Source organism: Hyperoodon ampullatus (genome assembly GCF_949752795.1).
Source record: "Hyperoodon ampullatus genome assembly, chromosome: 11".
Lineage (NCBI taxonomy): Eukaryota > Metazoa > Chordata > Mammalia > Artiodactyla > Ziphiidae > Hyperoodon > Hyperoodon ampullatus.
The window spans coordinates 45,213,429-45,356,328 of record NC_136924.1 but is presented as its reverse complement, the minus strand read 5'-3'; the positions used below and the strand labels follow the sequence as shown (position 1 = coordinate 45,356,328).

Genomic DNA, 142,900 nt, shown 5'->3' with positions numbered 1-142,900 from the left:
CCTGGCCTGAAAGAGTTCATGACTCCTCGTTTTACTTTGTCACTCATTTGTAGTAACTAGATTTGTACTTTACAAAGCTAGCCTCACTCCCTGACACTATGTAATTTACATTCGGCACCCGTCACCCCTAACTCTGTGTGAGTTACATCCCCTGCCTCTCACTCCCTAATCTTATTATGTCCAGCACTTACATTCTATATGCCCCTCATAACAAATCACCCCTTAGTTTTCATTTCAGAAACAAGGTCACCGGCCAATAAACCAGAGACAAATGGACGCAATTACCAGACTGCCAGACCCCAATTACCGGGCAGCCTGACGCCAGCTATGACTGTTTTGAAATAATGCAAAGGAAAGGAGGAATGCAAGACCTTCACTACTTTGATCCTCATCATATACCCCGGACTGTGAGAGCCCCACATATAAAATCTTCCCTGATTCTCAAGGAGGGGGTACCCAGTTCTTGAGGTGCTAGCCAGCTGTGTCTTCCCTTCTGCCTGGCAGAAAAATAAAGCCATCTCTCTCTTCCTCAAAAATCCCTGTCTCTGTATTTCTGCTCGGCCTCGGTGCACAGGGAAGCCAGTATTTCGACAACAGTCTGTGGACAGTTCCCACACTAATTCCCCTCTACGCCCACAGCCCTGGCCCAAGCCCGATCTTGTGCCTGGTTCCTCCATCAGGCCTGACAAAACTCCCTGTCCGCACGGTGCGTCTCACATCCCACCCCAACGTGGTCTTTCTGAAGCAAAAATGAGACTGTGACTCTCTCCCACCTGTAATCCCCCAAATGTTTCCCCACTTTCGCTAGGGTATCTGCCGGGAGAGACATCTGCCAAGGCCCTGAGAGTCCCCGGCATCCCCACTAGGCTGCTGGCTTCTGGGTTCCCTGACAATGAGCACCTCAGCAGGCCAGGAGACACAGCAGGAAACCCCAGAACTGCTCACCTCCAGAGGGGACTGCCACTGCCACTGCCACTGCCTGACCAAAGAGAGCAGAGAAGGGTTCCTCAGCTGGGACACAAACTCTGCACGAGTGGCCTCTCCTTGAGCCATTACATCACCTTGTGTGACTTGAGGGAAGGAAGGACCGAGGCACCCTTGGTTCCTAAGGAGGATGGTATAGGCTCAGTCACGTCCCCCCAAATTCACATGCTGAATCCCTAACCCCCAGGACCCCAGGATGTGGCTGTATTTGGAGATGGGATTTTTCAAGAGGTGATCAAGGTAAAAATGAGGTCACTAGGGTGGATCCTAATCCAATAGGATTGATGTCCTACAAGAAGAGATTAGGACACAGATAGGCACAGGGGGAGACCATGTGAGGACCTTGGGAGAAGATGGCTGTCTAAGCACCAAGTAGAGAGGCCTCAGGAGAAATAAGCCTGCACACACCTTGATTTCAGCATCCAGGACTGGGAGATAGGTCTGTTATTCAAGCTGCCCTGTCTGTGCTATTTGTTACGGCAGCCCTGAGCAGACTCACATGCAGGGTAACTCAGGGCTCAGACTTGACAGAGCCCACTCTCCATCCCCCTGTACGTGAGTTACAGGAGCCTCAGGAACTGAGGAGGGGGTCCCTGAGGGGAGGCACGAGATAGAAGATGCTAGGTATTAACATGACTGCATTCATGTTAAATGTGCTTGAAGTCCATTCACACGAGATGGTTTTGCCCTGTATGTATACCCACATTGGCACCTTCAGTCTGAACTGCAGATCTTTGGCTTCACCAGCTCCACTGAGAGCATTAGCTTCACCTGCTGTGGACCGTCTCCTATAGGATTTCCAGAACCACAAAGCATCGAAGCCTCACAGGACCCAGAGTCTGTGCGCTAGCGTCCAGGTGACCCTCACAGCAGAGCCACACAGCTGCCCATCAGAACCCATTTCCCTTTTTCCTGTTCATGGCTACCCTGCACCTCCCAGCCTTCCCACCCCTTCCAGCTGCGGCGTAGTGTCTCGTGTTACCAAGGGAAACGGGTGGAGGTGGTGAGGGCCTTGGCCAGCCTGCATCCTAGGACACAGGGCATGATGCCCACCTGGTCACCCCACCCTGCTGGTTGGAGCCCTCAACTGGAAGCAGGGAGGAGAAACAAGGGGGACAGAGCCTGGGACCTGACACCCACCTGCCCTGGACTCTCACAAGAAGGGGACAGAGACATCTTGAGCTTCAGCCCAGTTTTGGGAGACACTTTGTTCCAGCAACAAACTTTGCCTTAAGAGCGAAGGTGCTTTACAAACCCCTCCCCAGCTGTCACAGAAAGTCAGGCTTCATCTCATCACACTTTTCTCAAACCGCAGCTCACGCTGAGACCACCTCTCAGGTGATGGTGCTTCAAAGAAGCCCCTTTAAAAGATCCCTGGAGTTCAGCTCTCCCAGCCCTGCCTTCAGTTTAAGGGAGAAGTTTCCTTGACAACCAAGCTTCACAATCTCCCAAACTCTTCTCCTTCAAACATTCCTATTCTAGGCTGGATGAGCCTAAAGTGACAGTGCTGTCATCATGTGCCAGAAACCGATTCCCCCAAGCCCGTAGTTATTGGTTACATGATGCTATTGATGATGAAATCCCAGAAGAGCCAGCTTTGCAGTATGACCATTTCTGGACTCGGCACTGGGTCCCGTTCCATGGACTGAGTGGAGTGGCTGTTTCCACGGACCCCGTGGTGGAAGAGCTCACCTAATGAAGCCAGGACTTCATCCTTTCCAGGTGATTCCAGGGTCCTCAATCTGCCCAGACCCCACCCACATGGCTGCTGTCTGTGCCAGTCTATACGGGACCTTGGTAATCTCCTAAAATGAGGGTTATTTTATACACAGGTAATGGGTTGAATGCTGGCCCCAAAAGATGTGCCCCCCAGAACATGTGAACAGGACCATATCTGGGGAAAGCGTCTTTGTATATGTAGTTAAGGATCTCGAGGTGAGGTCATCTTGGGTTAGGGTGGCCCTCAACCCAATTGAGAGAGTCCTTATGAGAGACAACAGAGGAGAAACACAGACATAGAGGAGAAGCCACGTGAAGGCAGAGGCAGAGATGGGAGGGACGCAGCTGCAAGCCTGGGGACGCCTGGAGCCCCCAGAAGCTGGAAAAGGCAGGAAGAACCCTATCCTGGAGCCTTTGGAGAGACTTCCGTCCTGCAACACCCTGATCTCAGATGTCTGGTCTCCAGGACTGGGGGAGGATGAATTCCTGTTGTTTTAAACCACCCAGCTTGTGGTCATTTGTTACAGAAGCCACAGAACGGTCACACAGACCCTACTCTGTAGGATCCTGGAAGTGCAGGTCTCATTAAAGGTCGACAGAGGCTAGATTGCAGAAACCTTAGAGTCAGCATTGGGCCCCAGAAATCGTAAAGCAGAGGCTGGACACCAGAATGTTGAGGGGTCAGTCAGAAGCCCATCCCTAAGGGTGCCAGCTGCACATGGCCTCCCCAGGTTTTTACGCCTGTACCTGTTGGGGATAAGTATTTCTATCCTGATTTAGGACTTTTGATGTCACCCTTCACGTTGCTAATTAAGAACCCACTAGTTGGGGCTTCGCTGGTGGCGCAGTGGTTGAGAGTCCGCCTGCCAATGCAGGGGACACAGGTTCGTGCCCCGGTCCAGGAAGATCCCACATGCCGTGGAGCAGCTGGGCCCATGAGCCATGGCCGCTGAGCCTGCGCGTCTGGAGCCTGTGCTCCGCAACGGGAGAGGCCACAACAGTGAGAGGCCCGCATAACCGCAAAAACCAAACAAACAAAAAAACCACTAGTTACACAGATGAAGACCCTATCAGGACACTTGCTCCAGTGGTAAACAATTCTGAAGTTGGTCAGAGGTGGGGAATCGTCTCACACGCAGCCAGCAGTCCCCGTGCAAGGAGCGTCCTCATTGCAAAGCTGGGGGACGGTGCCGAGGCGTCTCTGAGTAAACGTGAGCTGAGCCCCAGGCCAGCTGCTGCTGAACTGTTCCCACCCTTCCCAGGTAAAACACCTGAACATGTACAAGGACTTGAAAGCCTAGAGGAAGGGCCATGGAGCCACACCAGCGACAGCACGCAGCCCGACTTGGTGCCTGCAGGCCAGCCAGGATGGTCCTGGCCCTGGGCGCTCTTCTGGAAGCTTTCCATTTCCCTGCCTGAGGCACCCCTCCTGTCCCGGACCCCCCTGCTTTTCTGCTTCCTCACCTCTGCCCGGGGAGAAATTCCAGCGGCAGGTATGGGTGACACATCCTCTTCTTTAGCAGGTGGCAGCCTGGCAACTCCTGCAGAAAGTCCAGCAGAGCCCCACTCACACTGGGCCACCCACAAAGCCGTGGCCCCTCACTCCCTCCCACCAGCCCAGCCCCGAGACTGCTGACGGGGCAGAGAATATGGCGTCAGGCACAGCTGCAGGTGCTCTTGCTGCCTGGAGCGGCGTTTATATTGACCTCAACCCAGGCACACCTGGGGAGGGCTGGCCGGCTGTGTCAGGCTGCCCAGGTCAGCCAATCCTTGCACATCAGGGACTCATAGCTGCAGAAAATAGGTCTTGCTGCACCGGCTAGGTCCAAGGAACAGGTGTAGGGTCCTGAGGGTCAGTATAGACACGGGGCTGCAGCTCTGCTTGTTTTCTAATCATTTTCTCTGGTCCATGAGTGGGAGACAACTTCAAGACGCTCTCCTAATGAAAGGAACCAAGGAGTCAGGGAGAGGAGGGGTGGTGGGTGAAGACAGAGGCCTGGTGCCCCAGCTGCAGTGGAAGCCTCTGGAAGACATGGTGGAAGGAGGCCACACAGAGTGAAGCCCAGGGTCACTGACCTGTCCAGGAGCTGCTGTTTGTTAGTTCAGGTCCTGCTCTGAGGTGCTCTGCAATGAGGGCTACGTGCACGGGTCCTGTGTGCCCAGCCTTGCTGGGTGCCTGCTCAGGTGAGCTCCATACCTGGGGAGAGGCCTGACCACGAGGGCCCCGGGGGCTGCTGGGTACCTTCTCAGGTGAGCTCCATATCCTGGGAGGGGCCTGGCCATGAGAGCCCCGTGGGTTGTGAGGGGGGCATGTGTATGAGCGCCCTCTCTGTGCAGCCGGCACAGAGTTGCTTAGAAACTTCCCTGTGGGCAGTGCTGGGATGAAATGAGAACCGGGAGATGCCACGGAGCCCCTGAACCACCGTCCCCTTACAGACTGTTACCAAGTGAAGTTATGTGGACCCTGCTCGGGCCCCAGCCTGGCGAGGCGCTCTGCCTCAGCGGGGGAGGTTTCCTTTTTCCATGTGGGTTCAAGTAGGCAAATAACAAAACCAAACCTGAGACCACCACAGCACAGGCTCTATTCAGTGGCCAAAGAATGGAGAAGCGGGAACTAAGTTCACAGATCAACTTCTCGCCCTCCTGGAGAAAGTGGCTTAATTATTATTATTTTTTTTTTTTTGCAGAACGCAGGCCTCTCACTGCTGTGGCCTCTCCTGTTGTGGAGCACAGGCTCCAGATGCGCAGGCTCAGCGGCCATGGCTCACGGGCCCAGCGGCTCCGTGGCACGTGGGATCCTCCTGCACCGGGGCACGAACCCGCATCCCCTGCATTGGCAGGTGGAGTTTCAACCACTGCGCAAATAGGGAAGCCCGAAAGTGGCTTAATTTTAAAGAGTGAAGACAAAGGGAGGAGGAGTGAGGCTAGTGATGGGATGAAGAGGCCTTCTGGGGAAGGGGTGGGGCTTTTTCCAAGGGGGTGGGGTACCACCTCCTTTTACCCGTTTTTGGTCCTTCATGTCCAGTCATGGCCACCGGTAGGTGTGTCACTTAATATGCTGATATAGTAAATTCAACATGTGATGAGACTCAGGGACTGTTGGAGGTCACATTCGTTGCCATCTTGGTCCCAGCTGGTTCCATCTGTTTATTTGTTTGTAGCTTCCTTTCTTATCTCTGGACCTCTTCACTTAAATACTTAGGTGAACTCCTGCTGAAGATGGGGGTGGAGGACAGCCCTGTGAAAGGTGGGTGCACGGGTTTTAAGCAGGGCCTGGAGCAGCTATGACAACAAGAGGAGGCTGAGACGGGTGGTCAGTCTGACGTCCGCACTGGGGCCTGTGGTCAGCATGCGGAGGTGGTCAGCAGGGGGCACGTGTCAGGGAAGGTTCTCAGTGTTTACACAGAAGATGTGAACGTGGGTCCAGAAGCAGAGCTTCCTGCAGACACTGCTACAGAACCCCCTGATTCTTTCCTGAGAAAACTGGTGGGGGGAGGCATTCAGGCAACAGGGCAAACTGCTTGCTCTGGGTTTCTTGTGGGGAAGTGAGGGCCTAGCAACAGGGGCTCAGCCTGAATAACCCCAGAAGCCCTCCTAGGACAGCCCCAGAACCGCTTCTGGAATGGCAAGCAGAAGTGGGTCTTCCACCTACTAGACATGGAGGAGAGGGCTGGGGTCTGCAGGGCCACCCTCACCTTCAGGGGCTGGCTGGAGGCTCACAGGACTCAGCACGTGCTCGTGGCTTGTGTCCTCACAGCTGAGATGGGTCACAGCACACAGTAGGGATGCCCGGGAGGGAGGGCCCCTGCTCCGGTCACCTCATGACCCTTCATGCCCTCTCCTTCCCTCGAGGGTCTCTAGGGTGTCTCTTCCCCCAGCGATGAAGGGCAGAACCACAACAGTTACCTGCACCCCCATCCCCCCAGGGAAGCTCATTAGAGACTTGGCACCCGGCTGGGGGCTGGTCACATGGTGTGCTCTGCCCTCACCTCCAAAATGCCAGTGCCCAGAAGGGGAGCCGGGGTCCAGCATGAGCCACATGGTTTGTGAAACAGCACAGGTGCAGGGGGCTGCCCCTAATGGGAGGCGGGAGGGTTTAGATCAGGCCAGGGAGCTGCTCACCAGCTGCATTAGCTTCCCGGGGCAGCTGTGATGAACGACCACAAACGGAGGCTCAGAGCAACAGAAGCCTGTCCTCTCTCAGTCCTGGAGACCAGACGTCTGAGATCTAGGTGTCCCAGGGCTGCGTTACCTCCAGAGGCTCCAGGGGAGGGTCCTGCCTCCCTCTTCCAGCTTCTGGGGACTCCAGGCGTCCCTGGGTTTGTGGCTGCATCTCTCCCGTCTCTACCTCCGTCTTCACAGAGTGTCTCCTGTGTGTCTGTGTTTCTCCTCCGGTCTCTTAGAAGGACACTGTCACTGATTCAGGGCCACCCTGATCCAGGATGACGTCATCTCCAGATCCGTAACTAATTATACCTGCAGAGACCGTACTTCCAAATAAGGTTCCTTTCTCAGATTCTGGGGGGCATGACGTGGACATAACTCCTTGGGGGGGCCCATTCAACTCACTATAGCAGCCAGTTCCCAGATGCCAGCTGACCAGGACAGCATCAGGCTGGTGATGTTCTGTTTCCTCACGGAGTTGTCTCGTTTCCTGTGGTAACAGTGAGGTTGGGTGGGGGGCGCTGCCAGCTGACCTCCCAGTCATTCCAGGGACCATGCTGACGTGTCCTTCCCGGGAGGGTGCGAGCACGGCCAGGGCTCCCTGGGAATACTCCACACTGACCACTCAGTGGTCAGACACCTGCAAGGACTGGACTGGTCCCTGGCACCTTCTACCACATCCACAGCCTGGTGGACTCTGTGCGGGCCTATGACCAGGAGGTGTGGACCGGCAGGCTCGGTGGGAGCCCTCCTGCCTGTCACGTGGCCTCCAGGCTACCACAGACCCTCCAGTCCTGCCATGGACACCCCCATCCCATTAACCCCCAAGAGGCCTTCTGGGAGGGGTGAGAACTTGGCCATGAAGAAGGCAGGGCACGCCCTAACTGCAGCAGGTGAAAGCAAGGACTGGGGGTGCTTGGCTATTTGTCCCCCAAAGACCCCAAATGTGGGCTCTGACTTGATGGGTCCACCTCCACCTGAGCTCACCTGGGGGGTCGCTGCAGGGAGAGCGCATCCTTGGGTGATTTTCCAACTCTCCCCACACCCAGCTTCACCCTCTGGGCTCCCCTGGTCCCATTAATAGTCTTTAAACAGTGTCTCTCATCCATGAGGCCTGCGTGGGAGATTTTAATATCGTGTGGGAGTCCAGTGACCAGCGCCCATGTGTCCTGGGTGTCTTGGAAGGGGAGGGAGCCTCGCTCTCACGTTCCTGCCCCAGTGCACCCGGGGGCGGGGGCAGCAGACCCAGGCTCTGTTCTGGCAGAAGCTCCCTTTCTGTGAACAAGTCTTCCCCCACTCCCGTTATCCTCACTGGAGGCTCAGGAGGCCACAGCATCAGGGCACCTCTAGCACCAGGACCCCACCCTAGGGAATCTCTCAAGAGCAGGGACCAGGCCTGGAGGCTGAGGGGAGGAGGGAGCCGGCCTCTTCAGGATCCCCAGAGCTAGGATGCCTCCTACGCAGGAGGGCCTTGGACTCAGCTTAACTACCACCCAGGGTCTCCTACCCCTCCCCTGGTAGAGTGGCCCTTCAGATTCCAGGGCCCCAAGATCCTCCCCACCGACTTCTGACCCCAACTGCAGAGTCGGGGACCCAGAGACCCCCTCCCCAGCTTCTTTTTTCTTGGAGGCTCCCAGAATTCCCTGAAGCTGTTATACCCAGGGTTTATTACGGTGAAGAATGCAAGTTAAAATCAGCGAGGACAGAGGGGATGAGCAGGGTCCAGCTTCCTCTACTGTGGCAGCCCAGGGAAGCCCATCTCAGTCCTGAAGTGCAGGGTTTATTGGGGTCTGTCACGTCAATGTGGAGACCGCCATGTGCCTGACCTTGGCCTCCAGCCCCCGGGGGACTCAGGAAGCCCCACCGTGTATCACGCCGTCAGCACAGACCAGCCTGGAGCGAGGCCCACGGAGCACAGACACTCCTGTCAGACTCAAGCCCGGCCTCTCTGTGGGCAGGTGAACCCACACCACATGGGCCCTGGTGCAGTGCCTATTCCGCGTGGTAAGTATGGGTGCACGCGGGTCAGCCAGTGTCTGTGTGTCTCAGCCTGTGACCACAGACCACACTGTCCTGCTCTACTCACAAGAGCGAGGCCAATGAAGGGACGATGGGAGTGGGAACAAAGCCGGGTCATGGTCAGGCTGGGTGAGAAAGGGTCCAAGGAGCGAGAACCGGCTGCCCTTGCCTGGTGAGCCGAGAGCGGACGTCCGCCCTGTGGGCAGCCCCTCTCCCCACATCCCGAGGTAAGGCTGCCTTTCCTGCACCCTGGGGCAGGGTCAAGCCTGTGTATACAGCAGGATGCACAGCAGTGCACGTAGCAGGCCTGATGCCTGCCCCTGCCATGTACTTGGGGGCTTGGTGAGGGTGGAACATCCCAACAGGACGTGGGCCGACCCTGAGGAGGATGTAGGGGTGAAGCGTTTGGGAGCCTCTGGAGGGGATCCTCACCTGTCTTCACAGGTGGACTGAGGACACAGACCAAGGGTGGGCAGGCAGGGAGCCCAGTCCCGGGTCATCCCTGAAGCTGGAGGAGGGGTGTGGAGCTGGGCGTGATGGCGGTGAGGACGAGGGGCTGATCACAGGACAGTGCGGAGAGGGACCGTCCGAGGCAGCGGGAAAGGTGAAGACTGTGCCCCACGGGAGGACGGAGAGACCAGCAGGCAGCGCTGCAGGCGCGGGTAGCAGGGTTGCTCCCTGCAGGGCGGCGCCAGAGCCCCGCACCGCTGGAAACCCCACGGTGTCCGGACAGAACCCCAGAGGATGGGGGCCGGATGGGCGGGAAGAGTTTGGAAAAGTCACCCCATCTCCACATGTCCTGGGGGAGGGGTTCCCGCTCCAGCCTCGTTCTTTAGAGTCTCCCCACCTGGGGAGTCAGCACCCTCAACAGCCGGTCGTGCACGGCTTGGAATTTGTCTGGAGGATGAAGGGGGAGGGGGGAAAGGAATGAAAAACAAGCTCTACGTGCTTGGACAGCACATTCCACTCTAATTTCCTATCAGGAAGAGGAATTTCCCAAAGGCTCAGGCTGTCCCTGTAACCAGAATGGGGCTTGAAGCAATCCTGCCACCTTGTGGCCGGTTTCAGAAACAAGTTGAAGACAGTTGCTCAGGGGCACTGCAATCCACCACGCCTGCAGGGTTGTAAATGACAACTATGGTGGAAAAATGTCTTGGGGTAAGTAACTGAAAAGGACTTGAAAACAAAGCAGAATTGCAGGAACCGGATTGCAAGAGGTAGATTGGACTCGCCGTTAAAGCACATGAAAGCTGCTCAACATTGCCTATGATTCAGTTGGCCAAGAAGGACGTACAGGTGTAAATCCATACGCCCTTGTGCCAACCAAACATGCGGGAAATACAGATCAACACTACAAAGATGTATCATTTTGCCCCAGTCAGAATGGCCATCCTCACAAAGTGTAAAAACAAGAAATGGAGGAGAGGACATGGAGAAAAGGGAACCCTGCTACGCTGATGGTGGGAATGTCAATTGCTAACAGCCACGCTGGAGAAGGGTATGATGTTTCCTAAAATTTCTAAAAACTACAGCTATAGGGACTTCTCTGGTGGTGCAGTGGTTAAGAATCCAACTGTCAATGCAGAGGACACGGGTTCAAGCCCTGGTGTGGAAAGATAACACATGCCGCAGAGCAACTAAGCCCATGCACCACAACTACTGAGCCTGTGCTCTAGAGCCCGTGAGCAACAACTACTGAGCCAGTGTGCCACAACTACTGAAGCCCAACGCCTAGAGCCTGTGCTCCACAAGAAGAGAAGCTACTGCAATGAGAAGCCCACACACTTCAACGAAGAGTAGCCCCAACTTGCTGCAACTAGGGAAACCCCATGCGCAATAACAAAGACCCAACACAGGCAAAAAAAATAATTAATTAATTAAAAAAAAAAAACAGAGCATACGGCACTTCCACTCCTGGGTATATATCTCGGGATAACCATAAATCCATAGGACACGGGCACTTCAACTATTAGTGCAGCCCTTTTACAGGAGCCTTGACTTGGAAACAATATAAATGTCCTTGGAAGGAAAAAATGGATAAAGAAGGTATGGTACTTCTGTACAATGGAATATTACTCAGCCATGAAATCAATGAAATAAGGCCAGTTGCAGCAACTCAGATGGACGTAGGTACGATCATTCTAAGTGACATAAGTTAGACACAAAAAGACACTTAGTATACCACTTATAGGTGGAATCTAAAAATGGCTACACATGAACTAAATTACAAAACAGAAACAGAGTCACACATTTAGAAAACAAACTTATGGCTGCTAAAGGGGAAAGGTGGGGCGGGGTGAGGCATAAACCAGAGGGTTGGAATTAGCACAGATGCCTTCCAAAGATCAAATAGGTAATCTACAAGACCTACTCTATAGCTCAAAGAACTGGACTCAGCACACTCTAGTCACCAGAAAAGAATATATACGACTGGTAAAAATCTGAAAAAGAATTTATGGATGTCTCTCTGTAAGTGAATCAAGTGGATGGGCAGCAGCAAGAAAGACAGCATTGAAAAACAGATACACCCCATTATAAAAATAAATTACAAAAAAAACACAGAGAGAAACTGTTACAAAATTAGTTCAGGGGCTGTGATGCACCCTGGATTGACCACATCTAGACCCACAGCTGGAGGGGCCCTAAGGCTGGACACTCGTGGGGCTGAGAGGCTTGGTGAGGATGAGTCAGCAAATGCAGCCCATTTAGAGTAATACTTCCTGGACCCCATTCCATTGATCCCAAATCTCCAGGTGCAGGGGACCCTTCGTACAGCTAAAACATGCATGGGACACCCAGAGGATGGTACACCGTCGGATCGGGAAGAGTTTGGGAAAGGCACCTCATCTCATCTCCTGGTGCTCGGGTTCCCCCCTCCAGCCTCTTTCCTAACAATCTCCCCACTAGGGGAAGTCAGCACCTTCAACATCCTGTTTCTCACAGTTTTGAATTTGTCTGGAGGATGAAGCGGAAGTGGGGGAAACAATGAGAGACCAGCCCTAGGTGTTTGGACAGGTAAATGCCACTCTAAATTCCAATTAGGGAGAGGAATTGACCAAAGGCTACCTTGCCCCTGGAACCAGAATAGGGCTTGAAGTAATCCTGCTGTTTTGTGGCCAGTTCCCAAAAAAGCAAGTTGAAAAATGGAGCTCAGGGGCATTGCAATTCACAAACCTGCAGGATTGTAAAAGATTCCTAATGTTGAAAAATGCCTTGAGCTAAGTCATGAAAAAGGACTTGAAAGCAAGGCAGAAGTGCAGGAATGGGATTTCAAGAGGTAGATGGGACTCGCCACTAAAGCACATGGAAAGGGTCAGAACTTCTCCAACGATGCCGTTGGCCAAAAAGGGCGTAAGCATTTTTCTATTCAGGAAAAACGCATACACCCTTTTTGGCCAACCAAACAGTCGCACAGTGCAAATCAACACTACAAAGAGGTATCACTTCGCAGCACTCAGAAGGGCCATCCTCACAAAGTGTGAAAACAAGAAATGCAGGATAGTCCGTGGAGAGAAGGGAGCCCTGTTACGCTGACTGTGGGAATACAAATTGCCAAGGGCACTCCGGAGAAGTGTATTGTGTTTCCTAAAAATCGAAGAAACAGAGCTATAGAGCATAAGGCACTTCCACTCATGGGCATATATCTTGGGAAAACCAAAATTCAACATGACATAGACAACCCAACGTTTAGTGCTGCTCTGTTTACAAGAGCCTCGACTTGGATACAACTTAAACGTCCCTGGAAGGAAAAGATGGATAAAGAAGATGTGGTATTTATGTACAATGGAATATTACTCAACCATAAAATCAATGAAATAAGGCCAGTTGCAGCAACTTGGGTGGACTTAGGTACGATCATTCTAAGTGACCTAAGTCAGGCAGAAAAAGTGACTTATTATAAGATATCACTTATAGTTGGAACCTAAAAATGGCTACACATGAACTAAATGACAAAACAGAAACAGAGTCACACATCTAGAAAACACACTTAGACTGCGAAAGTGGAAAGGTCGGGTAGGGTGAGGCATAAACCAGGAGGTTGAAATGAGCACAGATACCATTCCATACACCAAAGAGGTAATCAACAAGACCTACTCTATAGCTCAAAGAACTGAACTCAGCACACTCTAGTTACCGGAAAAGAATATATATGACTGGTAAGAATCTGAAAAAGAATTTATAGATGTCTTTCTGTAAATGAATTAACTGGATGTACAGCAGCAAGAAAAATAGCATTGAAAATCACCTATACCCCATTATAACAATGCATTCCAAAAACAAACACAAAAACAGAGAGAGAGAGAGAGAAATTCTTACAAATTCGTTCAGGGGCTGTGATGAAACCTGCACTGACCCCATCTAGATCTACAGCTACACGGGACATAAGGCTGGACACTCGTGAGGCTGAGAGTTTTGGTGAGGATGGGACAGCAAATGCAGCCCCTTTAGAGTAATACTGCCTGGTCCCCAATCCATGGGTCGCAAATCTCCAGGTGCAGGGGAATCTTCCTACAGCTAAAACATGCATGGGACACACAGAGGATGGTACACCGTGTGATCGGGAAGTTTGGGAAAGGTACCTCATCTCCTGGGCTCGGGTTCCCCCCTGCAGCCTCTTTCCTAACAATCTCCCACTTGGGGAAGTCAGCACCTTCAACATCCTGGTTTTTTTGTTTTTTGTTTTTAACATCTTTACTGGAGTATAATTGCTTTACAATGGTGTGTTAGTTTCTGCTTTATAACAAAGTGAATCAGTTATACATATACACACGTTCCCATATCTCTTCCCTCTTGCGTCTCCCTCCCTCCCACCCTCCCTATCCCACCCCTCTAGGCGGTCACAAACCACCAAGCTGATCTCCCTGTGCTACACGGCTGCTTCCCACTAGCTATCCACTTTACGCTTGGTAGTGTATATATGTCCATGCCACTCTCTCACCTCGTCACAGCCTATCCCTCCCCCTCCCCATATCCTCAAGTCCATGCTCTAGTAAGTCTGTGTCTTTATTCCCGTCTTACCCCTAGGTTCTTCATGACCTTTTTTTTCTTAGATTCCATATATATGTGTTAGCATACGGTATTTGTTTTTCTCTTTCTGACTTACTTCACTCTGTATGACAGACTCTAGGTCCATCCACCTCACCACAAATAACTCAATTTCATTTCTTTTTATGGCTGAGTAATACTCCATTGTATATATGTGCCACATCTTCTTTATCCATTCATCTGTTGACGGATACTTAGGTTGCTTCCATGTCCTGGCTATTGTAAATAGAGATGCAATGAACATTTTGGTACATGACTCTTTTTGAATTATGGTTTTCTCAGGGTATATGCCCAGTAGTGGGATTGCTGGGTCATATGGTAATTCTATTTGTAGTTTTTTAAGGAACCTCCATACTGTTCTCCATAGTGGCTGTATCAATTTACATTCTCACCAACAGTGCAAGAGTGTTCCCTTTTCTCTACACCCTCTCCAGCATTGTTTCTAGATTTTTTGATGATGGCCATTCTGACCGGTGTGAGATGATATCTCATTGTAGTTTGATTTGCATTTCTCTAATGATTAATGATGTTGAGCATTCTTTCATGTGTTTGTGGCAATCTGTATATCTTCTTTGGAGAAATGTCTATTTAGGTCTTCTTCGCACAGTTTGGAATTTGTCCGGAGGATGAAGTGGAAGGGGGGCAAACAATAAGAGACAAGCCCGAGGTGTTTGGACAGGCACATGCCACTCTAATTTCCAATTAGGAAGAGGAATTGACCAAATGCTCACCTTGCCCCAGGAAGCAGAATAGGGCTTGAAGCAATCCTGCTGTTTTGTGGATAGATCCCAAAGAAACAAGTTGAAAAATGGAGCTCAGGGGCACTGCAATTCACAAAACCTCAGGGTTGTAAATGATACCTATCGTCGAAAAATATCTTGAGGTAAGTCAATGAAAAGGATTTGAAAGCAAGGCAGAATTGCAGGAAAGGGATTTCAACAGGTAGATTGGACTTGCCCTTAAAGCACATGAAAATCGGCTGAACTTCACCAAGGATGCAGTTGGACAAAAAGAGCGTATGCATTTTTCCTGAATATATTCAGGAAAAACACATAAGCCCTTTTTGGCCAAACAAAAAAGCAGACAAGGCAAATCAACACTACAAAGAGGTATCACTTCGCAGCAGCCGTGAGAAGGGCCATCCTCACAAAGGGTAAAACCCACCAGTGCAGGACAGGGCGTGGAGAAAAGAGAGCCCTGTTACGCTGATGGGGGGAATGTAAATTGCCAACGGCACTCTGGAGAAGTGTACTGTGTCTCCTAAAACATCTAAAAAACAGAGCTACCGAGCATACGGCACTTCCACTCATGGGCGTATATCTTGGAAAAACCAAAACTCCACAGGACACAGGCACCCCAACGTTTACTGCTACTATGTTTACAAAAGCCTCAACTTGGGTACAACTTAAATGTCCTTGGAAGGAAAAAATTAATAAAGAAGATTTGGTACTTATGTACAGGGAAATATTACTCAGCCATGTAAACAGACCAGTTGAAGCAACTTGGGGGACTTAGGTACTTAGGTCCTTGATAGTGAAATGTCAGACACAAAAAGAAACTTATCATGAGATATCACTTATGGGGGAATCTCAAAATCACTACACATGAACTGAATTACAAAACAGAACAGAGTCACACATTTAGAAAACACACTTATGGCTGCTTAAGGGGAAAGGTGTGGTGTGGTGATGCATAAACCAGGAGGTTGATATTGGCACAGATACCATTCCATAAACCAATAATGTAATCGGCAAGACCTACTCACTGCTCAAGGAACTGGACTCAGCACACTCTATTCACAGGAAAAGAATATACCTGACTAGTAGAAACTGGAACAGAATTTATTGACATCTCTCTGTAAGTGAAACAAGTGGATGTACAGCACCAAGAAACACAGCACTGAAAATCAGCTATACCCCATTATAAAAATAAATTTTAAAAAAAAGACAGTGAGATAGAGAGGAATTCTAACAAAATTCGAACAGGAGCTGTGATGCAAACTGGATTGACCACATCTAGACCCACAGCTGGATGGGACTTAAGCTGGACACTCGTGGGTTAAGAGGATTGGTGAGGATGGGTCAGCAAATGCAGCCCCTATAGAGTAACGCTGCTTGGTCCCCATTCCATGGGTCCCAAATCTCCAGGTGCAGGGGAATCTTCCTACAGCTAAAACATGCATGGGACACCCAGAGAATGGTACACCGTCTGATCGGGAAGAGTTTGGAAAAGGCAGCTCATCTCCTCATCTCCTGGTGCTCAGATTCCCCCACCAGCCTCTTTCCTAACCATCTCCCCACTTGGGGAATCAGCGCCTTCAACATCCTGTTTCGAATAGTATGGAATTTGTCCAGAGGATGAAGATGAAGGGGGGGAACCAGTGAGAGACCAGCCCTAGGTGTTTTCACAGGCACATGTCACTCTAATTTCCAATCAGGAAGATGAATTGCCCAAAGGCTCAGCTTGCCCCCGGAACCAGAATAGGGTTTGAAGCAATCCTGCTCTTTTGTGGTCAGTTCCCAAGAAAGCAAGTTGAAAAATGGAGCTATGGGGCACTGCAATTCACAAACCTGCAGGATTGCAAATGATACCTGTCGTCGAAAAATATCTTGAGGTAAGTCAACGAAAAGGAGTTGAAAGCAAGGCAGAATTGCAGGAAAGGGATTTCAACAGGTAGACTGGACTCGCCCTTAAAGCACATGAAAAGCAGCTGAACTTCGTCAAGGATGCAGTTAGACAAAAAGGGCGTATGCATTTTTCCTGAATATATTCAGGAAAAATGCATACGCCCTTTTTGGCCAACCAAAGAAGCAGGCAATGCAAATCAACACTACAAAGAGGTATCACTTTGAATCAGAAAAAAAGGGCCATCCTCACAAAGAGTAAAAACCAGATATGCAGGACAGGGCAAGGAGAAAAGGGAGCCTTGTTACGCTGATGGGGGGAATGTAAATTGCCTACAGCCACTCTGGAGAAGTGTATTGTGTTTCCTAAAACATCTAAAAAACAGAGCTACAAAGCATAGGGCACTTCCACTCATGGGCATATATCTTGGAAAAAACAGAACTCCACAGGACGCAGGCACCCAAACATTTACTGCTGCTATGTTTACAAAAGCCTCGACTTGGGTATAACTTAAAAGTCTTTGGAAGGAAAAAATGGATAAAGAAGATTTGGTACTTATGCACAGGGAATATTACTCAGCCCTGAAATCAATGAAATAAGGACAGTTGCAGCAACTCGGGTGGACTTATGTACGGTCATTGAGAGTGAAATAAGTTAGACAGCAAAAGAAACTTATCATAAGATATCACTTATAGGGGGAATCTAAAAATCTCCACACATGAACTGAATTACAAACAGAACACCATCACACATTTGCAAAACACCCTTATGGCTGCTTAAGGGGAAAGGTGTGGTGTGGTGATGCATAAACCAAGAGGTTGAAATTGGCACAGATACCGTTCCATAAACCGATAATGTAATTGACAAGACCTACTCAATGCTCAAGGAACTGGACTCAGCACACTCTATTCACAGAAAAATATATATCTGACTATTAGAAACTAGAAAAGAATTTATTGATGTCTCTGTGTAAGTGGATCAAGTGGATGTACAGCACCAAGAAACACAGCAATGAAAACCACCCAAAACCCATTACACAAATAAATTACAAAACAACAAAAAGATAGTGAGAGAAAGAGGAATTCTTACAAAATTCGATCAGGGGCTGTGATGCAACTGGACTGACCACATCTACACCCACAGCTGGATGGGATGTATGGCTGGACACCCTAACCCTAAACCCTAAACCCTAACCCGAACCCGAACCCAACCCGAACCCTAACCCTAACCCTACCCTAACCCTAACCCAACCCTAACCCTAACCCCAACCCTAACCCTAAACCCTAACCCCAATCCAACCCTAAGCCTAACCCTAACCCCTAACCCCTAGCCCTAGCCCTAACCCCTAACCCCTAACCCGTAACTCTAACCAAGTTCACAAGTAAACTTCTCGCCCACCTCGAGAGAGTGATTTAATTTTAAAGAGTAAAGACACAATCAGCTTAGTAATTGGCCACGGTGGCTTGAGGGGCCAAGGCTAACCTGAGCTGGAGGAACATGGATGCCTGCCTGGATGCTCAGAGGCCAAGGGCTGTTCTGAGACCTGCTTGTACACTCATGCAGATGGAACAAAGGATCCATCCAGTCCCAGGAGGGCCCCACAAGCCCTCAAGAACACAGCACCGGACCTCCCTGGTGGTGCAGTGGTTAAGAATCTACCTGCCAATGCAGGGGACACAGGTTTGAGCCCTGGTCCAGGAAGATCCCACATGCCGCGGAGCAACTAAGCCCTTGCGCCACAACTACTGAGCCTGTGCTCTATAACCCGCGAGCCACAACTGCTGAAGCCCACGCACCTAGAGCCTGTGCTCTGCAACAAGAGAAGCCACTGCAATGAGAAGCCCCCACTTGCTGCAACTAGAGAAAGCCTCCGTACAGCAATGAAGGCCCAACACAGCCAAAAATAAATAAATTAATTTTTTTTAAAAAGAAAAGGCAGCACCTGGGGCTGGCAGATTGATGCACCGAGTCTTATATAAACACACACACACAGCTATTTAGTATCATGCATGTCAGGGCCATGCTGGACCTGGGGCTGCCCAGACAGAGTGGGGCCTGCATCACCCTTCCCAGGAGGGAGGGCGGAGGGAAACCCTGCATGACCACTGAGGCCCTAAGAACCCCTGACTAAGGCTGAGCTCAATTTGAAACAGTGAGTGAGCAGAGCAGACCTTTCATTCATCCATCAATCAGAATCCAGGGCAGGAGGAGCAGAAAACAACGGCCAAGCTCAACCTTGACGCTAATGCTGACATGGATCCTCACCCTAAACTCTGATCCTGACCCTAAGCCCTGAGCTAACCTTAGCCCTAACCCGTACTCTAAACCTGTACCTTATCCTAACGCATACTCTACCTGTATCCTACCTGTACCCCAATTCTAATCCATACCCTAACACCCACTCTAACACAGAGCGCTAACACCCTGAGACCAAAACCATAAACCTTAACCAATAAGCAAAACCATAACCATAACCAAACCATAAACCATAAAATATATTCATTAACCATACCCATAAATAAGTCATAACCATAAACCATAACCATAAAACGTAAATCCTAACAGCAACCATAAACCATACACAGCCCCAGTCCTCACACCAGTTCCAGCCCTAATGCTAACCCTCCAAACCACTTACACCAAGCCAAATCTAATCAAATTATACAAATACATCTTAAAAAAGAAAACTAGGGAATTCTCTGGTGGCCCAGTGGTTAGGACTCTGTGATTTCATTGCCAAGGGCTCGGGTTCGATCCCTGACTGGGGAACTAAGTAAGATTCCACAAGCCATGGGATGTGGCCAAAATAAATAAATAAATAAAATGAAATAAAACCACTATTTTAAAAAAAGAGATTTAAAAATAAAGAAAAAAAAAGAAAACTACCCCAATATAACTTATAAATATGAATGTAAAAATCTATCACAAAATAATAGCAACATGAAACCAACAGAACTTTAAATGGATAATATGCCATAAGCAAGTACCTCTACACCAGAAATTTCAGGTTGCTCAACATATTAAAAGTAAGCAATGTATTGAACCACAATAATGGTGGGAAGTAAAAATACATGATCATATCAATTAATGCAAACAAATCTACAATGAAAATCCAGTGTTATTTCATGATAAACACTCAAGAAAGCAGGACTAAAAGGAAATTTGTTCAATATGGAAAAGAGTAGTACAAAAAGCCACAGCAAACTTCATGCTCAGTGTTAAAGACTGAAAGATTTACTCCTGAAATCAGGAGCAAGGCCAGGAAGCTGGCCTTCATCACCGTTACTCAATAGTGTACTGGAAGTTCTACCCAGAATCTCGAGGAAAAAATTAAAGGCATCCGTGGGTAAATGGAAAAATTAAAACTGTGTCTCTTCACAGAACATAGGTCACATCATCTTATATATAAAACTACCTATGGGCTTCCCTGGTGGCGCAGTGGTTGAGAGTCCGCCTGCTGATGCAGGGAACACGGGTTCGTGCCCCAGTCCGGGAAGATCCCACGTGCCGCAGAGCGGCTGGGCCTGTGAGCCATGGCCGCTGAGCCTGCGTGTCCGGAGCCTGTGCTCCACAATGGGATAAGCCACAGCAGTGAGAGGCCCGCGTAGCGCAAAAAAAAAAAAAAAAGGCAAAAAAAAACTACCTATAATCAGCAAAGAAATTATTTGAGCTAATCAACTAATTAAGCAGTTATAGAACAAAATATCAATTCATGAAAATCTATCTTATATGTATATGCTAGCAAAAAATAATATGAAGAAGAATTTATGAAAACAATTCCATTTTTAATAATGTCAACATCAATATTTAGGAGTATATTTAATCAAGGTACAAGACTTGTTTTATGTGTGTAAAGTTGTATGTTTGAAATTACTGGAAAGTAAATTATTTTTCAAAATATAATGTATGTCAATAGCACACCAGAAAAGCAGAGAAAACACCAAACTTCCATATAGAAGCCAAGCTTTACCCAGATCCAGTTCACCTAAAGTCCACATGTCATTTAGAGGCACTGTGGGAAGGTTATGTTAGGAACCACTGTCCTCCGTGTTGTGGATGACCTGGATATGGTAGAAACAGTGGGATTTTGGAATTTCAATTTTCCACTTCATTCCACAAAAAAACTATTAGAACTAATAAATGAATTCAGTAAAGTTGCAAAATCAATACACAGAAATCAATTGCATTTCTAAACACTAATAATGAACCATCAGAAAGGGAAAGAAAGCAACCCTATTTACAATTGTATCGAAAAGAACAAAATACCTGGGAATAAAGTTAACCAAGGATGTGAAAGACCTGCACACTGAAAACTTTAAGACATTGATGGAGAAATTGAAAAACACACCAATAAATGGAAAGACATCCTGTTCTCAGGGAATGGAACAATTAATATTGTTAAAATACCCATTCTACCCAAAGCAATGGACACAGTGAATGCAATCCCTCCCCAAATTCCACGGTATTTTCCCCCAAATAGAGCAAATCCTCCTAATATCTGTGTGGAACCACAAATGACCCCAAATAGCCAAAGCAACCCTGAGAAAAGAGAACAGGCTGGAGGCATCTCCCTCCCTGACTTCACACTACATTATGAAGCTACAGTCACCAAAACAGAAGCTACAGTCATCAAAACAGGCACAGGGACCAGAGGAACAGGACAGAGAGCCCAGAATTCAGCCCACACGGACGGGGTCAGTTAATTTATGACAAAGGGACCAAGGACACACCACGGAGCACGACAGTCCCCGCAATAAATGGTGCTGGGAAAACTGGACACCCCATAACTCATGCTGGCTACCCTGCACACAAACCTGACCAAAAGCCCAGCTTTGCACACCAAGCCCTGCCTCGGTCACATGAAGACGGAACCCCTCAGCCGTCAGTCGCCCACAGGAAGCTTCTCCCCACTTTTCCTCACAGTGTCTTCACCTTTCCCTCAGGCATCACCTGGGTCCTCGGGAAACCTAGTTCCCTAGTCAGCGTGGACACAGCCCCACTTTGTCCTGAAGCCGAAACCCCAGCGAGTCCTAAGAAGACGGAGACCGAGCTCCTGTCAGCAGAAACGCTGAGCCGGGCGTCCCACCCGAAGCCCCCGCCCCCGCGCCTGAGGAGGCACAACTCCTCTCAGCTGCGCTCATAATCGAGTTCGCAGGGAACGAACATGCGCTGTGGGTCAGAGAGGAGAGCTCGGCGCCACCATGTGGTCAGTGCAGGAAGTGCAGGCCACGCCTCCCTCACAGGTCACTGGAGACAGCGCCCCCTACTGACAGAACTGCTGAATCCATTAAACTGGAAATTCAAACTGAAATGGAGTCTCTATCCCAAAAGTTTTCCAAAATTAGTTTAGGAACAATTAATTGGAAACCATTTGGAATGAAATGAATGTAAATGCAAACTTTACAACTTACACCAAATTCACTCAAAGTTATTCAGAGGCAAATTTTATTTTATTTTATAATTTATTTTTGGCTACGTTGGGTCTTCGTTGCTTCATGGGGGCTTTCTCTAGTTGCGTCGAGCGGGGCTACTTTTCGTTGCGGTGCACGGGCTTCTCATTGCGGTGCCTTCTCTTGTTGGGGAGCACGGTCTCTAGGCGCACAGGCTTCAGTAGTTGTGCCGCACAGGCTTAGTTGCTCTGCAGCATGTGGGATCTTCCCGGACCAGGGCTCAACCCCTTGTTCCCTGCATTGGCAGGCGGACTCTTAACCACTGCGACACAAGGGAAGTCCTCACAGGCAAATTTTAAATACAAAACTATTCAAAATTATAGAAGAAAATTGTCATGAGCCTGGGTTTGCCCATGTAAATCATGAGCTTTGGAGTTTTAATACACAACACAAAAAGGCAATCTAAAAATGAAAACAAGCAATAACATGGACTTAATAAAATTAAAGATTTGCACTCTGTGAATGACCTTACTCAGAAAATCAAAAGACAAGTCACAAACTAGGAGAAAAATATTTGCAAACACATATCTAATAAACATTTTGTATCAAAACATACAAATAACTCTAACACAAACAACCCCATTAAAATAGGGAAAGATATGAATGGACACCTGGCCAAAGAAGATACACAGAGAGTACACAAAACTATGCCCAGGACTAGAGGGCAGAAAAACAATGGTCCAGCTCAACTCCCTGAGCCATTTGTAACTGTGGACTAGTCCTGTCCTTCATGGAGGTCTCAGAGACATGGAGAGAGAGGAAGGGGAAGAGGGCCAGTTATGCTTAAACCCAACTCTAACCCTGACCATTCCGGCCACTTTCATTTGACGTGGTCTAAGAAGTCCTAGTCATAGTAATTAGATTTTTTAAAAATAAAAATAAAAGAATCTCATGGCAGAAGAAAAAGTAAAACTGTCACTGTTTGTAGATGACATGGTACTCTATACAGAAAATCTTGAAGATGACACCCAAAACCAAATAGAACTCATCAGAAAACACAGTTAAGTTGCAGCATACAAAATTAATCTACAGAAATCGGTTGCATTTCTATACACTCACAACAAAATGTTAGAATGAGAAATTAAGAAAACAACCCCATGAACAATGACATTAACAAAGATAAAATACCTAGGAATACATCTAACCGAGGAGGTAAAAGACCTATACTCAGAAAACTGGAAGACATTGATGAAAGAAATTGAAGACGACACAAACAAATGGAAAGACATACCATGCTCATGGATTAGAAGAATTCGTATTGTTAAAAGTATTCCACACCCCAAGGCTATCTAGAGATTCGATGCCATTTCTAGCAAAATACCAATGGAATTTTTAGGAGAACTAGAACAAGACATGAAGCCATAAAACTCCTAGAAGAAAACATAAGCAGTACACTCTTTGACATCAGTCTTAGCAATATTTTTTGGACCTGTCGCCTCAAGCAAGGGAAACAAAGGCAAAATAAAGCAGTGGGACTCCATCCAACTGAACAGTTTTTCAATGGCAAAGGAAACCATCCACAAAACAAAAAGGCAGCCTACTGAATGTGAGAAATATTTACAAACAATATGTCTGGTAAGTGGTTCATACACAAAATAGTCCAAGAACTCACTCACACAAGTCAGCCTCCAAAAAAGCAAAAACCCAAATAAAAAATTGGCAGAAGACCAAACATGTTTCCAAAGAATATATACAGTTGACCAAAAGACACATGAAAAGATGGTCAACATCACTCATCATCAGGGAAATGCACATCCAAACCACAGTGAGATTATCACCTCACACCTCAAAGAATGGCTATCATCTAGAAGACAACAAATAACAAGTATTGCTCAGGATGTGGAGAAAAGAGAACCCTCATGCACTTTTGTTGGGAATGTTCATTGGTACAACCACTATGGAAAAGAGTATGGAGGTTCTTCAAGAAATTAAAAATAGATCTACTATATGATGCAGGAATTACACTTGGGGGTATCTTTCTGAAGGAAACCAAAACACAAATTCAGAAAGATACATGCACCCTTATGTTCATGGCAGCTTTATTGGCAATAGTCAAGATGTGGAAGCTGCCAAAGTGTCCATCAATAGACAATTGGATAAAGAAGTTTTCATATATATGTATGAAAACTGGACACACACACACACACACACACACACACAGTGGAATATTACTCAGCCATAAAAAGAATGAAATCATATGGCAATGTGAATGGACCTAGAGGGCATTATGCTAAGTGAGATACAGCAGACAGAGAAAGACAATTACCTTACGATATCACTTATATGTAGAATCTACAAAACAAAACAAATGAACAAACACAACAAAACAGAAATGGACTCATAGATGCCAAGAACACGCTGGTGGTTGCCAGATGGGAGGGAGTGGAGGGATGAGTGCAATAGTTGAGAAAGATTGAGAAGTTCCAAATTCCAGTTATAAAACAAATGTCCTGAGGTGTGATTTACAGCATAGGGAATAGAGTCCATAATACTGTAATAACAGTGTATGGTGACAAATTGTAACTAGACTTATATTGGTGATCATTTTGTAGAGTATAAAAATATCAAGTCACTATGTTGTGTTCCAGAAAACTAATATATAATACTGCCTGTCAAGTATACACCAATTTTTAAAAAGAAGAAAAAATACTATCTTAAAAAGAAGAGGGTGAACTTCTCTGGTGGCGCAGTGGATAAGACTGCACTGCCAGTGCAGGAGGCCGGAGTTTGATCCCTGGTCAGGGAACTAGAACCCACATGCATGCCACAACTAAGAGCTCGCATGCCACAACTAAGAAGCCCACCTGCTGCAACTAAGTAGCCCACCTGCTGCAACTAAGTAGCCCACATGCTGCAACTAAGGAGCCCACGTGCTGCAACTAAGGAGCCCGCCTGCTGCAACTAAAACCCGATGCAACCAAATATATAAATAAATATATATTTTTTTAAGTGTTGGGGAATTCCCTGGTGGTCCAGTGGTTAGGACTCTGTGCTTTCACTGCTGAGGGCGCAGGTTCAGTCCCTGGTCAGGGAACTAATATCCGGCAAGCTGCATGCTGCAGGCAAAAAAAATTTTTTTTTAATTAAAAATGTGTAAAAAAGAGTGTAGTGAGATAAAGAGCGGGCGTCAGATGAAACTTTGCAAGGATGCTGATTGAAAGGCCAAGTGCCTACTGAAGTTTGGCTCTCAAGTGACCCAGACAAATTGAGGACTTGAAGAGGAGGAGTCATGTGATGCTACTGGAATGTTCATTTTTTTCTTTGTTTAAATGGGGTTTATTATTTTTTTAAAGAAGTTTTGAATTCACAGCAAAATTGGGCAGAGTACAGAGAGGTGCCACATGGCCCCTGCTCTGCTGTTACTGCTCTCTCCATCCAACCCCTCCCCCCAACCCACACAGGTGCCCAGAGTTTCCCTCTCCCCAACTATCCTATCAACAGTCTGTGTGTTGGTCACTATCGCTGAATCTACGTGGACAAATCATGATCATCAGAGTCCAGAGTTTACACTAGGGTTCACTCCTGGTGTTGTACATTCTATGGGTTTTGACAAATGTATCTCAACGAATAGTTTCACTGTCTTAAAAGTCCTCTGTGCTTGACCTATTTATCATACCCCACCCCTTAACCCTGCCACAAACCCCTAGCAACCCACCCTTTCTGTGGTTTGACTTTTCCCAAATGTCATAGGTAGTTGGGGCCCTAAGATATGGCACCTTTCCAGATTGGCTTCTTTCAGTGAGTGACATGCAGTTAAGGTGCCCCACCTGTCACCCCATGGCTCCCTCTCTCTCTCATTTTTCTTTTCAGTGCCAAAGAACATTCTGCTGCATGGATGGAGCCCAGTCTATCTGTCCATTCACCTCCTGAAGGACATCTTGGTTGCTTCCAAGTTCTGGCAGTTATGAATAAAGCTGCCATAAACGTCCAGATGCAAGTTTCTGTGTAGATGGAAGCATTCGACTCATTTAGGTGCATCAATACCAAGGAGTTTGAGGGCTGGATCGTATAGTAAGAATGTGTTTCATTTTGAAAGACACAGCCCATGTTCACAGAGTTTCTGAAGATGGCAGCTGAGAGCATGTCAGCATGCTGAGGAATCAATCCAAGGAAGGAGGTAGAATTCAAAGATGCCAGCAAGGAAGATGTGGCCAAGACAAAACCAGACCTCCACCCTCTTAGAGCTGAAGGCTGGTCCTGAGAATTGAATGGACATGAAACAGACTCACAGGAGGGAACCATACACATTTATTACCCACAAGTTTTACCTGATCCAGGGCACCCTCCTATGGAAATGAAGAAAGACCCAGAGAAGTGGCAAAACCTAAATTCTTTTCTGTTGGGTTGAACAAAGAGAGGCGATTGTGGAAAAGGAACTACACTATGTGGGGAGGCTAAGGAGGTTGAGAATTATGTTGAACAAGGTCTGTTTGTATAGAATTCTCTCATTCTCCACTCTCTGCCCTTGACGATCACAATGTCACTCTCCTTCCAGCAGAGGGAAGGCTTCTTCCTCTGGGGGTGGGGTGGGGGGACATGTTATCTGCTGCTTCCAGGAAGAAAGAGGAGAAGGCTCAGCACTCCCTTCTGCACCTGCTGTATTGTTGGGGGGGAGGGGGTTGTTTTTGCTTTGTTTTTTGAAGTGTCCATAGCTCAAGACAATATTCTGGTTTCCTTTACATCTAAGTCCTTTACCTGGGGTTAGGCTTCTGACAAGAGGAGGGACACATGTTCCTGACATGAGGGGCTGGGCAGGCAGGGAGGGATAAGATGGGTGCGGGCCTGGGCCTGTTCTCTTCTCGTGTGTTGGGAAGACGATTCTGCTCTTGCCAGATGGGATCTAACTTCTCCATGAACGATCTAGCAAGATATCAGCTGAAAAGAGGAAGCATACAGGTCAGAAAAATACGGAGAAGATCGCTGATAGATGCTGGGGTCTCCTGAGCAATGATTTTATCAGAGGCACATGCACATCTCTGGTCTCTGAACCGCCATGTTTAAGGCCGATTTGATGTGTAGGTCATTTTCAATGGACGGTGGTACCATCAGGCCACTTTGGGGTACTGTCTCCGGCTCACCTGAGTGGTGCCATCGTGCCCACATAAGACGGGGCTCACCCAGGGTTGGCATGGTGTCAGAGAAAGGGAGACAGCGGTATGTCATTGAGCTTAAGGTATTTCTAAGAGAGTGGCTCTCTGGAGAGGTTGAGGTAGAAGGAGGCCAGCTGGATGTCTGTCTGCTTGTTTGTTGGGTATTGGGGGGGAGGGGTGTGCTGTTTATTTTCTGGATGAGGCCAAAGAACTCTTCAAATGGAGGTGTTTGTACAAGGGGTCTGGCAGGATGGGAGGGTGGGGCTCAGTCCATGTGCCAAGATATCTAGAGAATCTATAGTGGCTCAGACTCAGGCCTTTTCTCATAAACAGGCAGGGAGAGGAGTTGGCTTTGTCATCACAAAGCTAACTGGCACCACAGTAGTCACAACAGAAGGTTCCCAGAATGAATTGATTTGCAGGAGCCAACACACACAAACTGGAAAAGCCTTCCTCATAACCAAGGCCAGAGAATACCTGTGGTCCGAAAACCTCTTGAAAATCAATGTTCTAAAAAGAGAGCAAACACATGCAATTCCAGTGAGAGGCCACGCATATGGCCAGTGTGTGTGAGAGATGCTCAGCCTCTCGGATGAGGACACGTGCAAACATAAACACTATGGAGACAGCTTTGGTCACCATCACACTGGCAGTTTTCTAGTCTGGTGACCACCAGCCCAGGGGACAAAGTGAGGAAGAAGAGGCCCCAGCAGATCCCCTAGAGGGAAGAGGGACCAGACACTCCTCTCTGGAAGAACAGTGTGCAGGATACGTCAAAGTCCTACAGGTGCATCCCTTTCCTAACAGTGCTGATCCTTAGACTTGATCCCACTAAAATTCTTGCCCAATTTTTCAAAGATGTCATTTCAAGGGTATCCATCCCAGTTCTGGTTGAAATAGTAGGGAATTGGCAACAACATGAACGTTCATGGAGAGGGGGTGGGATCCATCATTTCTGGTCCACATGGATGAATGGATGCTGTGAAGCTAGGAAAGTGGGGACAGGGTGTCTACCTCATGAAAGGGGAGACCTCAGGATTCTCTTAGTTGGGAAGCATGAGGACCAACCATCTGCAGCCTGGATCCCATCTGTAAGACCACAAAGAGGTGAAATAAACAGAGATGTCAATGAATCTGCTTGTGTGAAAGACAGAGATAGAAGGAGACAGGAGAGAGACAGAGCCTGAGAGAGATGCACCAAACCATTCATCATGGTCACCTCTGGGGGCGGGATTTGCAAACCTCTTCTCTTCTCCTTTAGGTGGTATTTCAATTCTTTATAATATGTGTATATCACTTTATAATATGTATATAATTCTAAAAATATTAAAATCATATGTTAAGTGTGATCCATTTATCACTCATCGATGGAATAATTAAAATAACATCATTTCATTTTTTAAAGATTTATTACAAGGACAGTAACCACTTATGAGAGTAAAATAATGAATTCTGAAGGAATTAAGAATCAGGTAGGGCTTCCCTGGTGGCGCAGTGGTTGAGAATCTGCCTGCCAATGCAGGCGACACGGGTTCGAGCCTTGGTCTGGGAAGATCCCACATGCCACGGAGCAACTGGGCCCATGAGCCACAGCTACTGAGCCTGCGCGTCTGGAGCCTGTGCTCCGCAACAAGAGAGGCCGCGATAGTGAGGGGCCCGTGCACCGCGATGAAGAGTGGCCCCCGCTTGCCACAACTAGAGAAAGCCCTCGCACAGAAATGAAGACCCAACACAGCCATAAATTAATTAATTAATTAATTTTTTTAAAAAAAGAATCAAGTAAAGAACAAAAGCTATTGGTGACTCAGTTCCAGGCCAGCTAGGCAGCAGTAAATGGCAGGGTTGGGGCCAGTTTCTCCAGGAGGTTGTATATGTTCTGAATCAGCATCCAGTAGAGGTGAGGGAAATGTGGATAAGACTTGTACACTGAAAACAACAATTGCTTGTTGAAAGAAACCAAGAGAGAGCTAAATTCATGGAAAATAATCCCATATTCATGGATCAGAAGGCTTAATTCTATTAAGACGGCAATACTCCACAAATAAAGATTCAAGTCAATCCCTACCAAAATTCCAGGTGGTGCTTTGCAGAAATTGACAACCAGTCTAAAATTCATGTGAAAAAAGGGCTAAGAATAGATCAAAGAATCTTGAAGAACAAAGTTGGAGGTATGGAGAGCCAGACAGAACCCCATGGTTGGTATAAAGACAATTTAAGCTGAAGATACTTGAGATTCAATAGATGCAGGAAAAAAAGAGCTTTCTTGGAGCTCCTCTCATCTGAATAAAAGCAGAAACTTCTGAGAAATGACCACTGCTGTAAATTCCCACTTCAGGGTGGCTTCTATTCCCAGGAGAGAGACCAAGAGTAAATCCACCATAAGTCCCTTCTGTGAGGTGTTTTATGACCCTGAAGAAGACGCAAACATTATCACAAACTTTCTCATATCCCATTGTTTTCCAAAGAACCTGTTTGTCTTTCCTGAAGAAACCTCTCTGTTCTTCCCATAGAAGCCAATTCTCCCCTCACCCTTTCCCTGTTAAGTTAGGTTATAAGCCTTTGACTCTCATTATTTAGCATTGAGTGACTTTTTTGGTTGGCTTCTGTATGCATAGAAACAAACATTTTCTCCTGTTAACCTGTCTTCTTTAAGTTTAATTTACAAGCCCCAGCCACTAATCCTGAGAAGGTCGAGGAAATTGTTTTCTTTTTTCACAGTTTTGGTGAACACAAAGGGAAGGCTGGGGCACACCACTCACTCCTGAGGCTGTGATGGATTCTCAGGATGTCTGAAAGAACTAAGAAAAGGTAATAATTCTGACCAAGTTAGCCTCCCAGATATCTGCTCTGACTGGGTCAAATGAGTGCAGTGACAATCTCTCCTTGTCTTCTCCTTTGCTAATCTAGACTGGCAGGAGGAAACACTTGGGGGGACCTCTTCTCTGGGCGTTGTGATTTTGCATGGCCCTCAGTTTTGGGTCCTCTCAGTGTCCTTTCCCTCCAGGTACAGCATTCCTTTCCTGTTTGCCCCATTTGGTATCCTGGGAGATTGGCCTGGATCCATTGAGAGTGTTCCTTCTGTGTCTTTCCTCCTGCAAGGAACAGCGGTTGTATAGCCTGAGTGTACTGGCAGCCAACTGTCACATTTGGGTCCTTAGAATTTGTAGCTGGTTGTCCAGAAATGTGGGTTGCATCCCACTTGAGGCTGATGTGCTACTTAAGGAGGCTGCCAGCTCTCAGGGACTCATGTAGTCTTTATTTCTTTGGCTGCCTTTGGGAGTGACTCTGTATCACGGCTGCTCTTTTCTCACCCTCTTTAGTGACATCTTTTTGTCCATGGTTAAGCTATAATAAGGCTTAATGGTTTTGAGGCATGTTTAGGAATAGGTATACCTTTGGAAACTGCCTGGGAGGGGAAAAAAAGGGTTCAGTACTGGCAGGAGAATTTACTGGTTGTCCTGGCCAAACACCTGATAAGATATTTGCAAGGATTTTTTTAAAAGGTTCTCACCTCCTAATTGTCCATCGACAGATGAATGGATAAAGAAGATGTGGCACATATATACAATGGACCATTACTCAGCCATAAAAAGGAATGAAATTGAGTTATTTGTAGTAAGGTGGATGGACCTAGAGTCTGTCATATAGAGTGAAGTAAGTCAGAAAGAGAAAAACAAATACCATATGCTAACGCATATGTATGGAATCTAAAAAATTGATGCTGATCAACCTAGTGGCAGGGCAGGAATAAAGACACAGATGTAGAGAATGGACCTGAGGACACAAGGCTGGGAGGAGAAGCTGGGACGAACTGAGACAGTAGCACTGACATATATACACTACCAAATGTAAAACAGATAGCTACTAGGAAGCTGCTGCATAGCACAGGGAGATCAGCTCGGTGCTTTGTGACGATCTAGAGGGGTGGGATAGGGAGGGTGGGAGGGAGGCTCAAGAGGGAGGGGATATGGGAATATATGTATACATATAGCTGATTCATTTTGTTGTACAGCAGAAACTAACACACAATATAAAGCAATTATACTCCAATAAAGATGTAATAAATAAATGTTCTCACCCTAAAACAAATATCCTATTGAAACCTCTCAGATGATCAAATTTTTTAAAAAGACAAAGAAGTATCATAACGAGCCTAAGAACACTTCCTTAACAAAACAAAAGAATGGAAATCAGATTTAGAGGAAAAAATAAAATCCATGTACACAATCAACCATCACCCCCATATATATACACTCTGCTCATGCCATTTTTCAGATGGCCCCTGGAGAAAACCCTCACGGAGACTGCAAATGGCCAGATCCTTGGCCAGAACCTCCTGCTGATTTTCAGAACTTGGCCCAGTTGGAGGCTGCTCTTCAGGCCTGAGAGGAGCTACCTGTGAGGCCTCCTCTGCTAAGACCACCGGGGCTCAAATGGAAGCACGCGCTCTGAGCGAGACAGAGCACGCCGAGCCTTTGTGGAAGGATTCATGAAAACATCCAAAAGGCACACAGCTCTAATCCGCACACAAGAATTCTTTGATTTACATCTTTGCTGGAAATCTTCTCCTTGTTATAAAGAGGCAAATTCAAGATAGTGAAGTTGGATGGGCAGTTCAGCCTCTTGAAATGATCACTGAGCAAGATATGCAATTCCTTGAAAAATTAAAAACAACCATCCTTGCTTTACTAATCTCATCTGCACGAAACAGAAATGCAGCTGTAGGAGGAAGTCAAAGCCCACCCACCCTTCTTATCGATATGAAAGTCTCCACTTTCTTCTCATGTCTGGGCGTTGGGAAGAGAACTGTCCTACACTCCAGAATGAAGTTAAACTTAAATAGTAATTGCCCTACCTCTCTGATAACAGGAAATATGCCCCAGAAATTCTTATTTAAAATGCTTCCATCCTTCCTCAGGCCCTTCTGCCAGCAAGAGCTGTGTCTTTAAATGTGAACATCCAAGGAAATAACTCTAAGTTGAGGGTGTCTTGCCTTTAATTGTGCTTCTTGCCTCCTGTCATAAAACATGAGACATTTCAAAAATATATCATGGGGCTTCCCTGGTGGCGCAGTGGTTGAGAGCCCGCCTGCCGATGTAGGGGACACGGGTTCGTGCCCCGGTCCGGGAAGATCCCACATGCCGTGGAGCGGCTGGGCCCGTAAGCCATGGCCGTTGAGCCTGCACGTCTGGAGCCTGTGCTCCGCAACGGGAGAGGCCACAACAGTGAGAGGCCCGCATACCACAAAAAAATATATATATATATATATATCTCATGGACTTCCCTGGCAGTCCAGTGGTTAAGACTCCGGGCTTCCACCGCAGGGGGCACGGGTTTGACCCCTGGTCGGGGAAACCGCATGCCACTTGGTGCAGCCAAAAATATATATATATATTATTATTAAGGATATTTGAACATGGTTTACAGTATTCAAGATATTCAGCTAGTCTCAAGGTTGATAATGTTTCTTGCAAAAAAATTAGACATTTATTTCTTCACCTCATAAGTGCAATTAACACCCCCTCCCACCCAAAAAAAAATCCGCAATGCTTTCTTGCCTATCATGCCCAGCCATTGAACAGTAACTTACTCCACTAAAATCACTACCTGAGACCAGAAAGGAAAAAGCTAATTGTAGACACACTAGATATTTTATCCACTCAGATTGGTTTAAAAAAAAAAAACCAAGATGGATACATAGTATTTCCAGAAATTCCGTTGTCCAGAATTTAGTCCACAGCCTCCATAAGATTACATATCAGGGCAAATCAAAAATCTTAAAAGCCTTCTCCTCATATATTAGTGAAAAACTTTAGCTCTCACTAAGCAAGCAATCTTTTTCTTCCCTCTGCCAGAAACACAATTCAGAGTCCACTATTTTACATAAACAGATGATTTTGTATTACTCCATTTTACTGACTCATGGCCAAAATTTTGGAAATTTGTCTGTATGCACTTGTCTGGATGATTATGTATATCTCTTATTATGGGGGGGTCCTCATCCAAGAACCTAGGAGGGTAGAGGGAAATTTATTCTTCCTCCCATTCACATGTAATGAAATTCTATTCAGAAATAGGAAGGAATAAACCATCAACCCATGCACAAAACATGGGTGAATCTTACATGTATATTGCTAAGTGAAAGAATCCAGTCTGAAGAGGCTGCACGCTGTATGACCCCATTTGTATGACATTCTGGAACAGGTAAAACAGAGATGGTAAACAAGTTATGGGGTGGGCATTGAAATATTCCATATGATAATTTAATGTTGGATACCTGCCACTATGCATTAGTTTAAACCCATGGATTTTTACAACCCAACAAGTAAATAATATATAATCAAATTTAGTTATTTAGGATATGGGAGTTTCACAGGATGGAATAGAGAATGTGACAAGGAATCTAACTGATTTAGAAGTATATGACAAAACTCACTGTTGGTGGGGTGAGGTGTGGGGGGGGCAAAAGGTACTTGTCCTAATTAACTATGGAAAACAATGGAGGGCTTCCCTGGTGGCGCAGTGGTTGAGAGTCCGCCTGCCGATGCAGGGGACACGGGTTCATGCCCCGGTCCGGGAAGATCCCACATGCCGCGGAGCGGCTAGGCCTGTGAGCCATGGCCGCTGAGCCTGCGTGTCCGGAGCCTGTGCTCCACAACGGGAGAGGCCACAACAGTGAGAGGCCCACGTAACGCAAAAAAAAAAAAAAAAAAAAAAAAAAAAAAAAAAAGAAAACAATGGAATCTGTAGAACAAAGGCAAAATGTACCATACTGGAGTCTAAGTTCTTTCCCATGGTGATAGAAGCTAACAATACTGAAACTACTAAATCTGTAATCTGGGCTGGAACAAGCAATGAATTCAATAAATGACAGAGGTGGAAGCCAGTTATCTTACACTTGGAGTGGGAAGTTACAGATAAGCAAAGGAGGATGGTTACAGTATCCATGTAATAATGGACAGATTATATTTCCTCAATTTTAAAAACTTCTGTGCATCAAAAGGTGATATACAGGGCTTCCCTGGTGGCGCAGTGGTTGAGAGTCGACCTGCCGATGCAGGGGACATGGGTTCGTGCCCTGGCCCCAGAAGATCCAACATGCCGCGGAGCGGCTGGGCCCATGACCCATGGCCACTGAGCCTGCGCGTCCGGAGCCTGTGCTCCGCAACGGGAGAGGCCACAACAGTGAGAGGCCCGTGTACCGAAAAAAAATAAATAAAAGGTGATATATAGAGAGGGAAAATACAGCTCACAGAATGGAAGAAAATATTTGCACATCATATATCTCAAGAGTCTGTTCTTCAGAATATATCAAGAACGTTTACAAATCATCAACAAAAAGACAACCCAATTTTTTTAATGGAAAAGGACTTGAATAGACACTTCTCTAGACAAGAAATACAAATAGTCAATAAATACTTAAAAAGATGTCAAACATCAGTAATCATAATGGAAATGCAAGTTAATACCACAGTGCAATCCCCCTTTACACATACTAGAATGGTTATTTAAAAAAATAGAAAATATCAAATGTTGCCAACAATGTAGAGAAACTGGAACTCTTAAGCATTGCTTGTGGAAATGGAAAATGGTGCAGCCTATGTGTACATTTTTGACATTTCCTCAGAAAGATAAAAATACAGTTACCAAGCTTCCCTGGTGGCACAGTGGTTAAGAATCTGCCTGCCAATGCAGGGGACACGGGTTCGATCCCTGGTCAGGGAAGATCCCACATGCTGCAGAGCAACTAAGCCCGTGCTCCACAACTACTGAGCCTGCACTCTAGAGCCCTAGAGCCACAACTACTGAAGCCCGCGCACCTAGAGCCCGTGCTCCACAACAAGAGAAGCCACTGCAATGAGAAGCCCGCGCACCGCAACGAAGAGTAGCCCCCACTCGCCGCAACTAGAGAAAGCCTGCGTGCAGCAACGAAGACCCAATGCAGCCAAAAACAAATAAATAAACTTATTTAAAAATATATCTAGGGCTTCCCTGGTGGCGCAGTGGTTGAGAGTCCGCCTGCCGATGCAGGGGACATGGGTTCGTGCCCCGGTCTGGGAAGATCCCACATGCCATGGAGCGGCTGGGCCCATGAGCCATGGCCGCTGAGCCTGCGCATCCAGAGCCTGTGCTCCGCAAAGGGAGAGGCCACAACAGTGAGAGGCCCGCGTACCGCAAAAAAAAAATATATATATATATATATATATATATACAATTACCTTATTACCTTATGGTTCAACAACTCCACTCCTAGATATAGACACCAAACAACTGAATAATAGGTGTTCAAACAAAAAATATATATACACGAATATTCATAGCAGCACTGTTCACAAGAGCCAGAAGGTAGAAATGACTGAAATGTCCATCAAAGGGTGAATGGATAAACAAAATGGGTAGATCCATAAGCTATCCTATTATTCTACCATACAAAGAAATTAAGTAAAATGGCGCAGCCGCTGTGGAAAACAATATGGCAGCTCCTCAAACACTTAAGCAGTTAACATACGATCTGTCAATTCCATTTCAGGGCATAGACTCAAGTATTTGAAAGCAGTAAGTAGAACGGTTATTTGTACAACCATATTCATACCAGCATTATTCACAATGGACAAAAATGTGGAAGTAACCCACGTAACCATCAACTGATGAACAAATAACAAAACGTGGTATATGAAATGATTCAGCCTTTAAAACTAAGGTAATTCCCACATATCGCACATATGATGAAACTTGAAGTCATCATGCTAAAAATAAGTTGGTCACAGGACAAGTATTATATGATTCCACTTATATAAGGTATCCAGATAAGTCAAATTCAGAGACAAAAACAATGTGGTTGCCAGGGGCTGAGTGGAGTTAGTGTTTAATGGATAGAGAGTTTCACTTGGGGAAAATGAAGAAGTCCCAGAGATGGATGGTGAGAATAACTGTACAACAATGAGAAGGTAGCTAGTGCTACAGGACTGTACACTTAAAACGTTTAAATGATAAATGTCATGTTACACATTTCTAATCACAATGAAAAAAAAAGTTAAGTACTGATATGTATTACAACATGGATGAACACTGAAATCATCCAAAGTCAAAGGTGCCATACAGAAAAGGCCACCCAAACACAAACTCATATTATGTGCTCTAAATCCATGAAGACTGTAAAAATAAGGGAAAATCTCAGTAACGATTCCAGAAAAAGAAAACTGGATCGGGATGCAAAAAGACATTTTCAAACAGCTGGAAAACCTAGTGAAAGTTGAAGTGGGTCTGTGGATTAAATTATAAAGTGGAAACCTTTTGATTTACTCATTTTGGGGTTGTATGCTGGTTCCTGGGGAGAATGTCCCTATTTTGGGTAAAATACACTGGAATATTTCATGTGAAGTGGCAAATGTGAGCACTTTTTACTGTTATTGAAAGTGTTCTGTATGTTTGAAATGACTGGGAAGTAAATTACTTTTCAAAACAACCATGACAATACCATGTCAGAAAAGCAGAGAAGATATCAAACCCTAACTCTGACCCCTAACCCTAACCCAACTAATGGTCCAGTTCAACCTTTCATTCATGAGTGACCCTTAGAGAGTGCCGTCCTCCTAGAGGTCTCAGGGAGATGGAAAAAAAAGGAGAGAAATGTGGGCCAGTTACCCTTAATGCTAACACAACCCTCAAACCCTAATCCCTAACTTCTATGCCTAAATTCACTACTCCTAAGCCTAACTCTAACCCTAACCCTGTAACCCTCTAACTCTAGCCCCTAGACCCTTTCTCTTGGCCCTAGCCCTAGTCCTAAGCCCTAAATCCTAAAACCTAGCTTTTGCCCTAGCCCTATCCTTACTCTAACCCATACCCAAACCTATACCCTAACTAACCCGTACTCCAACCCAAACCTGAACCCTAGTCCCTGACTCCTAACCCTTGAACCCTATCTCTAACTTCTGATCCCTGAACCCTACCCTAGATCTTGGACCCCCGACCACTGTCTCAAACCCTGATCCTGACCCTAACTACTAAACCCTAACTTCTCACCATAATCCTAATCTAAGATAATTAAAGAGAATAAGAAACAGCCAGAAAAGCAAGAAGGAAACCAAGAGAATGTGGTATCAAAAAAAGCAGTTGAGGGCTTCCCTGGTGGCGCAGTGGTTGAGAGTCCGCCTGCCGATGCAGGGGACGCGGGTTCGTGCCCCGGTCTGGGAAGATCCCACATGCCGCGGAGCGGCTAGGCCCGTGAGCCATGGCCACTGAGCCCGCGCGTCCGGAGCCTGTGCTCCGCAACGGAAGAAGGCCACAACAGTGAGAGGCCCGCGTATCGCAAAAAAAAAAAAAAAGCAGTTGAATGCTGTTGAGAGTCTGGTATAACTAACCCTGGAATGTACTCACTATATTTGGCACCAGAGAGGTCACTGATGACATTGGCATGTGCAATTTCTGTCGTGTTGGGCATTCAAAGTAGGTTGGAGTGGGCTAGAATGAATGGGGGCGACCAAAGAAGACAGAGGCTCAGCTGTGAGGACAGGCAACTTCAAAGAGTAGCAAAAAAAATAATAATAATCTATTCTGGAGGAAAGGGAGCAAAGATGTTGGTACCAAAGTCCGAAGTGTCTGGCTGTGAACTCCACCGGCCACCAATGAAAATACACCCCCAAAAGAGAGTACCTGGTAGCCTTCCAGTTTACGGTCCAGCATGCAAGGAGTTCAGAAGTTGACACTCTGTCCTAACAAGTAAGAAGCTAAACTGAAAAATCACCAGCTATTCTTAGAGAGATGAGGTCACAGAGCAAACCACTGCCCCCCAAAATGAAGAGAAAGACAGGCAGAGCAGAAACCCACAAGTAGAAACACATCGCAGAAACAAGCATCAGGAAAGGAAAACCTACCTACTGTAATTGACAAGTCACTGGACACTCAGTGTGGACAAATCTGAGAGCTAAAAACTCCAGGGTGGGCCCAGTCTTAGGGGAGCTCCCACACTTTTGTGAGTTTTACCTCCAGGAGAGCTCCAGCTCTTCACAGTGAATACTGGAGAAAAATCCCTCATGCTTCCAGCAGAAGGAAAGGAAAAATAACCACTTTAAAATACACCAGGGCATTCTGTTCTTAACAAGGCCTGACCTCAGGAGAAACCATTTTACCAGAGCCTGACCTGTTAGGGTTTTATCAGAGCTCAACCAAACTGACAGAAGAGAAATACTCAACTCCAGCTAGCTTTAACCATCCTGTCCCACCTTAGGAGGGAAAAAACTGGTGAAGTTCACAGTCCAGGGACACAGGCTCACCAAAGACTGAGGCCTAGTCACAGGACTACAGAACACTTCTGTTCTCCCACATCTAACATCACATTACTAAGGCCTATTTACTGCAGTTCCTTTTACTTAGTACATGTCCACCTTCCAACAAAAAATTACAAGGCATACTCAAAAGCAAAAAACATAGTTTGAAGAGACTGAACAAGCAACAGAACCAGAGTCAGATATGGCAAGAATTTGGAATTATCAGATTGGGAATTTAAAACAACTTTTATTAATATGCTAAGGGATTTAATAGAAAAAATAAATAACATGGATTATGTAAGAACAGAAATGGAATTTTTAAGAATTAGTTAAAAAGGAATGTTAGAGATAAAAAATACTGTAACAAAAATGAAGAACATTTTCAATGGGCTTATTAGTATATGGGTTGTGGCTAAGGAAAGAATCTCTGAGCTTGAGGATATAAAAACCAGGACAGAATATCCAAGACAAAAGGTGTAACATACACATAATGGAAATACCAGAAAAAAACCCAGAACAGAACAGAAGCACTAAAGCCTGAGAATTTCCACCAAATTAATGTCAGACACAAAAACAGAGACCCAGGAAGCTCAGAGAACACCAGGCAGGATAAATGCCACCAAAAAAAAAAAAAAAAAAAACCACCTAAGCATACCATATTCAAACTTCAGAAAATCCAACATACAGAAAAAACCTTGAAGAAAACCACAGGGGAAAAACATCTTACCCATGAAGTAACAAAGGTAAGAATTACATACTTCTCAGAAGCCAGGAATGCAAGAAGAGAGTGGAGTGAAATACTTACAGTACTGAGAGAAAAAAGCACGAAGCTAGAACTCCATTCTCTATGAAAGTATCTTTCAAAAGTGAAGGGGAGGGCTTTCCTGGTGGCGCAGTGGTTGGGAGTCCGCCTGCCGATGCGACCCGTGCCCCGGTCTGGGAGGATCCCGCATGCCGCGGAGCGGCTGGGCCCGTGGGCCATGGCCGCTGAGCCTGCGCGTCCGGAGCCTGTGCTCCGCGGCGGGAGAGGCCACAGCAGTGAGAGGCCCTCGTACCGCAACAAAAAAAAAAAAGTGAAAGAGACTTTTCCAGACAAACAAAAATTGACCTGCCTTGCAAGAAATGTTATAAAGAAGTTCTTCAGAGAGAAGGAAAAGAATGTAGATCATAAACTTGGATCCACATCTACCATCAGAGAATGAATAAGTGAAGGTAAAACTATTAATTTTTCTTTTTCTCAGTTGCTCTAACAGATAACAGTTTATTCAAAATAATAATATCAACAATGCATTCAGTTATATGTGCTTATATATAAGTGAGATAAAGGACAGGCGGGAAGAATAGGAGTGTTTCTTTTCTTTTTTTTTTTTTTTGCGGTATGCGGGCCTCTCACTGTTGTGGCCTCTCTCGTTGCGGAGCACAGGCTCCGGACGCGCAGGCCCAGCGGCCATGGCTCACGGGCCCAGCCGCTCCGCGGCATGTGGGATCCTCCCGGACCGGGGCACAAACCCGCGTCCCCTGCATCAGCAGGCAGACTCTCAACCACTGCGCCACCAGGGAAGCCCAGGAGTATTTCATTATTATAAGGCACCTGCGCTACCTGTGAAGTGATATAGTGTTATTAACTGGACTTGAATATTTTATAAATGTACATTTCAAACTCTAGGGCAACCATCAAAAATGTAAAAACAAAATAAGCATAATTGATATGACAGGAGGGCGAGAAAATGGAATCATATAAAATTAAAATGCTCAATTAAAACCCCAAAAGGCAAAAAAAAAAAAAAAAAAAGTAGGAAAGACAAAATAGGAAAAAAAGAGCAAGGGCAACAAATAGAAACTAGGAACAAATAGGTAGATATTAATCAAACAATATCAATAATCACTTTGAATATCAATTGCCTAAATATACCAATTACAAGACAGATTGTCGGAGTGAATCAAACAACAAGACCCAGCTATCTGCTGTCTAAAGTAAATGCATGGAGAAAGATATATCATACTAACACCAATTAAAAGAAATCAGGAGTAGCTATCTTAATTTCAGATAGAGAGGACTTCAGACCAAAGAAAGTTATCAGAGATAAAGAGAGGTATTACATAATGATAAAGGGGTCAATATTTCAAGAAGACATGCAATCCTTAATGTATGTACCGAACAACAGGGTGTCAAACTACTTGAGGCAAAAAGAAGAACAGCAATGAGAAACAGATGATTCCAGTATTATTTTGAGACTTCAACACCCCTCTCTCAGAAATGGACAGAGCCAGCAGGCAGAAAATCAGTGAGGACGTAGCTGAACTCAATAGCACATTCAATCAACTGGATATAATGGACATCTATACACTACTTCATCCAACAACAGCAGACTACACATTCTTCTCAAGCTCACATGGAACATATACCAAAATAGACCACATTCTGGGCCATGAAACACAACTTAACAAATTTAAAAGAATACAAATCATACAATGACTACTCTAATTCCGTTCCAAAAGGCTCTTTTGCCAGACAGCCTTTGAGTGGGGCCTTTCCCTAGGTTAGTGCCTAATTACCCGCTGAAGCCCAGCTCACTTCCCCTGTTGCTTTCTCCCGGCTCCCTGCGCACTTTCTTCAGAGGATTTGTCTGTAATTTTATTACAACAGCTAGTTGATTTACACGTCTGCCCCACTGGAAGGTCAGCTCCAAGATGGCAGCTCTGTTGCTCTCGGCTGTACCCTCAGTCCCCAGGAGGAATGCCTGTCTTAGCCCACAGCTGCCCTCAACAGGTACTTCTTGAATAAATCAATGAACGCCCCTGAGCCAGCATCTCACTGCCGAGCTGTGTGGAGGGAGAACTAGGTTCCCTGATAAACCTGGCTCAGTCGTGGCTGTCCCAATTCTCGGTTAACAACAATGGAGTAGAAAAATATGCTCATGGGGCTTCCCTGGTGGCGCAGTGGTTAAGAGTCCGCCTGCCAATGCAGGGGACACAGGTTCCATCCCTGGTCCAGGAAGATCCCACATGCCGCAGAGCAACTAAGCCCGTGCGCCACAGCTACTGAGCCCTCATGCCACAACTACTCAAGCCCGTGTGCCTAGAGCCCGTGCTCCGCAACAAGAGAAGCCACCGCAATGAGAAGCCCGCGCACCGCAACGAAGAGTAACCCCCTCTCGCTGCAACTAGAGAAAGCCCGCGCGCAGCAACAAAGACCAAAAATAAATAAATAAATAAATATTTTTTTTTAAGAAAGAAAAATATGCTCAGAATCGCCCCAAGAGAGAATTACAAACTTTAGAAATCACCTAGTCCTCTGCCTCCCACACATGAGGCCCCACCCCTCCACTTTCCCCAGCGCTGCCCTGCGCCCCTTCCATCACCCCCATAGAAGCCCCCGCACTTGGGCACCAACTCCCACACAAGACTCCCGCCCCACACCTATGGTCCACCCACCGCACCTGAGCACCCTGCCCCCATGCCTGCACCCCGCCCCACACGCCACAGGCCCCGCCCCCACGCCTTAGGAACGCTTCCCCAGTCTTTCCCCCGGCCGCCCAGTCACTCCCCAAGGCCTACAGCCGCTTGAACCCTGGCTCAGTCCCGAGGCCAAAGCCCACCCCGGACTCCGGATATTGGAAACCCCAGGCCGGCCTGGTCTGGATACTCATTGACCGGCAGTACTCTCGCCCGGCACTGCTCTAGCCAGCCAGCCCCCGGCGAGGTCCTTCAGGCCTTTGTCCGGGCAGCCCTCCTAGGGTCCTTGCGCGGTTGCGTAGCATCTGCGAGGACGCGGGCAGCGCTGGAAGCTGAGTGAGCCGAGGTGGGACCTGGGCTGACTCGCGGGGTCCGAGACAGGGCAGGGTCCGGGACGGGGCGGGATCCGAGGGGGACTCGGGGCCCTGAGGGCGGCTGGCCGTGGGCGGACCGACCTGCGGCGCTCCTGGTCTCCAGCCCTCGCCCGGGAACGGCAGAGAAGACGAAGCCGCGCGGGTGGCGGCCTCGCATGTGGGAACCACCCCTCCAAGGCCGTCCTCGGGCCCTTGGCCAGTGGGGGGAAGAACGGGACAGTGGGTTCTGGCAACGGTGGGGGGGGCGAAGGCAGCCCAGCCTGGCTGCGGGCGTAAAGTGTTTCTCAGACCTGTTTGGTGCCCGAAAACTACTTGAGTGAAAGAGAACTTATCCACTGGGTGGCGAGGACATCGACAACCATTGAAGGTCTTTGAGAACGGGTTTGGCTGCGTTTGGCTTCCGAACAGGTCGCTCCAGCTACAGGGTGGAGGTGGAAGGGACAGCCCCTCGTTATGCTTATCAAGCATCTGCCACTTCCCAGTCACTGCTTTTGAGGCTCAGGGCACCTTGGTAAAGAAGGCTGAGTCCCTACCTGAGCAGAAACAATAGCATTGCAGTTAGGGAAACTCATGGGTCCTGTCGGTATTTTCCACCCTTGTGTGCACGTCTATCATAGCTCTTACCACAGTAGACTTTGCCATCGTGTCTCCTATCCGGGTGCAAGATGTACCCGTGATGAACCCTCAGTAAGTGCGACCACTGATGCTGCGTTGTCGTTGCATCATTTCTGTGTGCCAAGTTAACTCAGAGTGTGGACTATGGCACATTCCCAGTAATGTTTGTGAAGTTATATTTGGGCTTAAGGACATGAGGATAGTGGAATAGAGCTAGAGATTGTTACGCCTCGATGTTGGCATTGGGTGGCTGGTGATGTATTGTACAGACAGGGAACGTGAGGAGCGACTTTGGGGTGGGCAGGGCTTAGGTTTCACAGGTAATTTTTGCCTGTGTGGAATAGTTCGCTATTCAAAATCTGGTAGGCAATTGCATACCTGAGTCTGGCCCTGAGGGAAGCGATCTCTGTGGAGATACAGATTTGTCATCATCAGCATTTAGGAGATACCTGAAACTAGTAGAGGTTGAAATAACCCTAGAGAAGAGGGTCTGGGAAATGCCTAGTTTGAGAGAGGAAAAGGCAGCTACTGATGGCAATATGATGGAAAATGAAGTGGAAGTGAGAAGCATGAGGTAGAGGATCAGGAATACAGGTTAGGGTTCTTTGGCTGTGTGATCTGTCATTCAGTGATGAGAATTCAGGCTTACAGAGCCCTGTCTCTTTGTCAGACAGTGTCTCAACTCAATCATGTGATGTGGGCATTGATTTTCGTCCCTGCTTTACAAGTGAGAAAACGCTTGTAGGTAAAACTTGTAAAGCTTCAACATGGCTTTAGAGTAGTCTCTCCAGGTGCGAGTGGGAATTGTGGTTCTGAGCATAGCTGAAGTAAAGAGATGACATGGGGTAAACCACTCTCAGAAGATCTGGGTGGAGACAAGATTACAGCCCCATGATTCAGCAAGTGCTAGCCAGGTTGGTGGTGAATAGAGAAGGATGTAAGTGTTTCCTTGGGTCCCTCTCTTGTCAGCTCATTTTCTCCCCTGTCCAGGAAGAGGAAGTGGATTTGGTGGAGGGGACTTCTCATCTCTTTAACAACAGCCTCTTCTTGATCTTCCCAGACGGTGACAAGACCCCCCTCCCCTGAGCTGATCCCCTTTCTACAGCCAGGAGCCAATGGCCGGGGACAGAGCCAAACCCTGTGAGCTGGACCAAGAGAAATACGATGCCGATCACAATGTGAAAATCATCTGCCTGGGGGACAGCGCTGTGGGCAAGTCCAAGTATGTTGGGAGATTAGGGAAGAAATGCCAGGCCCAGAGTGGGTCTGTGTTATTAGAAAAGTCCTCCAGAGGCATAGAGGAGCATGGCTTCTATGGGAGTGGTGAGAGAGTAGTCTTGGCTGGAGCCCAGGTCTACATGGGGGAACAAGGGAGCGTCACATCAGCAGCTGTGTGTGTTTGGGGAGGAGGGCATCCCCAGGGACAAGTCACAGGACTGAGGAAATTGAGCTTTATCCATGAGTCCTGGCAGAAAGTATGGGATGGGTCACCCTAGAGACTACTGAAGCAGTCCTGGTGAGGTGAGAGCTGGGGTATTCCTGTGTGTGGTGTGGGGCTGAGAGATTGCAAGATGCAGACAGTGGGAATGGGGAGAGGAAAGTGTGAGAAGTGTGACTGGCACAACCAGCAACAGGTCGAAGAAAGGTGGTGAAGATACTGTCTTGAAAGAACTCAGAGTTGAGAAGAGTGGTTAGAAATGATGCCTGACTAATCAGCGTAAAGATTTTTTTTTCTTAAGATTAAATTTTTATTTATTTTTGGCTGTGTTGGCTCTTGGTTGCTGCACGCATGCTTTCTCTAGTTGCAGTGAGCGGGGGCTACTCTGTTGAGGTGAGTGGGCTTCTCATTGCAGTGGCTTCTCTTGTTGCGGAGCATGGGCTTTATGCGCGCGGGCTTCAGTAGTTGTGGCACACGGGCTCAGTAGTTGTGGCTCGTGGGCTGTAGAGCACAGGCTCAGTAGTTGTGGCGCATGGGCTTAGTTGCTCTGTGGCATGTGGGATCTTCCTGGACCAGGGATGGAACCCATGTCCCCTGCATTGGGAGGCAGATTCCCATCCACTGCACCACCAGGGAAGTCCCAGTGTAAAGACTGACTCACTCTTTTAACTGACTTCAGTGCTTCTGTGCACAGGCGTGGAACTCCCCCTGCAGGGAGGCTCTGCAGTGCTGGCAGCTTGTCTCCACAGGGTGTGAGCCTGTTTCTCAGCTGTCTTGGACCAGTGGGGCACACATCCATTTCTGCCTTCGCAGGATGAGGGTAAATTTACCCCTAACCAGATACCTGGTTTAGTCTTATACCCCAGGTGCCTCAGTTCCACCTTGGTTTCCACTTTTATCTGTTATTAATATATCCTTAGACCCAGGTAGCTGTCAGTAATTCCCTAGGGGCTTTGCTGATTGGGGCAGAGGTCACTAACTTTTCTCAGCCTCAAGTCTGTTTAAAAGGTGCCTTGGGAAAAGCAAAGCAGGAACTTGCGGCGGGAATCCTAAACTCAGGTCCTCATCTAAATGTCCAGACTTTAGGTGTGAGCAGGATTGTCATACTGTAAAATGTCTAGGAAGCAGCTCAAAATAACTATTTTCTCATCACAGTGCTCTGGCTAGAACTTCCAGTACTATGTTGAATAGAAGTGGCAAAAGTAGGCATCCTCTTGTTTTTCATTATAAGGGAAAGCTTTCAGTCTTTTGCAATTGAGTATTAACTGTGGGGTTTTCATATATGGCCTTTATCCTAGAGGTAATTACCTTCTATTCCTAGTTTTTGTCATGAGATGGTGTTGGTTTTTGTCAAATGCTTTTTCTGCATTTATTGAGATGAATATGTAGGATTTTTCCTTTGCTCTATTAATATGATATGTTTGATTAATTTTCTTATGTTGAACCATCCTTATACTCTGAGAATAAATCTCCCTTGGTCCTTTTGATGATGTATAATCCTTTTAATATGATTTGGTTTGCCAGTGGATTTTTTGAGGATTTTTACAACTAAATTCATGAGGAATATTGGCCTGTAGGTTTCTTTTCTAGTAGTGTCATTGTCTGGCTTTGGAATCAGGGTACCACTGGCCTCATAGAAAGAATTATGAAGTGTTCCCTCCTCCCCAGTTTTTGGGAAGAGTTTGAGAAGTATTGGTGTTTGTTCATGAAATGATTGGTAGAATTCACCAGTGAAGCCATCCAGTCCCGGACTTTTCCTTATGGGAGGTTTTTGAATACTGATATAATCTCCTTACTTGGTATAGGTCTACTCAGATTTTCTATTTCATCTTGAATCTGTTTGGTAGTTTGTGTGTTTCTAGGAATTTGTGCACTTCATCTCGGTTATCCAGCTTGTTCGTTCATCGTATTCTCTTGTAATTCTTTTTGTTTCTGTAAAATTGATGTTACTGTCCCCAGTTTCAGTTTTGATTTTGATCATTTGTGTCCTCTCTCTTTTCTTAGTCTAGCTAAGGTTTGTTGATTTTGTTGATTTTTTCAAAGAACTAATTTCTGGTTACATTGATTTTTGTCTGTTGTCTTTCTATTCTGTATTTTGTTAATCTCCACTCTAATCTTTACTATTTCCTTCCTTCTGCTAGCTTTGAGTTTAGTTTGCTCTTTCATGTCTACTACCTAAAGATGTACAGTTATGTTATTGATTTAATTTGACTAAATCTTCCCTATTTGATTTAATTTCCACCTTTTTGTGAATTTTCTTTTTTTTCTTCTGTTATTAATTTCTAGTTTCATTCCATTTTGTTTGAAAAGATACTTTGTATGATCTAAGTCTTTTAAATTTTATTATGACTTTTCTTGTGGCCTAGCTCATGTTCACTTGAGAAGAATATGTATACTACTGTTGTTGGGTGGAGTATTCTGTGTATGTCTGTTAGGTCTAATTGGTGGTTAGACCTAGTTAGTATGGTTCAGGTCCTCTGTTTCATTGTTCTACTCATTATTGAAAGTGGGGTATTGAAATCTCAATATATTATTGTGCAACTGTCTATTTCTCCCTTTAGTTGTGTCAGTGTTAGCTTCATATATTTTGGGACTCTGTTGTGCGGTGCATATATGTTTATAACTTTTATATCTTTTTGATAGATTGAACTTTTTATCAATATATAATGTCCTTTGTCTCTTGTAACATTTGTCACTTAAAAGTTTATTTTGTCTGACTGTAGTATAGTCACCCCATTTCTCTTTTGAATACTGTTTGCATGCAATACCTTTATCATACTTTTGTTTTCCAACTTCTTTGTGACCTTGTATCTAAAGCAAGTGTCTTACAGTTAGGACGTACCTGGATCATGTTTTTTTAATATACTCTGCCCATCTCTCACTTTTAATTGGAGAGTTTTATCTATTCTCATTTGCAACAACAATAATTAAAGCTATTACTGCTCAAGTACTCCATTACTCTTTTTCTTTTTTTTTTTTTTTTGATTTTTTTGTAGTGTACTATTTTGAGTCCCTTCCTGTCTTGTATAATTTTTTTAGTTGTTTATTAATGGTTGCCTTGAAGATTATAATTAATATCTAAAATTTATCACAGCCTATTTGAATACCAATTTAGTTATAATAGTATACCAACATTCTGCTCCTATATATTTCTGTCCCTCCCCTTGATATTGTTTTGTCACAAATTACAACTTTATACATTGTGATCATTAACATAGATTTACAATTATAGTTTTACATATTTGTCTTTTAAATCATGGGGAAAAAGAGGAGTTACAAACCAAAAATATGAGAATACTGGGTTGTTTTTTTGTTTTTTTTTTTTTTTTTTGGCTGTGTTGGGTCTTTGTTGCTGTGCACAGGCTTTCTTCTAGTTTCTGCGAATGGGGACTACTCTTCATTGTGGTGCACGGGCTTCTCATCACGGTGGCTTCTCTTGCTGCAGAGCACGGGCTCTAGGTGCGTGGGCCTCAGTAATTGTGACACACAGGCTCAGTAGTTATGGCTCGTGGGCTCTAGAGCGCAGGCTCAGTACTTGTGGTGCACGGGCTTAGTTGCTCTGCAGCATGTGGGATCTTCCTGGACCAGGGTTCGAACCCATGTCCCCTGCATTGGCAGGTGGATTCTTAACCAATGCACCACCAGGGAAGCCCAAGAATACTGGTTATTATATTTACCTGTGTAGCTACCTTTACTGAAGATCTTTATTTCTTCATACGGCTTCAAGTTACTGTCTAGTGTCCTTTCATTTCAACCTAAAGGACTTATTGTACCATTTCTTATAGGACAGATCTACTGGTAATAAGCCACATCAGCTTATGTTTATCTGGGAATGTCTTAATTTCTCCTTCATTCTTGAAGGATAGTTTGCTGAACATAGAATTCTTTGTTGACAGTTTTTTTTTCAGGACTTTAAATATATCATTCCATGGCCTTCTGATCTCAGTGGTGTCTGATGAGAAATTGGTTGTTTATCTTATTGAGGATTTTGTCTTTGAGTTTTGACAATTTGCCTATAATATGGATCTCTGTGAGTTTATCCTGTTTGGAGTTTGTTGAGCTTCCTGGGTGTGTACATTCATGTCTTGCATCAGGTTTGGGAAGTTTTTAGCCATTATTTCTTCAAATAGTCTCTCTGCCCCCACCCCTCTTCTATTTATGATGCATGTGTTAGGATGATTTATGTTGTCTGTTAGGCTCCTTAGGCACTGGTCATTTTTACTCGTTTTTCTTTCTGCTTCTCAGACTGGATAATTCCAGTTGCCTTATCTTCAAGTTTGCTGATCCTTTCTTCTGCCTTCTCAAGTATGCTGCTGAAACTGTCTAGGTAGTTTTTCATTTAAATTATTGTACTTTTCAGCTCCAGAATATCCGTTTGGTTTCTTTTCATAATTTCTATCTCTTTATTAATATCTCATTCTGTTTATATATTGCTTTCTAATTTCCTTTAGTTCTTTGTCCATGGTTTTGAGCATATTTAAGATAATTGATTTAACTTCTTTGACTAGTAATTCCAGGGTCTGGATTTCTTCAGGTATTGTTTCTGTTAAATTCTTTTTATCATGAGAATAGGCTATACCTTCCTGTTTCTTTGTATGCTTTGTAATTTTCTGGTTGATAACTAGACATTCTGAGTATTTTGATGTGGTGACTTTGGAACTCAGATATTCCCACTCCTTAGGTATGGCTGATTTCTGCTTGTTTAGAGCTGGAGTATCCACTTGTAACTTTTCCATACTATTTTTGCAAAGTGTATATTCCTTCTTGTGTGTGGTCACTGATATTTCTATTCCATCATCTGTGATCAGACAGTGACCTGATAAAGATTTCTTTAAATATTTGGCTCCAAAAGGGGAAAGAAACAAAGAGGTATTCCTATCCCTTTAAATTTCCAATAGATGCCAGCAGGGGAAGACTCTGAATCCTGAGAGAGCTGAGATCCGGCTCCTCAGCCAAACTTTTTGAGGAAAGTATCTCTACTGGAGCCAGACATTTGGAACACGGGTCAGTGCCTAGCTGCAGTGGGCCTGAGGAGTGGGTGACCATTGCTGGTTTGTGCATGTTGTTCTTTTGCACAAGGCCAGCACTCTCCTTTTATCCAGTACTCTACTGGTCGTTGTGTCCAGTCAGGTTCCAGAGTTCTGAAATAGTTGATTCTGATCATTTTTTGCAGTTATTGGTTGTTTCAGTTGAGGGAGTGACCATAGAACTTCATACTCCACCATTTTAAGTAATGTCCTCAAGGTTCATTTTTTTCCTACACAGATAGCCAGTTGTTTCCACACCATTCCTTGATAAAACAATCCTTTACCCCGTTGAATTGCAGTTATCCTTTTGTTCTAAATCCAGTGACCATACACATGGCTATATATATTTTAAGTGTGCGTTTACTGTCTGTCTTCACCCACTAGACTGTAAGCTCCATGAAGACAGGAATTTTCCTCTGTTTTGTTAAATGTTATATCATGGCACCTAGCATAGTATCTGGCAAATGGCAAGCACTCAGTAATTTTTTTTTAATTTTTTTTGTACTAAAATATATTTGTCCATTCTTCTGTTGAAGAACAGTTAGGAAATTATCATTTTTATGGTATTAGACACAATACTGCAGTGAATATTTTTATGCCTATCATCTTGGGCACACAGTCGATTAGACTTGGGGTGAAATTGCCCAGTTTTAGGATTAGCTCAAACTTTGACTTATCCCAGTTGCTCTGCAAAGTAGTAGTATATTAAGTTCGCACTCCTACCGGCACAGCACAAGAGTTTCCACAAAATCTGCAACATTTGGTATCATGTGACTTTTTCAACTTTGCTAATCTGAAGGATGTGTGTGCTACTTCATTTTATTTTAATTTGCATGAAAATCATTAATTTACATTAAAATCATTCAAGATTGAGCATCTTTTCATATGTTTTTAAGCCATTCTTCTGAATTGCCTGTTCATATTCTTAGGACCCAGGTTGTGTGTGTGTTCTCTTATTCACGTATCAGAGCTGTTCATAATCTCTGTATATTAATTCTTTGTCAGTGATTGGCATTGCACGTATCTTCTCCCAGTCTGTGTTTTGTTTTGTTTTGTTTTTTTCTTAACTTTTCATTTTGAAATAACGGATTTACAGGATGTTGCAAAGAGAATCCAGAGAGGGCCTGTGTACCCTTCGCCCAGTTTCCCCAGTGGTTATATCTTACATAACTGTAGTACAAGATCAAATTCAGGAAACTGGCATTAGTTCAATGCATATGTATAATTCTGTGTCATTTTGTCACATGTGTAGATTTGTGTAAGCATCACTGGACTCAAGATACAAAACTGTTCCATCACTGCAGAGGCCTTGGTCGTGCTGTCCATTTATAGTCACACCCACCCCACTTCACCTCCTACCACCCTTAACCCCTGTAACCACTAATATACTCCATCTCTATAATTGTGTCATCTTGGCAACGTTGTATAAAAGGAATTATACAACATGTGACCTTTTTCACTCAGCATAATCCTTAAGATTTGTTCAAATTGTTGGGTATATCAGTAATTTGTTCCTTGCTATTGCTGAGTAGTAGTCCATATTATAGATGTACCACAGTTTGTTTATTCCCTAAAAGGAGTAAGCTGGGGTCCCTGCCCACAGGGAAAGCATCTATGGATGCTGGGTCAGCGTTATAGCCGAAGGGTGTCAGGAACTTAAGGGGAGTAAGGAAGAGGGTGGGTGGGTGGTTCCTGGGCATTGTCCTTGAAAGGAAACTGTGTAGCTGTGGAAGGAGTGGGAGGGGGGAAGCCACAGCTGGCTTCCAAGTTTTCAACCCTTGGGTGGTGCAACAGGGGCAAGCAGGAGCGTTGAGGGATGCACCTGACCGCCTTGCACATTCTCCTTACAGACTTATGGAGAGATTTCTCATGGATGGATTGTATCCTTCAAGTTTTGAAATGCTCCTTGTTCCTGTGGCCCTTTCCACCCTCATGCCAACTCAGCCCCACTGCCCACCCGTTTGCTCCAGCGGTCCAGGGAGGAGGGATAAGTGAGTAAATTCACAGGTTTCATTTCATGCTGGTTTCTCACCAGCTGACCCACATGGCATCACATGTAATTGGTGCTGCATATTTTGAAGCTTACTCACATTTGGATTTGCTTTATATCAGGAAAGCAGTGGAATGGCTAACAGTAAGTACCTCGTCAAATGCCTGGACTCAAACCCCACCTCTTCCTTCTTAGTAGCTCTGGCGCTGGGCAAGTCACTTAACATCTCTGACCTCAGAGCTTGGGCTCTCTAACGTTTAAACATTCTCTGGTATGAATCAACTTTGTAAAATAGGAACCGCCAGCCCCACCCCTGCTTCCGTGAATCGTTGCATTGTGCAGGTTTGGAATGAGACAATTGGGATGGTTTTTAAAAGCTTCCCGAGTGAGTCCGTTGAGAACTGGGCGTGAGAAGAGCCCTAGAGCCCCCTGCCCGGGGCCCCAGCCCCCCATGGTAGACTCTAAGTGTATCTTACTTCGCCTTCTACCAAGTTCTCCTTTGCACCCACCCACCTGCATCATCCCAGCTCCAATGGTTAAACCACACAGCATCTTGCAGCTTCAGGAAATGTTATCCCCCAAGCTTTTTGATAGGGTTGCAAAAAGCAAACTACAGTTCATAAACAGTTTGTCACCTGTCCGGCTTATGAAGACTTTTTTTCCCTGGACCTGTCATGTTGCTTCTTGTGGCTGGGTTTCCTCTCTGGCCTGCAAGAGCCCCATCCGTGAGGAGCTGGGGCATCCCCACAGTCTCATTTGCCAACTACGTGATGCTGTTTCAGACAGCTCCTCTGTAAAATTCCATTCCATGTTTTCCCTTGGACTTAGATGGCCAGGACATAATCCCAACTTCTCCCACCCCTCACCTTTCCATGGAGCTTGTGCCTGTGATATTTGAAGTTGATCCTCTGTCTGCAACACTCACTCAATTTAAAATCTAAATAACTTCTTAAAAAGGAGAGAGAGGGCCCATTCCATCCCCCCAGCACCTTGCTTACGTCTCTTTTCATTCATCTTTGCTCCTTAACCTATGTGCAGTCAGCCCCGGCAGCTGTCCACATACGCCCTGACCCTGTACAAGCACACGGCCACAGTGGACGGCAAGACCGTCCTTGTGGGTGAGCAGCGCGGTGCCGAGCCACACCACCTCTCAGGAGGGAGAAGTAGTGGGGGAGAGAGTCAGGCAGGGGGAAGTGAGACTCCAGGCATGGATGAAGGGTGATAGGTACAGCCCAGAGAGCCAGGAAGCCAGGGAGGGTGGGAGGAAGCACGCAGGGTTCTGTTCCGGTGCTCTTCAGCCAGTGTAAAGAAATAACAGGGCTGGTCTGAATGTCGTCTGCCACAAAGGGTTTGGCTTTAAATGGGGTCACAACCTTCCCCTTCGCCAGGCCACACGTCCGGCCTGACTGTCTGCACCCACTGTGATCAGCACACATGGGAATTGGGCCTAGTTTTGACCCTGGAGCGTCCTGCATCTTATAGGTGGGGGAAGGAGGGCACTGACCCTCTCCCTCTTGGGGCCTCCTGTCTGCGTTCTCCTTCCTCCTGGCCCTGTGTCTCCCTCTCAGCCACCCCCGTGCACACCCAGGTGTGTTACATCCTGGCAGCACACCTGCGAGCTGTGGGGTCTCTGTTCCGCCCCATCCTCCCACGTGGGCCTGTGTTTCCGAACACAGACTCTGCGCAGAGCTGCTCAGTGTCTGGGGCTCTCTGCCCTTCGTCCCCCATCAGGCAGTCAGAGCTGTGTTCACATTGCAGACTTTTGGGACACAGCAGGCCAAGAGCGGTTCCAGAGCCTCCACGCCTCCTACTACCACGGGGCCCACGCCTGCATCATGGTAGGAAACCACCTGGAGGGCAAAGGCTCTGGGCAGGTCTGGCCTGAGGGGTGAAGGGATGAAGGGCCCAGCAGGACTGAGCCCTCCTCACCAGGGCTGGGTGCTGGAGGGAGGGATCACGACAGGCTTCAGACTGCACGTGCTTCCCAGGGGCTCTGAGTGAGAACATGCCAGGGCCTGCTTCTCTTCCAGGGGTGGGGGGTGAGGGGGATGTGTGGAGCCACCATCCCAGCGGGAGGAGCAGGTTCAGGCCCTCATCAGCAGGCAGAGCATCTAAGCGTCAAGCACAGTCCCTCCCCAGTGGAGGCCTCCCTCCTCAGGCAAGCTCCTAAGGCCTCCCTCATCCGCCGCTCTCTAGGGGCAGATGCTGGGGCCGAGCGGGCTCTGGTTTTCGGGGAACTTTCCCCTCCAAAGCGCCCCCTCCTCCCTCTCAGCCTCTCACTTTGCTGTCTAGAACACAGCCCTCAGAGGTCCACCCCGGTAGCCAGCGGGTAACAAGTGCTGCAGGAGAGCCTGACTCTCAGCTATGGCAAGGGCCACGAATAGAGAGAGGAACTGTAAACCTGTGTCCTTTAGGACCTCCTGCCCACAAACTCACTGGCTCCTTTCTCAGGCTCTTCTGTCCCTTAAGCACAAGATCTCTTGAAATTTTCCAAAATTCAATGCTAGTACCTATAATGGGACAAATAAAGAGGGTAACAGGGTAAGGCAAATGGGGGCAGACCAGTGCCAGCAGTCGTGACCTCTTGCCTCTGACACATCTCCATTAGCTCCTTTTGGGCTCTCTTCTGAGACCTGGGGCGTTTGTCCTGCCAGCATCCCTGCATACCTGTATGTGCAGGTGCCTACCGCCAGCCCCAGCCTGCTGTTGGGGGCCTTTGCCGGCAGAAAGCACTCGGCCTCTCGTGACCACATGGGGACCTGATAGTCCCAGAGGGAGCTGGGGTTCCGCCCTCCACCTTGGAACCCCAAAGGGTATGCTTCTCAGCCTAACCAGCGCCTCCTCAGCTCTCAAAACAAGGAAAGGAAGCTCAGGAAACCAGACCTGGACAAAGTGTGACTGACAGTGATCATGGCAGGCAACCACGGGAGGTGTGAAGCAGATTCCGGAAGTTTCATCACAAGCGTATTTTAAAAGAAGTCTATTGGGAATTCAAGACAAAGTATTCATTTATTGAAATTGGGCCTGGGAGTAAGTACCAAAGAAGTGCCTCTCAGGTGGACCTCCTGCTGCCTCAGGTGTGACAGCTGCTGACCAGAGCCCACTGTCGTGCAGGGGGAATCCCTGGCCCTGGACATGGTTACTCCCATGAAGGGCTGGGTTGTTTAGAAGTAAGATCTGCCATTCCAGCAGGTTACAGGGTTGTGCATCTCAAGCCACTGTTGTGCTGGGGCAGTTTGGACATGTGAGTCTATTCTGGAGGGTGGCTTGGCAACAGAAAGCTGGCCTTTGAGGAGCTCCTGTGAGAGGCTTGAAGGATCCCTGTAGCAGCAACTTGAAGCATCTTAGGACTTCTGTCCTCCCTGCCCTTAGAGCCAGTCACAGTGCTCATGCTTCTTGCGGACACTTTTAAATAGGTAAAAACTATAAATTATAGAAAGTTAATAAAATTATGATAAGCTACAAAATAGTAAAAGACAAAAGTACTTCTACAAAGTTTAAAATATAAAATTAAAAGTTTATAATTAAAAGTAAATCAAAATAACTGAAAGGAAATTCTAGAAACATTTAAGATTATCATAGAGGAGGTGTTTTGTTGGGGTTTTTTTGGCCACACCACACGTGGCATGTGGGATCTTGGTTCCCCAACCAGGGATCGAACCCACGCTCCCTGCATTGGAAGTGTGGAGTCTTAACCACTGGACCAGCAGGGAAGTCCCATTACAAAGGAGTTTTTAAACAAAGTTTAAGCAGTAGTTAGACTAAGAAAAAAACAAAAAGCTTACCATTTGTAATGGACTTATCAATAAGTAATGATACAATAAGTAAAATGATAAAATCTGGTTAAAACAGGTAAATAAGGTTAGGTGACAAGATGAAGGTTCTAGAGGGTGAGAAGGGTGGGCAAGGCATAGCGTTTGTGGTTAGAGGGGATGCAGCTCAGAGTGGTGCACGGTCCGAGTTGCCAAGCCCATGTTTGCCTGCTTGTGTGTGTGTCACCTGGGGGTGGCATGCAGAGACATTGATGCACTTGGGCTGTCTTCTTTCCTCTGCTAATTGCAGGTATTTGATGTGCAGAGGAAAATCACCTACAAGAACCTGAGCACCTGGTATACAGAGCTTCGGGAGTTCAGGCCAGAGATTCCATGCATTGTGGTGGCCAATAAAATCGATGGTGAGGCCACCCTACATCTGGGTGCCAGCAATTCATGGGGGGACCCACCATCACACGTTTCCTCTTCCTTTCCTGGGCCAACGAACCATCAATGGTCCATTCTTTTTCCCAACATACAGCCCTTGGTTGCTTGCCATCACTCCCCTCCCAGTAAGGATGCGAGTGAGCCAACCTGCCTTCTTGAGACACAAATCCCAGTGAAATGAACTCTTTCTAAGACACGTCCCCTGCTTGTCCCTGCTCATCCCTCTTCCTAGAATGGGGACCTCCAGTGACCCACCCTGCAAAATTCTCTCCCTTTGCCTTTGTAGACAGACCCATGTCCTACCTTCTCTCTACAGCAGACATAAAGATGACCCAAAAAAGCTTCAGTTTTGCCAGGAAGTTCTCCCTGCCCCTGTACTTTGTCTCAGCTGCTGATGGTACCAACGTTGTGAAGGTAATGGGAGACAGCAGAGACAGTCTCGTAAGGCCGGGGAAGGCCTGGTGCTGAAGTTACCAGGGAAGCCATGGAGAGAAGGGCTGGCTGCAGGGATGGTGGAGAGGACGCGCACTGTTGTGGGGGCTGTGCTGAGCATGTGGTGACAGGAAGGGGTCGGGTGAGCATTGACAGTAGGGGCGGTGGTGGGTTGGGCTTGGTGAAGAAAAGGTACATTGACCATGCATGGGGTCAGGGTGACAGGGAAAAGGTGAACGGAGGAGTGACCTTGCTGATTTTAGGGTGGAGTACTGTGTGGACATATGATGGGGACGGGGCCAGTGGGTACAGGGCAGGCAGAGTCCAGGCCACTGGCCCCACGGCCATGTTTTCCTTCCCACCTCCTTCACCTTACCTCCAGCTCTTCAGCGATGCAATTCGATTAGCTGTGTCTTACAAACAGAACTCCCGGGACTTCATGGATGAGGTTTTGCAGGAGCTTGAGGTAGGTCAGGCCTGGATGTCAGGTGGCGTAGAGGAAGCGGCTTCCCTTCATAGGGGTGCAGAGCATAACCCAACAGACCGACTTTGCAGACAACACGTGCTCGTCGAGGGCACTGCCCCTAGAGGTGTCAGAGCTACAGTTGGGCAAATGCAAGGCCAGGCCTCACCTGCAACCTTGTTCACAGAGCATCAGCTTGGAGCAGGAGGAGGAGGATATGCTGGACAAAGAGCAGCGTGGCCGCGTCGAGAGCCCACCTCCCTCCTGAGCCGCAGAAGGAGGCCTCTCCATGGCCAACTTGGTGGGAGCGGGGGGGAGTTCGGAATACTCCTCCCCTCGGCAGTCCTTCAGCTCTCACTTGAGACATTCTTCCAGGCCATCCCCTGCTATGCCTCCTACAGATCCAACCATCCCATTTGCTCCCCCACTTCCATGGCCCGTGAGACCTGACCCTTCACAGTTGTTCCCTCCCCTGTAGTCAGGGGCAGGGAAGGGATCAACACCAGCAAGTGCCATCAACAGGTGTAAGAGGTCCACACCAGACCCTGAGGCAGAATTAAGGATGGACCCTCCAGGTTATGTGGGACAGTGAAGAAAATCGGGGAACATTCTGTGTGTGTCTCTTAAATAAAAGGAAATTTAGGTGGGTTTTTTTTCCCCCTCCCAGAACTGACCTCAGGGCCTATTCGTTGCATTTCTACCAAGGGAATGATTTCTAATTCCTGACTATCCTTTTTCCTCTTTAGTCTCCCAACAAAACCAACCATTTTAAGAAAATGGTTTTGAGCAGAGAGCTGTTCATTCCATAAGTTTTTCCAGAGTTTTAGGTACAGCCAGTACATTGATGAGCCGCGAGGCCAAGATCACAGGCCCAGGTTTGTTGTTAACGTCACGTGAAAGCAGCTGACTGGTCTGGCCATACTTAGTAATACACAAACATCGTAGTTGTAAACATCAAGGGTCAATACAGCCACACCACAAGGCACACCTGTTTGCATTGTAAGAAATTGACTTTAGGAAAGCTTCCTTTAAAACCCCTGTTTCAACAAGGGAGGATTTCCTTCATTTTTTTTGAGGACTAGTGTGGACATTGTACCTCCTTGGGTGGCAAGGGCTGCTGAGAACTGTCATGCTGCCTTTTCCATTTATCTCCAGGACTTGTGGTTCACTAGGATGTTTTTATGATCATCTTGTACATCATTTCCACTTTTTTATCTTTATTTACATTGAATATATGTGCATGCTTTGTGGGTATGGATTTCTCTGAGCAAAAAGTCACAAGAGAACGAGCGGATCATCAGCCACATTAATAAGGGGAGACTGCCGTGATCTGTCATGTTATCTCTTGATTTATTGTCACAGAGACCATTTCAGTGGAATTTAGTGTTTTTAAAAGAATGGGTATTTGTTTGGGAGTCAAGAACAAGCATTTTTACCCTTTAGATTACTGATGCTTACAATTTCAACTTCACAGGTTTAACCCGACCAGGAAATTTTAGGAATGCGTTACCCTGGTGAAATGTACTTTTAAAAACAACAACAAAAACAACCCTTTAGTTATTATAAATGATTAATAAGTCTTTTTTAAATATAATGGCTTCACTGAGATATAATTCAAAAACCATATAATTCACCATCAGTATTGGCTTTACGTAACCATTTTGCATCAGGTTCCCTAGAAGCAAAGCCTGAGAAGGCAACTCTTGTTCAGATGACTTATTGTGACGGTTTTCTGTCTCTGCTGGGGACCAGCTTCAGTCTCCCCCTCCCTAGGGAAGCTCTGGAGGACAAACTGCCCCACAAGGATGGTCCCACTTTGAGACCAGGGGCCTTTTTGTGCCAGTTGGCCAAGTGTGTGAGGAGGAGGAGGTGGAAGGGCTGACTCGTAGTGTCCAGGGCAAAGTGGCTCCTGTTTTAGCAAGGATAGTTCTCTAGGAAAAGGGCAGCTGTTAGTTTCAACACTCAAAGCATGTAGGGGATAAGTGCTCGGGCAGGGTGCCAGCAATATCCATGGCCACCTGCCCATACATTGCTCAAATCCACCTGCTTCTTAAAGATCATTTCATCCTGACGTACAGGAACACCACCCCTGAGTCTTTTTTAAATAATTTATTGAGGTGAAATTACATAACATAAAATTAAAGTACACAATGCAGTGCCATTTAGTACAGTTACAGTGTTGTGCAACTATCACCTCTATCTAGTTCTAAAACATTTCCATCACTCTGAAGTAAAACACCTTACTCATTAAGTAGTTTCTCTCCAACACTCCCTCCCCTCAGCCCCTTTTAAATACTGATCTACATTCTTTCTGTTTCTATGGATTTATCTTCTGGATATTTCATATAAATGAAATAAAACAATATGTGACCTGTGTCTTTCACTCAGCATGTTTTCAAGATTCACGCATATATCATGTACTTCATTCCTTTCTATGGCTAAATAATGTTCCATTCTATTAAATACCACAAGTTGTCTATCCATTCATCCATTGATGGATGTTTGGATCCATCTTTCAGCTATTGTGAATAGTGCTGCTATGAACACGCTTATACATGTGCTTATATGAGCAGTTTTCAATTCTTTTCGGTGTCAGAGCCTGCTCAGTCTGCTGTAACAAAATACCATTGACTGGGTGGCTTACAACAGGTATTTATTTCTCACAGTTCTGGAGGCCGGGAAGTCTAAGATCAAGGTGCTGGCAAGGTACGTTTCATTCTGAAGCCTCTTCTCTCGGCTTGTAGGCAGCTGCCATCTCGCTGTGTGTCCACGTGACCTCTTTGTGTTCAGGTAGATTCCTCTTAAAAGACTATATCCTGGGACTTACCTGGTGGCGCAGTGGTTAAGAATCCGCTTGCCAGTGCCGGGGCCCGGGTTCGAGCCCGGGTCCAGGAAGATCCCAAGTGCCACGGAGCAACTAAGCCCGTGCTCCATGACTACTGAGCCTGTGCTCTAGAGCCTGTGCCCCGCAATGAGAAGCCAACGCAATGAGAAACCCACGCACCGCAACAGAGTAGCCCCTGCTCGCCACACCTAGAGAAAGCCCACGCACAGCAACAAAGACTCAATGCAGCCAAAAAATAAATACTTTTTTTAAAAAAGACTATATCCTGTGACCCCCATCATGACATCCTAATTAGGGCCCCACCCTTACGACCTCATTTAACCTTAATTACTTCCTGAACACCGTGTCTCCAAATACAATCACATGAGGGTAAGGGCTTCAACATTTAAATTGGGGGGTGGGGAAGGAGGGCATAGCACAGTGTATCTAGGAGTGGAATTACAAGATCATATAGTGGGACTTTCCTGGTGGCTCAGTGGTTAAGAATCCACCTGCCAGTGCAGGGGACACAGGCTCCATCCCTGGTCCAGGAAGATCCCACATGCCACGGAGCAACTAAGCCCATGTGCCCCAACTACTGAGCCTGTGCTCTAGAGCCTGTGAGCCACAACTACTGAGCCCACATGCCACAACTACTGAGCCCGTGCACCTAGAGCCTGTGCTCCACAAGAGAAGCCACCACAATGAGAAGCCCACACACCCCAATGCAGAGTAGCCCCCACTCACCACAACTAGAGAAAACCCATGCGCAGCTTTCAACACAGCCAAAAAAATTTTTTTTTTTTTTTTTGCGTTACACGGGCCTCTCACTGCTGTGACCTCTCCCGCTGCGGAGCACAGGCTCCAGGTGCGTAGGCTCAGCATCCATGGCTCACGGGCCTAGCTGCTCCGTGGCATGTGGGATCCTCCCGGACCGGGGCACGAACCCGTGTCCCCTACATCGGCAGGCGGACTCTCACCCACTGTGCCACCAGGGAAGCCCCTATTTTGCTTATTTTTAAATTGAGTTGTTTGACTTTTTGCTGTTGAGTTATAAGAATTCTTTACATATTCTGGATATTAAATTCTTATTTATGACTTTTACAAATATTTTTCCCATTCTACAGGTTTTATTTACACTTCCTTGATAATGTCCTTAATGAACAAAAGTATTTAATTTTTTTTTCTTTTTTGGCCGTGCCTCGTGACTTTCGGGACCTTAGTTCCCCAACCAGGGGTCGAATCCAGGCCCTTGGCAGTGAAAGCACCGAGTCCTAACCACTGGACATCCAGGGAATTCCCTGAAAAGTATTTAATTTTGATCAAGTCCAATTTATCTTTTTTTTTTCTTTTATTGCTCATGCTCTTGGTGTCATATCTAAGAATCCATTGCCAAGTCCAAGGTCATGAAGACTTACCCTTATGTTCTCTTTTAAGAGTTTTATGGTTTTAGCTCTTATATGTAAGTCATTGATCCATTTTGAGTTAATTTTTATATATAGTATAACGTAGGGATCTAGCTTCATACCTTTGCATGTGGATATCCAATTGTCCTAGCAATGTTTGTCAAGAACACTATTCTTTTCTGTCTGAATGGTCTTGCCACCTTTGTCAAAAATCAATTGGTCATAGTTGTATGAGTTTATTTCTGGACTCTCAATTCTATTCCATTGGTCTAGATGTCTATCCTTATGCCAATACCACACTATTTCAATTACTGTAGCTTTGTAGTACAGTTTTGAACTTGGGAAGTATGAGTCCTTCAACTTCTTTCTAAAGATTGTTTTGACATCTTAGCAATATTAAGTCTTCCAATTCATGAACACTGGATGTCTTTCCCTTTTTTTTCCATTTATTTATATCTTTAACTTCTTTCAGCAATGTTTGTACTTTTCATGTATGAATTTCTCACTTCTTGGTTAAACTTATTTCCAGATTTTTTTTAGATGTTATTTACTTTTTTATTTGTCCATTGCTGTTTATAGAAACAGCTGACTTTTGTGTGTAGATCTTGTACCCTAAAACTTTGCTGAATTATTTTATTAATTCTAATAGTTTTCCTGCGCATACGTTGGGGTTTTTCTATAAATAGAATCATATCATATGCATATTGAAAAGGTTTTACTTCTCCCTTTCCTATGTGGGTGACTTTTATTTCCTTTTCTTGCCTAATTCCTCTGACTGGAATTTCCAGTACTATGTTGAATTAAGTGGTAAAAGCAGGCATCCTTGTTTTGTTCCTGATCTTAGGGGGAAATTTTTCAGTTTTTCACCACTGAATGTGATGTTAGCTATGGATTTTTCATGTGGCCTTTATCATGTTGTAGAAGTTTCCTTCTATTCCTGATTTTCCGAGTGCTTTCATTATAAAAGGCTGCTGGATTTTGTCTAATGCTCTTCCTGCATTAATTGAGATGACTGTGTGGTCTTTCCACCTCACTTCTATCAATGTAGTGAATTACATTGATTGATTTTTTATATTGAACCACCCTTTTCAAACCAGTAAACAATGCCAAAACAATAAGAGCAATTTGAAAATCTGTTACTGAATGGGACAAACAAGGAGTTTCTTTGTTGCTGGATGACTTTTGGAACTGCAGGACTTGGTTCTGCTGTGGTGGCAGGGTTTTGCTATATTAATGACCTTACAGTAATCCAATCAACACAGAAGATGCACAAATACCTTGAGAGTGGTTGAGAAACTTTGTCTTGGGTATGACAGCTGGGGTCAAGTAACTAGCAGCTGCAGCATCCAAAGACTTCCTAAACTCACCATTTCAGTCTTGCTGGCTAAAGATGTTTCTGTGTACCTTTTTCCAAAATAAGTTTCTACATCATATGCAGTCCAGGAGCTCAAAGCAGTTGGAGGTGTGATGATTACTGCCTCTCACAACTGCAAGGAAGAGAACAGACAAAGGGTTTATTGGGAAACTGGTGTTTAGATCACATCTCCTCATGATGAAGAAAGTCCAAAACGTATAGAGGACTGTGTGGAACCCTGGAATGCTTCCTGGAATAATGATTTAGTGAATGACAGCCTACTGGGGAGAGACTCTCTGCAGGACCTTACAGGAGACACATGGAAGATCTGAAAAAGATTGATTTTCACAGGGAATCAAACTCAAAGACCACCTTGAAATTTGTACATATATCTTTTCATGGGGTCGGACATGACTATGTGCAGTTGACTCTGCACGTGTTTGGTTTTAAGCCTCCAATTCCATTACCAGAACAAAAAGATCCTGATCCAGACATTTCTACCATTAAATGCCCAAATATAAAGGAGAATCTGTGCTGGAAATTTCCCTGAGACTGGCAGAGAAAGAAAACGCTCGGATAGTGCTATCTACAGATCCCAATGCAGACCAGCTGGCTGTGGCAGAACTCCAGGAGGATGGTCAATGGAAAGTTTTCACGGGGAATGAGTTGGCAACTTTGTTTGGTGGGGGGGGCGGGGGAGGGGAGTGGATCTTTGATTGCCGGAAAAATAAATCAAGAAATTCTGATGTGAATAATGTTTATATGTTAGCCTCCACAGTCTCTCTTCCAAAATTTTGTATCCAGTTGCACTTTAAGAAGGATTTTAGGGAATTCCCTGGTGGTGCAGTGGTTAAGAATCTGCCGGCCAATGCAGGGGACACGGGTTCGAGCCCTGCTCCAGGAAGATCCCACATGCCATGGAGCAACTAAGCCTGTGCGCCTCAACTACTGAGCCTGCGCTCTAGAGCCTACAAGCCACAACTATTGAGCCCACGTACCACAACTACTGAAGCTCATGTGCCTAGAGCCCATGCTCTACAATAAGAGAAGCCACCAAAATGAGAAGCCCTCACACCACAACAAAGAGTAGCCCCTGCTTGCCACAACTAGAGAAAGCCCATGTGCAGCAACGAAGACCCAATGCAGCCAAAAATAAAATACATAAATAGATAAATTAATTTTTTTAAAAAAGAAGGATTTTATTTTGAAGAAATATTACCAGACTTTAAATGGCTAGGAAGTAGGATAAAAGACCTGGAAAATGGGAAAGAAGTCATTATTGCATTTAAAAAGTCCATTGCTTTTCTGTGTGGAACTTCAATTTTGAATAAAGATGAAGTGAGTACAGCCATTGTTGTGGCTGAGGTGTTATCTTAACTGGAAACCATAAGCATAACACTGAGCCAGTAACCGATTAAGGTTTGTGAAAAATATGATTATCATATTTCAAAAACTTCATATTTCTTGTGTTTTGATCTGACTACCAACAAGTGCATATTTGAAAGTCTTCACAATTTTGATTCTCCAAAAGGATCTCCATCATATTGAATACATGGGACATTACCTGTGAATATGACAGCAGCCAGCCTAATAAGAAGTCAATGCTGGACTTCCCTGGTGGTGCAGTGGTTAAGAATCCCCCTGCCAATGCAGGGGACACGGGTTCAAGCCCTGGTCCAGGAAGATCCCACATGCCACTGAGCAACTAAGCCCGTGCGCCACAACTACTGAGCCTGAGCTCTAGAGCCCATGAACCACAACTACTGAGCCCACATGACACAACTATTGAAGCCTGCACACCTAGAGCGCGTGCTCCACAACAAGAGAAGCCACTGCAATGAGGAAACCGCGCACCACAACGAAGAGTAACACCCCAACCCCGCTCGCCGCAACTAGAGAAAGCCCACGTGCAGCAACAAAGACCCAATGCAGCCAAAGATAAATAAATAAATTTATAAAAAAGAAAGAAATCAATGCTGCCTGTGAATAAAAATAACCAAATGATTACATTTGTTACCAAACTCAGGTTCAGCTGTTCACAACTCAAAAGCCAATAATCGAGAGGCAAGTGTCAGTAGACAGGAAAGATGTTTCAATCAGAAAAGCCGGCAATCTGGGGAGAAGGCAGACTCATATCCCCAGACCAAATCCAAAGATTCTACTCAGCCATGACAGTTTTTAAAGGGAAAAGCGAGAGGGGGGAGAATCTCAGTGAATCATCGAGGCAGGAGGCTGTGTTCTGCATCCTTCCCTATTGCGTGCAGGCTGGCTGACTCTCCCTCCTGACGCCATCTTGCCCGTGTGATCTGCCTGCAGGGTTGCTAAGGGGGTTGTTGGGGATAGAGAGCTGGTCATTCTTTACTCATTTCTTTATTCTTACTTCTTTTTATCTTGGAAAAGAATAAACAGGTTAATTAGGTTCTTTCAAGTTTAGAGGGGAACAGAAATGGGCAAAAGAGCTACTTTCACACTTGCTTTTCAAAATGCTGTGTTGCTATTCTTCAGACAAGCAGGACAAAACCAAAGATAAAGTATTATGCAGAGAAGCACACATCACCCAACCAGAGTGTCGTTGCCTTACTGAAAGAAGAATCGAAGAAATTCATTGAGGCTCTTCAATTAATTAATCAATTAATCAATAGTAAATCAATAGTTGATCTAAGGAAGAAATGGAAAATTTTACTTGAACCAATTTGAGGATTATTACCGAGGAGACAGTCTTTCAGAAAGCCCTGAGGACTGTTGTGCCCATTTTTGGTCAAAGAACAGTTATATACATTTTTGAGACAAAGTGTTACATATTGATAGTTTACACAATCCAGATCTGCGTGTACAAAGGCAGTAGTGGGTCGTCTTTGCTCCTTACAAGATTAGGAAGGAAGGTTCTCACCTAAGGAGGTCTGGTTAATGCAGATGCACAGCACACACTAAAGGGTCTGAAGAGGCCCAGACCGGTAGAGAGAAATTTTAAGTTTAATTGTTTCTTGTCTTGCCACAAAATGTGAATTTTATTTCATCACTCTGATTAAAAATTTTCTTGAGCCCAGTAAAAATGGACTGACCTGGGCTTCCCTGGTGGCGCAGTGGTTGAGAGTCCGCCTGCCGATGCAGGGGACACGGGTTCGGGCCCCGGTCCGGGAAGATCCCACATGCCGCAGAGCGGCTGGGCCCGTGAGCCATGGCTGCTGGGCCTGTGCGTCCGGAGCCTGTGCTCCGCAACGGGAGAGGCCACAACAGTGAGAGGCCCGCGTACTGCAAAAAAATAATAATAATAATTTTTTTTTTTAAATGGACTGACCTGGCACTCTGTTTAGGTGTATGCCCGTCCATCGTTGCTTTTGCTGGCATTTTGGACAGAAAAACCAAGCTGCACCTGGACCTTGTGTTAGCATTCTTTATCTCATCTGGCTGAATGTCTTTTTTCCTTTTATTTTCTTCTGTTTTGGTCAAGTAACTAAACAAACTGTATAAATTTGAAATGAACTGGTCTGGAGGGAAATTATTCAAACTTTTCATAATCTTGAACAAAAGTCATTACATTAGAAGTATCATAGCAACACATTGTTCTTCCTTTAACAAAAACATAACAAAAGTGAGTTTACTAATTAAAGTGTGATTAAGCTTAGTTCCAGTGTCTTGTAATTGTGTATAGCACATTTTATTTATTTATTTGGCTGCACCGGGTCTTAGTTGCCACACATGGGATCTTCGTTGCTGGGTGCCAGATCTTCGTTGCGGCACGCGGTACCTTTTTAGGTGCGGCATGCAGGCTCTTTTAGTTGCGGCATGCGGGATCTAGTTCCCTGACCAGGGATCAAACCCAGGCCCCTGCATTAGGAGCATGGAGTCTTAACAAGTGGGCCACCAGGGAAGTCCCTATAGCACATTTTTAAAAGAAGCATGTGTTATGTATTTAATTGTAGAGTTAGTTAAGGAAATTAATCCATTAAATTGGCAAGAAAATGGCACTGTTCCCAGATCACTGTGGAAACATGTTATTGTTACATCACAGGTATTTATTTACAAATTAGAATATCTGAAATAGGGCATTTAGCACTTCTATATGTGGTTTCAGCACCTCTGTTGAAGATACTCTTGGTGCAGTATACATTTATTGTATATTTTAAAAATCCTGATGTTTACTGAGCATAAAACAATAGGCAACACTCCTGGTGGCTTTGTTCTTGTCGAATTTCTTGGAACCTTCTCAGGGTCTGGTGTGAACTGAAATGATGTTCCTGCACTGAATATGATTTAATCAGTTACTTTTTAGGCAGCTAGAGAAAAATCTTTTGAACTATTTAGGTGCTTCACCTCTATATCAAATGGGTTTGCTGATTTAAGTAAAGAAAAAAAATCAGAGCTGAGAAAGGAGTTGGAATTTATTTAGAAGTCAAACTTTTGAATTATATTTTTGTAAGTAGATTTATGCTAATGTTACTTAGAAATAAAATGAACAGATTTTAGGTATTATGAAACACTAAAACTCCAGTTTATTGTAACATTTTTCTGACCTGAACAAAATTTCTGATCATATAAGAACCATTTATCATTTTTAACATGGAAAAAAATTTGGGGAAGGTCATTTTTGGTTGATTCTGCAGTCTTCTGAAAAAAGACTTAATAGAGAAGTACTATTTAATCTTAAAGTATATTCTGTCCTACATAGTTCACAGAATACTTAAACACACGTGGTATAGTTTAAGAGGTAACAATCATAAGGCCTTGAATGTAATCATACTAAACAAATTACCTATAGGAGATAGCAGTGGTATAAGAGAATTTATTTCCTAAAATAATAATAATATAAAGTTTGAACTGATTAGAATGTTCATTAAATCATGGTTTGGTTTGTTGCAGCTATCAGCTAACATTTGGTTGAATGAATATAATCCAAATATAATTTTCAAATTATTATATTGCCACTATTGTTAATTTTTTCCTTCTTTACTTTCTCATAGCTGTGTCTTGTCTGATTTAGGTAATAGACAGCTAGCCAAACGTAAAGCACCACTTTTCTGAATGAGTTTGTTTTCAAAGGCTTTGCACTGAAGAAGAAATATGTAGAATTTTTTATTTGCTTTTAAGAATATAGATTGTCATTTAGGAAATGGCCTCTATTTTACAAAGTGGTATAATACTGTATATGTGAAAAATATGTATATTTGGCTTGATATCCGTGTTTCAGTGACTGAAGAACAAAGTGGAGCTGAAATGATACAACAGCCCGTTCATCGTCACTAAGCCACGTCCTGATGGTTACTCTCTATGCAGAGCATAGTTTTATTTGAGTGCTTTAATATAACGCAAGATTTAAGTCATCTTAATCAAGGTGAAAAGTTAGAAGCTTGGATTCTTATCTCAAAAATTTTAAAATCCAAAATTAAAATGAACAGAAATCTTACAAATTCCCAAAGTATATAGACTGAGGAATCATCTGCTTCCAGCCAAGCTCTGGAGTCTGTCGAGTATGATGTTTAGCATGAGCTTAGCATAGAGCTCAGCACTTAGCTAACAGGATAAATTCAGTGCCCAGGCCAGCCCAGAGAAACACAGATGGTAGCCAGCAAGTCCCAGCCTTGGGCTCTGCATTGTTTATCTTTCTCTCTAGGAATAATATCATGGGAATGAATGAATTCTCCTTGATTGCACATATCAAAACTCAATTTTCTAGAGTTTGGGGAAAAAGAAATAATGAGTGGGGCAAGATCAAAGCATATGTTGGAAATTAGCAGTAAAAACAAACAACAGAAAGGTCAGTAAGGCCTCACAGGAAATGCTTCTTGGGAAGGGCAAACCTACTTACCATCCAAAAGTAGGAACAAACTGACTGTGGGCAAGTTGTTGACTTGTGCTTATCTGTTATTATATGAGCAGATAATGAGTCAATTGTTTTCCTTTATTAGCAAACACTAAAAAGAGACCTAGTTTTACGAGGTGAGAAAAAGTATCCCTTTCACTGATTCAGTCCCTGCTAGCATGTTGTGTCTAAGGGGCCTATGGGAACTCGGAAGGAGATACAGGAGAAATAAAAAGAAATGAAATACAGATTGTAAAATAAGACCTCTGAGAAAAAGTTCAAAAAGTTAAGACCATTTTGCTCTGGAGAGGAAAAAGCTGTTGACATGGTTTAATGTCTTGTTATTGTGACTTTTACTAAAGGACTCAAAGTGAGAAGTAATATGTTAAGCTGTTCTCCATCCCCAGTGAGGACAGAAAAGGAGGGAATAAGGATCTTTTTTATTAAAAAAAAAACAAAAACGCAGCGTGAAAAGTTTGAGATCTAAGAACTTCTTGAGCAGGAATCGTCATGAAGTCTTCTATTTGAAATCTTTTGTTTTTTTTTTTTAAATAAATTTATTTATTTATTTATTTTATTTATTTTTGGCTGCATTTCGGGTCTTTGTTGCTGCGCGCGGGCTTTCTCTAGTTGCGGCGAGCGGGGGCTACTCTTCATTGCGGTGCGCAGGCTTCTCATTGTGGTGGCTTCTCTTGTTGCGGAGCACGGGCTCTAGGCGCACGGGCTTCAGTAGTTGTGGTACACGGGCTCAGTAGTTGTGGCTCGCGGGCTCTATAGCGCAGGCTCAGTAGTTGTGGTGCATGGACATCATTGCTCTGCGGCATGTGGGATCTTCCTGGTCCAGGGCTCGAATCTGTGTCCCCTGCATTGGCAGGAGGCTTCTTAACTACTGTGCCACCAGGGAAGCCCCTGAAATCTTTATTTTTAAGAAAATAAAAAATTTAAAATTTAAGGGATATACTGAATGGCTTTTGAAGCTTCCTTTCAACACTTCTTTTTTTAAAAAACTCACGTTGTAACAAAGAAGATGTCATAAAGAGCACCGAATGTAACCTATGAGTTTAGCTCCATATCTAGAAGAATTTAGCTCACAAAATAGTTTTTGTATATTTTGTGTAGTAGATGCATGAGTGTAATGAATTAAGACCTGCTTGGATGTTATTTTTAATTTAACCTGGCAAATTAATTGAGACTTGAACACACTTTTGTTCACCTTGGAGAATGTATAGCATTATAGAACATCTGAGGATTTTGTTTTAAATATATTGTTATTTGGATGTAGTAACATCAGCAGCCAGAGAGGTTCAGAGAGGTTGGATACTTCGGAACATCTTTATATAGGAAATAGACCTCCCATTTCTTAAGCAGATTGCTTCTGGAATTAGTGCAACAGAAATATTAGCTGGAGTTTAATGGAGAAGTTGTGCCATGCATGAACTGCTCCTATCGGTATATCTTTCAGTTTTCCACTGATGTTTGTGATGCTTGAAAAATCCAAATTCTGCTTGGATAAATTGATTTTATGCCTTTTTTTCCTCTACCTACCTCTTTGCCTAGGAGTCCTTCCACGTTTGTTACTATCAAGAGTTATTGCCCTATTGCATTACTGGTAAGAACTCTTAGCTGTATTCATTCAGAATGCTTTAAACTTATTCATAAACTACATTTGTTTATGGAAAAAATTCCACAAATGAAATATTACCACACACCTATCAGAATGGCTAAAATTAGAAGGCTGACCATAGCAGGTGCTGGTGAGATGCCTGAGAACTGGAACTCTCCTCACTGCTGGTGGAACGCGAAATGTTTCCACCATTTTGAGAAGACACTTTGGCATTTATTAAAAATGCTAAACATCGGGGCTTCCCTGGTGGCACAGTGGTTGAGAGTCCTCCTGCCAATGCAGGGGACACGGGTTCGGGCCCCGGTCCGGGAGGATCCCACATGCCGCGGAGCGGCTGGGCCCGTGAGCCGTGGCCGCTGAGCCTGCGCGTCCGGAGCCTGTGCTCCGCAACGGGAGAGGCCACAGCACTGAGAGGCCCACGTACCACTCACACAAAAAAAAGCTAAACATGCACCTACCATATGATCCAGCCATTCCACACATACTCAGCCAAGAGGTATGAAAGCATGTGTCCATACAAAGACTTGTATGTGAATGCTCATCGCTGCTTTATTTACATAACCAAACATCCATCAACAGTGAATAGAAAAATAAATTGTAGTATAGCCGTATGATGAAATATTCAACAATAAAAAAGGAATAAACTGCTGAACACACTACCATAAAGATGAATCTCAAAATGATTCTGCTGAGTGAAGAAGCTAGACAAAAAAAGTACTTGATGTGTGATTCCATTTGTATAAACTCCTTAGAAATGTAACTTTATAGTGAGAAAAAGCAGATGAGAGATTGCCTGGAGCCGGGGAGGAAAGGGCTGGAGGGATTACAAAGTGCCACAAGGAAACTTTGGGGAGTGATGGATATGCTCACTGTACTGATTGTGCTGCTGGTTCTGCGGTTGTAGTCATAGGACAAAACTTACACCCAGCGAAGCTTACAACCCAGCCATTCCACTTGTGAAAGCACATGTCCAACAAAGACTCATCTGTAGTGACCAGAGCAGGTCATTGATGATTCTTTACCAAGAATGTAGTTTCTGCAGAAAACCCCAATAAGCTAACTTCTGTTTCTTGATCAGTTTTCTACGCATTAAAAATGAATTACCTCCATTTTCTTTCCACTTCCATTTACAATTTACTGCAATTATATTCATTGGGATCAGTTTTTTCCTTGAAAATATGTTTAGATTTCATATACTGATCAAATTCACAACTAGAACTTCTGCCCCTTTAAGAGTCATCATTGTACATCTTTTATTCCTGACATACCCGGTTTTCTAGTGTCAGAGTTTTACCACGTGCAGGTTTAGCCACTGTCTAATCGTTTTCTGTTATTCTTCCTCGCAATAAGATTCATTATGAATTTTATTTTATTTTTTATTTTTATTTTTATTTTTATTTTTTTTGTGTGTTACGTGGGCCTCTTACTGTTGTGGCCTCTCCCGCTGCGGAGCACAGGCTCCGGACGCGCAGGCTCAGCGGCCATGGCTCACGGGCCCAGCCACTCCGCAGCATGTGGGATCTTCCCAGACCGGGGCACAAACCCGTGTCCCCTGCATCGGCAGGCAGACTCTCAACCACTGCGCCACCAGGGAAGCCCTGAATTTTATTTTTTTGAGAATACTTATCATTTGCCTAACGATCCCACAGGGAAAGAGTGAACATATTCCTCGGATGCCTGGATGCCCTTCGGTGTTGGTTCAACGTACTGCTTATCCATTTCTTCCCTGCTCCTCCTGTCCCTGCGGGCAGGGGCTTCTGCTCCAGGATCTGTGAGCCATTTTCAGGGCTAGAGTATCCACAGGGACATGAAGGCCGATCAAAGAGTCTTGCTTCACTTATAAACAGCTTCATTCATAATTTTTAAAATGAAGATTAAAACATCCATTAGATTGGCAAGGCTCGATGAATTTGTTATGAACCAGATGTGGGGAAACGTGCACATTGAGGGGGGAGCTAAAATAGAAGACTGGAAATTCCCTCCTAGGAAGGAAACGTGACACTACGGCTCATAAATGCCCATACTGTGGAGCGTAGTTAGAGAAGGGGTCCATATGTGCTAATATGGAAATGTCTGTATTTGATAAATGAAAAAAAGGAAGTCAAAGAGTAATATGAACAGTGAAAATATAAGAAGGGGATTAGGTTATAGTCACGTGCATGGGAAGTTTGCAGAAGGTATACAACAACCCGCCGCCTAGACTCTGCAGGCTCCCATCAGAGTGTTCCTTGAGCTCAGCTCTGTCTCTCCAGGAAGGAGACCCAAGTGTCAGCTACAGATCACAGGCCCAGGGCAGAATTTTCCACCTCAAGGAGGAGAGAAGAAACAAACGAAGGACAGATTCCTCTCGTGGGTCTGTCTCTTCACACCACCAGGAGAGCATGGCCTCCAGCAGACTTGGACGCACACCCTTCATTTCTAGTCAGCTCACCTCACGGGAGCTGGGAGGCCCGTTGATTTAATATGCAGAGACACTGAGCGCTAAATGACTACCTGGACCACAGCCCCAGGTCACCTTGTTCTAGTTTTTAAAATCAAGATTTTAAAAGAACCACAATTGACACCATTAATACAAGCAATTCCAACTTGTCGGGCGGTGAGCAGAGGCGGCAAGGTAGATGAGATGAGGGATTGAGTTAGGGAGGGCAGATAGGAAGAAGTCCAGAAAGCATCTCTTTATGTACATATATTTATATTTATATTTGTATTTATAATCATTTATTTCGACTTTTTTTCCTCAGGAGTGAGGGGTTCACTGGGTCCGTTGAGAAGGGGGTCAGATCAGAAGGAGGCAGGCTGCTCTGGGATGTCTGTGGTCTCCATTTCATAAGTGCCCTTTCTGTCAAAAAAGGTCTTCCCCTTCAAGGCCTCTATGAGCTGCTGTAGTCGCTTGGCAAAAGAAAGTGCTTGGGGAGGTTTAGTGGAAGGTGGCAGTGGGGGAGGAGGAGGGCGGGGCGGTGGGGGAGTGGGGGGCGGTGGAGCTGCGGGTTGGGGTCGGGCCACTGCAGTGGGGCTCTGGGAGGGAGGTGGTCGAGGAGGGGGTTGGAAGTACCAAGGTGGCCAAATAGAAGGCTGAGTGGAGGCGGATTTAGCTGGGGGTGCTGGAGTAGAAGGAGGGGGAGGGGTGGGCAACTGAATCATGTGCAAAGCGTTAGAACCAATCTTGGAAGCAATCCAGTTCAGATAGGACCAGGTAGACGTGTAGACTCCGGGGCGCTTAGCTCGGGCACAGCCTACCCCCCAGCTGGTGATTCCCACGACCACGTAGCTGTTTTCCACGCTGTCTCTGCACACGAGAGGCCCACCGCTGTCCCCCTGCCCAGAAGGACACAGAAGTCACTCTCTGCCAGAGCCACTTTCCCTGCCCAGAAGGGTCATAGACTCTGGGAGGCAATTTTGCAGTCGTATGTTTCCCTGCTGCCATAAACACAGGAGATTGTGGTAAAGTTGAGGTGCACCAACAGCTTCTCTGGGATGTGAGAAGGGTGTGGATTGTCCTGGGTTTCCTCGCAGTGAGGGGGCAAGGTGACAAACCCATGTGCCTGTGCATGTGGTTTTACGTGCGTATGTGAGCATGTGTGTTCAAGTGGATTTGACTGTTCTGCATTCTGGTGAAGAGAGGTAAGCATCCTCTTTGGAGCTGTGTTTGGACGATATGATCTCTGCGTTAGGGTGGGATAAAGTTCTACAAATGGTGATTGATTCCTTGTAGGGGCAGCTGGTGGGTGTCACCTCCCAAGCTCATTGTGATTGCAGATGCTGGAAGACGGGACCAGGGAAATTTGCTCAGGGATCCAAAAAAGAGGTGTCCGCAAGGGCCTGGGCACCCAAAGGAAAGTTACCTGGCAGGTGTCAATCTTGCCTTCAGGATACCCTGCGCACACATTGGTTGAACGAATGCGCCCATTGTACCACCTGGTCGAGTTGCATAAGTCGAGGTCGATGATGTCCACACATGCCTCCTGCAGTATAGGTGATGTCCTGGGGACTACAGCCAGGCGACTCAGTGGTCAGTGATCACAGAAGACATGTTCTGGGAAAGCCCTGCCTTCCTCCCTCCACTAAAACCCCATCGTTCTGAAATGCTCTGTTTAAACCTAAGATCCATGCAAGTCAATGCCCCAGGCCTCTCCTTACCCACTCCAGAAGGGAAGAAAACACATGGCTGGAAGAGCAGAGGAGAGATGGGAGATGGAGGTGGAGGAGAGAGGAAGAGAGGAAGGAGGTGCCCAGTGGGCAGACGGCAGGTGGAGGATGGATGGATACAGCTGGAGAGTCGTGGACATTAATGGTAGGCGATGGCTTACAGAAGGCATGTTAACAATTATACTGGGGTGCGCTGAGCGCTCACTGTGAATCACACAGGCTTCGTCCATTCACTCCTCATGCCCGCCTCATGAGTTAGGAACGGTTATTCCCCTTTTCTCCCATCAGGAGGTTGGAGCACCAATTGCCAAGGTCACAGCAGGGACCTGGTGTGGCTTGGATTCACACCCAGGTTTTCCTCTCTGTACTCAAGTCCAGGCCACACCTTTCGCTCTGGCTCTAGGTCACCCCCTGCTTTTCGTCCTCCCCCCGTTGTGCACAGGACCCGCTGGACCTGGTCTCATGAGTCCCTCCCCATGCGCCTCGTATCTGTTTAGAGATGTAGACAGAGCAGAGCTACGGCAGGGCCTCCACACACAGGCAGACCTGTCAGGGGCACGGGTGGTTGAAATGATCCCTGAGGCCACGTCAGAACTTCCTTTATTGCCTCAGATGCTCGGCCATGACCAGGGGTCATGGAGCAGCCAGCTCCATTGCATCTGGCTTGGAGCCCAAGAGCCGACGCGACCGTCCCCTCTGCATCACGTGGTCCCACAGACAGGAGGGTTCCACTGGCCCTGCCACAGCAGCACCCACAGCCCAGCCACAGCCCAGTGGGCTTGAATGTCATCTGCAGTACAGATGGGGAGTTGCCGGATCAGACCTGTCGGAGGGGCAGACCCGGAGCATGGCTCTGAAGCCCGAGATGGAAGGCAGGAGCCCCATGGAGCGCTGTGGGTGGGGCAGGCACAGGAAGCATTCAGTAGATGGCTGCTGAATGCACGTTTGCGTGGCTTTGGTTATGCTTCCAATCTCCTTAGCCCCACCTTTCCTTCCCATCCAAGCAGCAATGAGGGTTTTGTACATGCACTGCCCTTTGGGTAGGGGTAACACGGAAATAACAATGGCAAGCCTGGCTTGTTGGCCATTAAGGTGACCTTTTAAATCTATGGCAGAGCCCACAGTCTTGAAAGCCATGAGATTCATTGTTAACAGCCAGGTGTCCTGAAACACAGAAGAGTTTTCTCAGTCCCAGCACCTTGGCTTTAAACATCAAATGCCAAAAAAGCCTGCAGGAGCTAAAAATTCAATGGAAAAAGAGGCCGATTCCCAAAAGCACTCTTCCAGCCCCAAAGCATCTGAGTTCAAGGAACAGGTAGGTCAAGGAAAAGAAAGGTCAGAAGGAATATCACAGGAGGCTGGGGGTTTCTTTAAGACTTGTCCTTAAAGGTGGGGGATGTGCTTGCAAAAAAAAAAGATAGAAATCTCATTAAATTTAAGGTGATTCTAGAACAAAATAGGTCTTGCGTGACGTCCAGGGTATAGGTGGGAGCCCACAGTTCTCCTGAGCAAAAGGACAGCAGAGGTGGGGTTGGCGGGCGGCGGGGGGGCGCGAGTCACCGGATGGAAATCCTGAGATCAGCCTCCCAGGGACTGCAAGAACCCCCAAAAGAGCCCCCGTCGGACGGGTGGGCAGAGCAGGGCAGGCCAGGGGGTGAGACAAGAAGAAAGTGTGTACTTGCTCTAGAGATCATGGCAGAGCCACGGACACCAACAGCCGGACAGGGATTGACACCCCAGGCCAGGGGGGAAAGGTTGTGAGTCAGCAAAGGCCAGTGAAAGCAAAGGCGGCTGGGAGGAGATGCCCTTCCCTGAGGGACAGCATAGGTGGCAATCCTATCAGAAACTAAGATCAAACTTTGAGAGAGGAGAAGACGAGTTAAGGGAAGAATCCAAAATTACTGATTTTTGTTACCAAAAAAAGAAAAAAATACTGAGTTTTAAACCCCAAATAATTGAACTGCCTTGAATTAGGAATCCCAGATTTTCCATTATCAACGAACAAAAGAGATTGAAAGCTAAGTTAATTTCAATCATATCTTCACATCCCTAATGTGACTGAGTGAAGACTCACGCACCCACCTACGGAAAGCTGAACGGGCAGCTCACGAGCAGAGGCCTGTCCTACTCCGTCCTGCCCCGCTAGCAGAACCTTGCTGCCTGTTGCTGACCCGCAGAAAGCCACACCCACCACCGGCCCCTCTCCCAGTCTCCAGAGGACACGCGCAGTTACGGCTGGGCAGGAGGGGCTGCCGGGAAGCATGGGGAGCAGAGGTGGCACTAGGACAGAAGGGCCGGGCTCGGGAGTCGCAGAGCTTGGAGACCACTTGACCTGGCCCTTCCATATACAGATGGGGAAACTGAGGCACAGAGAGGGAAACTCGGTCTAAAACCCTTCTCCAAGTGCTGCTTCGGGGCGCGTCCCCCACTTCCAGAACTCACCCCGGGGCTCCAGGCACAGCCTCGACCCCATGCTAAAGACGCCAAGGTTCTCCTTGCGCGTGCCATCTGCCTCTCCCCGGGGGGGGGCACACCAGCCGCCGGTGAGGGGCCCTGGACAGGGAACTCTACTCTGTTGCTCTGGCTGTGAAGGGGGACAGTGACAGGACCCACTCACAGCACCGCGCTGGGGACTGGGTGGGGCTAGGGCAGGTGTCCACATATTTCCCCTTCACCTCAAGGACCACCAAGGGGATGAGCAGCACTTCTCCCTGCAGGTACTCACCGTTGTCTTTTAACAATCCCCAGCCAGCCACCCAGCATGTCTGGGGAATTCTGGGTGGGCCTGCCCGAAACTGGGGCAGGCAGCCTGGTCCAATGAAGTGCCCACAGGGAACAGGAGGGGTGATCTTCATGAGAGCGATGTCGTTTGCCTCTGATCCCGGGGAGTATTTCTCGTGAATGATGATTTTCTCAGCATATCTCTCCTGCAGAGGCGGCTTCACTGGCTTATTGCTTCCCCACACGACTTCGTTTGCTCCGAAAATCAGCCTCCAGTCGGTAACTTTGCTGTGGGCACAGAGGTAAGCCAGGTCACCCTCGCTGTGGACTGGCTGGTGACCGTGACCCTTGGAGCACCCCATCCCCAGCAGGTGCGGCTCAACCACACTGGGCCCAAAGCCTCAGGTTTCCCCGGCACACAGGCCCTTGGAGAACGCCCAGTTCTGAGAAGAGCCTTTCTGAAGACCCCCTCTGCGTGTCCCCGCACATACTTTTTGCTCTGGAAGCAGTGAGCAGCAGTGAGCAGCCAGTGGGCGTTCAGCAAGGTGCCCCCGCACGCATGATACCGCCGGTTGTTGTGGTACGTGAAGATCTGGAGGCTGACCATCCAGGGCCAGGCCCCGTGCGCTGCGGCCTGCCCGCCGATGATACGCATGCCCCCTTGCTGGTTCTGCCTGAACCGTAACCCGCAGGGGCCACTGAGGAGAGACCATGGGCACAGTTCGAATCAAGAATAGGCCAGCCTGTCCTCGTGCTTCCACAACTGGGGGAGGGGGCATGGGGCCAGTCATGGTGGGGAAGAGCCGTGGGGTCCTGGGAAAGCAGGGGCCACTCGCGGGTGTGGGATCCAGGGGGACGGCTGAGCAGCGGTGCTGTGGCGGCTGTGATGGGACAGGAAGCCACGGGCTCCAGGAAATATTCCAGGGGTGGCATTTCTTGGGTCTTGTGAGTGTGGTCACAAGGTGGGGATAGAGGGGGCCATGGGTAGCTAGGACAGACTGTGAGGGCCCTAGAAGTATGGGAGATCCCTGATCAGAGGGGGAGGCTAAAGGTGGGAGCGGAGGGGGGTAATCTTGTGTGGGAGACTCCGGGAAGAGCCAGCGGGTCCTGGGCTGCAGGGCTGGGTTGGACAGTGGTAGGAGGAGAGCAGCCGCAGGTAGATAAAGTGACCCCCAGGGGAGGGGGCACACTGAGGCGGGAGCGGCCCAGAGGGGGAAGGTCAGGGCTCTGTGTCTCTGGTGGGAGTTTGGCAGTCATTGGCACTGCGGGGTACCTTAGGGGCTTGGGATTCTACACGTGGAGTGGAGGTCCCAGAGGTACCACCTGACGATACCCTGGGGCCTTTGGGATCACCCTCAGTGGCTGCGTGGGGGGGGGGTGGTTCCAGTATCTGCGGGAGGACAGGAGCTCCTAAGAATCAAGACTCCCATTCAAGAGACAGTGAAGTCAGTCGCTGGACGGGGAGGGAGCACAGGCCTGTGTGCTGCAGGGCCCGAGGAGTCAATCTCTGGCGGAAACCATGGACGTCTGGGGCCCTGGGGGATCTGGGCTGAGGATGCTGGGAGCAGGGCTGGTCTGGGTTGGGGATATGGGTAACAGGCGCTGTGAGACCCGGGGGACTGCTGAGGCCCCAGCTTGGCTTCCTCCAGAGCCCTGGACAGAGGGAGTCTGGGTGGGGTCTGTTACTCAGAAGACACCCTCCCCACCCCAGGTGTCTCTGACACTTACTCACACATGGTGTTATCTCTAGCGACCACAGACACTGCCAAGACCAGCATAACGGCAGTTGGCAGCATCTCTACCAAACTCCTGCCCCAGCCTGGCCTGGAAGCCCAGTGACCTCACAAAGCTCCATGGCCTTCTGACCAATCAGCAGAGTGACCTCCCACCACCCCCACCCTCCAAGCAGTTGGGCCAGGCAGGAGGAGCCCTTTAGCTCAACCGGTTCACGCTGAAGTGACTTCCCAACTTCCTGCACAGGTTTCCCCCACCCCAGGGTGACGCGGGTTCACATGCAGCGCCCTCCCTCTGTCCCAGGGCCAGGATCTTCAGTCCCAGTTATCTTCCAAGGTCCCACACCATCTGAGGTTCCAGCTTTGTGCAGGTTCAGGGTCTGACCCTCATGCAAGCTGTAGCCACAGTCCCATTCCAACTCACTGACTGAGGGGCAGCTCAGCCACTCTGCGACAAGATGGTGCAATATGTCAGCGGTTCGAGGCAGGCTCCACAGGTTGACAGACCCTTAACACTGCGGGGGGAAATTGTCTTTCCCTCTTCCAAGTGTGTGCTATCAGCACGCTTTCTGAAGACCATTTTGAACGTACCCACCTTAAGACTACAAAGCCCACCTTTCTCTCCACAGGGTCTCGGTCGGTATCTTCTACCTGAGTGTCTCCAGGTCTCCTCCCTGGGGCCATGTGCAGCAGGGTGTTGTCTCCTATACCTGAGTGTCAGGAATTCTCAGCACAGTTACCTGAATGTCATGAAGTAATGTTTCTTCTGATTGTCAGAAGACAGCATCTCACCTCCCAGAGTAGGAGAATGCTCACCTCACCTACCTGGATATTAAAAAGTTTTACCTCGGGCTTCCCTGGTGGTGCAGTGGTTGAGAGTCTGCCTGCCAAGGCAGGGGACACGGGTTCGTGCCCCGGTCTGGGAAGATCCCACATGCCGTGGAGCGTCTGGGCCCGTGAGCCATGGCCACTGAGGCTGCATGTCCGGAGCGTGTGCTCCGCAGTGGGAGAGGCCACAATAGTGAGAGGCCCGCGTACCGCAAAAAATAAATAAAATAAATTAAAATAAAATAAAATAAAACTAAATTTAAAAAATAAATAAATAAAAATAAAAACCGGTAGTGATTTAAAAAAAAAAAAAAAAAAAAAAAAGTTTTACCTCCCCTGTAAGAGTGTGGGGAGGTCGCATCTCTACCTACCGGAGGAGCAGTCTTAGCTCCTGTACCTGAGTATATGGTCTCAACTGGCCTATCTGAATGTCAAGGAGTTGCACCCCACCTATATGAGTGTCACAAGGTCCCACCTCTCCTACCCGAGTGTCAGGACACCTCATGTCCTCTTTCCAGGTATGAAGAGTTTTCAGATTGTCAGACGATCTCGATTCCTTTACCCGAGCATCTTCTCTGACTAAATGTCCTACCTTCTCATTTCATGTAAACTTCAGGAGGTCACATCCCCCTCAACTGAACATCCAGCAGGCCGCATATATCTTAGCTGAGTATCAGGGGGCTGCCGTCTCCTCTCCCTGACTGTGACGATGTCTCTTTTCTTCCATCTCAGGGCCAAAGGCCTCAACTCCACCACCTGAGTGTCGCTTTGTCCCATCTTCTCTGCCTGAGAACCAAAAGGTCTCACATTCTCTATCTGAGTGTCAAGAGGTTGCATCTCACCTGTATGAATGAGTACTCTGAGACTTCAACTGCCACACTGGAGTGTCAGGGATTCTCGCATCGCCACTTGACTGCCAGGAAGTCTCCCAGCCCCTGCTTGAGGAGACCGTCGTCTCCCTTCTGGAATGTCGTGAGCTTACATCTTCTCTACCTGAGCACCACAAGGTCTCCTCTCCTCTACATAAGTGTCCAAAGCTCTCCTCCCAACCCCCTGACTGTCTGAAGTCTTTCTCTCCCCTTCCTGGGTGTCTGGAGGTCTCATCTCCCCTACCAGAGGGTCATGAAATCTCTATCTCCCATTTGAGTGCGAGGAGGTCTTACAGGCCCTGAGTGTCGGGAGGTCTCGTCTCTACCTGACAGGCCTCATCTCTTCTGCTCTGTGTCTGGAGGTCCTGCCTCTTCTCTCTAAGTGACCGAGGGGTCTCCTCTCCCTTACTTTAGTACAAGCATGTCTCATCTTCCTTATTTGAGTGTCACGAGGCTTCATTGTCCCTGGGTATCAGGCATTTCCATCTATTCTACCTAATTGTCAGGGCATCTCACTTCCTCTCCAATGTCCAGAGACATCCTCTCACACACCTCATTGTCAGGAAGTTATTTTCTCCACATGACTGGCCCCAAATATACTCTCCCTGCAGGTCAGAAGGTCTTGTTCTCTCCTATTACAAAGCCAGAATATGTCATCTCTATTTACTAGGGGATGACAAGGCCTTATCACCCCAGTGACGAGCAGGATGATCTAACTTCCTTACTTGAGTTTGAGATTCATTATTTCCCTTCCTGCCAAGCAGGAGGTTTGATTTCCCTTATATAAATGCAATCGGGTCTCAAAGATATCAACTATTGGAGTGTCACGAGATTTTTCTCTCTGCTACTGCATGTCGGGAGGTCTCCCTCTCCGCTCCCTGAGTGTAAGGAGGATTCATCTCCCCTCCGTCCGTTTCAGGGCTCTTAGATACTTTATCTGTTAGGATCTCTTACTTCCCATACCTGAGTGTCACAGGACTTGTTTCTTCTACTTGACTTTCAGGAGGACTCTTCTGCCTTACGTAAGTGTCCAAGGTGTCTCTCTCTCTCTCTCTCTCTCTCTCTCATCTCAGGTGGTCTCACCTCCTCTATCTGAAGGTTTCGAGGTCCTATTTCACCAACCTGAGGCCTTGCTTATTTTAACTCAGTGTCAGACTGTGCCTGATAAAGTAACCAAAAAAGGCTTTGGAAATATAGTTCAAGAAATGGCAATAGGAACTCTATAAGTGATATTAAAGGTTTGTTTGTTAAAGAAAAGGTTATTCAGGTGTCTTTACAGGATTTTGATGGGCATAAAATTGGTACGGTATTTAGATCCATGAGAATCATTTAACAGAATGATGTAACCATTTATTTTAAACGTTAATATGTACAATTTTCTGGAAATCATAACTTTTGCAAGTTTTTCAAAATATAAGATGAAAATGTAACATATAAACTTCAAGATGAAAAGTGGTACCCAGTTTCTCAAAACATTTAGGGGTTATGCAGTAACAAAGATTGAAGACCCAATGTCTAGACTCTAGGAGACGATTATTGTTTGACTCTTCCGAGTAGCGCCCACTCCTGATTCTTGGAGGGGTTAGAGTACCTGCTCCCAGCCACAGTCATGGGTTGGGCGATAGGCACATGGACCAGCAGGCTTAATTTTGTCATTAAACCTAATGGAAGAGTGACTTCGTTTGCCTTCTCCACGCTGTTCCCAAGAGCAAAGGAGGGAGGTGGGAAGGTACAGGACAGTTAGGATTCTGGGGCCAGAGGATGGGGTCTCAATGGCTACTGGGGGCTTGGCTCAGGCCAAGGTGGGGCTCCCCGTACCCCTCCACCCGAGGTTCCTTCTCCCCAGTCTCTAGGCCCCCTCCCTCCCCACCCCGACATGGCCCGCTAGCTGACCCCGGCCCTCCTCCCTGCTCCTGTGTACTCTGAGCAATCCAACTCCCACGCCATCTTCCTCACACGGACCCTTAACCTCTGCCGGCTCCCACCTGCCCCTGCCTCACTTCTCCCATCCTGCTCACTCCCACCCATCCTCTGTTCCTCTCCAGCATGGCCCCCGGCAGAGCAGAAACCTCATCATGCAGCCAGCCTTAGTGCCCACAGGACCTTGGGGGCGGCTGGTGGCAAGGGAGGGTTGGAGCCACAGCCTCTGCTCCGGGTTCCAGAGCGAGCACTGGTGAGTTGCTTGGGGCCCCTGAGAGGATAAAGCTGGAACATTCTGAGGTCATGACGAGGCAAAAGCAGGGCAGGGAGTTCGTAGCCCTGAGTGAGAAAGTGGCCACAGGCGTTTGGAGGCTTCAGCTCACTCAGCCCCGTGTCCCTCTGCCATCTCTCCACCTGCCCCTGCAGGCTTCTCTGGTATAGATCTGGAAGGTTCTGACTCATTTTCTGAGGCACTGGGGTGGCTTCCGACCTGTGGGGATATCGGTCTCCCCAGGCCCCCCGGGGCCGGGACGGCAACGCCATTTCCAGGGAAGGGGGCTCCCACTGCCTTGCTCTTCCTCTCCTCCACTGAAAAGCTGGACTTGCCCCAAGTTCCGGGCCCAGTTCCAGGGAGGCCCAGGGTTCCATGCGCAGCTCAGAGGAGCCCAGCGCCCCAGCTGCCACAGTGCTCAGGCCCCGAGCAAGTCAGGGCCCCACCTCTGCCCCGCACACTCGGACCCTCCCAGGCCCCCACTACTCCTCGACTCCCTTCTTGGCCTCTTCTGTAGGATGACCACTGTTTCTAACTTGAAAACGAAGCCAAAAATTTGAAAAGTGTTGAAAATTTGAAATTGGGGGGCTTTCTAGACAGACAGTGAGCCTCTCTCAAGGTCCCACTGCCAAGTAGTCGCCGTCGCAGCCTCACTGGGGCCTTCACCTTCCCTTGCAGGCCGTCCAGACCTTCACCTGCTCCTCAGAGCTTCTCTGCCTTCCCACCCCCTCTGGGTAAAGACACCTGAGTCCACCCCTCTTCTGCCCACAAGGCTTCACTCCATCCACCGTTCTTACTCTTCCTGGGATCCTCACGCTTTCCCGGAGGCGTCGCCCAGGCCTCATCCTGAATCGAGGTCTACACTTGTCATATGTCACATTCACACTCCACCTTGACCCAGCGTGGCCAGGCTCTGCACCCACTGCCCCTCTTAAAACCCCGCCGGGTGACTGGGGCCCAGCCGGTCTGATATCCCACCTCTGCAGCTTCTGGCCCTCTCTCAGACCCGGGCCCCACAGTCGCCACCCTTTCACGGCTCCCTCTGGGTCTCCTTTGCCCTCTCACCTCACTGTTCCTCCTCCTTTCACTCTTTGAGGTGCCTCTGCCCTTCCTGTGAGCCACCAGCCCCCACCAGGTGCCACATGGCACTTGCCCCATCAATGGCTGGTGGCAGCTGGCTCAGAGGGGAGAAGGCCTGAACATGGGCAGAAGCTTTGGGGGCTGGAGAGCAGGGACAGACAGAAGAGGGTTCAAAGACAGGAGCAGCAGAATTTAGGGACAACTGGATACCGGGGGGAAAAGCAGACAGAGGCCACGGAGGACAACCGGACTTATAGCTCAGGAGGCGTCATTCACTGAGCTGGTGAGCAGAGAGCGAAGCTTCCAGCTCAGGAAGCATGGGCTCAGGTCCAGCAGGACTTGGAGAGAGAGGCACAAAGAAGCCAGGCACGTGGGCGTGGAGCTCAGCAGAGAGCCTGGGTCAGAGACAGGGATCTGTGTGGTCACTGCGTGTGGCTGAATGCTTACTCGAGGCCAGGGAGGTTTGTGTGAGCTACCCAAGGGACAGCAGAGATTGTGCTCCCAATATCTCCTCTCAAGCAGGCAACAGAGAGATGGTTTCATTTCTTATAAATTTATTACATAATAATATTATAATAATTATTATCAATAATAATAATAATATAAGAAACATAGATCTCTGTGGGGTGTATCACAACGTCAGGGTCAGGAGGCCTCAGGACTGGAGCAGGGGGTGAAATCCCCCAGCTGGAACTCCATACAAAAGGAGGGGTGAAGCAGAACTGACCCTGTAAAGTTAAAAACCCAAATTGAACGGAACCAAAAACCCACAGGTGAGTGTGAGACGAGTGTGTATGTGGCAGTCTGTTACAGTGACTGCTGCTGTGTGTGTGACCTGGTCTGTTGGTGAAAGGGTTACTGGGTGTGAATCTGCCCAGGGAATGGGGCCGGCGGGCCGGGGGCGGGGCGGGTGGGCACAGACCGGCGTGCCAGGTCCCTGGGCTGTGAAAACTTCTGTTTTCTGGGTTTTTTAATTTTTATTAAAAAAAGCTAGAAATATAAACAGAAACTTGTGAGTGACGTGGATGGAGCTTAGTCCAGACTCCACAGCCTAGGTTTAAAAACGTCCCGGGCCCCCCGCCCCACAGGTCATTGCTGAGTGTGAGTAGTCACAGTAAGGGGGGCTGGGGTGCCCGCCGGGGCCTTTGCCTCTCCCCAGGGCTCGCAGTGGCCTGGCTCTAGGGCTGCCCCTATGAAGCCCGATGGGGGAGAGCACTGCCTCCAGGGGCCCGTGGGGGCCTCTCCCAAGCAGCAAGCCTTCACCAAGAAGGCCCACTCAGGCTCGGCGAGGCTCTGGAGGGACAGGCTGGGCAAACAGCAGGTCCCAGTGTGCAAGACGACCTCTGACTTTCTTTGGAAGTGGAGACGGGGTGCTTTCACAGGCACACACCCATGCACGCACCCTGTGCACGCTTCCGAAGCCCCTACACTAGTCCAGAGTGGCCCCTAGGGACCGCTCTCCAGTCAGGCACACGCGGGGCTCCGATGCACTCAGTCACACCCCGAGATTCACACACTCGCACATGTGCGCACACACGCAGGGCGGAACTGGAGACTTCAGGTCTGAGGCAGGGAGGCTTCTTTGCTGTAGTCGCCCAGCAGCGTGGGAAGGAGGCTAGGCCCCTACTGGGGAGGGACCCTGTGAGAGAGATAGCTGGGGGCGGGTGCCAGGGTCCTGCCCTCCCACCCACCACCCACCCCCGCTCCAGGGCCACGGTCTCCCAGGCCATCTGACCTTGCTAGTGCCCAGCAGGACTCGCTGCCTGCCGCCCCTCCTCCACGCAGCACCTGAAGGGTCGGTGGGGCACACTATAGCTCAGCGAGGGGAGGGGGCCCAGCCGGGGCCCCAGGGCGGGTTACTAGGACCCTGGCCAGCCCCAGACCAGCTGGAGCGTCCCCCGCCCCATGTGGGGTGGCAGTGGCAGTTGAGGGGCCAGAGATGGAAGACTGGGCAGCCGCAGCGGTACCAGTGGGGGGCTGGAGGGGAGGGGAAGGGAAGCTATTGAGGACAGAGATATTTGTTCCTTTTCTCGTTCCAAATATAGAGTGGATTAAAATATGCAAAACAGGGGGGCTCCTTGGCCCCCAACCGAGAACCCCAATGTCTCCCCCCTCCCCCCGAGTCACCAAGGTGTGTCTTGACCTTGCATGCTGGACTAGGTTCCCCCCTCTGCGAAAGTAGCCACCAGGAGCTGAGCGGGAGATGGTCAGGCCGGAGCACCCCCGTCCCCAACCCCTCCCGCTCCAGCCCCCCCGCCCCACGGCCCGCGCCCTTCCTGACCGTGTGCTGGGTGGGGCTCGACGGCCTGGGAGGGCACTAAGCAATGTACAGGGCAAGTCTCCGAGCAACAGCAAACAGGACGATTCATGCAACATTCCTGGCCCGGGCGCCGTTTGGGTCGGGGTTAGGGGGGCGGGCCGAGCCCGCGGCCCGGGGGCGGAGGTGGGGGGCCCTGCCGGCAGGGCGCGGCCGGGGCGTGGGTTGGGGGGTGGGGGGCGTCAGCTGCCGTCCAGCTGCCTGAGCGCGCGCTCGATGTTCATGCGGTGGCCCACGCGCGTGACGCCCAGCTCCACGAAGTCGTCCTTGGTGAGCGCCGGCAGGTGCGCGCCCTCGATCTCGTGGTCCTCGAAGCGGTCGCGGTGCTCGCCCAAGTGGATGCTCTCCAGCCAGTCGCCCACGTCGAACTTGCTCCAGAGTTGCAGGGGCTTTTGCTGGAAGGGCCGGCGCGGGCTGGGGGCCCCGGGGCCGGGGCCAGGCGCTGGCGAGGGCAGCGGCGAAGGCGAGGGCGAGCGGCTGCGCGCGCTCACACTGCGCACCACAAAGCGCACCTCCTTCGGCTCGTGCGGGATGGAGAGGCTGGACGACTTGAGGATGGTGGGGGGCGTGAGGCCGAAGGGCCGCCCCACGCCCCCCGCGCCCGCCCCCAGCCCCTCCACCCGCTCCAGCGACGCGGGCTTCACTGGGCTCGGGGCGCGCCGTGCCACTGGGTAGCGGCCGCCGGGCCGCACCGGGTAGGAGGCCCCGCCGCCCGGGCCCCCAGGGCTGCGCTGCGCTGAGATGGAGCTCAGCTCACCGAGGCTGCTGAAGAGCCTGCGGAGGGAGAGGGGGTCAAGGCCAGGTGAGGGGCACTAGGCGAGGTGGGGGTGGGCGGAGGGGCGGGGGCCAGCGGCCAGGAGGACTCCGGGAGGGCGTGGCCTGGGACTCGGTGGGTAGCCTTAGGGCCAGAGGAAGAAAGGAGGGTAGGGTCCCGTGGTTACTCTGGCCTCGTCCTCAGACTCAGAGCCAGTGCCCTGCTGGGGGAGGGGGGCCCTAGACTGAGCGGCCCACGAGGAGTAAAACCCCTGGCCCCCTCCACTCTTTGCGGGCTCCAAGAGCAGGCTGCCAGAGGTGAGACAGCCGCTGGGGCAAAGGGCTTCCCACCGCATTTCTGACAGCCCGGGACGCCAGCTCTGGACACTGCCCCGTCCACCCACACCCTGGAGAGTAAGACTCCGGCAAGACCCCTCACCCCTTCTCCCACACACCACTTCCCCCTCTGTCATCATGAGGGGACCCAGAACGACCTGGGCTGGCTGCACGGCTGGCTGAGTCGTGGTACAGGCTGGTGGCAGCACAAGACGGAACAAGTCCATGAGGTCTGAGACAGACACGAGGCGGCGTTCACACCCACACAGCGCAGCGGCACGTGCAGGGCAGGCGTGAGGCAGCAACACACCCATGACACTCGGCCTCCCCGCACAGGACAGCGCACAGCAGCAGCAGTAGCACCCACGTGTGTTACATGCATGCAGCAGCATGGCAGGAGTGGCAGTGGCCTGCTCACGACAGTGACACAGCAGCACATGTGCGCACACACACACACACACACACACACACACAGATGGGTCTTCACTTCCCAGCATCACCTGATAGGACCCCAGGCCTTCAGCCCCGCCACGCCCCCCAGCATGGCCATAGTGGAAGGCCTGGCTGGGGGGACTCCTCCAGAGAAAACCCACTCCTAGATCCCATGCCACCTCCACCCCGTTTCTTTCCCTATCCCCTACTGTGGCCACGGGAAGCCTCATGGGGCCGTCAGTGGCACCAAAGCCCCATGAAGCCACGCAGAGCAGAGATCCAGGCGGGCAGGTGCAGCGCACGGACAGTGAGAGGCATGGGATGGGCATGCTCACTTACACAGCCGGCGCTCGGGACCACCGCGCAGCTAGACAGAGCAGCCACATGCAGATGGGCGGGAGAGAGCAATGAGAAGAGAGTGTTAGCGGCCCAGGCCCTCAAAGCAGGCGCACGGCCCCCAGTCACGACCACAGTGAGGGCAGCCAGGTGCAGGGACCCCCCCTGGCCAGATACCCAGTAAGGGAGGAGTTCAGGTGCAGTGGGCCCAGGTGCGATGGGAGGGAACACATCTGGAGCTGCTGGAGGAAGGAAAGTGCAGGCCCGATGTGGGCAGAGCTGGGTGGGCTCCTGGTCTGCCTGTGACCTGTTCTCTGGTCTGTGAAGTGCAGACCACAGTGGTGTGCATCCACAAGCTTTACTAAGAGCCCTGTGTGGCAGCTGCTCAGCAGACCCCTGGCACTTGGGGGTGCTTTGTGTCCCCTTGTGCTGCTGCTGCCTGAAGGGCCTCTCTCCAGCTGCCATCCCACCTCCCTCTCCCTGCCCTTGTCCGCACTGGGCTAAGGACCCCTCCCCTGGGTTCCCCCACCCACCTCTGTGCTATCCTGACTGGTACCTGTCCCACACTGCACGGTCACCCTGAGCATCCCTCCTCCCCTGAAAGCAGGTTTTGTCTCTTCCTGTCTCACCCGTGCGAGGTCAGCCTCCCGCTGGAGATGCAACTCTGTCCCTCCTACTCAACCTGGTTTCCATGGCCTTCCACTGGCTCCCTCTCCTCAGCCTCTGTCCCTGCTGCCTTGCCCAACTGCTCAGATCCAGAGCAGAGCCTCTTGAAGCGGCCAGACCGTGCTTCCCCCACCCAGCAGAGAGGGACTCAAAGGACACCTGGGGTGATGGGCTCAAGGAACGGGCACCGATCACCAGAAGAAACACTCCCCTCTCCCACGTCTGACCTCCACGGTACCGCCTGGGTTTCGGAGCAAAGTGGGGCGGCAGTGGAGGGTGCCAAGGAGGTGGTAGGTGCCCAAGTGGTAGCGACTGCTAGGGAGAGGGCGAGGGAGCAGTGCTGGGGCATTGGGCCCAGGACAGTGCTCCCCTCCCGCCACCCCGGGCCCTCATGCATCCCACCCTGGCATGGGGACCTGCATCTCGGGATGGAGCTCTGCGTGGCCCACCCCCAGAGTCCCCTGGAGCAGGGTCTGGAGCCCTGGCAGGGGGTGAGCTGGAGGCCTAGGATGAGGGCAGACTGGCTCAGAAGCACCAGGGAGACCCTGCCGAGGGGAGATACTGGGTGTGGGCAGGTGGGCACCTGCCAGAGGCTAGGGCTGGTGCCAGGAGGTGCCATGAGTGAGGGACTGATCCAGCGGAGTGCAGGGGAGAGGGCCGGTCACACCCCTAAGGCTTCCCTCCCAAGGCCCCAGGGCATAGCAGGGAGCGGCCAGGGATGCCCACGGCCCAGGTGGCTGCTGCTCCGCCCCTTCCTCTCGGGGAACAGGGAACTTCCCACATCGTCCCAGGCCAGGCACCCTGGGAGTGTCCATGGTCAAGGTCCACATGTGTCCATACCACCTCTGCAGAGCCATCGCCGTCTATCACCACTCTGAGCTGTCTGACGGCCTCCCCAGCCAGGCTCTGACCACGGCATGGCCACATCACCACCCCTGCCAGCCTCCCAAATCTGGGCCACCCACTCTCTAACATGTGGCGCCTCACTAGGCACCAGCACCCCTGGACGCCTTCCGGCCTTTCTCCAGACGTCTCAGCCAGGCTCCACACTCCCCAGCAGCTTTCCCACCAGTGTCTGAACCTCGCACTGTCTGGCCTCCTCGTGACTCCTCGACCAGTGAGGTCTGCTCCACCGCCCCTCGCCCCTGCAGTTACCGAGGCTGTCAGCAGAATCCCCGTGCTGACCTGTCCACTGGTTTCCCTCTTAGGCACCCTTTCCTCTATCCCTTCCTTCCTACATAGGCCCCCCGCTTAGTTCACACTTTCTCCCAGGCCATGTCATCCACTCCCACCCTTTTCTGTGACCGATGTGCCCATGAATGCCACACGTGAAGCCACGCCACTCTCCCCAGACCTCTCCTGGGGCCTCCAAACACGCTCTCCCTCGCCCCGGTCCTTCCCACACCAGAGGCCTGCGAGCCACCATCAGCTGCTCCATCCTCTCAGCCCCATGGCTGATACGCCACCAACCCCCAGCATTAACCCTGGCCCTCCTCCTCACCCCCAGCCACCTCTGGACCCAGACCTTTTGTGGTCTCACTCAGGACCTTTCATGTCAGTTCCTAATTGTTATCCTGGACTCTTGGTCCCTAGCTCAAAGCCAGGAACACAATATGCACTGAAAAAAAATGTTACAAAGACAATGTGACATGTCACTCTCAGGCTTGACTGCCTGTCAACCCATTGGTGCCAACAGGCAAGAAAAAGCCCACTCCGGCCCTGGTCCCTGCCTGGAGCCTTCTGCCACTGCACTCACGCAGGGCAGGTCTAGGCCTGTGGCCTTTTGAAATTTAAGAGCCTCATTCACGGAAGTAATCCTCAACAGGAGCACAAACTATATCCGGGCTTGTGAGCATCACTGCACTCTCTCTGGTCTCCGTGTCTCACTCCAGCCCTAACTTCTCACCGCCCACACTAGGTCATGGCTCCAACCCTGATGCACCCAGATGCCCCTATGACCCCTCCTCTGTGACCCCTTCCTGCTCCCCTAGCAGAGTTCCGTGAACTCCTGAAGCCCTGATCACATCTCCTGCAAAAACACACCTCACAGGTCCCCAACCTGTGAGGACCTCCGCAAGGACAGAGCACATCCTGGCCCCTGTGCCCTGCACTGGCCGGCACACAACAGGTCCAGTCTCAAAAGAACAAGCCCTGAGGCACCTGCAGTCATGTATGGCTTTATCCAGATCCCTGTCAGATGGGCTAGCAGGACAGGGCTCACAGTAGGTCCCCAGGGCAGGGTTTCTCCACCATCGCAGAAACGTGTATATTCTGTGGGATGCTAATGAGTGATCTACTGAAGAACCTGTCCAAGCCCACAGCACACAGCACATCAAAAGTTCTGAGAAGTGCCGCAGGAAAGAAACCTCGTCAACTTTGTGTTTCCAAAGCTATTTCGCCATGAACTTTTCTCTGTAAAATCAGATGTGACGGTCAGACAGGTGTAAAACTGAGGGCCACAGCAAAACTGAGTATTGCTGTGGGGCTCAGAGACATGTGGCCCTCAGACCACATGTGGGATCAGATCCACCCGTGGGGTCTGGAAGACAAGGGGGTTCCGAGCAGATGGGGGGCTCTGAGCAGACGTGTTCTGCCCATCAGACTAGACCCAAAGCCAGAAGCACAAAGAGGTGGATGGTCTGGGATCAAAGTTCCAAAAAGCCAAAGGCCATGGGCCTTCTGGATGGCCCCAGTGCATTTCCCCAAGTTGCCGAGCTTCAAGTCCATGACACAAGGGGTAACCTCCCCTTCCCTTTCTGAGATCTTCCTAGATCTCGGGCCGCAGAGTGTCTTGCGGGTAAAGGACGCCAGAGCCTAGACTGAGCTGTCAGTGAGGAAGGTGGGCAGAGCAGGCGCTTCCTTTCTTGTGGTGTCTGTCGGGCGAGGAGAGGGGCAGGCCTGCGAGGGAACACATGGGGGGGCCAGTGGACAAGGCACAGGGGTGTGACCCACTGGGTGGCCGTGGCAACTGCCCTAGAGCTTCAGCTAGGATCCATCCTGGGAAGGAAACAGCCCCACTGGGACATCAGAACTTCCTGCACTTTGGACATGTCTCTGAAAGACAGTATCACTAGCACTTTTATCACTATGTGAGAAATGAGTGTCACACTCTAGCCACTGCTGGCGGCAAAACAAGAGCTGCCCAGCAGCGCCGATGGGCAACTCAGCCATTGCCGGCCACACACGGGGCTGACTGGACGTGGCCACAGCATCTCCGCTCAGCCACCTGCCAGTGGCCAGAAGTAAAGGGTCTAGGACAGGCAGTGGGGCCCACTCCAGAGGCCCATGGTTTCACCCAGGTCCGAGGGCAAGGGGAGCATAAGAGGGAGGAAGGAAGGAAGGAAGGAAGGAAGGAAGGAAGGAAGGAAGGGAGGGAGGGAGGGAGGGAGGAAGGGAGGGAGGGAGGGAGGAAGGAAGGAAGGAAGGAAGGAAGGAAGGAAGGAAGGAAGTGTGAATAGGAGCAGAAGGAAATGTAGAGGGAAGTGGGGACGGAAAGGCAGGGCAGACGGGTAATGTTGCCGGGCCTATCAAGCGGCACTGGCCGGGCTCAACTGCAAGTGATTTCAGAATCCACGTGCTGTCTGTTACACACCTGACTGATAAAGGTTTGGTCTACAGAATGAACACATACGCACTTCTGTGTGAGGGGAACTACTGCACATAAACACAGTGTCTGTCACTAGAAGGGGTTTAATGACAGAGGCTCCAGATTCTAGTGGACAGAGAGCGGGGCTTGAGGTCAGATGCCACCATCTACTGGCTGGAATGGATCTCCTTAGAACCTCAGTTTTATTGTCTGGAAAATGGAGATTATATTATCCATCGAACACAATGGCTCTGAAGATGAAGTAACATGACTTGGCCTTTTCCGGTGCAGGGCGCTCATCTTCCCGTAAGGATCCTAAGAGTCCTCCTACCAGCCTGCCTGAGGGCTTGGTCACCCTCACCATTTCACAGGGGTGGGACTGAAGTTCACTGAGGCTAAGTGGTTTGTCCAAGAATACAAACTCAGATGCAACCTGCTGAGGGTTGAAATCCAGGGCCATCGGACCCCAGGCCGATGTCAGGGAACAAAGCGAGGTGCTAAAGCTGGTGAATGCCATGGCACAGGGAGTCTCTTGTTTTAGGCTCTCTGGCATCTGGTACCCTTGGGAACAGCACCTGATTTTCCTTTGGATGCCCGCCCCCTCACTCAGCGCCCAGCCGGTAGCTCTGGCTGACCCCGTGCCCTGGCTCCCAGGATAGCACATGAGGCAGGCCTGGCCAACAGCAGCCCTATGTCTCCCTGACCCCAGTGACCGTTTCAGGGGAGGCAGGGGATCCACACGAAGCCGATCAGAGGCCGGGATTCTGCAGGAACTCCTGAGGGAAAGAGGCTCACCCTCCCGTGGGCCTGCAGGACAGATGGGATGTAAAGGTTGGAACTGCTGGCCTTGCCCCTCCCCCACACCACTTCCAAGAAAGGAAACAAACACAGGTTCTGGCATGACCCAGACCCACTGGCCAAGAGCGCCTCGCCGTGACAAAGGGGAAACGCTGAGGACGACCGTGAGGGATGTGGCGGCAGGTCCAGCCCAGAGACCACCTCCTCCTGCCCTGTGACGGCCCAGCTGCACCACGGGAGCCAGCAGAGCTAAGGCAACACCTGGGCTCTCCTGAGCTCGGCCGAGGGGCTCGACAGCCAGCAAACCTCAACCAAGTGTCTGTGCTTCTGTGGCATTTGTCCTAAGCCGCCTCCCTAGACCTCAAGTCACAAAAGACAGCACTTGCATTGAGCTTTGTTCTTTCGTCCGTTTAGCAAATGTTTTATTAAGGCCTGCACTGCGCCAGGCACTGTGCTACCCGCTGTCAATGGCTTTAATTTTCATCAGGACCAAGGGGCACAGAGGAAAGGAAGGGCTGGTGGAGGGGGGAGAAACAGAGAGCGAAGATGGGGACTGGTCCAGGCTGCATCAGGGAATCCCCACCCTCTGTTCCTCAGAGGCCTAGGACCTGGGCTGCTCACTCTGACTGGCCACTCCTGGCCACACCCCTAACACCCACTCGAAGGGCACTTTAAACATTGCCCTGCTGAGGCGAGGGCTTTCACATTCAACTGGGAGTTGGAAGAGGTGAAAAGGGGAGGGCCCCAGCGCAAGCCTGGGATGACAGGAGCTGGAGGGCAGCATTGCCGAACCACTCGGGAGAGGCATCACTAGTTTCCCAAGCCCTGACTTATCCTTTGAGTCCTTAGCTGGAAGGAAGTAGATCAGACAAGCCCTTGTGAGTAAGACCTGGACCCCTCACTGCTTTGTGAACTCTGCCTTCCAAGGTTGGCAGGAAAGACTCACTAGGTTGGTCTTCAGGGTGGCGAGAAGAAGGACTCAGGAGGTGGCACCCCATGTGCTACCCACAAAGCCACAGATGGGGGAGGGCCTACGGGGCACAGAAGGCAGAGGCAGACAAGGGCTGGCCAGGGGACGACCAGCTCTGCCTCAGACCACTCGTGGGCAGGAACCAGCTCTCCCGCCAGCAAGCATGGAGCCCACAGGCCCGAGGAGGTACCCCTTGGGGGCGGAGGCTTGGGAATGAGGTCCTCAAGGAAAGAGCCAAGGGATGAGCCCAGAGGCTCTGGCAGCTTCTGCCCAGCCAGAGCAGCACCCCAGCCCCCTGCTCAGCCCCTCCCCCCAAGCCAGCGCCTCCTCCCATTTCCAGGGCACCATGTGGCCTCTTGAAGTCCCCACCTTGTGTAGGAAGTGGGCGGGGAGGACAGAGGAACGGGTAAGGTACGGAGAAGAGAGAGCAGATGGAGGCGCAGAGAAACGGCATGATTTCCGCCTAAGAATGGCTTCCTGATGCACTCCGAAAATCACGCACAGGAATCTGCGTTTGAGGGACTCTGAGGTGGTGCTGAGAGACAGAAGAGAAATGTTTCCGGGGCAGAAAATGGGAAATTGGTGGTGGGTCCTAAGAGGAAAAGGATCCAGTGTACTCCAGGTTTCAAAAGGAAGCAAGGCAGCTACAAAAGGAAGCGAGGAAAGATGGCACCAGCCACGTGGGACAGCCATGTGGCCACAGAGAAGCCAAGTAGCTGGGGTGGGGGTGGGGGAGAGCTGCAACTTGAGTGTGGACCAGAGAACAACCCTCGATGGTAGTAGAGGCAGCTACGTCAGGCATGAGAGTGAGAGCGCAGGGACCCCGGGGCAGGGAGCCTCCAGGAGGGCTGTGGAGGCGTTCACGGCCAGCCTGGGTCTCCGGTGGGTGCCCAGCTCCCACTGCCAGCACCAACAGGGATAGAGAGAACAGAACCCCTGATATTTCAGATGGCTGAAAGAGCCTTCGGTCTCAGACAGATAAAGCAAGGCCAGATAAAGGACAGAGATGTGGACGGGAGAAGCACAGGGATGGGCGCCACGGACAGGTGAGGGAGGGGACAGAATGGGCTGTGGAGGAGGAACAGAGGGGACCGTGGAAGGACAAGAGGAAGAACGGGGCGGGCATGGACAGGGGACAGGACCCTCCCCACACCGCCCTGCTCACCGAGCTGCCGCGATGGGCGACTTCTTGGCAGGGTCCAGCAGGCCGCCCAGGCCGCCAACTGGCTCCTCCCCCAGGGAGCGGGTGTCTTTGTTCAGCTGTTGCAGGCGGGAGCTGAGCTCACTGATCACAGTTGGTTTGTCGTCTTCGGGCCCGGGGAGCCCCCGGCTCTCCACGGGGTCCCCCCACAGCTTGGACCTTCTCTGGAAGAGGTAGCGAGGGCGAGCAGGCCCAGCAGCAGAGGCCAACGCGGCGGAGGCGGCATGATGCTGCTGGGCCATGAGCTCGCTGTCCGAGGACTGCTTCAGCAGCGGGTCCCTGAAGGTCACCGGCCCCTTCCCCAGCGGGGACTTGAGCTTGGGCTTGGGAGGCACTGGTGGCTTCTCGAGTAGAAAAGTATGTCCATCGGCGAAGGAGGTGTGGGTGTCGGTGAGTTCCCCGCTCTCTGAGCTCAGGGTGGACATGCTGGACACCGTGGAGATGGTGCTCGTGGTCTCCAGGTGGGGGTCGCTGGAGCTGCGCGTGTCGGCCTCCTCCACCCCCGAATCCGCTGCGGACTCAGGGGCAGGGGGCGGCTCGCTGCTCGGCTTCCCTGAGGCCGGGCCTGGCAGCGTGGCGGGCGAGGGACCTGGGCCAGGGAGTGGGGTGGCCAGCAGGACCCCATTGGCAAACTCTTCAGGAGGCGGCACGAGTCCGATGCGGGCCAGCTCCTCTCTGGTCTCCTCGTCGCTGGAGGACAGCTGGGCGGGCGGCAGGTTCACGGCGAATACCAGCTCTGGCTCCTCCTCTGAGCTGCCCTGGCCCAGCCCGGGTGCTGTCGGGGTACTGCCAGGGGGCTGGGCCCGGGGGCTAGGCAGGGGCTCTGCCACCACGGCCGACTGCGTGGGGGCCGGGGCCAGCTCTGGGGTGCCCGGGCGCTCCTCTTCGGCCCCCAGCCCACTGGGCTCCTGCCCATTGCTGGTAGCGTGCACGACGATGAGGCCGGCTGGCCGCTGCAGGGACGTGTCCAGGACGCTGAGGATCATGGACTTCTTGTCCTCCGGGGACTTCCGCTCCTCCCGGGGAGCCTTCTCGGCTTCCCTGCGAGCAGGCACAGGAACCCAGGCTGGGCTCCTCGGGGAGAAGGCTGGGGAGGCCAGGGGCCCTCGCTCGGGGTCACGAGCCTGCACATCCACAAACAAGGGCCCAGGGCGGTCGGTGTCAGGGCTGTGCACAGGTGTGGGGGACCGGGAGGGCGCCTGGGAGGCCAGAGCCCGCTCCCGGGCAGCCAGGGCAAGGGCCAGGGGTGAGCTGGGGTCCAGGGGTTTGCCGGTGAGCGGGTGGATGAAGGTGGAGCCCGAAGGCCCAAGGCTCGGGCCGCTGACCAATGGCTTCAGAGCGGAGACAGGGGAGGGCAGCAGCAGGTCACGGCCGGGGGTGGCGCCGGGCCCCAGTAGGCGCTCGTCAATGGAGCGGGAGGGCTGCAGGGAGGGCATATCCGCGCTAGGAGGACTGCTCTCGATGGCTCCCACAGATAGGAAGACGGTGGAGCGCCGCCGCTCCTCCAGCCGCCGGTCCTTGCCTGGGGCCGGGCCGCCGAACGCGAGCCCGGGGCCGTCTCCGGGACTGTAGTCGAGGCCGCTCGGCCGAGGCCCGCGGTGTGTCGGGGAGGGTTCCCGGGCGAAGCTGCCGCCCGCCGGGCCAGGGCTACCCACAGCCAGGGCCGCGCGCTCCTGCGCATCCTCCACCTGCAGCTGCTTCACCAGCGGGCTTTTGCGGCGCTGAGGTTTGGACGGCGCGAAGAGGCTGGCGCTGAAGGCGCCGAGGTTGGCGTAAGGGCTGTCGGGGCCGGGCGGCCGCGGCCGACGCTTCGGGCGCTCCGGCGGAGTGGCCGCTGGCGGGGGCCGGGGGACGTCGCCTGCCTCGGGCGCCGAGTCCTGAAGGATGATCATGGAGCGCGCGCGCTTCTGCCGTTCCGGGTAGGGCAGCGGCCCCAGGGCCGCGCCGGGATCATACAGGCCCGGGGCGCCCGCGCCCAGGCGCGCCTCCAGGCCGGGTTTGAAGCTGGAGCGCACGGTGTCGTAGGCGCGGCCCGGCGGAGGCGGCGGCGAGAAGGCGGGGGGCGGCCCGGAGTCGAAGTAGTAGGGTGTGGGCGGGGGCGGCGGTGCGGTCTGCGGCGGGGGCGGGATGCCTCGGCCCTCGCGCACTGAATCCTGCATCGACGTGCTCCTCGGGAAGCGCCCCTCCAGCAAGGACGCCAGCTTCTCATCTTCCCCTGCGGACAGAGGGGCCCCGGTGAGCCCGGCCCAGGAGCCAGGGGCCTTCGAGGAGGCCCCTCCCGACCCAGGCGCCCGCACTCCCCGTCCGCAGAGGCCGGCCCCGCCCCCCACCCCAGGGCAGCCAAGGTCCCGGACGCCAAGGCGCCTTCGAAATCCGCGGGAGGTGCTGGCCGCCAGCCAGAGGACAGAGTCAGGGTGGGCGTGGGCGCGGGCGCTAGGATGAGATCAGGGGGAGACACGGGGATCCCAGAGCAGGGGATCTAAGCAAGATCCCCAGTCTGGGCTCGTCCCCGCCGGGTTGGGAGGGCTCCTGCGGAGACTGGGGAGAGGTATCCGTTCAGATATAGCGGGGAGGAGGGCCCCCCAGCGGAGGCTATGACACAAGACCCAAATTCTGCCTACTCAGGTTGGGGACACGGAGAGGGCCCAAGGTCAACACCGCAGGAGGGCAGGGGCAGCCCCACCCCCACCCCCAGTCGTGGGGACAGAACTGCAGAGAAGGGCCAGGGGGTGGCTGGCACAGGCCTTCGCACACAAGACTGAGCAAGGCCTCATCTCAGAACCACCAGCAGTGGAAAAAGCAGGTGTCACTGGGAGGCCCTGGTGGCAACCAGAGGCGGGAAGGGAGATGGTCAGAAATGAGCGGGAACTCTCCCAAGCAGGAGGGACACGCTGTGGACAAGGGGGCAGCAGGGCTGTGGCCGGGGACAGTGCCGATGCCTAGGTGAGGGAGGCTTTGTAAAGAGAAGTCCTGAAAGGCTCTACCCCAGAGACCGACGGGCACTGGACTGGGGGAGGCTGCCAGGTCACTGCCATAGCCCTAGTGGCGGAAATTCAGAAAGGCTGGGCAGGAGGGATGGAGGGCTGCAGTGGAATGGCAGGCTGAGCACCTGACACGTGTTTCAGTTTCACTCCTTATTGGCTGTGACACCCCAGGCCAGGCCCTGAGCCCCTCTACGCCCCAGTTCTCTCATGGACAACACAGACTGAAAGTGAACCCTACTTCCTGCCGCACTCAGCTGTCATTAGGATCTGTGCGGGGGCAGGGCTGGAGCGCTCAGAGCCCCCACCGTCCTGCCGCCCAGCTAAAGCAGGGCAGGACCTCCCGAGCATTCCTGTGTACACAACGCGTACACCTGTGCTGCAGGTGTGTTCAGTGAGGCTGCAGGTGTGAGGCAGCCCGATCCAGGGAGAGTGGAGGGGCGGTCCTCAGTGCTGACACACGGGTCTCCGGAACAGTTCCTTGGGAATCTACACCTGGCCTCACTCTGGGCTTGGGCACATTTTCATGAACTCACGACGATGCAGACTGCCTGTTCCCAACCACCTCCTCCTTTGGCCACCACAGTGCTCACCAGGCCTCCCAGCCAGCACTGTTTGCGTGTGTCCTGCATAACGGCTCTTTTACCCACCCCCACCCACCCCCACCACCCCCCCCCCCCCGGCTCAGCAAGGGGCGTGGGGCATGGGGCCGCTTTTGTATAAGATAAGGCTTGAATTCCAGCTCTGCCACTTCTTGTCTGATACCTCTTAACCTCTTGGCACTTCAGTTTCCTCATCTCTGGAGACCTGCCCCCTCCCACTGAAGTGCGAAGTGAAGCCATTTAAAGCTTACAGCACAGGGCTGAGCCCCCAGCAGCGCCCCCAGGAAGGTGGCTGAGGTCGTCTCATCATCATCATCACTATCATCATTTTTAGGCCAGCCTTCCACCCCCACTGCGGACACAGATTCTGTGCCAGGTTCGGCCTGGGTCTCCTCCCTGCTGCATTTCTTGAGCAGCATATGAACGCAGCTCAACACCCACAAGCTTGTGCATGAGATGGAGCCACGTGGGACAAGCTAGTGCACCTGGAACACACCGGAGGGTCAGCATGCCACGTTCTGACCCAGGGTAAAGACAAGTCACTTTCCTTGTGATGAAAATGGGAATCCGTTCGATACAGAGCGGGTGGGGCCGCTGCCCAAATAACAGCCGTGAGCATTTCTCCAGCACTTTCTGTGCACCAGCCTCAAGATGCAGTACCTACATCTACTATCACCACGAGCAGTTACTCAGTACTCAGTCTGTGAGTACAGCCCTCTGTGCGAACCTCAGAGTGGCCTTAGGAGGTAGGTACTAGATGGTCCCCGTGTTTATGGATCAGGACCCTGAGATTTCAAGGGTTGAGATGTGTGCCCAGGGCCACGTAGCCAGGACAAGGGGTAGGAGTCCCGGAGTCTGACACCTCAGCCAGCGTTCAAGTGGGTGACAGGCGGCAGGCTAGGGCAAGGGGGATTAAAGATGAGCCACCCGTGGACCGAGCACAGGAGGGTCCAGGAGGGTGAGCAGGGAACAGCTGGCAATCTCCACGGAGAGGCTTACAGCCTGGAGGACAGGCACTTAGATGCGGACCTGTGGTGGTCAGTACTGAGACTGGGTGGGGCTGAAGGACAGGCCATCCAGGCAGAGTGAGGGCAGGTGGAGAACAGCCAGTCCTGGTAGATGAAAATCAGAGGGAGGCAGAGACAAAGGTCCCTAGATGAAGCAGGAGAGGGCTGGGGCTAGGCCTCAGGGCCCCAAGGCAAGGCAGAGCCCACAGAGGACCAACTCTAGGGATGTGAGGTGATATCTTCTGCAGAAAGCCCCCTGTGGCCAGAGGGATGGACTAGAGGGTGAAGCTGGGGCAGGAGGTCAAGAGGAGACCAAAGCTGTGGTCTCCAGATGCTGAGGCACAAGACAATGAGGCCTGGCCAGGTAGGGCTGCAAGGACGGTGAGGAAGCCGGCCATCCCTAATTTGTCCGGGGAGGCAGAGAATAAGGAGGAAACCACAGAGGATGCCCAGGGCTTAGGCCAGGGAGGTGAGGGGGGAGTGCCTCTTGGCTTCAAAGTAGCTGCAGTCTCATGTGTCCTCTCCCCCACCCTCCTACCTACAGAAATGACCCACAGCCGTCTCTGAAGAACCACTGCTGTCAGCAATTCATGCCATTATCTCTCAGAAACCCCCACTCATCCTGCATGTCTGAGCCCAAACGCATGCACACACACATGCCTGGCCTTTCTTGACACCCAAGCATGGTTGGTGCTCCCTAGTAAACGTGCTTTTGCACCCACCACGTAACTGCTGAGCTGAGCTGTCTGCAGACATGTCATCTCCTCCAACTGGGCCCCAAGACCCTGCCCAGCATCAGCCTAGAGTGTGCATCAATCAGCAGGGGTCGTGGGGTGAATGAGGGATTGGGTTTGCGGAAACTGATTGGCCAGATGAGTGAACAGAAGACAGGTAAGGCAGCTGTGTGACCTTGGGCAAGTCATTTTACCTCTTTGCCTCGGTTTTCTCATCTATAATCCAGAGGTACTGATAGTGTTACCTCAGCACGGTTACTGTAAGTATTAAATGAACCAGTGTGTGTAGAACACAGAGCGGTGGGGTACACAGGGACAAATGGACGCTCAAGTGGAAAGGTCAGTGGGTGAACAGATGGACAGAAAACTGCACATGTCTGTAGGTGGATGGATGGACAGGGGGGCAGGTAAGGGGGGACTAGATGCCTAGAGGGAGGAGCAGTGGGTGGGGCTTATTAGATGACCCAGTCTGGGGTCAACAAGAGAGGAGATGGCCAAGGGCTGAGATGTGATGAGGCCCCAAGGAGACAGGTGCAGAAGGCAAAGAGGCTAAGGACATAGCCTTGAGAAGGACCCACATCTTGCAGGGGAACGACGGGGACTGAACAGGTCCAGCCTGAGAACTGAGGGGAAAACCAGTAAGTGTTGTCCTAGAAGCCCTGGGTAGGAAAGTTTCATGGAGAAGGGAGCAGCAAAATCAAATGTGTCCACTGGGAGGAACGCCCTAGAAACCACTGGCGATGCTGGCAAGAACAATTTCAGTTTCAGGTGTGGACAATTCCTTAAAAGGCCAAAAGGCAGGCAGGGAATGGGAGACAGCAAGTATGGGTGACTGCTGGAGAAAACTGGCTGTGAAGGAGAGGAGAGATACAGAGCAATAACTGGGGTGCCGGGGGGAGGGGAGAGGGCAGATTCAAGGGGAGGGTAGCTTAGCATCAGAAACGTGACAGGTACTCGGGCTGCAGGGGGCACAGCCAGGTAGGATATGGAAGACCCAGGGACGGGGATGCTGGCGTCTGTGGGAAGTACAGACGGGGGTGCCCGCTGGCAGGGGGTGACAGATGGCGAGAAGCTTCAAGGGTATCTTTCAGCAAAGTATCTCTGGGTTGGGGGAAGGACTGACACCCCCCCCCCCCGATATACGTCCACAAAAAAATGAGATTCCTGGGTTGGGGCCAGGGAGAGGCAGGACTCAGAGAGAAACCGGAAACCTCAGTCGAAGGGTGGGGAGAGACAGGGTCCTCCAGCCCCGCACGCACTCCAGCCCCCGCCCCAGTCCTCCAGCCCCATGCAGCTCCCAGCCCAGCCATACCTACAGACTTGGTCCGTGGAATCCCCTTCCGCAGGGAGCCTGGCAGCTTCTCTGGGCCTGGGAGGCCCTGGCGCTCAAACAGTGACTGTGAGAGTTGGAGGGGGCGGGGGTATATGGAGGTTCCAGAGCACTGGGGTCCCCAGCTGCCCATCCAGCCCCACCCATCCTCCTCCTAAGCCTGAGATCAGACACCGCGTGTGCTAATTCCAACAGTGCTAATTCCCACGGTGTCTGACCCAGAAGCCAGGCCCAGGCCCTGCCTCCAAGGAACAGGGGCATGGCTGTGGGCCCACAGGCATAGGCAGCACTGGGCAGGGGTGATGCAGACGGGCCAGAGAAGTCAGGGGTCCTGGGTATGGCCGAGGTGAGGCTGGGGGAGCAGCCCAGAAGGTGCCAAGTGAGAGGAGTGGGCAGGGGGACAGCGACACCATGTTGTGGCCTCAGCGTGGCTGGGGTCCTTGCTCTAGGTGGCACAGAACCTGCCTAAGGCGGGAGGCGCCAGAAGAGTGAGAGCTCAGCACGAGCTGGACTGTGGCTGTTCTGAGGGCTGATGGCCCCAGGTGTCTTCGGGAGACGCTATGGGGTCCTTCACCCCCACCCCTGGAGAGTGGAGTCCAAATGATGGACCCTCGCCCTCCAAAACGCACAAACACCCAGTAGGGGACATGGCACTCTGACCCCGTGCCCCAGCTGCCAGGCTGGCTTACGCTGATCTCAGCAGGGGTGATCCTCCGACTGGTGGGCCGCTGTTTGACGGTGGCAGCTCTCGAGTCAGCATCCGCGATGTCTGGCCTCAGCGCCGGCTCCGTGGCGGCTGCCAGGATCTCGTCCAGCTTCTCTGCACGGCCAAGGAGGTGCCGCCTCAGCCACAGGGACCTTGAACCCGCTACAGCCCTCTGCAGCCCCACGCACGCATCCTGGCTGGTCCTCCTGGGGCTGCTGACAGAGGCCACTGGGGCCCCGCCCACCTCGGCCCCTCACTCCCCAAGGCACACAATCCAGAACCAAGACAAGAGGCCCCATAACTTGTATCCCATCCAAGCCCCTCACACACCAGAACCCAGACACTGCTCCAGCCTGGCCCCTCCGTCCTCAGGGAGGCTCCAGGGGACCCCACAAACCCCACCAGGAAAAGCCCGGCTGACCATTACGGAGAGAACCAGGCAGGGGGCGGGACTGTTTACAGCCCAGAGACCTCCTGAATTTCCCCATTTCCCTTTGCCCTTTCACTCTTCTCCTTAGCACATGGCATTACTCGCCTGTTACCGCCACTGCACCAAAAGATAAGCTGTAGCCCCAGAACAGACCCTGATGTACAGGAGCTGCCCACAGAGAATGTGTATAAACCAAGAACCACAGGGGGCAGGGTCTGCCCACAAAGAATGTGTATAAACCAAGAACCATGGGGGGCAGGGCGGGGGCTCACTGCAGGAGGCTAGAGACCTAAGAAATAGCTGTATGCAGATCAGGAGGCCACAGAATCTACAACCCCCGAAAAGCAGCCCCACCAAGGGTGGGGGGTGCAGAGAAGAGGATATTGCGAGGGGCAGTGCTGCGGGGGCTTCCACCGGCCCTTTAGAAGCAGCCCCAGAAGCCAGGAGGGGGAAGGACAAGCCCAGGGCTGAGGCCTGAACCAGGTGCCCTCGGGCGGCGCTCTTTTCAAATCTGTTATAAAAGAAAAGCTTTGTTTGCTTGTTTTTCTTAAAGCTATTTAATGTTTTTGAAAGTGGTGTTTTTGATTACCAAGCAACTTGGAAATTTTGTTAAACACTTGTGTCTGAAAACTATCAGCTGTGGACTGATGACTGGGGAGGGCCCACTTAGGGCCAGCACACGGGACACAGCAGGGGCTGGGGGCAGCTCCCATGTCCACCTGGCTGCCACACTGCCCCTGTCATCCAGGAGCCCCACCGCAGCCCAGCCATCACTCAGCCTCCAAATCCCTGAGCCCTTCCAGACTCTTAGGAGCTGTGCCAACCAGAGAGGACCACGCATCTGGTTACACTTAGTCCTTTTATGCCCCAAGTGCCCCCCTTGGAGAATTGTGGTCAGCCTTGACACCTCCTCCCAGCACTGCTCAGCAATTGCTGTGGGGAAGGAAATAAATTCCTCTGAGATGTACAGTACCCGACCCAGCCCAGACCCATCCTGTATACTGACTGTCCTGACCTAATCTCTTTGTGACTTGATTTCCTGATCTGCTAACAGGCATTAAAAAAGGTACCTGCTTCAGTGTCTGTTGTGAGAATGAGCACATACGGCAGAAGTGCTACAGCTGTGCCTGGCTCAACACAAGCACTGAGGACACACTGGCTACAATTCTTCATGTCTGTGCGCCTCACCTCCCCGAACAGCACATGGGCTGGCAGGAGAAGCGGGCAAATACCTTTGCCAGCATGCCCTGCGCATCCAGCCTGGTACCCAAACACAAGGGAGTTCAACAAATGCTACGAGTCACCAGCAAAACACGCTCCATCTACAAACCAGCTCGCTCGGCCTGTGCACAGCTCCCAGCGCCACCAGGTGCAGACAGGGGCGGGCTGTTAGAGGGGCCTTCCTGTTTGCTTCTGTAATGAGGTGAGTAATTTCCCTTTGGAAGCTGAAATCACCATGATCACCATTTGCTAAGTCCGTGGGGATTTCCAGAGTTAGAAGAGGTTTATGTGGCCCCTCTCATGCTGCAACCACCACAGGCAGAAGGGATCGCTATTGCCCCCATTTTACCCAAGAAGAATCTGAAGCTCTGAGAGAGATACGTTGCCCCAGATCACAGATCCGATAAGAGATCAGACTTAACAACCAGATTATCCGGAAACCACAGACATAAAGACATGAGCAGAGAGAAGATATTTCCGTGGGACACACGGGGCGCACGCTCACCCGAGCTGTGGATTTAGAGGCTGCGTCTCTAGGTCCAGAAGCACTCAATCTCAGAGACCCAAAGCAGTGTGTACATGAAGTTATTAGCAAAGCGAATATTGTTGGCCATGGGGCAATGGTGCTGAGGCCAGACGGGACTTATTTTCAAAAGGAAAAGAATCAAGAATTCTGCAAACTACAAGCTGGTGAGGTTGACACCAATCCCCAACAAAATGAGAAAGATATATTCTTAAATAAATGACTTTAGATACTTAACAAAAGAAATGAAGCCCATTAGGAACCAGGTCTGGGGCACTATACTGGCTGTCAGGGGTCGCTATGTGGCAGGGACGCAGCTGGGGATGCAGCTGTTTGAACCAGGACCCAAGCAGGGATGAGGGGCCTGCGGGGGCGACGAATCGCTGTCACTTCCCCTGCAACTGGAAGAAGCACACAGGCCACAGCAGAGCACCCTGGGAGCCCCGCTAATGAGCTGAGGAAAGAACCAAAATATTCCAGAAATAGCTTGTGTGTCTGCCTCAAAGGTGTGAAGAAAAGTGTCCCCAGAGGAGACCTAGTCATCTGTTTTATACCTGAAAAGACCCTGAAAAGGGAAAGCATTTCACCTGGGACCGGGGCAAGGGCAATGGGAGAATTCAGAGGGTGAGATCGCAGGTCACACAGGGAACCTGGGCTCACACAGACGGGCAAGTGTGTCCCTGGCACAGGGAAGGCCCAGTGGATCCTGGAGTGAGGGGTGGGCGGGCACCAGGCACAAAGACAAACGAGTGAACACACACGCCTGGGGCCACAAAGCCATCTCAGGCCCCTGCTGGGCACGCACTCCTGTGCAGCAGAAAGAGGCTCCAGTCTCCACGTGAGGTGGAGCCGGCTGGCAAAGGCCAGGCCCTAGACCCCACCAGACACTGGACCTCAGCGCCCAGGCCCAGACTCTGTCCCCGCCTGGCTGCTGTGCCTCATGTAGCCAGGCTGGACATACAGGAAGGAGCTTCAAAGGATCCAGGGCAGGAGGTCTGACGGGAGGGGCAGGGGTGGTCAAGTCAACAACCTGGGCGACAAAGCTCTGGGGCCCAGATTCCTGCACCTAAAGGGTGTCAGCCTTAGGCTTGACCCCGTAACAGATCAGCACAGAAACGGAACCCACACACCAAGCACAGGAGCCCCAGAAAACAAGCAGAGAGGAGCAACACAGGCTGGGGCTGAGCACCTGACACCCCACCCCCATCAACCCGGTCACCCTGGTCCCCAAGCGAGCTCCACAGCTAGGCCTCCTGAACCCTTCCCCCCTCCGCTCCAGGCTGCAGCACGAGCAGTGGCCTCCACTGGGACACTTTTCCAGCTCTGCCTCGGCAGCCCCCGCGGCCCTCACGCCGCTGCCCCCAGCTCACTCGAGCCCCCGAGGACTGTGGCCACACTCCCCATCCCAGGCCCATCTGACCCTTCCCAGGTCCTTCCACTGTGCCCCCAGCAGCCCCCCACGGAGAAGGCCAACAGGAGGGTGCAACCCAGGCTCCCAGACCCCCTGACTCAAACTGGAGCCCCTCGCACACAAGCACTCCCGCAGCCAAGGGTCAGGCAAAGCTGGGCCCCGAGCACAGCAGATGACTCACCCCCTTTCCTTCTCCGAATGGAGGCTTGGAATCAAGAAACAGAGTAAACGGGGTGAGAGGCAGGATTTGTCCCTTGGCACCCGGGCCCCACTCCCCACTCCCACCCCCTCCTAGCCCATCCTTACCCTCCCAACAGCCAGGATCTCCCAGACCCCCACCACCCCTGGCCTATACCCTCGTCAGATCGTGAGTGGCAAATCGACCCAAATGCCAAGTCAGTACATGAAATTCAAGGTGCGAACAACCACAAGCAGGGACAATGCTTGTGTGCATGCATGCACGCGCACACACACACACACTCACACGTGCTTGTGTACGTACACACACACAGACATGCACACACTTGTGTGGACGCACAACTAAGTCACACTTGGTTCAGTCAAATGTTTGTTCAGAAAAAAGGCAAAACCCCATAAAAACCCATTTCAGAGGCCACCAGTGGTGCAGTGGCCACCCACAAGCATTCCTGCAGTGTGTTTCCAACAGGCAAGTCAGCGTGTTTTCCAGACCAAGGCCAGTCAGGGACCACACCCTGGCATGGCACCTGCCCTGACATTCTCATCTCGAAAAAAAAGGAACCCAGAAGCTCCAGATTTCTTATGGGAAAGAGGATGAACAGGAGGAACTTGGACCCATCAGGGCCCCCCTCTGGCCTGGGTCTCCACCCACCTCTGCAGCCCCAGCACGTCCTTGGTTCGAGCTATGCAATGAGCACCTGCTGAGTGTGAGGGGCCCCAGGGCTGAAGGGCACTGGAGGGGTCCCACCCTCCCCCCTTCCCCCTCTCTCTCCCTTCTCAGGAGGAGAGTCCCCATCCAACCCCTCCTCTCAATGCCGTCTCTGCCAGCCACCTCAGCCCTTCCTTTTCTGGGACACCAATGCCCCCCCAGGATATACCTTCCCTTCCTCTTTCCCCTGCAGGGCCCTCCAAGCCACAGGGAGCCACCTTGCGTGAGCCCCCATCCTTGCCACCTGCTTTTTCTGTCGCCTCACATTTTCCTTTCTTCCCAGGTGTTCAGGTCATCTTCTCAATAGACTACAGACACTAAAGGGCCCTATCAGCCCTCGATATTGTGACATAAAACTGACAAGTTTATGCTGGCAACGAACCCACGGGTCTTATTTCTATCCCGTAAAAGCACAAACACTGGATCATGGGATGATCGCTTAGGTACCTGGGAAAACCCTGATGCTGGCCTGGCTTCCTCAAACCAGGTGTGTCTACAGAAGGTCGGCAGGTGGACTGGCTTCCCAGGACAGCTGTCGTCCAGGGGCAGGAGTGGGTTTCCTGTGCTCCCAGCTGCCCAGGCCCTTCTCTGAACAGAGCCACGGGAAGGGCCTGGGTCCAGTTCAACAAAAACTGTGACCCCCTCACTCAGCAGTGTGGATGGAGGCTCTGTGGTAGGCTGTCCCTTTGCCCTCCCCCAGACTCTGCTCAGGAAAAGCTGGTGAAAAGGATGCTGACCTCGGGCCACAAGAGTGAGCCCCCTCCCTCTGGAAGACATGGGTCTGTGGAGCAACCCTGTCACAAGGCAACAGAGGGGATGCCCAGGCCAGAGAGGAAGGAGGCTCTTGTTCCATCCACTGGTCTCTGCACACAGAAGCAGCCCAGAGAGCAGAAGGCAAATCCTCTGTTTCTGCAGCGCAGAGTCCCGGGGCCCCTGGAGGGCAGGCCTCAGGCTGCCCAAGCACCTCCTTCTGAACATGCAGCTGTACGTGGCCACGTGACGGCCTCTGGCAAGAGACTCCCAGGAACCATCCACCAGAGCCTGGTGTGGGGTGTAGCCAGACCCAGCTGCCCACTGGTATTGGTTTACTGACCAGTTTGGATCTTCAATCAGTGCAATGGGTCAGTTCCCCATGGCTAGCCTTGTACCCTTGTGACCCCGGGGCCCGGAGTCTGCCAGCTTCTCTGCCTTACTCTTGAATGAGCGAGGTTACCAGGCATAGAATTCCAGGTGGAAAGGCATTTTGACCCAAGACTTTGAAGTTACTGTTCCGCTGTCTTCTAGCATCTGCTGATCAGACCTCCGCTGTCAGTCTGACCCCTGTTCCTTTCTAAGTCATCATTCCCTGGCAGTTAAGACTTTTCTTTTCGTCTATGGTGTTGTGAAATTTTACTGTGACAGGTCTAGAGGTAGCTTTGTTTTTACTTCATTGCTTCAGACTTACACTCCTGCAAACTGGAGTCTCATGTCCTTGTTCAATTTTAGAAAATTCTTAGCCATTTACTCTTCGAATATCGCCTCTTCCCCAATCTTTTTACTCCTTCCCTCTGGGACTCCATTTAGGCTGGGATTTTTCTCAGTTGTCCTCCATATTTTTTATCTACTCTTTGATATTTTGCATCTCCTTATCTTTCTGTGCTGAATTTTGGGTAGTTTCCTCAGATTTATCTTTTAATTCATAGTTTCTTCCTTCAGGTGGGTCTACCATACTGTTTCCCAGGCACGGATTTTTAAAATCTCAGGGGCTATATTTTTGTTTCAATAACATTTCTTTAGGAGTCCTTTTTAAATCTGCTTATCCTTATTTTTCCCCCCGACTGTGTTGTTCTTTCATTATGAGTTCTGTTAGTTCTCTCAAACTTTGTATTTAAACACCTTGTTTTGTCTCTTTCATAGCATTCTACGGTTTCCAGTTCTTCTGATGCTAATTCCGAGTCCTGGGCTTGGCTCGAGCTTTCCCCCATCTCTTGGCTTTGTGGGGGTATCAGAGCCCCAGTGCCCTGCCCGTAGGGTCTGTATCGGTCCCAAGCCCTCATGGACTATGGGAGCATCTGCTTCCTCTCACTCCCTTGGCTCTGATTTCTTTCTTCATTTTTGAGAGCTGGGAAATTCCTCTTCTTTTGTTTTGAGATGGCTATGTATTTTTAGAGTTTTACTTTATTCAGAATATTTATGGGGAAGAAGGTCCTGACCACATCAGCCTAATCTATCTTGGTGGCTGTCCTCCACACCAAACTAAACTGCAGTCAAGAGGACCTGCTTGGAAGGGAAGGGCTCAGCAAAGGACTAGGGTCAGGGATCAGTCCATGAGGGAGGTCAGAAATAATTTTAGGAGACAGGTAAGGGTTCCTTCTATGGCTGGGGCAGAACCAAGCCTGAAGCCAGGGTTGGGGCTCAGTCTAGAACCAGGATCAAGGCCTTCCTGTGCCCACGACTGGGTCAGAGCTCAGCACAGGACCAGAGTCAGGGGTCCTTCTATGGCTGGAACGAGAGCAAAGTCTGGAACTCGAATTGGGTTCAGGTTATAGAAGGACAGAGCACGTTAACAGTCACGTGTATTGGGACATGCCGTGATAAAGACGTCCATGGTCATGTAAGTCAGGGCATAACCATTATTAACTGTCACGTATGTCAGGACATGGTCATGTATATCTGAACATGCCAATGATGAGGCTATTAACGGTCACATATATCGAGACACACCCACGATGAGGCTGCTGGTGGTCACCCTGGGATCGTGACCCCCACATACCCATCAAAGCCCCAACACACTCGTTTGCCTCCTGCAACTTACGAGGACCTGTCCCATCACTGTACCAGCAACGTTCACAACGGCCCCGTGAGGTCGGCAGCTCACTCTACTGACCCCTGCGTAACCGACGTGTGAACGGGTGCTGAGAGGGTAAAGGAAATGCAAACACCACACAGCTAGCTAGTGCCTGGCAGAGCCAGGAGCAAAGGTCAGGTCCCCTTTTCTCACATGGATGAAATGAAGGCGTGGAGTCACACTGGAGGTGTGGAGGACCAGGGGCGGCATGTGCACACGCATGCAAACACACTGGTGAGCCAGGGCCTGACTCCCCACCGCCAGACATGGTGGTCCCACTGTCTATCCCCAGCCCTGTCGCTCTGCCCCTCAGCCCTCGATCCATCCACATGTCGGCTCCCTTTTCAGCCCACAGACACCCAATTCCCCCACCACTTCAGCACCCGCCCATTTACCTCTAACCTGTCCATACGTCCACCTCTCCGCCCTCCCTCCGCTCTGTCTCTGCCTGGCTTTGGCCCAGCTCCCCTGACCTGGCCCCCCACCCTGGGCTATCTGCCCACCGCCTGCCCTGCCACTCACCAAGCTCCTCAAGCTCCGCCGTCATGGACTTGGAGCGCAGGGTCAGCGTGGTACTGGGGGCCCTCTTAGGGGGCGGCGGGGCTGCAAAGAAGAGGGAGGCCTTGGACCTCCTGTCCAGCAGCAGGCAGCGCGGCGTGGCCAGGTGCAGGTGCCACCTGCGCTCCACCGCTTGGATCTCCTCGTACTCCCGGGAGGACGAGTCACACTGCGCCAGGATCTTGTTCAGGCTGCGGCTGGATGCAAACTTCTTCATGGCGCTGGGAGCTCAGGGGGTGCTGAAGGCTGGGCTGGGCCAGGGCAGCCAGGGCCTCAGGCGGTGGTCGAGGGCCCCAGGGAGGTCACAGCGCTGGCCAGCCTCAGCCCGAGGGCCCACGTGGAAGGCTTCGAGGGCAGAGTCATGGGGTGGGGGCTGGGAGGGGTCTCCCGGCAGGCCGGGCTCCTGCTGCTCCAGGGCCCCCCACCCACCAGGCCTGGAGGCCGCTGCCCCTCGGGGGACCAGGGTGTGGTCAGCCAAGCCAGGGCCTGGGCTGGGCTAGACCCGGCCAGCAAAGCCTCCTGGGCCCAGGCTGTGCCGCGACGTTGGCGCGGGGAGAAGACGCTTTTCCTCTTCCCTCAGGTGCCGCCTCCCCCTTCCCTCCGACAATAAGCGGCAGCGGCAGCGTCAACCTCACAGTTGCTATGGCAACCCCGGCCTCCAGGCAGCTGCTGGCAGCGTCGGGAAGGAGGGCTCTTCCATGCCAGGGGCTGGGGGGCGCCGGGAAGGAGGGGGCAGGGATCTTAGGAGGGCAACCTGGGGTCAGAGGCCGGGAGAGGGTTGGCTGACTAACATCGGGGATTGGCACCCAGGCGGCGCACGTGGGCGTTCGCCTAGGTTCAGGCCTCTGACGTCAGCAGTCAGCAGTCTGGGGCCGGGGGTAATAAGAGGAGCATGGGCCTGGGGTCAAAGGTCTAAGGTCAGGGGACAGAGCAGGGAGACGGGGCACAGAGGTCCGAAGCCCGAGCCCTCACCTCTGCGCCGAGCCCCATCTTCTTCAGGCTTCCTTGTCACTGACACCACCTTCATGACGAGGCGGTTCCCGCCCTGGCGGATCAGAGCCACCACCTGCTTGTGCCCGACCTTCACCACGTTCACTCCATTCACCTGGGACAGTCAGGGCCGGGGGCCGTCCAGGTGAGTCCTCCTGGGACTCGGACGGAGGCCAGCACCCCACGGGGCCGCACAGGGAAGGACGAGCCTCACCTCGATTAGGAAGTCCCCCGTGCGCAGCCCGGCCCTCCAGGCCACGCCCTCCACGTCCACCGACTCGAGATACTGAAGCGCGGGGAAGGCCGGCGTGGGCGTGAACTCCTCGATGGGGGTCTCTGCTGTGGGATGGGGAGAAGGCAATGAGGACGGCGTCCTGCCAGCAGGGTCCAGGTGGAGGTGGCTGCCACACAGCAACCTCCCACGAACGACCTGGGCCCGGGGGCAGCAGGCGGGGGCTGGCCAGCGCGAGAAGAGCCAGCCCGGGAATCCAGGACACACCCCTCTGAGAGACGCCCCCCCCGCCCCCGCCACTCACCCCACCAGAAAGGCCCCCGCTCCATTAGACACGCACAGCAGAGATCCTGGGAACCAATGAGGGAAAGGACCCGCTGCCTCCTACCAACATCCCAAACCAAGAATACAGAGTCACAGCAGGGAGAGAGGAAGCGGGTGGGGGAGAAGAAAGGCGGGCAGGGGCGCGGCAGGAGGAGAGCAGAGGAGCAGAGGCAGGACAGAGAAGACACCCCGAGTGGTGCGCAGCCCTTGCCAGCCGGGTACCCCCCTCCGTTACCTTTGGCCCCCCGGAGCACAAAACCAAAGCCCTCGTGGTCCCGTTTCTGCAGGACAGCCACCTTGTCGTCAATGACATAATCGCTGACAGAGGAAAACAGAAAGGTGAGGAGAACCCTGCCGGGAAAGCACGTGCCCCAGACAGGATCCCACGGGCACGGGCACAGCCCACCCTGGGAGCTGTCCTTGCACTCACCCGGGAGGCCTCCCTCCACATCTGACGCTCCATCGCACGCGTGCCCACCCTCGCCCGCCTGCCCACCTGCCCCACCTGTACCTGTGTGCAGAGAGGCTGTCATAGGAGCCCACCGTGTAGTGGCGGAAAAGTCGCTTCGTCCGGTCCTCCCGGGTTTCTGAGGGGAGGTTCAGGAGCTGACGGAGGGTCTCATCCTCCAAGTGGCGTGAACCGCCCCCTGAACCACGCCGGTCACCAGCCGCACGCACAGCACACGCACGCACACGCAGCGCACGCACACGCACGCACACACCCCTGGCCTGGTAGTGCCCACGTGGAAGTGGGGGTCCAAATCCTGGGGTCCTGGGCCCAGCGGTCCTAGGTGAGAAGGCTGAGGGGACCATGCAGGAACTTTTGCCTCTAGGGGTCAGGGTTCAGACGGGCAGGAGCTGTGGCTCATCTTTCTCCTGAGTGGCTGCATACAGCAGACCGGACAGGGCCAGGGCAAGCACAGAGCGAGTCAGCAAGCCCTGAAACTAAGGGCAGAGAAGGTGTGCGCACACACACGTGTGGCCTGGAGTCATGTGTAAGTGCTGTGTTCATACAGGCGTGTCTCTGTGTGTGACCTGCAGTTATGTGCAGGTGCTGTGCTCATACGTGTGCATGTCTGTGTGTGCATGTCCCACAGTCATGTGCAAGTGTCACGCTACATACCCCTGTGAACTGGCACTGAGGTGGCCCTGTGTCTTCAACGTACCCCTCACCACAGGGATGCTCATCCTTATGGGGTCCTTTGCTCCAGACCCCACCTCTGCGTGGGCAGGGAGGGGTCCACGTATGGGGGGCTGGGTCCCCCTATCCTGCTGTCACTGCATCCCACAGAGCTTTACCCCCATCTGTACTCTTGATCTCAGAGTCCCTCACAGCCACTGCAAAGCTGCCCCACCCTCGGCCTCGCTGATGTCCTGCAAGCCTGCAGGTTCCAGTCCGCACCTCCAGTCACTACCCTCCCTACTCCAGGCTTACTTCTCCAGCTGCCTGTACACGTACACTAGATTCTCTGGTACCCTCGCACCCACTCCTGGCCCCCAGCCCCCAGCACCTCTGTCTCCAGCTCCACCACCACCTCAAATTTCACCCCTCAGCTCCTCCCCCCTTCTCTACCAGCTTAGCATTCCTCAAGATCTATTTATTCATTCAACAAGTACGTACTGAGCTCCTACTACATACCAGGCTCCAAGAATGGAGCAGGGACAGAACGAAGCCCCCCTACCCTGTGGAGCTTACAGGCTAAACTGTACAGCTGAAGAGAGAGAGGAGACGAGAAACAGGTACACACAGAACGTGTGGAATGCTGGTAAGCGGTAAGAAAAAAGGAAGCCATTCGGGGCGCTGCAATTCTAGGTGGTCACGTGAAGGCCTCCCCAGGAAGGGAGAGGTGAACAAAGGCACGAGGACGAAAGGGAGCAGCCCTCTGTGTGGGTAAAGGGCTTCCTGGGAGTGGGGGCACTCAGGGCAAAGTCACATGGCAGGTTGTCACCTCAGGGTGTTCAAGGGACAGTAAGCAGCCTGGGCAGCTGGGGCAGAGGGAGCAGGAGAGAGAGCAGGAAAGGAGGCCCGAGAGGGGACCTATGATTCTGACGACTGTCTCCACCACTAACTGTAAGCTCCTGTGGGTAAGGACCACGTCGCAGTTATTTCTGTGATCCTAGCACCGAGCACAGCACCTGGCACATAACAGGCGTTCCAAATGCCAACTGGAAGGACAGACAGGTGGACAACTGGCTGGGTGGGGGGATGGATGGAAGGATGGATGGAACAAGAGACAGACAGAAGGATGGATCAAAAGGTAAATGTATATATAAGTGGATGGAGGGAAAGAGAGCAGGGTAGGGGGTGGGGGGATGGATGGAAGGAGGGGATGGGTGGACTGGATCTGCTAGGTGGGTTGATGGATGAGTAGATGGATGACAGGATGGGTGGGTGAGTGAAAGCATAGATGGATGTAAGAGTAGACAGAGGGGACTTCCCTGGTGGCACAGTGGTTAAGAATCCACGTGCCAATGCAGGGGACACGGGTTCGATCCCTCGTCTGGGAAGATCCCACATGCCGCGGAGCAACTAAGCCCGTGCGCCACAACTACTGAGCCTGAGCTCTGGAGCCCGCGAATCACAACTACTGAAGCCCGCACGCCTAGAGCCTATGCTCCACAACAAGAGAAGACACCGCGATGAGAAGCCCGCGCACCGCAACGAAGAGTAGTCCCCGCTCGCTGCAACTAGAGAAAGCCCGTGCGCCGCAACAAAGACCCAGCACAGCCAAAACTAAATTAATTAATTAATTAAATAAAAGAAAAAAAAGAGTAGACAGAGGGACTTCCCTGGTGGCGCAGTGGTTAAGAATCCACCTGCCAAGGCAGGGGACACAGGTTCAATCCCTGGCCCGGGAAGATCCCACATGCTGCAGAGCAACTAAGCCCATGCGCCACAACTACTGAGCCTGTGCTCTTGAGCCCGCGAGCCACACTACTGAAGCCTGCGTGCCCTAGAGCCCATGTACCGCAACTACTGAGCTCACATGCTGCAACTACTGAAGCCCACATGCCTAGAGCCCACGCTCCGCAACAAGAGAAGCCACCGCAACGAGAAGCCCGTGCACCTCAACAAAGAGTAGCCCCTGCTCGCCGCAATTAGAGAAAGTCTGCGCGCAGCAACGAAGACCCAATGCAGCCAAAAATTTAAGAATTAAAAAAAAAGAGTAGATGGAGCAGTGGCTGGATCGAAAGAAGAGCTCCTGTTAACATCAGAAGACACAGATATCAGGAAAAGTATTGATCTGGATTTTAGAACCCTGCCACTAACTTGTGTGATTCTCAGTATGTTCGACAGTCCCTTTTGGCCCTCTCCTTATAAAGTAGGAAAATTCACCTTGGAGGCCCCCTGGGTTCTGATGGCCTATAGTTTTATCTCACTGGCACCGTCCCCAGTGCTCACACCCTCTCCTCCCTCTGCAGCACACCTGCACCCACCACCCTGCCGTCCCCAAAGCCAGAGCAGGCCAGCCCTCAGCACTGCTCAGGTAGGGCCCAGACCTCTCCTCACCTCCACCACACCCTTCTTTCTCCACGCTGACCCAACTTCGGAAATGTTCACAGGGCCTGCCTGCAGATGGACCCCTCCCCCAAAAAAGACCCTCCGCAGATCACTGGACTCCTATTTTTATGTTTATCGACCAAAGACAAATTATTACATAACGCAAATTCATTTTCCAGTTTTATAATCAGACACGTAAAAGCTAGCTCAAATGAAAACACACAGCATGCCCCCCACCACCCCCAGTACTGGAAAGAAAGGGGGAGGAGGGAGGATGCCAGCCAGAGCCATAGCTTTGGTGTTCTATACCAGCCTCCAGGATACCCAGAGCCGCCTCCCCACTCCCTCCCCTCACAGCTCAACTCTCCCTGCTTGCAACTGCTCCTTTCACCCAGATGGGTGCCGTGGGAGCCTTGCTCTCTGCTGACCCTGGGCATCGGCCTGGCCCACACGTGTTGGCAGTATCCCCTCCTTGGCCTCTAAGTCCCTCTCTGTCCCTGCTCCAGTCTCAGAAACAGATCTTTCTTTGGATCTGGGCCTGTTGGAAGCAGGTTCCTGTTCCTGGGCTGCCCTCTCGCCTCTGGCAGAACTCAGCCCCTGGGTCCCAAACCAGAGACTCTGCCCAGAGCAGCTGGCGGCCGGGCCTGCAGGTGAGGACAGAGGTTACTCCCACCCCCTCCCAGCAGGCAGCCCCTGCAGGCCCGTCTCCCTGCCCATCCATGAAACGCTCCCATCTACCCAGCTACCTTCTGACACTTTCAGATGACAAACCCCTGAGCCACCCCTGTCCAGGAGCCCCACAGTTGCCTGGAGGCCTATAGCTCCTTCAACAGGTTGCTCTGTGTCCTCTCCCTTCTCTATGACTCCAGTCCAGCCCTGCCCACCCCGTCTCCATCTCCCTGCTTTGTCCTGCCTGGGCCGTCACCTTAATCCTAAATGACCAGCACAATCAGGACAGCGCCCCCCAGACTCCTCCTGCGACACCGCCACAAACTTTAGCCCCTGGTCCCAGGACACCTGAGCAGCCCTCACGCTCCCCACTCCAGCCCTGCCACCCTCCCCTCAACACACAGGTTTACTCAGCCAGAGCCCATGAAGCGTGGCAGCTACAGCACAGACCCTGCAGCCCACCGCCTACACTGCAAACAAGACTCTGCTCCTTGGGCTGTGGAACAGAACCCTCCTAGAGATGAACTAACAACAACTGTCCCCACCTCCCAGGCATGCTGGGACGAGGCAGTGAATTCTTAGATGTGAAAGAGCTTAAAACCCAGCCAGGCATCCTGACACTGCTTGGAGCACACTGGGTGCCAGCACGTGTATGTCTAGAAGGTCATGCCGTGCTCTGGCCAACAGGCTCTGCCCCCACCCCCATCATGCCGACCACCTAGATGGTCCTAGCGATCCTTCAAGGCTTAGCTCAAACACCACCTCTGCTTTAAAGGCCCCCTGGCTCCTTCAGACCAATCCAGGGGGGCCCCTGTGCTCACGCCCATCACAGCCGTGCAGCATGCACGCCTGCTCCTCGCTGGGCAGAGAGCCCGCCCCTGTGAGCCCAGCTCCCAGCACAGGGGCCAGCACACGTCAAACACCTAACAAACATGGGCTGTTCTCAAATTCCAACGCCAGTCCAGACCTCCCTTCCTTCCTCCCCAGCTTCAGACTCAGCTCCAAATGCCCCTGGACCCAGAGAGTTCTCAGACCAGAACCTTCACTGCCCACCCTATAGGGGTGCACAGGACCCACTCCCTACGCAGGTCTGGAGGCCCCTCCTTCCCCTCCCCGCTCCTGTCCAGTTGGCACCAGAGCCCAAACTTCCGAAACCATTCCCCACCTCAACATACCACCCCACCTGCCCACGATGGGCAGAACACAGGATGTCGTGTCCCTCCCAGGCTCCCAGCAGCAAGGAGAGCCATCAGGGTGAGGCGGCGTGAACAGCCAGGTATGAGAGTAAAGGCTCCATTGTGAGGCAATTATACTCCAATAAAAATAAATAAATAAGTAAAACTTAAACAAAAAAAAAGTAAAGGCTCCTGCTCAGGAGTGGATCAGCGGCCACACTCCTGCTTCCCTGGGCTCTGCCACGCTCCACCCAGGGTAGGGGTCCAGGCCACACAGGGGTGGGCTCCCCTGGGGAAACTCGCAACCCAGGATAAGGGAGCACAGCAACCCTGGGTCTGAGCCCTTCATGTGCAGGAAGACAGAGGTGTGCACCCTGGGCCCGGACACACCACTAGTGACCACCACTAGCCACCCCTCAGGAGGGGGCTCCCTCGTCCCACCAGCTCTCGGGGCCAGAAATAATACCTGCGGGTCGAGGGGCCTCCTGGGGGCGCAGTCAGCCCTGGCTGGGGTCTTGAAAGGACCAGCCGCTCCTTTCCACTGGCAGGACCTCAGATCCCAACTCCCAGAGGGGTCCTTCCTGGAGGTTCAGGTGGTGAGCAGGGTCGGACCGAGGCTGCTCACCAGCCCCCGGAGCCACAGCCTTTGCCCTCACGTCCTTCCTGCAGGCTAAGGATGCAGCGATCCCCCACCTGCTGCCCTCAGACCATCCTGGCCCCAGGGCACCCATGACAGCCCCTCTGGGCCCAACTGGCCTCATTTCCTTTTGGCTGGTCCAGGCCTCCCTGCACTGCCCACTTGGACAATCTGTCCACTTTGGAAAGACGCCTCTTTTCTCATACTGACCTCTTTACTTGTCTGCCAGCCACACAGCAATCACACACTCCAAGCACCCAGCATTTCGGTGAGAACCATGTCTGGGAAGTGCTGTGGTCACAGAGAGCTGCATGTGGGATCACAGACCGGGGCACGTTCACACGTGTGCATCCCACGGGCGTGCACGTCACCTGTGTCTCCACAGCTGTCCAGGATCCAGATGCACACGTGTGTGTTGGTAAGTAAGTATGGGGTGAATGCGCGCTGTGTCTGTCATGTACACGAGTTTGCACCTACTTCGGACGTGTGTTTGAATTCGTTCTAGTCTTTTCTCTGTGTATACAGTGAGGATCTGCCTCCAAGCAAGACCAGCAGGAAGCTAGAAGGGGCGGCACCCTCAGGGGCCAGCCACCCAGGGGACGCAGGGGTCACTCACCGTGCCGCGTGTCATACTGTCTCATCTGCACCTCCTCCACGCAGTCAGCCGGGAACCAGCCCGTGCGGCCTTTCACGGTCCCCTCCCAAAAACCGCCCTCCCCAATGCTGAGCACTGGGGGGACAGAAGCCAGACGGGCTGTCAGGGCGGAGGAGGGCGGCCAGAGGGCCACACCTCTCCCACCACCACCACCAACTCCACCTCCACCGCCTCAGGCTCAGGTTCTGCCCACCCACCCTTCACCTCTCTCTCCTTCTCTTCCCGGCCCTTCCTTCATCCTCCTGTCTTTTTCCCTGGGAAAATTTTGGGATCCACACAGAAAACAGAAAAGAACAGATGGGCACAGCACAGGATGGGCATGTGGGGGACAGAGAGACGCACAGATGGACACACTCGAGGGGGGGACAGGAGGCAGAGGCAGAGGCAGGGGCCACAATCCTACTCCCGCCCTCCCAGCTGACCCCTCGCCTCCCACCTCTTCAACCAACCTTGCTCTGTCGCCCACCCCAGGGGTCACTGCCAAGAGCTCAGGGTCACTGTGCTGTGGCCAGGGGACTAGGCCACATGATGGGCCATGGAGAGCTGACCCTCGCAACTGTGTCTTTCTGAGGCTCCACGTACAGAGATCACTCATGAGGTGAGGACCCCAGTGATGACAGACTCTCGTAATGAAAGGAGCCTGTCATGGTACAGGACCCCCTCATCACAGACACCCACATTAACTGTCACAGATACCCCCAGAATGGCAGAGAATTCCCACATATCACAAGCGTTTCCAATGAAGAAAGTCCCAGAAGTGACATAGGAACCCCATAATTCAAGGAAGCTCTGTAATAGGATAAGGTCCTACGAACACAGAGAACCCCACCACCACCAGCCCCGAGCATGACACAGAAACACCCCCATGACGACAGGAGCTTCTGTTGTGACACGGAAAACCCAAAATGACAGAGGATGGAGAGGGACCCACGACAGGAACCCCATAAAGACAGACACCCCTCCCTGACAGAGCCCTTCACAGTGACACAAGGAATCCCCAGTGGCAGATGCATCCCATAATGACCACGGCGACTCAGAGTTCCCAGGGACACCCCTAATGACAGACGCCCCAAAATGGCATCAGCCCCTCCACGGCCGCCGGGAAGCCGGGCCGGGCACCCCAGAGTGGCGCCCGCGAACCCCAGGAGGCCCTGCGCCGCGCCCCCCGCGACCGCGCCCCCCGCGCCCCCTCACCCTTCACGGCCTCGCCGCGGTGCAGCGGGATCTCGCCCTCGCCCTGCGGGCTGTGCGCCTTCACGGCGATGAACTTGCGGCCGGGGACAGCGCTGTAAAGTTTCCGCTTCGGGCCCCGGGGCGGCGGCGCGGGGGCCGCGGGGGGCGCCGGGCCAGGGCCGGGCGCGGGGCCGGGGCCGCCGGGGCCGCCGGGACCGCTCGGGCTGTAGACGAACACGTAGGTGACGGACGCGATGCCGGGGGGCAGCGGGCACGCGAAGCCGGCGCCCGGGGCCTCCATGGCGCCCGGCCCGGCCCCGCCGCCGGCCTCACCGCAGCCGCCGCCGCAGCGCCCGCCGCCCGCCGCCCGCCGCGGCCGCCCGCCCGCCCGCCGGGGGCCCGGCCCGGGGCCGCTCCATGGGCCGCGCCGCCGCGCCCGGCCCGCTCCCGCCAGCGCACGAGCCGCGCCCGCTCAGGGCTCCGGGGCCGCGGGGCTGCGCTCCCGGGCGCGCCGGGCTCGCTCCATGCCACGGCCGCTCCGCGCGCCCCGCCTCCTCCGCGGCCCGGCTCCTCCCTCTGCGGGCGGCGGGCCGGGCTCCCTCCTCTCCCCCCTGCGGCCCGGTCGCCGCGGCCCCGACGCGGGAGAGGCCGAGGGGGACTACGGTGCCCAGAGGGGAAGGTGGCGGAGGGGCCAGTCCGACGGAGGAGCGCGGGGAAGGGGGAGGCGGGACCGGCCGGGTGGGAGCTGCGGAGGGACTGGAGGCTTCGGACAGGAGGGAAGCGCCTCCGTGAAGGTTCGCCTCGCCGCCAGGAGGGGCTCCCCCAGCGGGTCCGCCCCCGCACCCTCCAGCTCAGGCCTTGGCCTCCTCACTCCCTGACCGCTGCGTGTGCTGGGCGCCAGAATCCCCCTCCCGACCTGGGTCTTCTCCTCCTGGACATCTGCCTCGGATGTTCATGCCCTCTCCAGGCTGACCGCCTTGCCCGGACCACTCCCCCGATCTGGGCACCGAGCCTGAGGCCTCGGCCCTACGCCTCTGCCCTGCTCAATGGCCTGCACTGGCTCCCTGGCACCTAGGCCGACCAGGTGCACGTTCTCCGCCGACAGCCAGGCTCTCTGGGACGAGAATTCGCTACACTTCAGTAACAAGGCTGGGGACCTTCTTTTCCCTGCCCCGGCCGCTCATAAGTCTGTTCCCTACACCTCAACTATCCTAATCCTTCTCCTCCGGCCAACTGTTAAGTTACTGTCTCTCAGCTCCGAATGCACCTTTCTCTGTCCGGCTCTGTGATGGTGGTGGGGGCTCTGCGACTACATTTCATGCCAGGCTTTGCCAACAGGGGGAGCCAGGGGGAAACTGCCACCTCGGCCACCTCTACCCGCCACCCCACAACAGCAGCTCAAACTCAGACGTCTACCTTCTCTCCTTCCACCAAAGGTGATCTCTCCCCGAGGCCCTCTCCCTCCAGGGTGCACCAAGCTTCCTCAGCCCCCTCCTGGCCACTCACTGGGGGACTCCCTTACCTGGATCGCTCCCCGCCAGCTGCTGCTTCGCCTTAGCCCCCCACACATCTGGCACCCTAGGCACCTACTAAATGTTTGCTGGAAAAAAAGTTATAATAATTCTGCTCTCCCCACAGAGCAGGCCTTAGCTTGTGTTTGCTAAAAAATGACCGAATATACGAAAACTGCACGAAAGCAGGGCTTCCACACAGCTCCAACTCAGGAGCAGCCCATCTGCAAAACTGAAACATCCCAAAGTTTGTTCTTTTAGCCACTGGGCCATGCAAAAGTTTTGGGGGGAGAACTGAGGTGATTTGGGGCAGGACAGGTAGCCTTGCAGTCTGGGTAGGAACACGCAGAGACAGAGAAGACATCACAGGTCGAGGCTGTAAGAGCAGGGACGACAGCAGCGGAAGAAATGGCTTTTATAAGCTCCTGCTGTACCCCAAGCCCTCTGCTGAACGCTCAGGCTTAGGAAGTTTGGGAATCAGGTCTACCTGGGGGCTAGTTAAGCTGCTTCCCAGCTCTGTGACTTTGGGCAAGTCATTTACCCCACCTGAGAGTTAGGACCCTCATCTGTAAAATACAGCACAGCCTCATACACGGTCAAGGTTAAGTGATATGATACACACTACGCTGCTCAGCCCAGCTGTCACTGTGAAAACAAAGTGCTGTTTATGTAACTCTTTCAATCAACATGTCAGCCGAGCACCTTCTATGTGACTGGCTCTGGAGCAACTGTGGGAAATGAGAAAGACAGCTCCTGCCCTCAAGGTGCAGGGAGGAGAGAGGCCTTAATCAGCAGCAGCAGGCCGCTGCTGTGGCCCAGGGGGTCCCAGTAGGGAGCCTTCACTGCCCAGGCTCCAGAAGGCTTCCCAGAGGAAATCTTTTGGGTAGGATTAGCCTACCTTCCTGATGAGAAAGCCAGGCACAGAGTGGTTGGCTAATCCGCACAAGGCCACACGGGCGGCAGATGCAAGGACTGCACTGGAGCCCGTCCATCTGTCTGCAGAGCCAGTATCTACCTTCCACTTCCCACTGCTCAGCTCAGTGGGGCTCCAGCCCACAGAGTCTAGTGGGGCTCCCGCCCAGGCTTTTTGCTCTAAGTTCTAGGAATGCCAAGTCCTTCAGACGTCCTTGCTTCTCAGGGTCCCAGCACTCATGGTGAGGGATAAAGAGAGAAACCGTGGGGTCCTGTGGTTATACAGGGCCAGAGGGGCTGGGGAAACACCAAGAGGGAGTCTTGGGATGAAGACTCCCCCCTTGGGAACAGGGCTAGGGTCCACCTATAGATTTTGAGCCCTCATGGAGAGGAAGCTCCAGTCCCTAACCTCTTGCCACACGTCACCCAGCCCTGCCTCATCCCAGCCCTCATCCTCCTCCCTGGCACTGCAGGAACCTTTCTAAACCACAGGTCTGACCAGACCCTCTCCCCACAACATTCTCCCTCAGCTGCCCACTGCCTTCGGGACAAGTCCAGCTCCAACCAGAGATCAGCACGGGGGAGCCTGCCCCAGGCCACAGCACCTCACCTTCTTCCCTTTCCCATCCAAAGAGACCCCGCCCCGACCCAAAGCCTCAGCTCATCACTGCAGAGGTGCCAGGCACCAACAGGCCTCTCCCTGCCCCCCTAATGCTGGCTCCTCCTGGCTCAGGTCCCGGCCCCCACATACCTGATCTTACTCTGGCTGCCCCTGCCTGCTGCGGGGCCACTGCCGTCACTCTGCTGGTCACCATCCCGGTCCCGGTCTTTCTCTTCCTGCAGCCGCTGGAGCAGCAGCTGGTGGGGGAGGCTTCGCAGTGAAGGTCCAGGAGAAGCTGTCGGCTGCACCTCACCCTTCAGGTTGATGTCACTGGCTGAGCGCTGCAGGGGCCGAGGAGAGGCAAGGCCGCTAGGGCCAGCCAGCCGCCGCCGCTTCGCATAGCTGGGGGTTTCCCTGAATGGTACTGGGAGGGGGTAGGGGGGACAGGTGAGACTCTGGGCAGCCAGAAAGGGTGACCAACTTGTCCTGGTTTGCCTGGTATTCCCAGATTTTAAAAGTAGAATCCTATGTCCCAGGAACTGCCTCAGTCCCAGGCAAACCAGGACAGCTCGTCACCCCATGGCTGAAACTATGATGCCGGGCGGGTCACATACCAAACTGCCTCTACCTCTACCTTCAGGGGTAAAAGCCTGACCTTCCTGTCAGCCAAATGAGGTCTTGGAACTGCCTATTTCACAGGCTTCCAGAGAGACAAAACCAGCCACATGTGACAAATCTCACCAGACTACCACTGTATAGAACTGTTTGCAGTTGACCATAACCAGAGAAACTGTAAAAGATGTTCTAGACCAGGGGTTGGCAAACATCTGTAATGAATCAGATAGTAAACATTTCAGGCTTTGCAAGCCATACAGTCTCTGTTGCAAGGACAGCACGGCCACTGTGGCATGAAAACAGCCTCAAATGATGTATAGGCAGATGGGTGTGGCTGAGTTCTAATAAAACTTTATTTAAATAGAAGATGGTGATTTTAAAAACATGATCCAACTATGTACTATTTACAAAAGAATCACTTTAGATCCAAAGACACAAGTAGGCTTAAAATAAAAGGATAAAGGAAGATATTTCATGTAAATAGTAACCAAAAGAGAGCTAAGTAGCTACATTAATATCAGACAAAATAGACTTAAAGATAAAAAGTGTTACAAGAGACAGAGGACATTATATATTGATAAGAGTGTCAATTCGTCAAATAGATTAACAATTATTAATACATATGCACCAAACAACAAAGCATCAAAATATATGAAACAAACACTGATATCTTTGGAGAAATAGACAGTTCTACAATAATATTTAAGACTTTAACACCCCACCTTCAATAATGGATAGAACATCTAGAGAGAAGATCAATAAGAACATAGAAGACTTGAACCAATTAGACCTAACAGATATATATAGATATATATATATAGGACACTCCACAGAACAAGAGCAGAATACACATTATTCTCAAGTGCACATGGAACATTCTCCGGGACAGATCATTAATGAGGTCACCAAAAAAGTGTCAACAAATTTAAAAAGACTGAAATCATACAAAGTATCTTCTGCAATGACAATGGAATGAAGCTAGAAATTAAGAACAGGAAAAAAACCTGGAAAATTCCCAAATATGTGAAAAATTAAACAACACTCTTAAACAATCATTGTGTCAAAACAGAAATCATAAGGAAAATTGAAAACACTTTGAGAAAAGAAAAACAAAAATACAACATACCAAAACTTATGGGATGCAGTAAAAGCAGTACTAAAAGGGAAATTTATAGCTGTAAGCACCTACATTAAAAAGGGATAAAGGTCTCAAATCAATAACCTATTTAAGGAGCTAGAAAAAGAGAAGCAAACCAAACCCAAAGCTAGCAGAGGAAGGAAATAATAAAGCTTACATGAGATAAACAAAATAGAGAATAGAAATACAGAGAGAATCAATGACACCAAAAGTTGTTTCTTTGAAAATATCGACAAAATTGACAAACCTTTAGCTAGACTGACTAAGAAAAAAAAGAGAAGGGGGACACAAATAACTGAAATCAGAAATGAAAACTGGGGTATTACTACCAACCTTATACAAGTAAAAAGAAATGTAAGAGAATACAATGAATAATTGTATGTCAACAAAGTAGATAATCTAGATGGACAAATTCTAGAAAAACATAAATTTCCAAAACTGACTCAAGAAGAAATAGAAAATCTAAACAGATCCATAAAAAGCAAGGAGATTGGATCAGTAATCACAAATCTCCCAACAAAGAAAAATCCAGCATGAAATGGCATCGCTAATGAATTCCACCAAACATTTAAAGAAGAATTAGCAAAATCCTTCTCAAATTCTTCCCAAAAAATGGAAGAGGTAGGAACACTTCCTAACTTATTCTATGAGCAATTTTAAAATGAGCAAAGGGACTTCCCTGGTGGTTCAGTGGGTAAGACTCCACGCTCCCAATGCAGGGGGCCCAGGTTCTATCCCTGGTAGGGGAACTAGGTCCCAGAGGCATGCCGCAACTAAGCAGCCTGCATGCCGCACCCAAAAGATCCCGCATGCCGCAACTAAGACCCGGCAAAGCCGAAATAACTAACTAAATAAATATTTTTTAAATAAATAAAAATGAGCAAAGAACCTGACATTTCTCCTAAAAAGATGTACAAACAGCCAATAAGCACATGAAAAGATGCCTCAATAGCCATTAGGGAAATGCAAATCAAAACCACAATGAGAGATACCACTTCACTTGGACTAGAATGGCTATAATAAAAAAAATTTTTTAATAAAAAAAATTCTTTTAAAGATAATAACAAGTGTTGGTGAGGATCTGAAGAATCTGGAACCCTCATACGTTGCTGGTGGGAATGTAAAATGGTGAAAAACAATTTGGTAGTTCCTCAAAAAATTAAATATAGAATTATCATATGACCCAGCAATTCCACTCCTAAGTGTACACCCAAAATAATTGAAAACAGGTATTCAAGCAAATACATTTCACACATCTTTGTAGCAGCAATATTCACAATAGCCAAAGGGTGGAAACAACCCAAGTGTCCATCAAAGGATGAATGGATAAACAAAATGTCACATATACAAACAATGGAATATTATTCAGCCATAAAAAGGAATGAAGTAGTGATACATACTACAATATGGATAAAGCTTGAAAACAAGGAAACCAAATACTAAGGGTCATTCCACTTAAATGAAATATCCAGAATAGGTAAATCTATACAGACAGAAAGTATGTTAATAGTTGACAGGGGTTGAGGGAGAGGGGAATGTGGAATCGTTGCTTAATATATATGTTGTTTCCATTTGGGAGGATGAAAATGTTTTGGAATTCAATAGAGTTGGTTGTGAATGTACTAAATACCACTGAATTATTCAATTTAAAAGAGTTAATTTTATGTTACATGAATCTGATTTTAACTGAATTTAAATCCTCAATTTTAAAAAACAACAGAGGTGGGCTGGATCTGGCCTGGGGGTATTGTTTGCCAAGCCCTATTCTAGACTCGTTATGCAAAGTGTAGGCCTTGGACTTCACCTCCAGCTTTTAGAAATGCAGAATCTCAGGCTCCACCCAGACCCTCTGAGTCAGAATCTACATTTAACTAGACCCCTGGGTGACTCAAATGTACATTGCAAAGTGAGAAGCACTTCCCTAGGGCACTCTTCAAAAGCACTCTGGGATAGGAAGTCAGTGAGAAGTATACTTGAAAGTGTACACACAAGAGAGGGTGGGAGAGCCGGTGGACCCAGAGGTAGCCCAAGGCAACAGGTGAGGAAGCAGAGGTGGCTGCTCCCAGGTAGGATCCCTGCTTCCGGCTGGTCAGTCTAGAGAGGGAAGGTGGGGCTGCCAAGAGGCTTCCAGGTGACCTGTCCCAGGAAGGGTGACAGGTCTCAGCCTACCAGATCCCTCCAGGTGGGCTTCGTGCCTGAGGAAAAGGAAGGATGACTGGGCAAAGCCTCCCTGCTGCTCCTCCTCTGTGTGCAGGTCCCACCCGGGTCCCCAAGCTGGGGTGGGACATGACAACTGACTCATGGAGGGACTGTGTGCAGAGGAGTGGGGTAACAAGGATGGATCCCTGGATCGCTCAGGACTGAAGACAGGCTTTGCCATTAACCCTTCTGTGCCTCAGTTTCCTCCTCTGTAAAAATGGACTAACAACAATCACTCATTGGGGGGTTGTTAAAACAGTGAATTAAAATAACAGAGTTTATCATAAATACTCATGAACATCTGGCTGTGTCTTCTGAGTGTATGTGTGACACCTGAGCAGGTAAGGGTACATGACCAGCAGAGCTGATGCCCACAGTGGAACTAACTGATATGGACCTCTCAGCTCAGCGACAAATGCCTAACCCCAGCCGGGTGAGCTCACTCTGGATCAGGCAGACAGAAAGCTGAGATAATGGTGACCCCAGGAGCCCTAGCATGTCTGTCCAAAGAAGAGGGGCAGCTGAGGCCTGCCTGACTCTCAGCCTGGACCGTGGGCTGGCCCCCACCCTCAATGCCACCTGCCAGAGTCCAGACCCACGGAATCGAATCCCACGTGAGGTCAGAGGGGGAAGGAGTTGCAAATAACCATATTTTACTGAAAGGAACTGAGGCACAGAGGTCCCAAGCAGCCTTCCCAAGGTGAGATCACAAGCAGAAGAGGGAACCCACATCCGCAAACCAGGTTTCTCCCAGGCTAACAACCACCTCCAAACAGGCAGCAGCCCCAACCAGACCCTAACTGGAGCCCTTGCTCTGTCTCTCACCCCTAATTCAAACCTCAAACTTCATCACAGTTCTCTCCCAAGCAGAACCTGGGCCCCAAGCCTACACCAATTCATTAGCTCAGTTATGTGCTCAACACACACCTACTGATCCTGCAGCCTACCCACTCTCACGGTCCGCTGACCCTGCTTGGGGAACAAGGGGCTCCTAACCAAGCCTCACCGTGGGGAGGACTGTTCAGGGGAGGCTCTATATCGGAAGACTTCTTAAACATGAACTTGGCCTTAGTCTTAACCCCTGCCTGACCATAACCTCACATTAGAACCAACAAGGACTCAAAACCTGAGACCAGCTCTAGCCCTCTGCTGTCCACTGTCACTTTAAATTTTATAAAAATGGGGATATCGCAATCCCAGCAGAAAGGGGAGCCTGGGAGTCTGTGTTCCAAGGAGAGCCGTGGGCAGAAAAGCCTTGTCCACCAAGGACAGGGGGAGCTGAGCAGGAAGTCCCTCTATGGCTAGAGGGCTGGAGGGGGCAGCCTCTGGCCAGAAAATATTCTTTCCAGGAAGAGAGGCCCACCCCCCAGCCACCCCACACAGGGAGGGGCGGCAGAATTTGGAGGGCCGACAGGGGAGTGGGTGCCCCCTGACCCAGGCCCGATGTAAGCCCTCCTGCCCTGAGGTTCAGACTACAGGGCACCCCCTGGTTCTCCTTCTGGGGCACGTACGGGGCTCCCCCTGAAGCACTGGCTCCCGAAGGCTCAGAGCCCCTTGCCCCGAGACCGCTGCCACCCTTTCCCACGTGCATCCCCACCACTGTGTTTTGATTTCTTTACGCGTGCACACACGTGTCGAGGCTTGCTATGGGCCACTTGAACTGCTGTATGTGCCAGGATGAAGTGAAACACTGAGGGTCCACTGCCACATGTCCCCTGCTGGCCCTTCACACGACCTAACAGGAAAACAAATCTTGACCCTAACTTCAACCCTGCTTTCAGCCTAAGTTGATCTCTAAACCCAGCACTGGCACCAACCCACAGCCCTAACCATTATAACCATACCCTTGACCCTGACCTGACTCTAACCCCAATCCACAGCCCTCACCTAACCATGACCTTGACCCTGACCCTTTGTCCACCCTACACAGGCCCTTCCCTCAGCACATTCCCCCTACCAGCAGGGGCCACTAATGGACCACTCCCAGTTGTACTGGGAGAACTGGAGGAAAAGGCTCAGGGTACGGGGGCTTCCTTGTAACATCCCCACTGACCCTTGCACTGCTGGGCCCCGACGACCCCCACAAGTCCACATTCAGCAGGGACCTGGGTGCGCAGAACTCACCAACATCCGAATCTTTGTGAGTCTTGATGACCTCCGCGAGCTCAAAGTTCCCTGCTATGATGGCCACCTGAGGGAGGGGAGGGGCAGGAGGGAGGCTCAGCAGCCCCAAACTCGCCTCCCCTCGGCCCTGGTGGCTCCTTCTCGGACTCCTGTGTGGGGTCCTCCTCAGCTGGGGGCCCCAGGTTCGGACCCTGTCCCCTGCCTAAACTCACCAGCCCAGTCTGCATGGGACTGAGGGGTCTCCTGGGACATGAGACTCTCGGAGCTAAAGCTGGGACATGCTGGCCGCTCCGCCTGTTCTCTTAAGGGCCCGTCCACACACCACCTTTTCTGTCTCAGCCATGGCCCACCACTACTTTACTCCTGTCACCCTCTCTCCTCCGTGCCCTCACCCCTGCATCTCATCATCCAGAAAGCCCTCCACTGCTGCCTCTGCCCCCTCGACTGGACAATCAGTGGCCAGACCTGTCCTTCCCACGTCTCCCAGGAAGGCCCTTGCTCCCAATGAGAGTGGAGTCCCAGCTCCTTCCGTGTCCAAAGTCCCCATGACGTGGTCCCCGACTCCCCCCACAAACTCCAGGCCACACAGAGACCCATCCATCTGGTCATCCTGGGGCTAAGAACCAAACCTGGCCAGAGAAAAGGCCCAGAAACATGACCTCAGTTCAGTCGGGATCTGGGACCACCCCTCTCGCCCCTGGTTTGGCCTCTGCACCCCACCTGTCTCTGGTAGGTCAGGCCCACACCTGTTCTCCCTTGGCCCCAGAGCCCTCTAGTCCTCTTCTCTTCTCCCTGGAAGGGGGACCAAGGGAACCACCCTCAACGAACACCCCCACCACGAGCTGGGCACTGCACTGGCTCACCCCCTTCCTCTGTCCCACCCTGGGGCGATCCTGGGGTCAGAGATCCCTTATTACCCTACAGGGAAAAAAAGCAAGGTCTAGAGAGACCAAGCCACATACAAACAGACAAACACGCCCTGGGGCAGCCTCATGCTCCTGTAGACACTGGTGTACCTGGAAGGCTGTCTGGCTGTTATAATTGCGGACATCCTTATTGGCTCCACGGAAAAGCAGGACGCGGGCACAGCTCTCCTGTGGGAGGGTCGGAGTAGGGGTTGCGACTGGGCGACAGCACATGCGCACACAGGAGTGCAGGGCACACGTACCCACGCCTACATGTTCAGCGCACACATTTGTAGCACAGGGGCAAGCAGGTCAGGTGTACACGTGCAGGTCCCACCTGGCCCAGAGGGCCCAGATGCACACAATTCACACTTGGTTGTGCAGAACACACACACGTGACACGTGTGTGCAGGGAACTGATATACACACACGTAGGCCTACGAGGCCACAGCTCACCGCAGGACACAAAACACGCACTTGTGGCGCGACACACAGGGTCAGACGTGCACACACAGGTAGTCACTGTACAGCATCACCTGTGTGTACACACACGTGTGCACAGGCGCAGGCACACCTGGTTGTAGAGGGCACAGATGTGCAGGGCTGTGTTCCCCGAGGCGTTCTGAGCCCCCATGTTGGCTCCGTAGAACAGCAGGTGCTCCAGGTGCTGCACGTGCCCAAAGCGGCAGGCCTGGGGGAGGGAAGAGGTGCTGCTGGGCCCCTGGACAGAGCCCAAGCCCCAAACCCCAGAGGCAGAGCCAGGGACGCCCCCGCCTTCATGCTCCCCGCCCACCTGGTGGACTTCCTGCCAGCCGTTCTCATCGGCGGTCCCCAGCCGAGCATGGTCGTGCAGGAGCAGCTCGCAGCAGAGGGCGTCTCCCCCGCCCAGGGCGCTGTGGTACAAGGGCGTCAGGCCGCGGCTGTCCTTGTAGTCGGGGGAAGCGCCCAGGTCCAGCAGGGTCTGAGAGCGAGAACCTCAGTATTCATGCCAGGCCAGCCTCCTCCCGCTACTGGGCCTCATGCCCCTCCAGGCCAGGGCTGTGCCCGCACTGACCGTCAAGGCCGCCGCATTCCGCTGGCGCGTGGCACAGTGCACAGCGGTGAGCCCGTCACGGGTGCGGAAGTCCAGGTGAGCACCGCCATTCCTCAGCACCTTCAGCAGGTCTGTGGCATCATCTAGCTGGGCCGCAAGGCTCAGAGGACACTCTGGGTTCAAGGGATAGATGAAGGTTATGCTCCTGGCCATTCCAAGGCCATGCCCTTTCCTTCTCTGCTTCTCACCTCCTGAGTCAGGATCGTGGAAATTGGGGTCCAGCCCCTTGTCCAGCAGGCGTGCCACCTTTTCCGTGTTGTGCAGCTGGACGTATTCCATAAACTTCTTCAGGTTCGCCTGGAACACCCAGCCATCCTGATCAGCCCACACCACGGCCACCATCATCTGACCATCACCCACCTTCCACCAGGGAGCCTCAGATTACCTGTGGGGCATCTACCACCCCACCCCGCCCTCAGTCTGACCTATCAGCCTACATCGTGACCTTGTCACTCCCCTCGTGTCACCCTAAGCCCTGCACTCAAGCTGTGGCCCCAATCCCAGCTCAGCTGGACCCACGTGCTGCTCCAAGCCCTTCCCTGCATCCCAAGCCCAACACAGCTGTCAGCCTGAGCCCAGCCAGCCCCTCAACAAGGCCAGGCTGCCCTCACCCACGCCCCTTGAGTGAGTTCCCTACGCCAACCTCAGCCCCTGCCCTGGCTTCTCTCCCTGGCCCTGGTGCCCCAACCTGTCCAGCTGGGAAGAGCCCGAGGCCACATGGGCAGGAGCCAGCCCAGGGCAGCCCACATCCCCATCACTCTCAAGGTAGCCTGTTCCTTATCCAGCCCATTTTCTTCACAAGCTCACCCCATGGCAGACTCCCAACTCCGGGGCCCTCCCCCATCACCAGGTGTCCCCTCCTGTCACGTGACCTTGACTGCCTTTCATTCATACCCCAGTCGTGCGCTAATTTACTCAGCAAAGCCTCACTGAGCTCCTGCTGGTGCTACAGTGCCACGTGCACAAGGCAAGGTGCCCTGGCCAGAGGCCCCAGGCCCTCTAGAAACAACGTGCATCAGAAATAAGACAGGGTGCCATAGGGACAGCTCCACAGGAGGTAGCATCCTCCAGGGGGGGCAGGCAATGAGACAGGAGGAATGCTGCTCATGGCTGAGAGGAAAGACCTCAGCTGTAGCCAGCAGGGTGGGAGGGGGGCAGTGTGATGGTGGGGGCCAGCTGGAGCCCAGGCAGGCAGAAACACGGGACTGTGGTAAGGAGCTGAAACGCATCCTAAAAACGAGTGGAACTCACTGAAGGTCAGGAGTCACTGGTGTCCTGTGGGTCACTGGGGACAGTTTTGGAGGAGGGGCAACTACAGGAGGAACCCAGGGTGATAGGTCACACCGGGGCCAGTGACGGAGTCTCTGCCCAGCCACAGAGTCATGGCTACTGACCACCACATGCCCCGGGGTAGCAGAGGAGTCTGGCACGGAGGCTCCAGGATCACAGCGCGGTCACTGGGCCACAGGGGTGAATGTTCAGATCCCTCTCTTAGGCTCCAGAGACTGTCAATGAAGTGTCCAGCAAGCAAATGTCCATCGGCCCAGGGGAGCCTGGGGTGGGAGCTCAGGGAGTCTGCCTGCGGGAAGGGCCGCGGCACCCACCCTGCCCCTCCTACATTCAGAGAAGACAGGGAGGTGCCCCCCAAAGAGCACTTGGGGTCAGACCCTCCTAGCAACAGTATCGAGGAGTAAAGACTCCACAAGTACGCCTAGGGACAGGGCCCCAGAGTCAGAGAGATCTGGGTTCAGCCCCAGCATCACTGGATGCAGAGCTGTAAGTAAGTCACTTAACTTCCCTGGGACTCAGTATCTTCATCTGTGAAATGGGATAATAATAGTCCCTCACAGAAGAAACGTAATGAGATGCCTAAAGTGCCCAGCACTGGATGACCACTAAGTGCTGGGCTGCCTGTTCTCCCCGCCCCTACCCAGCTCCCTGCAACAACCACATCTGGTGCCTGCTCACTTCTCCCCCACAAAGACACTGTGCCCTATAGCACTCCACCCCTCAACCAGGGGCCCACCAGAGAGGCCAGCCAGAGTCTGATCTGACTAGAACCCATCACCAGACCAACCACCCCAAAGCCATGGTGCCCCGAGTGTGCACCCAGCCCTCTAGCCGTCCCCAACACCCACTCTGGGCCCCTGACGACAAGAGAAAGCAGACTGAGCGAAGGCTGGCAGGACTGACTGGTCAGCCCCAACCAAGATCGGGTGGGGGGGGGTCTGGGAAGAGGGAGAGGGCCTCAAGAAGGGAGTTTTTAAACAACATTTTTGACACCACAAAACGCAGTTAAGGCTGGCGTGGGTGAACACTGGTCATGGGGGGGGGGGGCGGTCGGAGGGGGTGTAGAAGGTGACCTTGGAGTCCACTCCCTGTGGCTGCCTCCTTACCTTTGTGTGAAGCTTTGCAAACTGTTTATCATCAATGAGGTTCTGGGCATAAACTCGCCGTTTGTATCGAAACTGCTCAGGTAAAGACAAGGCAGAAAAAGGCATCCATCTGGGCTGAGTGAGTGAAAGTATGCACAGAACCGAGTCCTGCCCACTTCTGTGCGGCTAAGGCCCCACGCTGCTCGCCACCCCCATCACAAAACCCCTGCCTGCCAGCCACACAAAGCCATGCACACTACCATAGACACCACCAACACAGAGGTCAGGCGTGATGTATGCCCAGCTGTCCGCCTGCAGTGCCCTTTCTGTCTCATTCCCATCCCCGGGATTCCCTGGAAACCTCAGTCCTCTTCCAAGACCAGGTTCCAGGCTGACCTTCCGAGACATCCCGTCTCTGGGAAGAACTGTCCCTACTTGCCTGGGCCACCACGGAGGCCAAGCCGGCTCTGAGCTCTGCCATCGTAATTCTTGCTTCAGTGTTCATTGCACTTGCCACCCCCACCTCCAAACCGTGGGTCTGGGTCCCTTTGCTCACAGGGCGCTCAACAGCGTTTACACCGTGGACGGGTGAGCAAACGAGGAAGCTTAGGTCGCCCTTCGGACAACTTCACGGGCGCGGAGGGGGAGACGCTGACACCGACGTGCACACAGACCACGGAGGGCTTACTCCACACAGCGCTCCGGGCACTCACGCCTGCTCACACCCCATCGCACGTGCCGCTGACCGCACGCACGGCACGCGGCTCACACCTCACGCGCCAGACACACAACTCAACCCCCCCGCCCGCCGCTTCCACACTAACTCCCCGCGTCCGTGCCCCTCGCTGCCGCGCCCTCCACCGCTCCCGTCCCGGAGCTCGGAGCTCTCAGCCCGCCCCCTGCCGCGCCCCCGGCCGCCGCTCACCTCCAGGTAGGGCAGGGGCGTGTCCAGGTTGGGCGGGTATTCCTGCAGGAGCCGCTCCTCGTCCAGGAACTTGCCCGCGCGGCCCCGGGAGGGCGGCTGAAAGAGCCCGTAGTTGAGCGCGTCCTGGAGGCTGTGGTTGAGGGCGCAGAGCACGCGCTGCTTGGCTGCCCACACTGGCGCGGCCGGGTCCAGGCGCAGGCACTTCTGCGGCGGAGCGGGAGCGTGAGCGCCGATCGGCCCCGCGCGGCGCTGAGTACTGAGTCCCCGGGCCCCGCGCGCCCAGGCCGCGGACCCCGAGCCTCCGCGCCCCGCCGGCTAGGCCTCGCCCCGAGGGCGGTGCTTCCCCGGGCCCCGCCCCCGCCCTGGAGGTGGGGAGGGTCCCGGCGGAGGTGGTGGGGGAGGGGTGAGTAGCGGCGGGCCTGGGGTCTCCCGCGCAGGGCTCCGAGCGCGCGGGTGGGGGGCTGGGAGAGGAGGGCGGGGGTGCCGCTGGGATCCGGGCGGCGAGGCTCACCGTCTGCTGAAGGTCCGGGATGCCGACGCGCACGATCACGGCGCTGGCCCCGGGGCCGTCCATCCCCGCGCCCCGGCCGTGGCCGCTCGCGGCCGGGAGCTGGGCGCCCCGGGGCTCCTCGCGGCGCCCCGGCCCCCCCTGCCCCCCCACCGGAGCCCCGTCGGCCGCGCTGCGCGGGAGGGGGCCGGGGGGGGCCGGGGCCGGCACGGGGGACAGCGGCGCCGAGGGCTCCGCAGGGGCGGCGGCGGCGGCGGCGGCGGCGCGGCTCAGCTGCATCGGCCCCGGCTCCGCTCGGCGCCTGCCTTCCCCGGGGGCGGGGGCGGCGGGGGGAGGGGGCCTGAGCGGCGAGGGAAGCGGGGGTGGCAAGGGGGCTGCGCCGGAGGCGGGGGCCGGGAGGGCTCAGAGCCAGCCGAGGGCGAGGGGGACTTTGCGGGGTCGCGGGGTGAGGGGTGAGGGGTGGGGTTGGTGCTAAGGGCGAGGGCCGCACTGCAAGGCGGGGGCCTAGGGGCTGCGCCGGGGGTGTGGGGAGTCCTAGGCCTCAGTGTGGGGAGAGTGGCTGAGCAGCAAGGGCCGCGCCGCCGTTCGGCTGCGGAAGAGCATCTGTGGCCCACAGGGGAAGATGCGGCGAGGAGGGGGTCTTGGACCTGGCGTGGGGGCCGCCTTGGGCACAGGGACAAGAGGCAGGGCAGGAAGGGGAGAGAAAAACAGGAAAATTAATTTCCGGGGGTGGCAGCTTCTCTACCACCCTACCGACCTCCCCTCCCCACCCCACTCAAGCCCCGGAGGAGATGACAGGGACCAACACTGCCCCAGTCCTGGGGTGGGACGGTGGGGACCTCGGAGCCCTGGAGGGGCCCGGACTTCTCCCACAGCCAGAACCAAGTAACCTCACAACTTAACCCTTAGGACCACGCCGAGCAGTGTGCCGCGCGGCTCCCGGCTCCCCCACCCCTGGCCGAGGCTGGGGAGTTAACTCCGGACTCTGAGGCCCGCCTCTTCTGCCCGCCTCCTCAGGTCCCCTGGTCCGCCTAGCTCCAACGCCTGTCACGCCCTCCCAGTCACCTTAGCGACGACAAGATGGGGGCGCGACCTGAGAGGAAGGGCTTAGGGGAGGGGGCGCCACTAGCCTCCACCTGCAACCGGGGAGTGAATTTTAGTTTCCCGCGTTGTCGTGGCAACGCGGGAGGGGGTGATGAGTAGGCGGAGGAAAGGGGAGCGCAGTAAAGAAACTAGCTCAGGCGACACCGCCCCAATGGAGCTGGCCAGGTCCCACCAACACCCATCAGCCTCACAGGACTACTCCAGTGCTGGGAAACCCTGTGCCCCCAAGGTCCCTAAAAGCGAAGAGCGGCCCCTTAACGTTGAAATAGCCCTGATTTCCCGAGAAACATCTCCTGACTCCCCCAACACGCCTGACTCCTCCCCAGAAACAGGCCCTGACCCCCGCAGCCGCTCACCCTCGCACAAGACACCCTGGCCGACCTTCACAGAACACCCCAGCATGAGGACACCTTCGGTCCCTGGCAGAAGACAGCCCAGCCTCACCTACCTTCTCCAAGAGCAGCCCTGGGTCCCCTGAGCCTCCCGGCAATAAACTTGAATGAACCTGCTCCCCCCGACACACACACACACAGAAAGCCTCCCTACCCCTCCCCATGACAACCTGGAAGCAGCCTTACCCCACACGGACCAGCGCTTGACACCCCCCCAAGAACAGCCTCCTCCCCGCAATACCCACCCCTCGCCCCCCCCAAGAACAGCCTCTGGTCACCCCAGAGCGCGGCCCTCTTCCCCAGGACCAGCCGTGACCCCTGAGGGAAACCGGGCTCTCTCCCTGCCCAGCCGGCCTCCATTCAGGAAAAATCTCTGCCTCCCAGGATTTCACTGACCCCACAGAGCCGAGTCTCCAGCGCTGGCTGTGGTCTGGGCCCGCTTTCTTCCCGAGCCTGGGCGGACCCTGCCTGCCTAGAAATGTGGCCCCAGGATGTCCAGGCTCTTCCCAAGGCCACTGGCCTGGCCTGAGTGGGGGAGCTGAGGGTCCCCAGGGGCTGGAGCAGGATGGGAGGGGTAGGGGAAGGGGGGAGCAGGAAGGGGCTGTTGGAAGCCCACTTATCTGCAGGAAGCACCTTGGGAAGCACGTGGCCCAGCCCTGGAGAGAGGAAACTAGTGCTTCCCGGCCCCCCTCCTGTCTCCACTGTCTTCCTGCCCCTGTTCTCCCCTCCCTGAGTCACCCAGAGCTGCCCCCACCCACCCCACCCCCGTGTCCCTCATCCCTCCCACTGTGGCAGCTGCAAGGCCGGGCTGTGCTCACCAGAGTCCCCGATTCATGGTGGGACCGAAGGGGGAGGCTCACAACCAGCCACAGAGCAGCCCCAGGCCTCCGTGCTCTCCCTGCAAACCTACCCTTGACCTGGATAGCCAGGCGCCCACCTGGCAACCCAGCCTGGACCTCACAGAGGCCCCCTCGACCTCCCCAGCAACCCACTGTCCTCGGTGAGCCCAGCACCATGAATGCCAAGCTTTCAGGAGAAAACCTCACAGCCTTGCTGATGGCCACGTTCCTGGTCTCCAGGCTCAGGCAGGCGTGCACTGCCAGGGCTGTTTCCACAGAGCACCTGGCGCAAAGGATGGGTACATCATGAACGAATGCCAAACCGGCACCACTCCTCTGGACCCACCACCACCCTGGCAAACGGCAAAAATTCCAATATCCAGAAGCACCTTACCCACACGATGTCCTCCTGTCACTGCAACATGGTGGGTTTACAGAGGAGCAAGCCCAGGGACAAGCTATTTTGTTGAGAATAAAAGACCCCCAGGCTCTTCACCACCTCCTAGCCTCACCCCTCTGCTCTCCTGCCTCTGTCCTTGAAGGTGAGGATTCCCCAGACTCCATGGCCCCTCTGCATCTCCACTCCTTCCATCAGGGCTAAGATTCCAGAATGACCCATGGTTCTCCCATCCCCACTTCTTCCCACCACACACGTTCAGAGGCCCAGGGCCTGTGGGAGCTCATGTGGGCAAAGCGTCCAGAACAGTGCCTGGCACAGGGTCAAACCCATCCGTGGGTGAACCCCTGCACACATAGGCCGTCTCACACCCTTGGTGCCCCACACCCTCAAAGTCTTAAGCCCCTCCCCCAGCATGGATGGTCCACCCCCAACTCCTGGCCCTTCCTGGTGAGGCCGTTTGTGTCCCCCTCCCTCACCATGCCATCCCTCCCTCCTTTTACATTCCTGGGGTCACTTCCTCACCCAAACCCTAACCCTTCCCTCCCTCTCACCCCTCGGCCTACAGTGGCCTGGCCCCACAATCCGCCTCTTGCTGAAAACCCCACAGGCCTGCTTTCTCTCCTATCTCCCCTCACCCCCTGGTTTCCTTGACAACTGGGGGTGTGGGGCAGATGAGTGTCCTGCTGTCAGGTGCTCCCCTGGCTGCCCTTGGTTTTCTCTCCCAGTCTATACTCTTCCTCTGCCCTCCACTCTGATCTGTCCTCCGCAGTACCCTAGTGTCTACCTGCCCTGTAATTCACTTACTTGTTGCTCACTGTTTAGGATCTGTCTTCCCCCCAGAATGTAGGCTCCCTGTGGAGAGGGAGCTTTGCCTGTTTGGTTCACTGCTGTGTCCAAGGCCCTGGTGCTCAGTCGATGCTGAGCATGTATTTGCTGAACCTTCATCTACAGACTGTTCATGCCCAACTTTCTTCAGAGCAGACCCTCTCCAACCTCCAGAGCAGATTGTAGGGGCAGAATACCCGAGTGTTCAGTTGACTGTCCGGATCCGGTGTAATTTTTGTGGGTAGGGTTTTGGGGTTTTGTTTGTTTGTTTGTTGTTGTTTTGCTTCTAGTTATTTAACATCTATCAGTATATTTAGATTCTGTTTCATCCTGAGTCTGATTTGTTAAGTTTTCTCTCTCTAGGAATACAAATCTATTTCTAAAGAATCAACTTTTCATTCTGTTAATCATCTCTATTTCTATTTTGTTTATTTCTTTCTACTGTTTTGGTTGTTGTTAAGATTCTTTTTCTTATTTCTTCAGCTGGGTAGTCAACTCAATTTTTAGTCTTTCTCTTCTCTGACAATGAGTATTTAAGGTTATAAATTTCCAAGTGTGACTTTAGTTATGTCCAGTAAGTCTTGATAAGTAGCATTTTTAATTTCATCTTGTTGATTTTCTAATATCAATTATATTGTTTGCTTTAGGAATTGCTGAAAAATATGCTTACTTAAATTTTCAAATGTATACTAGATTTTCTTTGGAGGGAGGACTAACCCTTAGCTACTGATTTCTTTTTTTATTGTGTTGTGGTCAGAAGGTGATCCGCATAATGCAGATATATATATAGATATATAGATATAGATATAGATATATATCCATTATATCAAGCTTGTTAATTGTATTATTCAAATATCCTATGTCCTTTCTAATGTTCTGTTTGCTTGATTTATAAGTTACTAAAAGAAGTGGGATAAAATCCCACTTTAGCAGTCTCACCATGAAATTTTGCCAATTTGGGGTTTATATGTCTTTCCAGACTTTGTTTTTAATGCTAACAGATTTAGGATTATTATAGCTTCCTGATAAATTATTCCTGTTATTATTATATGGTACCCTTCTTTATCCCTATGCTTTTTGCCTTAATCTTTTTTTTTTCAATAATTATCCTAGGCACAGCACTTTTCTGTGAGTATTGACCTCATATGTCTTTTCCCCTCATTTTCCTTTTATCCTTTCTACATCTTACATTCCTAGGTGTGCTTGTGGTAAATAGTATGTGTGGCCAGATTTTTATGAAAACCAATCTTACAATTTTCAACTTTTGATGGTGTTTTATTGTGATTATTGATTACTGATATGTTTTCATTGATTTTTACCATCTTACTTTGTGTTGTCGGTTGTTTTTTTGTTTTTGTTTTTCCTCTATGATGCTTTTTTCTCCCTTTGGGCCCTCCGTTTGATTGATCACATTATCTTTATTCCTTTTTCCCTCAACTCCCATTGTTTTGGAAGTCCAGCATTCTCTTTCTTTCATTTTCATAAACACACTTAAATTTTCAGCATGTGGGATTAACAAAGCCTGAAGTTAATTACTGTCTCCACCCACCTCATGAACTAGTGGGAGTTTAAGATGCTTTAGCTGCAGGTCATTGTCCACATCGTCCTCACTCCAGTGAGCCTTGAGGCTGCTTCAGGAGTCACATGTCAACCCGCTCTTTACTCACTTTCCTTCTGGCTTGAATTTTCTTCTTCCTGAAAGTAGTGACAAATTTCAGCCTTTGAAATGTCTTATTTCACCCTCATTTTGAGTGATTATTTAACCACTGTAGAATTCTAAATTGACAAATTATTTTTTTCTCAATACTTGGAAGATTTTTCTCTCTGTGTGCTGTATTCTGAGTAATTTTCCCAATTCTGACTTCCATCTCACTGATTCTGTTTGATTTTAATCTGCTGTTAATCCCATCCATAGGGTTGTTGTTGGTTTTTTCCCCATAGAATTTTAAATTTCAATGACCCTAGGTTTTATTTCTGTAAGCCCTGTTTTGTACATTATCAAATCTGCTTGCTCTTTCTTTATATTGGCTTTTTCTTTTTTATTTAATGCAATTTTTATTTAATACAATTTTTAGATTTCTTTTATCTTTAATTATTTTAAAAACATTTATTTTAAAATTCTAGTCAGTAACTCCCTTATGTGAAATTTTTGGTGGTCTAATCCTGTTTGCAGTGACCTCCAACTCACTCACTGTAGGGGGACTGTAGGTTCTTTCTGTGACAGTTTTGTGACTTGGGGTTACAAACTCAGCAGGGCCTGTATTTATGTGGAAATCCTGGGCAGCCTAGATGTGTCCCTCAGAGGAGTACGACTAGCCCAGGACTTGTTTTATGTTAATTTCTTGGCTTGGTGGTCCTGGGGACTACAAAGAGAAATACAGTTCAGACTCCAAAATCGTTGGGGACAGGCAGTGGTTACAACTTCATAGGGAGACTTCTCCACAGCGAGATCACCACAAAGCTTTATGAAAATTGCTTAAATAAAAGAGAAATATACAATAAGAATTATGAAAATAGATTACTCACCAGGTTTTTGAGCACTACATGTCATCCTAAGTGTATGACACATATTAACTCATTCAGTCATCACAAAATCACTAAGCAAGCCCATTATTGTCCCCATGTAACAGATGAGGAAACAAAGCAAACTAGAAGTAACTTAACTTGTCCAGAATCACATGTGGCTCATCAGTGGAGAAACCAGGATTTGAAACACTTCAGTGGGAATGTGACCCAAGCAGGACCAATGAGAATCCTGCCCTGGAGTCTTACCCTTGTAACTAAGGGAAGAAACCCCTTTTCTACTCTTGGGATTCACAGGAGAGATGTAGCTCGGCAACTGCTAGTGACTGAGATTCCAGCCTTGGGAAGAAAGCAACCCTGCAAGGAATATAGATACAGGAGACGAGGACGGTTCTGAAGGAGCTTGAGCCCCCAGACTTAGTCCCTGAAATCTGCTTTTCTTGCCTTTGGTTTCAAGAGCCAAGGGTCCCTAGAAGGGGCTTTCCCTTCTAGGATGTAAATCCATGGATAAGAGAGGCTGAAGGGCTGGCCCTAGGGCAAGGGCCTCGACTGGAATCCCAGCTCAGCCATGAGATACCCAGTGGCCTGAGAAAGCCTCCTGGCTTCCCTCTGTCTCCCTGTGAGCTCTGGTACGTTGAGTACAATGGTAGGAATTACTTCATTCCCTCCCTCATTCAGGCCACATACCAAAAACCTGCCTTTGGGCTGACAAGGTGGCCCCTGTCCCCCTGGGCTGTTGTGCAGGTTAGATGAGGTCCATGGATGTGACATGCTCACCATATGCCTGGTACATAGTGAACACATTTTTGGTATAATCATAAAGCTAGTTCAGATTTGGTTTCTGTCATCTCAACCAAAGGAGTGCATTCTAATGCACATTCTTCGTGTAGAGTGGCAAAACTTAGAGCCGTGAGAAGGGATGGCTGATCTTTGTTGTAAGTTCTTAGAAAGAGCATTAGACTTAAAATATTATTTTAACAGTGAAATTAAGCGTGAGAAATATATGCCTAGTTAATTTCACACTTAGGATTCTACTTACCCTTTGGTTCAAGACTGTGAGTTTTGCCTACATGTTTACCTCTTCTTCCCAAAGGTCACTGACAATTTAAGAACTATGTGAGGTTTTTTTTTTTAATTATTATGGTAAATAATACATAACATAAAATTTACCATCTTAACCATTTTAAGTGTATAATACAGTAGTGTTAAAAGGAACAATATATTTTTTTAAATAATAAGTCCATCCTAGTGTTAAAAGACAGACACATGGATTGTGAATAAAATCTGTGCAGACATGATACAGACGGATCAGAAGATGGAAAAGCTAACAAAAGCTGAAGAGTCGGCTGCATAGCCCTAATGTCACAGCGACTTCTGGGGAAGGGGCCAGCTGGGCACAGTGGGACCATGCTGGAGTGGGGTGGGATCAGCTGACTCTAGCTGCAGGGCACAGAACTGCTCCCTGAGTATAGTGGGTGGGGGACTGGAGAGACCCCTGGGCCAGAAGAGAAGTGGGGCTGTTATTGCAGGGAGGGAGGGGCTTAACTTTTTATGAAAGGTAATTCCTAGCCCCTCCTTCTCAACTTTCTGAATGACAGGGGATCCCCAGCCTACTTTCTGCCAGAGTCCCCTTGCACTCACACGTCCCCGCCCACCATCTTGAAGGGAAGCCCTCCTAGGGATAAATCCCACTCAGTTCATTCTTTTTGTTCTGAGCAGTATTCCATTTTGTGAAAATACCACGTTGATATGCGTATTTAGGTTGATTCTAGTTTGGGACAATTATGAATAAAACTGTGAATATTTTTGCTAACTTTTTGTCTTGTTTTGTTTTGTTTTGTTTTGTTTTTTGCTAACTTTTAAAGAAACTGGCAAGCAGTTTTCCAGAATGATAGTACCATTTTACATTCCAGCTTTTCCCATCTCCTCCACATCCTTGCTAACACTTGATATTTCCTGTCTTTTTAATTTTTAGCCATTCTAATGGATGTATAGTGGATCTCCTTGTGTGATTAAATTTGCATTTCTCTGATGACTAATGATATTGAGCCTCTTTTCATATGCTTATTAGCCATTCACATGTCTTTTGTGAAGTGTCCATTCAAGTCCAGTGACCATTTTTTTTTTTAATGTGTAGATTACCTAATTGAAATTTTGAAGCTCTTTATATATTGTGGGAACAAATTTTTTGTAAGATATGTGTATTGCAAAAGTTCTCTAATTTTGTAGCTTCCTTTCACTTTCATAGTAGTTTCCTTCAAAGAGCAGAAGTTTTTTATTATTATAGAGTGAGCTTATCTTTTTTCTTCTATCATTTATATTCTGTGTCCTATCCAAGAAATCTTTGCCTCCTGCAAGATCATAAAATTTTCTCCTGTGTTTTCAATGAGAAGTTGTAGTTTTAACTTTTCATTTAGTTCTATGATTAATTTCAAGTTAATTTTTATTTGTGGTGTCAAGAAAAGGTTGATGTTTGTATTTTCCCTTTTGGGGTGTCCAGTTGTTTCATTCCATTTTTAAATTATTTTAAAATATTTTTATTTACATTGTTTTGCAACCATCACCACTATGTCCAGAACTTTTTCATCATGCCGTATGGAAACTCTGTGCCCATTAAGTAGTAATGCTCCATTCCCCTCCCCCGGCCCCTGTAACCACTTTTCTACTTTCTGTCTCCACCACTATTTTAGGGACCTCTCAACACCATTTTTGAAGACTTTCCTTTCCCACTGAATTGCCTTTGCACTTTCTTTACTTTTCCTTTAATTTATATTTATAAATTTTTTTAATTTATTTATTTTATTATTATTTTTTTTGGCCGCATTGTGTCTTCGTTGCTGCACGCAGGCTTTCTCTAGTTGCGGTTAGTGGGGGCTACTCTTGGTAGTGGTGCGTGGGCTTCTCACTGTGGTGGCTTCTCATGTTGCGGAGCACGGGCTCTGGGAGTGCGGGCTTCAGTAGTTGTGGCACGCGGGCTCAATATTT

At 51.0% G+C, this 142,900-nt stretch overlaps 3 protein-coding genes and 1 pseudogene across 4 annotated transcripts; 2 read left to right on the top strand and 2 right to left on the bottom strand.

The window, feature by feature from the left end:
- Window positions 1–43,921: 43,921 nt before the first annotated feature.
- RABL2B (RAB, member of RAS oncogene family like 2B) lies at window positions 43,922–57,034 on the top strand. Its single transcript, XM_079714807.1, has 8 exons — window positions 43,922–44,034; window positions 51,128–51,157; window positions 52,306–52,385; window positions 53,026–53,105; window positions 55,330–55,441; window positions 55,783–55,880; window positions 56,281–56,364; window positions 56,549–57,034. The coding sequence occupies exons 1-8, from the start codon at window positions 43,928–43,930 to the stop codon at window positions 56,627–56,629; spliced, it is 672 nt and encodes a 223-aa protein (XP_079570933.1). The 5' UTR covers window positions 43,922–43,927; the 3' UTR covers window positions 56,630–57,034.
- Window positions 57,035–57,205: 171 nt separating this feature from the next.
- LOC307060405 (glucose 1,6-bisphosphate synthase-like) lies at window positions 57,206–63,493 on the top strand (annotated as a pseudogene). Its single transcript has 3 exons — window positions 57,206–57,236; window positions 61,711–62,741; window positions 63,115–63,493. The product of its transcript is annotated as a glucose 1,6-bisphosphate synthase-like (transcript).
- An 8,657-nt stretch (window positions 63,494–72,150) lies between these two features.
- Window positions 72,151–78,032, bottom strand: ACR (acrosin; the record flags this gene model as incomplete). The annotated part of the gene is made up of 5 exons (XM_079714923.1): window positions 72,151–72,684; window positions 73,212–73,357; window positions 76,241–76,524; window positions 76,728–76,934; window positions 77,965–78,032. 5 exons carry the CDS (start codon window positions 78,030–78,032, stop codon window positions 72,151–72,153), a joined length of 1,239 nt encoding a protein of 412 aa, XP_079571049.1.
- Window positions 78,033–85,436: 7,404 nt separating this feature from the next.
- SHANK3 (SH3 and multiple ankyrin repeat domains 3) lies at window positions 85,437–134,111 on the bottom strand (the record flags this gene model as incomplete). The annotated part of the gene is made up of 22 exons (XM_079714325.1): window positions 85,437–86,028; window positions 94,297–96,547; window positions 100,969–101,053; window positions 101,676–101,806; window positions 105,459–105,482; window positions 109,534–109,614; window positions 110,542–110,674; window positions 110,774–110,898; window positions 111,351–111,433; window positions 111,627–111,702; window positions 117,715–117,828; window positions 118,948–119,150; window positions 122,101–122,374; window positions 128,027–128,093; window positions 129,043–129,120; window positions 129,506–129,622; window positions 129,725–129,892; window positions 129,986–130,137; window positions 130,213–130,321; window positions 132,421–132,492; window positions 133,325–133,528; window positions 133,836–134,111. The coding sequence occupies 22 exons, from the start codon at window positions 134,109–134,111 to the stop codon at window positions 85,437–85,439; spliced, it is 5,415 nt and encodes a 1,804-aa protein (XP_079570451.1).
- Window positions 134,112–142,900: the final 8,789 nt, after the last annotated feature.

Excerpts from the sequence above, each read along its gene's own strand:
- RABL2B (XM_079714807.1), top strand. The coding sequence starts at position 43,928 with ATGGCCGGGGACAGAGCCAAACCCTGTGAGCTGGACCAAGAGAAATAC. Across the intron at positions 44,035-51,127 it reads AGCGCTGTGGGCAAGTCCAA|ACTTATGGAGAGATTTCTCA; the intron begins GTATGTTGGGAG and ends TTCTCCTTACAG. Across the intron at positions 51,158-52,305 it reads AGATTTCTCATGGATGGATT|TCAGCCCCGGCAGCTGTCCA; the intron begins GTATCCTTCAAG and ends ACCTATGTGCAG.